The sequence below is a fragment of the Tiliqua scincoides genome, chromosome 7 (assembly GCF_035046505.1).
Source record: "Tiliqua scincoides isolate rTilSci1 chromosome 7, rTilSci1.hap2, whole genome shotgun sequence".
Taxonomy (NCBI): domain Eukaryota; kingdom Metazoa; phylum Chordata; class Lepidosauria; order Squamata; family Scincidae; genus Tiliqua; species Tiliqua scincoides.
The window spans coordinates 39,322,663-39,466,841 of record NC_089827.1 but is presented as its reverse complement, the minus strand read 5'-3'; the positions used below and the strand labels follow the sequence as shown (position 1 = coordinate 39,466,841).

The 144,179-nt window shown below is 44.5% G+C and overlaps 2 protein-coding genes and 2 pseudogenes across 2 annotated transcripts; 3 read left to right on the top strand and 1 right to left on the bottom strand.

Moving 5' to 3' along the window:
• Positions 1-42,581: 42,581 nt before the first annotated feature.
• On the bottom strand, positions 42,582-92,657 carry SLC15A5 (solute carrier family 15 member 5). Its single transcript, XM_066633792.1, has 9 exons — positions 92,279-92,657; positions 89,350-89,572; positions 83,540-83,709; positions 76,301-76,521; positions 73,408-73,594; positions 63,750-63,932; positions 62,932-63,063; positions 44,447-44,555; positions 42,582-42,729 (listed from the first exon to the last, which is right to left on the bottom strand). Exons 1-9 carry the CDS (start codon positions 92,655-92,657, stop codon positions 42,582-42,584), a joined length of 1,752 nt encoding a protein of 583 aa, XP_066489889.1.
• Positions 82,493-82,609, top strand: LOC136657728 (5S ribosomal RNA; annotated as a pseudogene).
• A 32,304-nt stretch (positions 92,658-124,961) lies between the features above and the next one.
• Positions 124,962-134,588, top strand: MGST1 (microsomal glutathione S-transferase 1). Its single transcript, XM_066633849.1, has 4 exons — positions 124,962-125,066; positions 130,645-130,805; positions 132,095-132,189; positions 132,783-134,588. The coding sequence occupies exons 2-4, from the start codon at positions 130,680-130,682 to the stop codon at positions 133,030-133,032; spliced, it is 471 nt and encodes a 156-aa protein (XP_066489946.1). The 5' UTR covers positions 124,962-125,066; positions 130,645-130,679; the 3' UTR covers positions 133,033-134,588.
• On the top strand, positions 129,653-129,772 carry LOC136657746 (5S ribosomal RNA; annotated as a pseudogene).
• Positions 134,589-144,179: the final 9,591 nt, after the last annotated feature.

Here is a 144,179-nt window from a genome sequence, read left to right as displayed (position 1 = left end):
TGTTTATTCAAAAGTCCCCCTTTACTCCCAGAAAAGTATGCATAGGATTGCAGCCGAAATTCATTAGTCCAACACACCCAACTGAGCTGAGGCTTCAGGACTTGTAACTGCATTCCTTGCAATGTAGGAATTTGGAAACATTCATCATTCTAAGCTAATGCTTAGTTGTTGGCATCCTTCAGTCTTGAAAGACTATGGTGTCACGCTCTGAATGGTGGTTCTGGAACAGAGTGTCCTCTCCAGAGCGCGAAGCCTGAGTAAAGTAGGTATGGAGGATAGGCTGTTACCCAGGCAGCAAATCCCCCCTCTCCACGTCGCTGAAATGGTCCAATGGAAAGGCAGAGGCCAATACGGTTGGTTCCAGCGGCGTCGCAGGAGTTGCCAGAACGTGACTGTGTTCAGCCATGAACTGCCTCAGGGACTCCGGCTCCGGATTTTGCCTCGAGGTTGACTCCTGAAGCCTTTTCCATAACTGGATGTAGCCACAAGGCAGTGGAGGATTGGGATCAGAGTTTTCCTTCTCTCAAATGAGCTGCCTTCCCAGGCTGACGAGTCCCATCTACCCGGTGGCTGTTTAGTCGCCTCTTACGACAAGTACAGCCAAACTGAGGGCCTATTCTTATCCCCAGCCCCCAGGTGTAATGCTTAGTGACTTAGTGGTAAAATAGTTTGGTGAATATCCTCATCAAAACCCATGACGAATCATGACCAGATATGGAAATGCCAATCTTTTGATCATACATATGCTGTGGGCAACTGAGACCATGTGCCATGCTTTCATTTGCAGTGGAATGAAGAGGACAGACCGTTAGAAGGGTAGACTTGTGGCTATACACACTGTATTGGTTTTGTGCCACATTTCTGCATGCATAACACTGAGTCTGCAGATTCATTCTGCAACCCTAATTGAGATGCCTTATCCATCCTCACAAAGCAAGATCTCATATAGGAGGCCACTTCTGGAAGGCAGAAGTTTGTTTGAGTGCCTGTTCTTGTGAGGCAGTTACATATATTACTGTAATTACGGCACTGTTACCGAATTTTACAACTCACATGTATACCTAATCTAATGCATGAGCCTGTTCAGTAAAATAGCACATCCCCCCCCCACACATGCACACACACAAATCATAGTGCATGCTCTTAAACTATATTATTTTGAAGTAATCTTAAATACATTCAATTGCAGGCCCTTGGAACTTGCTGAATCTGCCTCCCTTCCCCTAAAATCTTTGTCTCTTTGCCATGTGATTGTGCAAGCCAGCAGCAGTATATAATGGAAATTGGGAAAAGAAATCAGTCATAATTGGATGGTGTGGATATAACCCTAGCTGGAAAGGCCTTTTTTTGGTAGCAAAGGCTGAAGTCTTTGGGAATTTTAGATGCTCTCTGGAACGCTCCTGTTGGTTCATTGTGAAACTTGGGAGCATATGGTGCTTCGGCTGGTAGGTGTTTTTTCAAAGTTTTCAAATCACACTATGAGAAGGTCCCTCTGGTGAGCTCTTGGAACGCTTAGCAACTGTGAATTGGAAGTGACAGAGCAGAGAAAGAGGGACTAAAAAAAAAACAGCCAGATACAGTCTGTCTCCAAGATGAGTACAAAACAAATCTATAAATTGAGACATCTTTACAAGGAAAAAAAATGAGGCCAACACTCAAAAGCAAAAAGAGATGTGGGTTCTCCTCTCCCGCTTTGCAGAGAAAAACTTGCAAAAGTCATCTAAATTGTTAAAATAAAAATATGGTCACTTTCTTGTGTTGACATGATGTGTTGATGAGTATATTCAACAACTGGCAGAGAAAATATAGAGCAGCTTAAGATCACTCTCAAGGGTAGGGCCAAGTTACTTTAAGGGACAATGAAAAGATTGTCTTCCTGTCTGCTTTCCAAACAGTCTTCATTCCTTCTGTTGGGGAAAAACTGCTCTTATCCAGTAATGCACTCCTTTCCTGTAATTGGTTCCATTTGATGCCCAAGCATTTTAAATGTAAGCCTTGCTGGATCAGACCGGAGGTATATCTAGTCCAATGTTCTGTGTCCAAAAGAGACCGGGCCAGAGACTTACAGGGTGCTCAGGACAAGAAGGTCCCAAGAAGACCTTGTTTGCCCCCAGCATTCAGAGCTATGCTACTTCTGGAGGATCCAGTTATCTAGCAGTCCTAATTGGTTAGATGTGTTTGTTTCTAGTGAGTAAGAGAGGATTACAGCCTGTTATTGAACACAATGAGCGTACTTCTGAGTAAAATAAATAACACCATTTTCAAACACCTCTACTAATGGTTGTTGTACTGAAGGTATAGGAACAGTGGTGTCACTAGGATTCGCGTCGCCCGGTGCGGGAGGGCTGCGCATCACCCCTTGCAGTGGGCGGGGCACCCCAGGTGGTGGGCACGGTGATGTACCATTGCCCTAAACCACTGGTTTTTTGGCTGTACCTTTTGTTAGAACACAGATGTTTCAATGTGGTTTGTTTCATTGCATTCTGCATGAAATTACGCATTGATTGATATATAACATGATGGTCTTATTGCTACAAATTCTGATTTTAGTGATTTTGAAAACTCGTAGTCTCACACGCACACACCCCGTGTCCACTTACTAACACATTATTGCAGCAGTTCTCAAACCTTTAGCACTGGGACCCACTTTTTAGAATGACAATCTGTCCAGGACCCATTGGAAGTGAAGTCATGGCCAGAAGTGACATCATCAAGCAAATTAAAATAAATAATTATAAATAATCAAATTAAAATAAAACTTTCCGGCGAGGTCTGAAGACCCTTCTGTTTAGACAAGCCTTCTGAGTTCCTGGCCTTTTAAACTTCTTTTAAACATCTCTTAACATTTTTTAATATCTGCTCACAGGCCTGATCCTTTTCTAATTTGCTGCCCTATGCTCTTACCTGATTAGTTTTTATCTGACTACTGTTTTTATGGTATGTTATGTTTTTATCTGCTTTTAAATTATGTTTTTAACTTGTTTTAACCTTGTTTGTAAGCTGCCTTGAGTCCCTTCGGGGAGAAAGGTGGGGTAAAAATAATTTATTATTATTAAAATAAAAGAAATAATTAAATAAGGGGGAGCCAGTCCTGTTCCACCAAGTGAATCTACTCTGAAGTAAGTCCTATTGTGGTCAATGGGGCTTACTTTCAGGAAAGTGTGTAGGATTGCCACCTGTGAGCCCAATCCTATGCAGGTCTACTCTGAAGTAAGTCCCATAGTGGTCAATGGAGCTTACTCTGTAGTCTACCTGCAATAACAACCACCCCAAAAAAGAATCAGTGAGATTTCAAGCCCTTCACAGTGCCCAGTTCAAAGTTCTTCTATATCAGGCATATCATACAAAGATCCACCTGGCTTTTCAAGTTCAAAATAGAAAACTTCCCCTTACCAGTTGAAGCCTCTTTTTAGTCCTTTTTTTTTGGGGGGGGGGGGGCTGCCTTCTGGAGCACCTCCATCGGATCGGGACCATTCTGGTGTCCTCACATTCCCCTTTGCCTGGCCTGACCACCAACCAAGGCTCGTCTGCCTAAACACGACCGTGAGGCTGCTTTGTTTTCCATAGAGCTCAATAGGGCAGCTGGAAAGCAGGGACCTCCTTCTCGGGTGTTTTTGGGGGCTGCATTCATTGGATCAGGACCATTCAGGTGTCGTCGGATTCCTCTCTGCCTGTCCTTTCTGACGGACTAAGACACGTTTGCCTACTTGTGAGTAAACACAGCCACGTGGCTTCCTTTCGAGCTCAATAGACTCGTAGCTGGGAGGGAGGCAGGGACCTCCTTCTTGTGTTTTTTTGGGCTGCATTCATTGGATTGGGACCATTCAGATGTCCTTGGATTCCTCTCTGCCTGCCCTTTCTGACGGACTATGGCAAGTGCACCTACTCGCGAGTAAACGCACGATATGGCTCACTTTCACTTTCCATAAGGATCCATGCATTTTTTCTTTCTGGTTTTTTTTGCCATAACTTTTGAAGGAAAGGAGCTTATTTTAATTCTGTTTCTTGCATTGCATTCTGCTGGACATGCTGCATCCAATGGTGTATGGCATGACGTGGTAGCTCCTAGCCCCATGATGTTAGCACGTCACCCCCCCAGTGCGTCATCCCCCCCGGTGTGTCGCCCGGTGCAACATGCACCCCCCGCACCCCCTAGTGACGCCACTGTATAGGAAAGGTGCTGTGGCTCAGTGGAAGTGCAGCTGCTTGTATGCAGAGGACCCCCAGCGTCTCCAAGGTAGGGCAGAGAAAGAGCTGTACAATCCTGCATTGTCATTCCTGAGCTAATGGACCAATATCAGGCAGCTTCCTATGCTCCTCTCCTCCATGATTGTTGTAATCCTGTGCATGCTTACTTGGACTTCAGTGAGACTTACTTCTGAGTAAACATATTGGGAAACAAGTGCTAAATGGTCTGGGATAAAGGATGCCATAATGAAGAGCTTTACCCATATGCTAATCTGGTGGGCCACTATATTGAATGAATGCCTGGGGCTTCAGAGGGGGAAGCCAGCTCCCTGTGCAATCAGCTTCCAAAAGGAAAGATGCCAACTTTTCTAGTCTTTAGGGAGACATTGAGATTCTCAGAAAGTCTGATTTGGCTGACTGGACTATTTTTTTATAGCCAGTTTAGACCGGTTTGGAACTGAGAGCCATTATTATGCAAAATGGCATTTCAAGTTAAATCTAAATTTTAAGTGGGATACATATGGAATAACTGACCATCACAAACCATTGGGTCCCTTCGGGGAGAAAGGCAGGGTAAAAATAAAATTATTATTATTATTATTATTATTATTACAAACCAGTTGGGCTGAACAAGTACGTCAGTGGTGAATGCATTGAAAGATTTCATCAAATCACAGTTAATCCCTCAAGCAAAGTGTATAATCGAGCCTGGAGGAGGGTTTTTGGGTTACCGCCAGTATAGAACAATGAATGATTTCTATATATAAACTACATGAATTTGTCAGTCTTGCTTGTTACCGCAATTAAGTGCTTGGTAGCTTGTCACTGATAACTCCAGGTAATTCAAAAATTAGCGGTTTGTAATTTTACCTAATGGCTAGGATTTTCCAAAGTGGCTCTTACACTGTTGGCTTAACTCCAGATTCCTTTCCCAGAGGAAAACGATTTTGCTCAGACACCACACTGCTCGCATTCCTTCAAATCTAATCTCTTTGTCTGAATAGCAATAATTTTCATATGGTTTTGCTAACTGTATGCATTATCTGTGCAGCTTCCCAGTTCCACTACAGGGGCTCCTTCTACTTCTTGGTGCAGGGGGTGCCTTTGGGATTAGAATGCTGATAGACCAAGCAGGTTCTAGGCAGAAAGCAATAGATCCTTGTGACAGAAAAACTAGCAGCGTATCAGACCTATTCAAAGGAAAGCATGTGTGATGTTGGTAGGAAGTGAAGGCAGAGGCAAGATGTTTATATTTCTATAGTGTAGCCTTATTTTTGTCCCTATAAAAGCCCTGTGTGGCAGGGCTGATGAAGAGACAGAGGTTACTTTTTACAGTGACGGCTCTCTTGTATTGAACAGTCAGAGTGCAACTGCCCCTCTTTGTCCCAGCTGTGCTTTACAGCTTGCCGGAGGCACTGGTGCAAAACCTGGCATGAGGCCACCATGATATTTTGCGTCTCTACACCCCCAAGCATATCAGCAGCAACAATGTATGAAAGATGGTAGTGGCTCCTCCCACCCTCCCCACCAGCCAGTGAGAGCATCCCCCAAACATCCCATGATGACACAGAGGCCTCTAGAGAAGACTTCCATTTGTAGATGATGAGCTAGGCACAGCAGTGGTGTGAGCCTCTTGGCCAACTTGCACTGCTTCCCCTGGTACTGGGGGGATTCAGAGGTTGGTTTAGCTGAGTGGATCATCTGAACAGCACAGGCACTCAGCTAGTGCTCAACCTGGCCAACTCCTGGTGCCTCCCTTTCACCCCAGCATAGCATCTGCCCCAGTGGCTGTTTGCTGGTGCTTCCCTTGTGTCTCTTTTCAGGGACAGGACACCATCATCATCATAATTAAATAAATATCAAATAAACATCAAAAGAGTGTGAAAATTTTTAAAACCAAAGTCAAATGGCGAAAATATCAACAAAGCCATAAATACATGAACTAGCCCAGTAATTACGTACCCAGCTAGAATAATTGATTGGACTCAAAGTGAAATAGAAAAATTAGATTTTAAAACACGAAAATAAATGAATGTGCATTGTGCATTACATCCAAAAAGTGATGTAGGCAGATTATATCTACCACATAAAATTGGAGGCTGTGGACTTCTACAAGCACTACAGGTAGTGGAAGAAGGAAAAAGACATCTGAGTGATAATGTAAACAAAAGCACAAAAAAACTACTGAAGGCTGTACAAATTGAGAATATTTTAAAAACTACAGAAACTGAGGCTGAATATAAAGAGCAACAATTTGAAAAGTAATTGAATGTCTGGAAAAATAAACCATTGCATGGACAACACCTGAAAAATACTGAAAGAATAACGACTTGGGCATGGCTGAAACTGGGTACCATCAAGAAATAAACTGAAGATCTGATTTTTGCCTCACAAGAACAGGCACTCAAACACATTTTATGAAAGTTAAAATCCAGAAAATAGGTGAAAACCCTAAGCGCAGACTTTGCCATGAAAAAGGTGAGACTGTGTCTTATCTTGATACGTGAATGCACAGGTGTGCCCCCTGATCTGTGGGTCTTCTGTTCTGGAACCCCATGCAGATAGCCAAAACTGTGGATATGGGCAAATGCTCTGCTCCCCTCGCCTATAGAGGGGATGTGGGGAGGGGAGGGGGTCCAGGACCTGATCCACGGATAACTGAATCCACAGATATGGGAGCTCCCCTGCAGTAAAATCACGCAAACAAATTACAAAGTCAGACGCAACATGAGCTGCAAAATTAATTCACAGGTCATTATTGTCGTACACTTGGTCTCACACTCCCAGGGTTTTGGGTGCTCAGAGTTGTTGATTCTGAACCCTAGAGCCCTCAAAGATCCCTGTTCGGTAGTACTGCCACCACCCTGTAAGAGCCAGTGCCTCAGTCCAGGGACACCGAAACCCTCTAGGCTTAACTATATCCCTTGTAGGCACTGAGCACTTCCTTTACTTAATGTCTCAGTCCTCAAGTTACTGGTCCACAATGAGGATTTTTGGTAGCTTGCTGAACGGCTAGGCAGGATTCTGAACCTTTGTCCCCAACAGACAATGAACCAACATGGTACAAAAGATTTTTACTTTATTAAGTACATAGGTTTACAAAAGGTTACAAAAGGCAGCAAATGCTAGAGGCATAAAAACTTCTAGGAAACATATCAGCATAAAACAACAAAGCTAACTGGCAACTCTATTATTCTCTAACCCTCACCTGGGTCAGCTTCTTTTGTAGATCCTCAGGCCAGTTACCTATGGCCACATGGTGCTGGCGGGGCAGGATGTGCACCCACCACCTCTCTCACCAAGAGACAAGGAACAAAGACCTTGTCCCCTGGAAGTGGGGCTGGAAGTTCGCCCTGTCAGTTCTTCCCTCCCCCATGGAGATCTGCAGCTGCATTCCATCCTTGAATGCATTCCAGTCTTTCTGGCTGCCTAGGTGCTACATAATCACCTTCCATTGAGTTGTAAATTCCTAGCAGCTAGGAAATGCAAGCCACTTCTGTGTTACTGTTTTAGCTTGGTTCAGGCCTTGCAATGCTACTAGGCCTAAACTGTACATATTCATGACAATTATGTAAAAAGTATAATTTGCCAGCATCAAAAAATGTTTGGGAATATCAGGCTGAATAGTTGAACAAGTCAAGATGCTGTGGGACTTTAAAATTCAAATGGACAGACACCTCAAACATAATACATCTGATAAAACAATAATAGAAAATCAAAACGTCTGGCTAATTGATATCGCAAATCCTGGAGATGCCAGGGTCAGTGAAAAAGAACTAGAAAAAAATGACAAAGTGCAGAGATCAGGACATTGAAATCACATGGCTCTGGACAATACATACTAAAGTGGTCCCGATTGTCATCATGGCACTGGAAACAACCGCGAAAAGTTTTGTGAATTACTTTAAACAACTGCAGCTTACTGAAATAACACCAACAGATCTGCAAAAAAACGGTGATTTTAGGAACATCATACATACTGCGCTTGTACCTAGTTGATACTTGGATCTCAGGTTGAGACTTTTATGAATTGCTGAACAACAGTTAACAACTGTGTTTCATGTAGTTTGGATGAATGAATGAGTGAATTATTGAATTAATTTCCTTTTGCTAGGTAAACCACCTTGAGAACTTTTTGTTGTTGATGAAAAGTGGTAGATATTCCAAATAATAATTATTTTGTCCAGAGTTGCTTTGTTTAGCTTCATTGCTCTGGGTCTGGATCTGCCACATCTAACCACTAACTATAGGATGGACTAGAAATCCCTCTTATTTGTACTACCTAATGTCCAGGCTTGTCTGCTTCGATTCAGCAGTTCAAAACACAAACAGAGTGCCAAGCAAAGAATAGATCCAAAATGTAGTTTAGGAATGCAAACTGGCCACTCAAGGAATCATATTAGAATGTCCACTTCTCCATATTCTTGCTCCTCTCCCCCAGGGATCCCACTGCATCAGCTCTCACCTCCTTCATACCTCCTTACCAGATGCTGAGCTTTGATGGCAGCTGGACTGTTTTAAAGTTTTATCTCTAATTAAGAAGTGGAATCTTAAGCATCAGTTAAATTTTAACATAGACCAGCTGTGCCTACAAAGGAACTGCTATTTCAGAAGGACAAAATCCTGTTTTTTCTATTTCTTAATTGCAATGATATTGTAATTCAAGGCGATTCTGACTAAAGCGCCAGCTCTACTAACAGTAGTGTTGTCAGCTGGGAGCTGGGTTTGTTTTCCACGGTTCCTCTTTCCTGCTCTAACATTTTATCAAGACCACAACAGGTGGGGAAGAAGGCAGGCAGACTGGATCTGGTTGCCACTTGGTTGCCTCCTGAGCTGAAACAAATATTCACAATTTTTTTGCAAATATTCTGAAATTTCTAACAAATTCAGATTCTTCTGTTCCAATTTGGCGCGCAAAATTTTGAACATGAAATTCAGATGTTGAATGTGAAAGGTGCACGACAGAGTTTTTGGAGGGAGGGTCAAATAGCACTTGGTGTTGGCCAAGCCAGTGGAGGAGGCTTAGCTGCTGTGCCATAACTGCTGAACTGGTTGTCAGGTGCGGACATCAAGTATTCAGTGACTATTCCACACAATCTTGACCAGGGATGTCAAATTTGTTTCTTATAGTGGGCCAAATAGCATTCATGGTGCCTGCTGAGGGTCAAAAGTGCCATCATTAAGCAGGAAGTGATGTCATTAAGCAGATGATGGCCAGAAATAAGCACTTGGTTCAAACACAGAAACTCATTAGCTGCAAATGACAGAAGAGAAAATGTCCAGATCTTGATCAAAGATATGGAAGGGCTCAATTATCATGTGGGTTGCCCTTTCAGCAGTTGCTTCTGCTGCAGCATCACTTTGCAGCTCAGCAACTGAGAGTTGGTCTGCGAAGTGGTGCTGCTGAAAGGGCAGCACTGGCACATCTCATCGCATGGGGGGAGCAGATAAAGAGCTTCCAGGGGCCACATCTAAACCACAGGCCTGATGTTTGACATCCTGATCTTGATTATCAAATGACTGCAGAGGAGAACTTTTGAGGCCACCTTCATTCAAACACATGTCCCTTCCAACTTACAGTGGACTTCTTGAATACTCAGGAGCTGAAAGATACTTGGAACATTATAGCTTTATTAGCAGGGCACTGGACTTCTTTCTGAATGTGAACAGGATTATGGTGCAATGTTGCTTTTCCCATTCAGCACACCTCCAAACCACTCAAATGTCCTTCATTATTCCTTTTCTGCTTCTGGGGAGAAGGTGTGTTATCTGTTTTTCTGCATGTGTTTTATTTGTCATTTTTATTTAGTGGATTTAAATCCTGCTTTTCATTACAACTCAAAGCAGCTTACAAATAAGACATAAAAACGGAGTTTACAATAAAACATCATGAAACCAGGTAAAAATAATGTCACAAAGAAACAAAAACCAATAGCTAAAAACACAGCTATCTAAAAGCATAATTTAAAAGGGAGAAGGCTTTGGGTGCAATCCAGAAAGTGCCCTGGGACAGCTGAAGTCCCTTGTGCCGGCTGATGACTGTCGTGAAAATGCCGTAAAGCACTTTTGTGATGACCTAAGAGGAGAGAGGCTGGCACATGGACATGTCTCTCATTGCCCTTATTCTATTGGACCATCATGGTGAAACACAGCTAGGAGACCATATATGTGACCAAGGGGTGGGGAGGTTGGGGAGAAGGAAGGCAAAAATGTGTTTTTATACCACTATCATGTTGATCAGGAAACAGGCAAGAGATGTACTATGAAAACATTCGGGGGTCTGGGTAACCAAGGCAACCTTTTTTCACCTCAAGCCACACGTTTTTGGACAGCTGTCTATTGCAATGCCAGTAACTGTAGCTGAAGAGGCTGTTTGTTATGAAAGGCAATTAGCACTTGCAATAAAAGAACAGATTTAAGTAAACTGGGGTGGGAGAGGGGAATTGAATGGTGTGATCCTTACAAAGAAACTCAGTTTTTTAGGGTGGAAAAAGGAGTGCAAATTCCATGATTTCCATGCCATCCACCCCATAAGTGACTAAAACTGCCCTTGAATTCTATGGGTGTAATTTCTGAGTAAACATGCGTAAGATAAAGCTGAATGTTGCATTTATTCAACCAAAAAAGGCCACATTTTTTCTTCCCAATGCTTAGATTTACAGTACATTGCTTTAAAGGACTATCCCGAGGCCAAGAAGACATGTGTGCAAAAAGAGACTGGAAGCACTTGGAAATCACTTTTTAATATGCAAGTGGCTGTAGCGTAGCAGCAGCTAGAAAACTTGTCTGCTACCAGGACCATTCCATTTGTGAGCCCCAGTGAACTGGCCACCTCAGATAGCAGTTGGGGGGGGAATGCAGACACTGCCCCCACTGCCACACTCCACCAGCTGACCTATCTGCCCACTAATATACCTTGCCACCTCTCGCTTCCTCCCCCAGGTTCATGCTGTATCTGCCACTGCCTATCTGGTGCATTTCCCCACTACTCTCTTCTACTCCACTTCCTCTTCCAGGAGGAGAATGGAGGATAGTGGAGAGTGTCACAAACATTACCCCTGGAGTAGGGAAGGACCAAGGGAGACCCCCAAACCAGCCAGGACTCAACCCTCCTCCACCTACACCACCTTCCACAACCCCCAAGAGCAATGCTTATTTATTTTTGCTCACTCCAAGCCCCAGGTCCCATCATACATGTCCCTGGTCAATCACTGCACCCAATGTTTTATAAAAGATTTTTATTAAAGCTTAAGGGAGCTTCAATTGCTCCAAAAAGACATAACTACATGCATCACAATAGCTTTAAAAAACAAGAAAGATCTTACCTAAATAGAGGCTAAAACTACCATCTTACAGGTCTCAGTATTGCTTCCAATATAAAAGCTGTTAGCACCCTTCCTCCTGCTCTCTGTTTTCAGGCACCCAAACCCAGGTTTTTAAGTTATTAATACCCTACACCTGGTTAACCAACACCCAGCCTAAACCATCTTAAAGGGAAAGGGACTTGCCCCACCCCGTGACAGAGAGGAGCTGCAAAGTGGCAGCAGTGCCCAGGCACAGTGAGCAAGGTAAAAAGCAAAGAAAGAGCATGCCCAATGGAAGAGGAAGAAAGAGCGGAAGAAGGGAAGGGGGACATTGGATAAAAGGGGCACAGCAGCATTTGGCACCATGCCTCAGGTATCCCAAGACCTTGGCTCATCCCTGTGTGGTCGAGCCACACAGCTGGCTGGTTACTGCTGCCTGCTACTCTTTGGGGAATGAAGCACCCCAGAGTTTATTGCCTGACACGGGAACATGGGAGGAGGATGCAACTGTGAGGCAGGAGGAGGAGGAAGCAGTGGGAGCAGTGAGAGCAAAGTGAATCCCCTGCACCCAAGGGAAGGAAGAGGAAGGGCTACCTACTGTCATCAGCCATTCATTCATTAGGATGTGTCAGGAAGAATCAGTCATGCTGACCACTTGGGAAGGACCCGGAACCCTGCAGAGTTCTCCACAGACAGAAGTGGTCACTGGAGATGAGCAGATTGCCCAAGCTGTGCCATGTTCTTATTAAACCATACTGCTGTCCCCCTCACTAATGGAAGATCTGGAATGCGGACAGATTATTAAATCAGTAGTAAGTAAATAATACCAGAGACCATGATTGTGGGTCAGCACGTTGTGGGTTGCCATACCTTCTCTCCTTGCTCATGCAAATGACATGTTTCATAAGTGTATCTTGGCTCAAGTATGCTCTTCAGTATGTAACTATGATAGCTCTGGCCCTTGTCAGGTGCTCAGGCCTAAAGGGAAGGCAGGTATCTTGGCAGTGGGGAGGCTGAACACAAGCTCCAGGCAAACAGACCGGAGACAGACAGCAGGCAGGCAGACTGGAGGTGGAAAGGCAGGAGACAATTAGTCTGGCGCACAGAGGGAGAACCAGTTGGCGATGAGTTGCCCAGACTGCAGAAATCAGCAGGAGTCTTTACATGTTCAGTAGCACCAGATTGGCCCTCCCATGTCACCTGATTTCCCTAGCAGAAGGAGTATGGGCCATTCTGTGAGTTTCCCATTCCCCTCCCCACCCAGCCAGAAGCGCTGGTGGTGCAAGTAACAGAGACCAGGCGTCTGATCTACAGGACTTCCAGTTCGGGCGCTGTGGCATCTGCCAGTTCCTCAGCAGAGGACTGGCTTCCTGTGAAGCCTTCTGGGTGGAATAAGCTGCCCGTCCTCATACCTCAGCAAGTGAAACTATCTACACTTTAATTCCTTATCACCGATTCTCCTGTGAATCACATCCCCAGGCCTGAGTCTCGACAGCTCATAAAAAAGACCTGTTTATTTTTGAAAGCAACCTGCACAAGTGGATGGCACTTATTTACTGTCAAAATTAACATCTTTCCAAAACTGTAATAATAACTAAAGACGGTTCTTCCTCCAAACACCTCCCTTGCTACTGCTCAGCAGGCGCAACTTGCATTTATAGCCTCCCAGAATAGAGTTAATGCTTCTAAGCCTCCGCTCTCCTACGCCTACAACTAAATCATGGTACCTAGCAGATGGTACATGTGTGTTTCCTAATGCAATGTCTTGTATGTGTGTAGTTGTCATAATTAAATAATAGTTCCCCACGCCATCTCATGTAACAACGGAACGGGAGCTGCATTTCTCAGAGGAGAGCAGCCAAATGCTTCTTTATGTGTGCCACAGGAATGTAGCACAGAAGAAGCATCCCACATAAATAAGACACATTTCTCCTTGGTTGCCTGTTTGTTTTGTGGTTTAAATTGAATCTGAAGTGCTTAGTGGGCTAAACTCATCCGAGAGGCAAGGCAAACCTTTGTACAATATCACCATGAATGTGCTGTGTTTAGGCACAGTGAATTAACTGTGCATTTCCCTCTTAAGGATAGACATTTGCATACCCCTTCCTTTCTTCCCTTGTTCTAGGTCAGAGAAACCAGGTGTAGGCCTGAGTTAGATTGCATTGGACCAGTGTGGGCTCCAGCAAGTCTCAGGTGGGCCAGAGGCTCACTGGATATTGGGAGCTCCCCGCAGGCCAGATTGGGGGTCCCTGAGGGTCACAAATGGCCCCCAGGCTGGGGTTTGGGCACCTCTGCTATGGATCAATGACTACCTATCCACGGATTAACATCTGCTGTGGTTCCTTCTTCCAGGAACCTAATCCCAGTGGATAACGAGAATTGAATGTAATGTATGTACTTAGTGGTGGACCTCCCGTTATAATGATGGGTCAAATGCCCCAGGCGCAAGCCTTTAGGACCCAGCAAAAGCCTTTCCGAGGCTCCCGACAGGGTGGGAAACTGTTCTTCCGGTTCTCTAGAAGTACAGTTTAAAGGCTCAGGGAAGTCTCAGGAAGCTTCCACAAAGCAATCTATGGTCATGTGAGGCCCTGTGAGCCTCAGGTGAGTGGGGGGGGGAATTTGCAGATGGGGGGCAGTGACAGCCCACAGGGGGCTATCGCAGACCTTTGCCCTGGGGCACGAGACTGGGGAGGTCCGTCACTGGGTATGTGCATACTTATGTATGTACTTAGGTATGTACCTAAGCAGTGTAGAAACCATGATCTAATTTTGGCAAGCTGATAGGCACTCAAACACCTGACTTTAATGTTATTAATTGTTACATCTGTGACTGTTGGATTCAGGCTTTGCACACATACACATGTTGGCAACTTAACCCTCACAACCCCCCCTCCCCCATTTAGGCTGTTATCCATGTAGTAATTGTAGCTATTACTTGCTACCTTGATGATGCAAAAAAAAAAAAAAATGTCATCATCAATCATTTTTTGCTGCTCATTGTTTCTTATCTCATCAGATCATTACCAAACAATAGGAGACAAGCTGAAACACGATAAGCTCTTATTTAAATGGAACACACTCACTAAAATTTCTTTCATTGTATTCATTAGAGCTTTTTGTCACCCTCTTCGCTCTTCTTCAAGCCCTATTAAACTTGTCAATCTGACTCCACTTGAATGGGATGTCCAGAAAATGGGACTCCACTAGCTCAGGTAAACCCTACCTGGAAGTACAAACCTTCCTGGAAGTAAACCCTATTGGCTATAATGGGACTTACATCTGAGTAGACATGCTTAGGCTTTGGGCTCTCAGTTGGATAACAGCCTGTTTTTATATTCCCAAAATAGAATTTTCCAGTTACCCTTATCTGGAAATTTGCAAAAAGAAAAAAAAAAAATAGGGACAAGGATTGACCAGAGAGACCATTTTTAGAAAACAGAGAGTTGTTTGATCTACTCTGAGGTTCAGCACTATGATCACTGTGTTCTGTTGGGTCTTCGCCACTGTGATTTCAAAGATTGCTTGCCATAGTAAGGCAGAGGGGAGAGAAACAGAAATTTAAAGCCCCCTAGATGTTGTGGCTAGTTTCAGGGTTCAGAGGACTCTGGCCTACATTTGCAAAGATGATGTTGATCTATCTCTAGCGCAAAGCCTGATGCCACTAAAATTGTGAACAGTGACAACAAAAATGTGAAGAGTGCCTTGTTGTGAAAATAAAACTTGCTAATTCTTTGTTGTTGTTTGTTGTTTTCCAGAAGTGTGTGTTACCATAAATATGCATAATGCATTCTCCCCTTCACTTTGTAACTTCTGGAGCAAAGACTGTAATCTGTTTAAGAAGAACATGAATCAGACTGATAAAAAATAATTGGTTGGGGTTTTTTAAATATATTTTTTTTTACAAAAAAAATAAAGCTGTCAAAAAGTTCTTATGGTAATGAAGAGCTTTGTTGTTATGACAATTGCAGAGTCTTTTTTCCCTTTTGAAAAAGCCTGCAATGTGCAATTTGATTGGCACAAACATCAGGAATAATTAAAACAAATGGTAAGTGAAGGAAAAAAACATCTGCAAGGACAGATCCCCGCCAGAAAGCTTTAAAATCACACTTGTTAAATGACAAACTTCAAATGGGATGCATATATATGTAAACCAGCACAGGCGATTCACCAGCTGCCAGGGGCTACGATAATCACACGCTTTGTGTCCCAGTGTTTTGGATGGAGCAAGGATGCTTTCATTTGGTTCTTTCTCATCCAATCCATCACTTTGGGCGTAATGTGCCACACACACTTCTGGTGACTGAATCAGGAGGCATTTCATCGTGAGTTGTGCTTTTTAGGAGCGCAATTATTCATGCTTATCTCATCACGTGGAATACTAAAAATATTGCTGGGGGAAACACAGAAGAGCAAGACACCAACAGGGTGCTTCTGCCTCCTGGATACTCCCTCGGGATAAGATGACTGGGGGGGGGGGTGTGTGCTCAAGAAACCAGCATCTTCCCGACAAGTGTTGAGTTTTGTGGTCAACAAAGGGGATTATGCTCCTAAAGGAGTTCGGCACATGATAGAATTTGCAGTGGCACGGCAATGAAGAGGGGCCATAGCTCAGTGACAGGACATGTGCACCGCATGCAGAAGGGGTTTCAGAAGGCCTGGCATCATCACTTAAAGGGTCAAATAGCAGGTGACAGGGAAGAACCCAGCTGAAGACCATGGAGAGGCCATGCCATTCTGTGTAGGAGGCAACAGTGGGTGAGATAGACTGACAGTCTCAGCATAAAGCCGCTTCTTGTGTTCAGATGCTCAGTGGCTCTACCCTGGAACACTGTTCAGAACTGCAGTGGGCGCAAGTTCCTGGGTGGCACACTCAGAAATGCGGACAATTTCTGTGCAACAGTGATTGTGGCAGGCATATGTTAGGGCCATGCGAGATGAGAAATTTGGTACTGCCTATGCAGAAGATTTGGAACAGATGACAGGAGGACTGATGAGGACAGATGATTGCTGTCCGAGGGTTATCCTCCCAGCTACATTAGGCCTCGGCTTGTCTGCTCTGAAGCCTCTGAAACACAAAGAGAAAGATGGCATCACTATCCTCCAGCATGGCAGAGGCTCAGGGCCTGCCCAAGACCTCCTGAGGCAGCATGTCAAGTGCTGCCCCCACCTGATGATGCCCAATCCTCTACACCCAACCTCCAGTGTTCTAGCTCCTCCCAGCCAACTTTCCTCTTCTTCTCTTTCTCTCTCTTTCCAGTCTAGAGCAGGGGTGTCCAAAGTTTTTGGCAGGAGGGCCACATCATCTCTCTGACACCGTGTCGGGGGCCGAATTAATTTATGTTTCAAATTTGAATAAATTTACATAAATGAATATATTAAAGATGAACTTATATGAATGAATGAAGGTCTTGCAGTAGTTCAAGGCCTATAAAAGGCCTTGCACAAAGCAAGGCTGGCCTTTCCTTTCCTGCTGCTACTGCATCACAGACGTGAAACAACAAGCAATGGAGGGAGCCCTCATCCCACAGCTCACTCAAGAGGCCAAACAGTTGCCCTCATGCTGAGAGCAGTTGCATCGGGCCAGTGTGGGCTCCAACAAATCTCTGGAGGGCCAGAGGCTCATTGGAGGCTAGGGGCTTCCTGAGGGCCACATAGAGAGGCCTTGAGGGCCGCAAGTGGCCCCCGGGCCGGGGTTTGGGCACCCCTGGTCTAGAGAGTGGGAAGGAAAGGGCAGGAAAAGGACAGAGATGAGTGCCCCACCCCACCAATCTGTTGCCTGAGGCAACTGCTTCAGTTGGCCTCCTGGATAGGCCAGCCCTGCAGTGTCTTCTGAGCTGAGAGTTGGGCACAGCATGGTCTAGAGATGTTTGGGGCCATGCTACCCCTGCCTTTCATGTATTTCTGGGATGAGTCCAGGACATGTTGAAAGAAGTATCTTCAGCTCTAGAAATGCATTCATGATTTCAGCTTGGATTCTGGTGTGGCAGAACTCTGACCCATTCCTGGGTCTGCAGACTGAACGGGGCTGTAAAGCAGAATAGTGCCTTCATTTGACCAGACAATAGTAAAAGCTTGGCTCCTATGGACTAGTCCAGATGTTTCCTGCTGCCTGCCTGCCAGCCAATCACAAGGACAGCCCCCCACCCATGCCTGTAAGTACCAGCGTGGTGTAGTGGTTAGAGTTTTTGAGTAGGACTGGAAAGACTGGGGCTCTGATCCCTGGGTGTCATGGAACCAGACACATCTCTCAGCATCCTTACGAAGATAAAATTGGCAGTGGGAGAGCCATGCACTATTCCCTGAGTGCCAAAACAAACAAATAAACAATTGTAACAAAAATAAATCTAAGGCACTCACAGTGACTCACCATGCTGGGTCCCATCCTGGAGCCATTAGGGTCCTGATTCCAGACTTAGGGTCACTGACATTTTCTCAGCTATCTTTTCCCCTCCATCCTCTTTCTACCTTGTTCTTTTGTTTCTTGGACTGTCAAAATGTTTTTTGTTTTTTTGTTTGCTACTGTTATTCTCTAAAGCACAATGTCCACTGATGGTTCTACATAAATCTGGAGGAGGGTTGCTGCCTCTCTTTGTGGCATTCATACAGAAGAAATTGTAAACATGGACACTAGATGGTGCTGTAACAGTTGTTTGCAGAGCAGTTGAGAAGAAAAATGGGGAGGGGAATGGGGAGGGAAGAACAGGCTGGATTACTCAGGAATTACTTGCTGCTGCGTCAAAGTTCATACATGCATTCAGAATTTAGAACTTGGGTCTGACCAAGAACTGCATTTGAAGATGTCTGCTTCCATAAGCCAGCCAACGATCTCCCCCTCTTGTGCAGAAATATGGCAGGCATTGGAAAACTTCAGGAAATGCATCTAAAAAAGCATGATGCAAGAAGACCTACCTTGCAATGGTGGCTGCATGGAAAAATGATAGGAGGACGAATCTGTATGGGCTGTGGTTCATTTTTTAGGTCCACTTGCTTGTGGCCAAATCAGGGTGACCAGATGCAATGGAGGACAGAGTGCCTATAGCTTTAACCACTGTATAGAAGAAGGAACCTTGGCAGGTGCAACTTTTAAAACTCTTCCACTTTGAGCTGCACCTGCCAAAATTCCCTCTTCTATATAGTGGTTAAAGGTATAGGCACTCTGTCCTCCATTGTATCTGGTCACCCTGGGCCAAATTGTCAGCTCTACCATCCTGGAAAATTAAACTATATCCACAAAATGTATCTCAAGAGCATGTTTAGAATACTTTTTTTTTCTCAAACACATAACTATAGCAATGTTATGAAAAATGCTCCTCTCTCTCTCTCTCTCTCTCTCTCTCTCTCTCTCACACACACACACACACACACACACACCCTTTCAGTCAAGGAATCTGTACCTTTGACATGCACACATGCCTATATTGCCTAAATATAGGTAAATTTAATTGCATTTATCTACAGACCATCAATTAGTAGAATTAGGGAGTTACCTTAAATGGGTGGCACTCCACTAGAGTGGAGATTCTATGAATACCTTTTGGAGAGAGAAAAAGAGAGGGGAGCACACTGTTTCCAAAACCTTTTGGCTGGTGGCTCCCTTGACTGACTGGGCCATTAGGCTATAATCCTATACATTGTATTGAGTGGTGGGTTTTTTGCAATGATTCTTTGGCTCCCCTAGTTGGTTTTTGCAGCTTCTCTGGGAGCCACGGCTCACAGTTTGGGAACCACTGGGGGAACTGATAGAGAGAGTAAGAACCTGTTGGAGCACTGAAGTAATCTACATTAAGTATAAGGCCTTGCTCTGTATGTCATCAGAGATGTGAAAGGTGTCATTAGCCTTCCCTATGACAGCACCAAGGCTGTGGAATCTGCTCACTCAGGCAAGTTCATCTTTCCCCTTCTTTATTCATTTTCAGGTGCCTGATGAAAACCACTGCATTTCAGAGGGGGGACGAGTCTTAATGATTTTGTATTTTAGTGGTGGAAAATCCATTAGCTTTTCCTAGTTTCCTTTTGAGTTGCTTTATTGTCTTTGTTGATATAATTCTGCTTTTCAATTTTGTAAGCTGCTTTGTGGGTCAACAAGCATGATATAAATTGCTTGAAGAAAGAAGGGGAAAGGAGAAAGAGAGAGGACAACAGCTCTAGACAGAAGAGTGAAACCAAGTTTAAGAGAACGTGTGTAAAATAATATATAAGTCAATATTAAATTTGGGTTTCAGGTTGGGGTTAAAAATGGGTTTGGGGAATGGAAATGTTGACCATGGGAGAAGATGATCTGTGGGGTTCTTTCTACAGTTTTACCAGTGGTGCCCTTTTGTAAATGTGAAAGGCTCTGTCTCTCCAGTGATTATGCAGCCCCCCAGGAATATAATCCAGAAGTCTTCTAGAGGCACAGTAACATCATTGTTCTTTCTCTTGTAGTTGCACTAAAGACAGTTTGTACTCCAAAGGTTAACACTGTTGCTGAACGCTCCCAACTCTGACAGTCTGCTAAGAGGCCTGAGGAACCTGTAAATGGTGGGGAGGGGAGCTCTTGCAGATTTTCTAGGCTCCCACAGGTGTGAGTGGATCTGATGACACCAGAGGTTATGCAGAAGAATACCTAGAGACCAATTAGCTGGGGGAAAAGACTTCTCTACTCTGCTTCGTGCCCAAACACAAATGTTTTTGAAGAGTCTCTCTGGTGGATGTCCAATTTCTGTTTCCACGGGCTAGTTAAGGCAGGCATGTGGGAGCCACCCCAATCCACCGCCTCCACCTCACACACTGAAGTAGACTACAATTGAGATTGTTCAGCAGTAAGGCCTGGTCTACAGGGCAATAGAATGAGGTAGTAATGAGGATTGCACAGAAATGAGGCAGCAGAATAAACTGTACTATTTCACACTCCGGGGTGTGTGTGACGTAGTATTTACAAAGTTCCCATACTAACAATTCTCTACAGGTCAAAAACCAATACCTGTATAATGTGAGCTGGATGGGGTAGGACCTTTTTCTCTGATATGCTTTGTTTAGTCTTTGATTTCTAGGGAGCATTCATAGAGTGGAGCATTTAAAAAATGGCATTCGTGTTGGAAAGTGGGTACTATCTGCACCATCTGCAGGACACTGGGGGGGAGGGAGTGTCCAGGAGGCAGATGACTCAGAGGCTACCTGCCTCTGACCTTTACTCTTGTCCTTTTAGACCTGCGGAGATGTGTCCCTACCTGGCTTCCTTCCTCCCCTTCTTCTCTGTCTCTCATCCTCCTGATCTTTCTCTATGAGGTCTGTCAGATGCATGGAGTCAGCCATGCCATGAGGTGTCACACACCCGCATGCAGCAAATATTTCTAGGACCTGTACTACTAAAGTCTGGGGCTGCATGGTGAAGAACCAAGGATGCCTGCCACTACAGGTCAGATTGCATAGGGAGGTGGTGAGGGGGTGGAACAGGGCAGAACAGGCAGCTTGGGGGCAGGGGAAAGGCAGATCAGACCCAGGAAGCAGACGGGTTTGGCAAATCCAAAACCCCTTCCTAGGCCTACTTGCATTCATGGGACCATGCAGACTTGGGCCAGTAATATTGCTGGTGCATGTCCAAGTTGACCCATGGGAGCAGCTGGGGCTACCACGAGGAGCCTTCCAGAGCCCAAAACTTCCCTGTGGCTGTGAGATGCACAGGACACCATGTTAGCACCACTACATTGCCATGTGGAGAGTTAGTAAAGGTAGACCACAGCTGTGATACAAGGACATCTGCAAGAGGGATCTGAAGGCCTTAGGAGTGGACCTCAACAGGTGGGAAACCCTGGCCTCTGAGCGGCCTGCTTGGAGGCAGGCTGTACAGCATGGCCTTTCCCAGTTTGAAGAGACACTTGACCAACAGTCTGAGGCAAAGAAGGAAGGCCCGTAGCCAGGGAGACAGACCAGGGACAGACTGCACTTGTTCCCAGTGTGGAAGGGATTGTCACTCCCGAACTGGCCTTTTCAGCCACACTAGACGCTGTTCCAGAACCACCTTTCAGAGCGGGATACCATAGTCTTTCGAGACTGAAGGTTGCCAACAATGGGGAGAGTTAGGTAGGATTGGGCTGCTATTTTCTTCAACACATTTTTATTCCACGCTTCCTCCAAGCAGCTCAGGGCAATATACAAGTTCCATATCAGGTAGGTTGGGCTGAAAGGTTGTGACTGTCCCCAGGTAACCCAGTGGCTGAGGTGGACACTGAACTAGTACAACATTCTAATCACTGTATCACACTAGCTCTTCTATCTGTTTGTCAGCCTTGTAGCCTTGGAGGCAACTTGCAACAGAAATGCTGCAACTGAATGAGTCAGTCACAGTTCTGTTCTTGTGCATTTGAGTTTTCCTTCCCATGTGTAACACTTTCTATTGGTCCCCTTTCTAGAGATCTTCTTGAAGTTCCTACACCTTTTCTGTCACCCCTGGAAGTACATGTGCTCTCTGAATGTCACCCAGTTTACTACTAATCCTTTTCAACCCAACTGACTAGCATCCAATCCAGCACAGGATCTTGTAGAACGTGTTTTCCATTTGATACCGATCCACTGATCATCACTGCTTTCTGAGTGAACATTTTCAGCCAGGCAGCTCATATTTCTGGGGCTCGTAATTCTTTGATTCCACTCTGAAAATATATTTGTGAATCTAATTAAGGTAAGGGAGAAGGGAGATGATAGCAACATAGAGGGAAGTAACAGCTGTGGACAGTGGAAACTACCTATTTAGCACTAAACCCACAGCTGGCTATAGCAAATGTCTGCTCCTTGGAATAAGGAAAAGTTAAATCAGCACACAGCACAGGTGGTGTGTATGACAACCCATCCCTCCACATGTCTTGGGGGCTCCTTGATGCATATGTTGTTATTTATACCCCCCCCCCGCCTCTTGACTTCTTTTGCACTTGCTCTGATCAAGACAGATACTGTAAAGCCTTTCTTCCCTGACATAGGCAGACTCCAGCCTTGGGAAAGGGAAACAAGAGCTGCGGTTTGCAGCAGGAAAGAAAGTGAGCTGTGCCCCCTTCCATTACATGCATTGGCAGCTAGTGCCACAGATGCTACGTACAGAAATGTCAAAGGGGATCTCTTAGGTCTACACATGTAGCAGACTGATGTGGTAGAGTTCTGAACTGGTAGTGTAATCTGTACCACTTTGGAGACAATCACATTATGAATGCTTCCTATATGAAAACAATGCTTGCAAGTAGAAATATAGCAGAAAGATCTTTCGTCACGAAGATGGAGGAAGAAAGTAGCTTTGACTATGAAGAGATGAGTTTGATTCAACTACAGCTTTTGCCTCAGAACCCATCCTTTTTGCCAATAATCTGGACCCCTTCCATTCTGGTTTCAGGCCAGGATTCGGGCCAGAGTCGGCCTTAGGGCACAAGCCTAACCAGGTCTACTCAGAAGTAAGTTCTATTTTGTTCACTGGGGCTTACTCTCAGGAAAGTGTGGTTAGGATTGCAGCGTTAATCACCTTGATTGATGACTTTCACCAAGGACTAGACAGGGGAATGCATCCTTATGTGTCCTGGTGGACATCTCAGCTGCTTTTGGCACCATCAAGCATGGTTTCCTTCTGGCCCAGCTGGTGGCATTTGGGCTTAGGGGTACTGTTTTGCAGTGGTTCCAGTCCTTTCTGTCAGATTGGACCCAGATGATGAGCTGGGGGACACCTGTTTGACACCCTGGTCGCTGACTTGAGGGGTACCACATGGAACTATCTTGTTCCCCATCTACATGTTTTTAACATCTACATGAAGTCGCTGTGGGAGGTCATCTGGGGATATGCTGCTCTATATCCCTTTTCTCCACCTAGACATGCCTAGGATCTTAGCAGCAGTCACACATGCTGGATCCTATCCCTCTTTCCTGACCTGGACCTACCCCCTTCGTCTCCTCAGACTTATGCCAGCAATAGCTGGCATGGGTCCAAGGAGATTCATTGGCAATCAGGCAGCCTACAGAGAGGTAAGTAAAAGTTATTTCTTCACAACAGCCCTGTGAGGTAGATTAGAGAAAGAATGACAATGAATTTTCCACCTCAATCAATATTTGAATCCAGGATTCTCCAGCCAGCTAACCATTATACTACACTGGTTTGCAGTAGCCCCAAGCAACAGTCAAACAGAGTACCATATAATTGAAGTTATATTTTATAATCTGTTGTCTTATGCGTCAGGTCTTTTGCTGCTGTGTTCAGGTTTTTATTTATGCTACTGTGGTTTTAATATGTGATTTTAGTATGTATGCTTTTATGTAAATTAATGATGCATGCATGTGTTATATTGTAAACCTCCTTAGGTGCCATGTTTTATTATCTGGGGAAAGGTGATACCAGTGGCTTTGTTAGCCAGGTGTGGGGAGTACAGATAGCACCAGGTGATACCACTGGGAGAGGTGACACCGAAGGCACCATGGGTAGCCTAGGAGCACCAAAGCGAGTCCAGCAAGCCAGCTGGGCCAGAGGTGCTGCAGTGGATTGCTGACCTAGAAGCACTGCGGCAGGCGGCTGGTCTGTAAAGCCAGTGCCATTCTTGCAAGAGGAGCATGGCAGGAATGGATGGGGCCATGGGGGTGACACCATTAGGGCACTGGGTGACACCAAGCCTAGTGATGCCACTGGGCAGTACATAGATTAGCAAATAAATAAATAAATGGAATGCTGTCCCAAGGCCAGCACCTTGGCAAGCCCCCTGACCTCTTCAAAGGCACCACATTTAAGGTCCCAGGGCAGTTTTCTAAGCTGTCTAGGTGCTTCAAGGGCAACAGAAAACTTTCTATAAGGTCATGCCTATGTTTGGTGCTGGCAAGGGAAGGGATTAATTTTTTTCTTCAGCCTTTAAAAAGATCACTGGAAAATTCTCAAAATAAAATGTGATAGGTGCCTAAAATGTGTACTGTAATCAAAGCAATGTTGCAAAATTGATCAACCCTCTTCTTCAAAAAGTAGCTTTCCCTTTGCTTCCCCCCTTCTTTCTTTTTTTTCTGTTGAGTAAGGAAGCATCCCAAAGGATTTCCCTTTAGGAATCCTGATCTCAGCATGAAACCGAGTCAAGCAATTTATGTTGACACCGCCAGCTCTCTTGCTTTCCCTTTCAGACTGAGAATGGCTTCATCTCATCAGGTAATGCCGTCACGAAACAGTACAGTAGAAATTTCATCACTGGATGGGCTTATAGAGACAGATAGCCTCATCTATATTTTTTTTCATTCCGCAGTCTGTTTCAAAGCATTATGCTGTCCCCAGACAGGGACAAAGGAAATGAAAATTAAAATAACAAAGTCACTTTGAGCACAGAATTGCTGGTGGGGAGAGAAAAGGGTTTGCGGGAATCAATTCCTCCATTCTTCAAACGGGTGATCCAGGTTGGCCTCGCTGACCGTCTCTTCCCCAGATGCTACAAGTGATGTTTTCCCCATACAGGACTGCTTTGCATGTCTGAGAAGAGTATTTCTGCAAGCGGATGTATGTTCACTTGTACATTCTCCAAAGTGCCATCACTTGCTAACAACGCCATTCTGCTGCTACCTAGGCCAATCGGGTCACTCTGTAGACAAAGAGAACATACGAGCCAGTTCCTTTCTCGCTATGTCACTTTGTTTTTACTATGTGATGATGGAGGGCATATCTATACAGGAAGCTTAAAATAGTCTTGCTTCAGTTCGGTTTGTTGAGAAGATAGAATCTGTATTGGTCCAAATGCTCACTGGAATTTCAGAGGCCCCTCATCTTCTTGCTCTTCTTCCTTGCATTTGGGCATTGACATAAATGCCCAAAGGGACTCAGGACATCCACCACCACCACCCACAGTTCCCATTTAGTGATGCCAGTGGGCCCACAATGAGCATACTCAGAGGCTCTGTACCAAGACGGCATGTGGAATTATTCATGCCCCATTGCTTGTGTCTCACCCCCTTCCAGCGCCGTTCACAGCCTACTTGGAGAAACACTGTTATAGATTTCATCCCTCTCAACAGTACAAGCGCATTTTCAATGAACGTAAGTTCTACTGACATCTCCAGCCCTTTAAAACAGTTGTTTGTTGCGGCTTTTTTTCCTTTGTATTTCAACATTCATGAATATATCCGACCATCCTGAGCCGCGCAAACGCATGCATTCCTGAAACAGCCCACGCGACTCCTTTTATTCCTAGGAGAAAGCGTAAAATATTTATGACCCTCGACGCCCTTTCTTTCAGGCACTTTTTTTTGTTCCAAAATACATATGAAAGGTGATTAAAGATTAACAGAGCTACAAAACAATACAGTTAACTTATACATCATCATCCACCCCTTTGTGCAGTGCAATCCGAACCACCCTTACTTAGAAGTAACCATACTGACTTTAATGGGCTTACACTCAGATAAGCGTGAGGGTTGCAGGCTGGGCCAAAATGTACACTATGCTATGAGATCCGTGACTGATGGAAGTTAGATTATTGTGATCATAAAAAGACCATTCACTTATTCTCTCTCAATACATTCTGTGAATGTGTGGAAGGGGAAGTGTGACCATACCTGCTAGCTCTCCCTGATGTCATCAGTGCACCTGATAGCCACATCTGCCAACATTCATGCATTCTCTGTTACTGTTATGGGTTCAAGGCATCAGAGACATGTGGTCAGGGGAGGCAGAGCTTCACCTGTCACACTCCAAAGAAAATAGTCTCAGCCTCCCCTGTGATTACGCACATGCGCCACCCACTTTCTGAGGGGTGATCACAGGGGAGACTGAACTCTCACTGCCACTAGACTAGCATTGTGGCAGATGACAGCTGAGGCTCCCCTGCAATTGTGCAACCAGTCAGAAAATGGGAGGAGCGTGCACACAATGTGATTCCCTGTGGATGAACACATGGTCCACCCCGTTTCTGAGTGGATGTGTGATCACAAGGAAGGCTGAGCTCTCACTGCAACGACCCTAGTCTGACAGAGAGAAACTAGAGCTGCAGCGGACATGAGGTCAGCATTCCCTGTGACTGTGCAGGTGCTGCAGCTTCCGGGTAGCCCCAGAATGCCTTGTGGGGCCACAGCAAGTGCCTCACCAGCCATTCCCTTCACCACATGTCACTGCTTGGCACGTAAAGATGTACACTAATGATAAGTGCATGCATGTCGAAGTGTGTTTCCAGCAGGCATGCCTATGTCAGGAAGCAAAGTCAGTGGTTTTGGCCCTATATCCCCCTCATGCGTTGACTGAATGCATGGAGAGGAATGAGTGAATGGCCCACATATGAAAGATTCCCCATGTTGTAGCTAGCTTTGATTTCAACAGACTATGGTGGTGCTGGTTCACATTGCATAGATTGCGCACCCTCACTGAGCACTTGATGACTTACTGAGGGAACTGCCAACTGATCCCTCAGTAAAACTGAGTCAGAGGCCAAGCGACAGTTTTTCTGGTCTCTTTAGCTATTCATGCTGGGAAAAAGGGGCTTAAAGAACTGTGTGCCTGCAACTTGGTCAGGAGTAGGCAATCCTTTTGGCCTTTTTGGAAACTGTGTTCCATTAGTTATTCAAAATGTTGCAATAGGATGACCAAGGCAGCTAACGACAGAATTAAAATACAAAAGTACAATTAAATACTGTAAAACTTGAACACACTGACTTACAACAGCAAGACAAGAAATAATAAGGAAAGAGATAAAATAGCAGCTCAATAGGAACCATAAAACAATAAAAGATAGCGGCAGATGGCAATAAAGCAGCAACCCAGTGTTCTGTGTAAAATGGCATCAAAACAGCATAAAGCACAGAGGAAGAGGCTTAGGGGGAATGCCAAGTGAAAGAGGTTCAGTTACCACTGGCAGGCTCACAGGAAAGGTGCTGATCTTAAGTAGAAAGGGAGGATGTTCCAGAGTTGAGACACCAATACAGAGAAGGCCCTGCCCCTTGTGACTATCAGCCTAGCCTCAGCCAGGCGACGGTACATGCTGCGAGGCCCCCTCTGATGACTGTTTAGAGGACACGTCAGTTGGCTCAAAAGAAGATGGTCCTTTAGGTACCTTGGTTGCAAATGGTAAAAAGGGCTTTTAAGGTCAAGAATGGCACTTTGAATGGGAAATGAACTGGTAACCAATGCAGCCAACACTGCAGTGGCTCGATCAAATCAAACTGACAAGCCATGGCCACCACATGAGCCACTATGTTCTGCACCAATTTCAGTTTGTGAACAGTCTTCATGGGCAGTCCCATGTAGACCACATTACCATAGTCAAGCTTCGAAGTCATCAAAGCATGAACCGCTGGGGTTAAGTCTGACCACATTGTACAAAGACTGTAATCCTTTGCATTCCTTTCTTTTTCTGATCACACCACATTCACTGTCTGTTTTTCTTTGCAGTACAGGTCAGACCTCAGTACCTGAAGATGCGGCATGTGCTGATTTGACTCACCGCGGATGCCAGTAGATGCCAGGCTCGGAATTTAAATACCTTTAAAAAGAAAAAAAAAAGCACCAAAACTGGGGCTCCTATCATTTCATAGACAAACTGTGCTGCTTCCAAGTCTCTAGTTTTGCAACCTTTGTCTCTGAATGTACCACTTCTCATGGTCTAATCATATGTAGCACCAAAGTAATTGGCGATGATGTCATCACCAGTTAATTCTGTTTTGGAAGGCCAGACACAATGCTACAGACAGTGGTAAGAGACTCAGGGTGACCGGGTGGGCTTTTTCAAATATGCAAAAATTGCACACTGCAGTTCCCACCGAGCCTCCTATGGCTGTCACGTTGCGGTCTTGTACCATTGGACAACATCTCAAATACCACTGGTGGTACACGTACCACTGGTTGAAAAACACTGCTCTAAAGCTATTTTTAGGACCCACTTCTGGCTTGTGCAGATGTTCCTTGCTTCTCCCAGCCTGGCTCCAGAATGCATCACTTGGCTGAATTTACAAGGAGATGTATGCATATGCCTAGAGCTTCAAATCTTTACACACTTCCAGTTCTCTGAGGAGAAAAAAGTTGGTCTTACACAAAATCCCAGCCAAAACAAATATAAGAAATATAATTTCTTAGCAAATGTAAGCAAATTTCTTAGCAAATATAAGCACGTTATAATGATACAGTACAGGGAAGCCCTTGTTGATGGCTGGGTTTTTGCTATTTTCCAACAAAGCCTCTTTGTGCTGCTGTACTAAGAATACTACTGCAAAAATTCAAATTTTTGAGTTTATACGTTCTTTTAGTCCTATTCATATTGTGCTCCAGCATGTGGGCAGGATGGGGTAATTGAGGGCCTCGTTTCAAGGGATGAGGGCATCCACAAAGGTAAATCTGGGTCTGTAAACTCAGATAGCACTTGCCCAGGCTGTTTGAATTAATGACTGCTTTCAAACAAATAATGTCATGGCGCTTCTTAAAGTGATTTTGTCCGCCCACAAATATTTTTTCCTCCATTTACAATTAAAATTCAAATAGGTCCAGGTATCATTTGCTTTTTCAGAGAAAAGAAAGAATCTTAAATTAAAATTTTTTTTTGCTTTGTCAACAAACCAGGTAACCAATGGGACCCTCAATTACTTTTAATTGCTGCAAAAAAAAAAATGGAAAAAGTAATAATGCACCAGGTGGAAAAAAAATAACAAAACGATCACTATTCATTTGGGTGTTGTTATTGCATGCAGAAATAAGGTGCTCTCCTCATTCCTCAAGATATTTCTTTCTAATCCCATAAAAGCATCTGTCTTTGATTTCAAGTGGAATACCTGCTGTGCAGGTTGCAATGCAAATCCAATTTGTGTGCAACAAAACCAAATGGGTTGAAATGAACTCTGCATTCTAAAGATGTTTTTGTTTAATCATTGCCTTCCCTCGTCTTTATAATGAATGCATAATCAAGTTATACTTCAAGGGGGAAAAAAAATAAAGAAAGGAAAAGAAAAATGGAGTGATGCCTCTTAAGAAAAGGAAAGAGACGAAAAATCCCTTACACTATCTCCTATCATTGTTACATTTCTCTGTTGTTGGAAAGGAAGAAATGGGAAGAATATCAAATGTGTGTGATTGTATGTCATTTAGAAATATTTGATAAGAATAGCAGCTTCTTTGAGATGGGAATACAGCTTAATTATTGGACGAGGAGAAGCAGCTGCAGCAACTAGCCCTGTTTCTGATGCTGCCATTTCTTTGCTTGTCAATCCATTTTAGTCCACCTTTCTGTCTTCAAGAGATGCTCATGATGGCTCATGTCAACACAGAAAAAGCACCCAAAGGTTTTTATGGATGGAACAAGCCATGTTCAATGGTAGCTTAAAGAATCAAAACACTGCGGAGGCCAGACAAAAAATATAAAGAAACCAGATCAAACATCTTCTGAAATAAGGAGGTCTTCTGGCAACATCTGAATTGCAGTAGAGTTGGGGACAACCAGATCTTTCACTGACATATGTGCACATCAGGGTCTGTTGTCATGTTTACTCAATTGTCAAAGTCGCCAGAACAAGCTTACCTATGTGGATTTAAACCTCTCCCAGCCTTCAGGCAATGTAGGTGTACAGAGTTCTCATAACTAACCCAAAGGAGCTGTGGAACATGAAAAGTAAAGGACGTGTCAGAATTCTCTGTATTACCATAGAAGTGGACTCTGGTTGCTGATATGGTACAGAAATGGTGTGTACAATCTCCAAGCTGCCTGGAACAGACTACATTGACCTTCGGCAACCAGACTTTGCAATTGTTTATGGTACTGCTGATATTTGTGAGATGCTTGGAGATCTTTCCTGAAACTGAAGAGCAGCTCAATCTTCTTGGACCTTCACCTTGTCTGCAAGTGAAAAGTCAACTATTTTCAGTCAGATGAGAACCTCTGCTTTTTCAGCCGCTTTCTTGATCACATGTACAGTACACACAAAGACCCTTCTGCAGTTATCTACTCTAAAAATGACTCATGACACGACTAGTTACAACTGGCTATTTTTATCAGTTTTATGCAAGCCACTCTGGGAAGCTTGTCAACAAAAGAACAGATCAAAAAGTATTTTAAAAAATAACAGAAATAAAGGACCACTCTGGGGCTCTGCCTAGACCCTGTGTTCTGTTCCCAGTCTTGTCTGCATGCTGAACACCTGCCAATCCATTCTGGTGTTGTTGGGCCTAATCCTATCTCTGCACAAAGAAAAGACATGACAACTTCAGCTAACTTGTCTTTCCTTCCATATTAGCAAGAGGATAGCAGTCATTTCCCAGCCCTCCCACAACCAACAGAAACACCTCACTAGAGTCAACCAAACAGGTTAGCTTTCAAAGCCTGCTATTTGCTTAGCTAGATATTCCATGTGCGAATCTAGATCACTTTTAGCACTACAGACTCATATCAAAGAAGCCTTTACATAGCCAGCAAGCAGGCAAGAACTTATACCAACCAACTGTCCCTATTTTTGTGTGCGTGTGCTCCTTACATATTTTAGAAACACACACACACACACACACACACACGCGGGGGGGGGGAGTTATTCATTCCCCATTCTCTCCCTCTATATTTTTCCCACTTTCATAATGGAAATGTCTGCCCTGAAATTATGTCCAAGAACATTCCATTTTGTGGTTTCAACTGCTGGTACCCAGACAGCCATATCTAAACCCAAACAACACTTGACAGCATCATGACCTTCCAAAAAATACATCCTTTAAAAAAAAAAAAAAAAAAAAAGGTATTTTACGTATAATACTGAAGCACTTGGCTGTAATTAATTAAACCATGTGACCACTGGATGTCCCCACAGTTCCTCAAATGTAGTTGAGTTCCCTTTTACCTGGCAGGTAGAAAGAGAATGCATTTTGTTTGATCAAGATCAGTGATGAGACCCAGTGCCTGAGTTGTGCTGGAGCCAGCGCTCTGCAGATAATGGCCCTGCAGGTGGGCTTCCTTTTTGAGTTGAGGTGGGAGCTCATTGCATGCACCTCTGCATGCACATGGATAGTTTTATTTTATTGAAGTGAAAGGGGAAACCTTTGGCAGGTGAGAGAGCCGACCATGAGTATACCCACAAAGAGCAACTGCATCGGGTTGACCAGATCGTGCTGAGAGAACAAGTATTCTGATGTTTGGGCCAGCTAGGTCAATTACTTTGTAGATATATTTCTCAGGCTGCACTTATATACACATGTAACTAGAATAAATCCCAGTGAATGAAATGACTAACCATGCATACGATTGATCTACATGCCAAATCTTTTGTTTGTTCCCTAATTTTTCTAACTCCCAATATATTACAAGGCTCCTTTTTCATCATGAAGGAATATTTGCAATTTGCAGAGGGTGTCATTATCTGAATTGGCAAGCCTTGTTTACAATGAATATATTCTACCCAACCATCTTGAGAAAATGCTGTATCCATTTCTTCTGTTAAAGAACAATGAAAGGTGGAGGGACTTAGGGCCCAATCCTATCCAACTTTCCAGCACCGGTGCAGCTGCAATGCAGCCCTCAGGTAAGGGAACAAATGTTCCCAGACCTTTAGGAGGCTTCTGTGATTGCCTCCCCACCACAGGATGCAGTGCACTCCCCATTGGCACAACTACACTGGCACTGGAAAATTGGATAGGATTGGGCCCATAGCTAGTTAGACGTTCCTGCTTATGCCCCATTCACCTACTTGACAATCCATTTCATTGTTTACGGCAAGATAAGTCATAGGATTAGATAAGTGCCCCTAAATACCTGGGGACCCCTCCCCCACTTTCAGGTAGTCCTGGTCAATCATTCCACGACAGCTGATTCAAATATGACACTTTGAAGGAGGAGCTTACAAAGGAGAAGCAAATGACAATAGTCATACAGTGCTGCTTATACCTAATGAATTTGGGGAGGCAGGTAAGACAGTGGTTCACATGGGAAATTATTGTGGACCTGGCAAATTGTCGGATACATCTATTAAATTTCTAGACATGCATTTGTGACATCTTGCTTTCCTTCCCTCTCCCCTGGCTTCCTGACTTTACGTTACTTTTATTACTTTGTTTCAGTAGTATTGGAAGATAAATCATTGCCACAAAGCAGATTATAGCATTGTTTAATATGGGACTTCTGAAGATTTCTCCTGCAGCTGTTCTGGATTAAGTCTTTCTCAGCCTCGTCTCTCGCAAGAGTTGCTGAGGAAATAATGAAAAACGAACAACGTGTAATGAGAGGTAACTCAGCCACGACACTCCTAGGATATTTTGGACCTAGCTGTACATATTTAGTGTGTGTAAGGACTAGTAAGTTGGGGGGGGGGGAGGTAAGGACTAGTAAGTTGGCTATTATTTATACCAGGAGCCTCCAAACTCTGGCCCATGGGCCAGAGCCAGTGCGCCAGCACAATCAGCTATGGGCAGCCACAGCTGTGGTGAAGCCTTACCATTCTATCCCTCAGCTTTCTATCTTCACTCCCAAACCTTGCAGCACCTCATACCAGGTAGCTACATCCCTTGAGAAATTTGGGTGCAGAGCCTTCTGGGCCGACGTACAGTGGAAGCTACTGCCTGGTGTGAGGTTTTGCAAATATCAGGCACAAAGAAAGGAGGCTGTGCGGGAGGCTTTGCCACCGCCGCACCACGTCCAAGCTGATTCTGCTGGCGCACTGTGGACTGCGATTTGTATATAGCAGATCTACACTTTTATGACTACATGTAGTATTTTTATTTCATTTACAGATTGCATCTGTAACATGAGTGGGTGCAATAAGGGATAAGCCAGGTTGGATAGTGGCCAAGGGCACCTCCTGCCATTGCTGCTTTCACCTGCATTCTGCAATTGGTTTCCTCAAAGGCCCAGAGAGGACTTAGGTGCCTCTGAGGAAGCCCATTTGCTGGACAGCAGGAAAAGAAGCCCCTGGTTGATCCTTTGCGTTCCCACTGTGCTAATGTAATGTTTTAATGTTTGGCCACTTCACTGCCTCTGTTGTAGGGACCTAGGTAAGTAGGTGGCACTTTTTGCTCCTGCCTTTTGTCACATTTTGTTCCATTGAATGAATGCCTCCTCCCTGCTTTGCCACAACTCCATGATCCCCTCACCTTTCAGATGCAGTGACAGAGATAAGTGATATGTGATATTTAAATAATCCTAACAGTTATCTATTAGGTTTTGTGGGTTCTTTTGTTTGCCTATTTTTCTCCATTTATTTTCCACACTGTGCAGCAGAGGCATACTAGACAGGTAGACAAGCTATAAAAGGTTTTCAGAAGAAAATATTTCTTTACTCAGCGTGTGGTTGGTCTGTGGAACTCCTTGCCACAGGATGTGGTGATGGCGTCTGGCCTGGACGCCTTTAAAAGGGGATTGGACAAGTTTCTGGAGGAAAAATCCATGATGGGTTACAAGCCATAATGTGTATGTGCAACCTCCTGATTTTAGAAATGGGTTATGTCAGAATGCCAATGCAAGGGAAGGCACAGGATGAGGTCTCTTGTTATCTGGTGTGCTCCCTGGGGCATTTGGTGGGCTGCTGTGAGATACAGGAAGCTGGACTAGTTGGGCCTATGGCCTGATCCAGTGGGGCTGTTCTTATGTTCTTAAATTACAATTTTGTGCAATGAAGCCACGTTGTGTGATGCACTTGCTCGGAGTCGCAGGACGGCTGTAATGTGAGGGCTCCCATCTGGAACAGCTACTTTCAAACTTCAGGCAAGGCACAATTAACCATTATGTTTAGCAAGCTATCCACCATTATTTATTTATTATTTTAATCCTACCTTTCTGTCTATTTGTGAGACTCACAAGGCACCTGAAAATCATCGTAAATACTACAAAAATTATTTTTATGTATGGGTCAGTAATAGTCACAGGAAGCAGTAATTTCACTAGGGCTTGTGTCACCCTGTGCGGGAGGCCAGCAAGCCACTCCCCCCCATGATGGACTTCCTCCCATGTAGTAGGCAGGGCAGTGTCCCAGATGGTGGGTATGGTGATGCACCATTGCCTCGCCTCACTGGTTTGTTGGCTATATTTTAATAGGGTTTGTTTTATTGCATTCCGTATGAAATTACACATCAAATGATATATAACATTATGGTATTATTCAAAAATACCAAGATTTAAAATTTTTTGGCCAGTATTGGTGTCACCCACCCTGTGCGTGTCACCCGGTGTAACCCGCACCCCCAGTGATGCCACTGTCAGGAAGTGAAGATAAACCAACAAATCACATGGACATAAGAAGAGTTCATGCTGTGTTAGATCAAGCTTTTTGTTCAGCCCTGATCTTTCCAGACAGCACCATTCCAAAGCCTTCTGGCTCCCAGGGCCAGGCAACACAGTGACATGAAAATGTCACACCTCTGCATCATATGTAACCCCTGAATCTGCACCTGACATTCTCCCCTGCTTCTAGAATGGTTCTATTTCAGAGCCAGACAGCGGCAAGGGCAGGTGGGTGGGCCCAATTTTGCAGAGCTCGCCTCTTTCAGCAACAAGCGCTGCCCCCCTGGAGAACAAGGGAAACACCTGGAGTACTGCAGAGGGGGGTACAGCCCCCCATGCACCACTGCCCCTGGACCGTGCTACCTCCCCATCACCACCTGCTTCATTCACCACTGCTTCCAGCAAGCTCAAAAGCCAAGTTTTAAGGCAGAAGCCCTCCCCTGCTTTCACCCCACCCCCACTCCTAGCAAGTGGTACTGAGCAGCCTACCTCTCTCAGTGCAGAGGTTCCACAGAGTCATTGTGAGAAATGCCTTTGATAGCTCATCTTTGAGGCAGGAGGTGTGGTCTCAAGGTGTGGCTGAGCTGTTGCCTTGCCTGAAAAAGCTGTGCGGGATTGGTTGCTTGGATGGGAGACTGAGAGGCTGCTGGCATACCTGTGCAAAAGAGTGGAATGTTGAGCAGTTAGCTGGCAAAATCCCTAAAAGAGGATAACATCCTTGAGAAGCTGGTGCGATGCTTGGTTGCAGCTGCCTATGAGAACTTGGAAAGTTGAAGAGCTGGCAGCCAGGATGAGGAATGCACTATGGGGAGAAACACCTGGAGAAGTGGAGGTTCTATGAGATTGTCTCATGGCACACTTGCAAAAATCTCACTGAAAAATGCATTCATGTTCAGCCTTCCTACGTCAACTGCTTTGAGTCTTTTGAAAAAGTGGTATATAATAATTGTAACAAATAAATATTTGCCCCCCCCCATCACTGCCAGACCATTCAAGAGGCCACCTGATGTGAGTTGCACCAGCAGCAGATTGTGAAAAGTCCAAGTGAGCTGCAGATTTGGGGTGCCTTTCACCCAAGTCTGCCACTGCCTGCTTCCCTCTAGTCATTGTATAACTCCCCATCATGTCCTCATTTGGTTGTTCCCCCCCCCCCTAAACTAAAGAAGCCTCACATAGTTGAGCCTGAAGGGGCCCTCAACCCTCCCCTTCAATCATTTTGGTTGCCCTTCTCTGCCTTCTCCTGTTTCCAAATCTAGGGTAACTTTTTCATGGCCTACTTATTTTCTAATATGATATGACCAGAAGCATTCACAGTATTCCAAGTGCAACTTCGTCCTGGAACAATAAAACAAAAGAGCAGGTGAGAGACATCGAATAGAATATGGAACTCCAGCAAAGTCCAGTAGTGTAACCAATTGCCTCAAGTTAACTGATCCTTTTTCTCCTTGATAGGTGCCAGGGTTCCTATCAAGCCCTACACTGCTCATAACACAGTGGAAATTCTCTCATTGTGTGATACAGAAGCTGTTACTGTATTCCAAGCAATAGTGAAATATATAGGTAGCGTAAGAGTTAGAGTTAGGCCCAGCAAGAGAAGATAATGCTTGCGCTCCGTCTTTGTACATTGTAGAAAGAAAAAGTCATGTGGGTTAGAAAGGGGCCTGGAGGAAAAATGTGGTTCAGCATGGGGCTTGCCATTTTTTAAAATCAGTCCTGGCTTGTAGCATGAAAGAAAGGAAAGAATGTGCACTTAATGCTGTTCACAGAGCAGAAGATCTCAACTCATACCAACTCTCAACCACTGATGGAGGCTCCAAGATGCACAGGACAAGATAAATGTGTTTGATAGATGTGCAGAGCATGTTGCTTCGACACCAGCCCCTAGTCCTGCAACCCCTAATTTTAAAAAAAGTACAAAGAAGTCCATTAATTGGCATGGTGTTCAGATCACGGGGAATGAAGTTATTTTGCCGTCTCCACTTCAGTTCTGTTAATTTATCCCCACCTGAATGCCATTAAATTCAACCACATTAAAAGCCAATATTGAACTGGATCCAAAGCCTTTATGGGAGATTAGGCAAGCATTTGAGACCCACTGCAAATATGTATCAAATTATCTGAATTTTTTGAGCGGGGGGGGGGGGGTGAGGGAAATAGAGGAAATAAAGGAAAGTCATCTTATCCTGAAAGGTATTGACAGAGCAATTTTTATTTAATAAACCTGTACAAAGCAACTTGGGCAGCGGAAAACATTTGGTTGTGCATTCCGTCCAGCCTCGGCATCAACAGATTGCTTCTTGGGTTGTGTTTTTATTAGTGGAAGCTGGACAGCTTGAATGTGAGAATAATTTATTCCCTGTACAGTTCTAATTACAGCAAAAGAGGTTCGATCAGTGACACACTTGTCCATCTTGTTCTTTCTTGTCTTTCAGGCATGGCTGGTTGCAGTTAAGTAGACAGACCAGCGCAAAGCATACGAGAAACACAACTCTGTCAGAAACGGACTGAAGTGTTACCGTTAATTATTCTGGACCATGTGCTCGTTTACAACCCATCTAACATGAGAAATTGTCTCCGAGGTGTCAAACAGCATCACTTACGTAAGCGTAGGGGAAGCAATAACAAAATGTTTGAGTGACTGGATTTGGGTGACCTGCCAGAGACCCTCACCAGAAGCTTTGAGATTTAGCTCCCAATTTGTGTCTTCAAGTTGGATGCAGAATTTAAATTGGGACTCATTCTCAAAGTGTTTCTCTTTAAAAAAAAAAAAAATCCCCACAAGCCTGGTTCATTGTTAGAGTGGCAAGCGTACCTTTGTGTTTGCAATTATGTGCTTAAATAAAACCTCAGAAGACCGCTATCATTTCCCCCTTCATTTCTCAAAACACAAAATGAGAAGAACAATTTTCTCTTGTAGAAAAGGACCGTCATGAACATTAAGTTAGTATATAAATGATGATGATGCTAAGAAAGACACTAAGGGTGAAAGCATGTTCTCCGAGGAATAAGGCTGGCCTTTAAGAATGAAGCACGCCCTTTAAGGTTTCTTCAAACTATGCTACCAATTACTCTTATCACATGAAAAGTATCCCAGATCTGTCCATTCAAAAAGCTGAAGGCTCCTGTCCTACACGCAAGGAAAGTTGAACGGGCTACGTTGGTTTTTGGCATCCTTCAGTCTCGGAAGACTATGGTATCACACTCTGAAAAGTGGTTCTGGAACAGAGTGTCCTCTCCAGTGCGCGAAGCCTGGGTAAAGTAGATATGGAGGATAGACTGTTTCCCATGCAGCAAATCCCCCCTCTCCATGTCACTGAAATGGTCCAATGGAAAGGCAGAGGCCAATATGGTTGGTTCCAGCAGCGTCACAGGAGTTGCCAGAACGTGACTGGTTTCAGCTATGAACTGCCTCAGGGACTCCGGCTCCGGATTTTGCCTCGAGGTTGACTCCTGAAGCCTTTTCCATAACTGGATGTAGCCACAAGGCAGTGGAGGTTTGGGATCAGAGTTTTCCTTCTCTCAAATGACCTGCCTTCCCAGGCTAACGAGTCCCATCTACCTGGTGGCTGTTCAGTCGCCTCTTGTGACAAGTACAGCCAAACTGAGGGCCTATTCTTATCCCCAGTCCCCAGGGGAACGAAGGGGCTAGAAACCATAAATAAAAGGAAGAGCCAGTGACCAAGCTTTCCTCTTCTGTTATTATTGTCCAAAAATGGAACTAGGGTGGGACAAGTGGGGTATGTTCCCTGGGTGCAAAAATAACAGGGGTGCAAAAATTTTAAAGGGCGCAGTGAGGTGGTTGTGCAAGACCCAGAGTCAATTCCCATTCTTTTTACAATTGTTTCAATTTGTTTTTTAAAGTATGTTTCACACTCAATGAGTTGCATGTAGGTGCCCAAATTCTCAACCAGACGAGGCAGCGAATGACAACTATTGCTATAAATATTGGAATACCAAATGACTACAGGTAAATTTAAAAATCTGTGCCATTTAAAATAAAAAGGAGAGGTGGTGTCACATTTTAAAGGTATTTTATTTCTGCCAGTAATAGGAGATGGGGGTGCTTTTTCCCCTTGTTATGGCACTGTCATCACCACTTATCTCTCTCAGCTAATCTTCTTGATGGTAGGAGGGAGAAGAGGGAATATTAGCCACAAGAGAGATTTAGCTTTTGTTGTTATCCTGGTTCACTCTTTCATGGCTAGTCTTTCCAGCTCTTCTTCCTGCCAGCAAGGAAGACTAGCTGAGAGAGATAATTGTGGACAACAACAAAAGGAAATGCTTGACCAATGGCTTTTCCTTCCCTTTGAGAATGGTTTCAAACAGTTCCAGCTTCCCTAACCTATAGAGAAAGACAGACCTTGGAATTCTGGACAGGCAGGGAACTGGTTAAAAAGACTCTCCAGTGTTTAATCAAAATACTCCGCCTTATATTAAGATAGTGTTTCTCAAATTGTGGGTTGGGACCCATTAGGTGGGTTACGAACCAATTTCATGTAGGTCCCCATTCTTTTCAATATTTTATTTTTAATATATTAGATGATGCTACCATGGTATGTGACTGCATTTGAGAAAATGTTACAGACTTGTACTTTTAACAAACTGCTATGTACATATATATATTTTTTAACAATGATAGTAAATGGGACTTACTCCTGGGTAAGTGTGGGTAGGATTGCAGACTGGGATTGTCCTCCTGCAGCATTCCCGCTTGATGACATAACTTCTGATAATGACATCACTTCCGGTGGGTCCTGACTGATTCTCATTCTAAAAAGTGGGTCCTGGTGCTAAATGTGTGAAAACCACTGTATTAAGAAATTTTACAAGTTTATGAAGAACTCTAGGTACAGGATCAACAGATGGCAAACCACATAGAAGTTACAGGTCAACAATTCTTCTAAGTAACATCATGCTATAGAGCTGTTGCCAGGTACCTCCAAGATTCCTGGCCATATGGACACCAACAAGTCTTAATGGTAGGTGTATGTATGCGTGCAGTGGGGAAAGATCCTCCACCTTTGGCCAAAGGTCACACAGGAAGCTTTAGGTCACTTCCCTGAGCTTCCTCAGTAGCCCTCCAGCACCATCAAGAGACATCCTTAAGCAAGCCTTATGATAACAAGACTCATCTCTCCTCTCAAAAACCAGCAGGCATCAGTAAAGAAAGCATGCCTTTCAGCTAATTGGTATGACGATGAGCCTACCCTGTTCTTATTTACAAAACTACAGATTTATGTCAAGCAAAGCCAATTATGCTTAATGTTTAAACTATTGCAGGTGCTGAATGACTTTGTTGCTAGGCACTGGAAATGAAAAATGCTCTTTTAACACAGCTCATTGCAATGGAGAGCATGTGCTCTATCATCAGTACAAACTCAACAGATGGATAGTTTAATCCCTGCCACTGATCTATCTACCCCCCCCCCCAATTCTACCTGAGACAGTGTCCCACATGCTTTGCCTTGCTTGCTTGTAGTACCTTGAAATTGTTCAATTAAAAAGCCACATATAGTTTGCATCAGGTACATTTAACTCATTCATTATTTCCCTGTTTCATTTCAATATTTGTACCTGGTTTATTTTTCCAAGTACCACCCAAAGTAGCCAATAGTAATTCAGTTCAATTCAATACAATTCAGTTCATTATGAACAAATCACACACGTCTCAGTAACAACCCATCCCATATACTCAAGTATTTAACTGTCAGATTAACAACAATTAACATTTAAAATGCTCACAATGATCTCTACAATTTCTTGCACTTGGTTCTGTTGGGATTGTGCTTAGATTTGCCACTTCTTCATTCCATTGTTGCCAGCACCATCTGTGCCCATGTATTCATCATTCTTATGTCCATGCAGATATATCCACACACTGACCTGTCATCATTCAGCATCCAGGAAGTTTTGGTTGGCACAGTATCATGTCTCAAAAGGCACACTAGTGCAATGGTCCTTGCACTTGGCTGTATCAAGTCTTTGGGGCTTGTGGTGTGAACTAGACCACACCAGTAGTGACTTCTCCTATAATGAGCAGACTCAGAGTTTGGGAGTGCTTCTGAACCTCGTTTTGCACCTATATGTTCAACAGTTGGCTGTGGCCCAGATGCTTTTGCACACCATAGGCTGGTGCACCAAATGTGTCCTTAACTAGGGTCAGTCAGACCTGGCCACGGTTGTCCACACATTGGTTATATTTTGTTTGGCTACTGTAACAAGCTCTATGTAGGACCGCTTTCAGTGACCATCTGGAAACTGCAGCTCCTGCAGAATGCTACTGTACAATTGCTTACTGATACTAGGCATGGAAATGACATCACCTCCTTGCTGTGTCATCTGCATTGGCTGCTGGTACATTTCTGAATGCAATTCAAGATGTTGATTTTAAACTTTAAAGCCCTGAATGGCTTGGGACTGAAGCATCAGAAGGACCACCTCCCCTCATGGGATACTGCCCCTTTCCTGAAATCATGCACCTACTACCACTGATGGAAATAGGTCAGGCTGCGGTCTCCATTTAAGCAATTTTATTTAGATTGTTGCTATTTGCAGGTGGGAGTATGGTTATTTTGCCTGAACTGGAGTGGAAGTTGGACTGGATGACCTCCTCTAAGGTACCCTCTGACTAACATTCCATGACTCTACTGTGTTTTATTATTGTGTCGGAAGCTGCCTTGGGCACCTCCCAGTCGGGAGGGGAAAGTGCAGGATGTAAACTTCTCAATAAAATAAGTAAGTAAGTAAGTAAGTAAGTAAGTAAGTAAGTAAGTAAGTAAGTAGCCTTGAACTAGGATTAATTCCCTAGAGATTTGGGGGCTTCTCACAAATTCACCAGAGAACGAAACTGAGAGGAAACTTCCAGAAGACCTCTGTGTAAAGGATGAACTAGTCCCCATGAGTGACAGTGTAGGAATCTGATTTGATTCCCTAACTTTCCAAGCTGATTTGCTCTTCTGAAGGTCCCCAATAGAGAAGGCAGAGGATGCAATTCCAGATCATTCAACAGTACCACAACCTGGGGTTCCAGAACACTGCTCTGTTATCCTCTCCTAGCTTCACTAGGAGGGCTGGAGTTCTAGCAGTCCAGCCTCCTTGGAGACAGAAGGAATCAGCTGGACTTTGTCAGATCAGCATCCTGCTGTCTTTCAAGAGCCATCTTAGATCTTTCCACATTCTAAGTCTGAAGGCACATACTCAGCAGCAAAAGACATGGGATTCCCAACATGCTGTTTGACACCAATATGCAAAGTCAATGTAGACGGGGCCATTTACCAGTCAATGAGAAAAAACCACGGGGCAGACTGCAGAAAAAGTGGACTGTGGCAAAGTGAAACATCAAGTACCACCTTTCTTCTACTGCTTCTCCCTTGCAAAATGTCCCCAATTGTCGTATTACTTGTCATCAGCAAACATGGGATTGTTTGCTCCCAACTGGATCATTCCACCCCAAAGTCATTGGTACTTTATGATATGCTTCTTGCTTCTTTCTGTTTCCCTGCCACTGTTTTCAGTCAGTTTTCTTGGACCTTGCCCCACCCCCTGCAGATCTAGTACCTGTTGAAACAAGAGACATGTACAGGAGACCATTGTGTGATGGTGTTGTTGTAAGATATTTTATTACATAAAGTACAACTCATTTTTAGAGTGAATACACACAGAAATATACGCACATGAAGTTAGAAATGGTCCCCTTGCCCAGTTAAAAGGCTCTGTCACTCATGGGTCTCTCATTAACAGTAAAGGGAATGAGACATGTGGAGCAGTTAAGGATCAGGCCCTAAAGTCTGGATGATTTTGCAGAGAAGGAGAAATGAAAAAGATGAACAACAGACTATTATTGTTAAGTCAGTTCATAAACAGAAAGAAACGTATCATTAAAAACCTGACAGACAGTAGTCTGATGACTGACTACACCGTGTGCGCCACCAGTAATTTTCAGAGCATAATTTCATAGGAGAGTCTCCATGGGAGACAGAGGAGAGGGACAATCCAGGAAACTGTCATAAAATTTAAGTGATTTCTCGTGCTGTAAAAGTTGCTCTTGAAGAAGACTCCCTCTGAACCCTTTGTCATAATCTTGCTGCAGATCTTTGTATCTGCGAATAAAAATAAATGAAAGCTCCTTTTTCAGTGCAATACAATCATCTCGTGTCGTGCTCATGTTTAATGTCTTCAGAAGCCAAAAAGCATGCAGGGGTCGAGTTGCCTTAACCAATGGTGCATCCAAGCCTTCAGTACTGTCATTGCTAGCTGTCCTCCAAAATTTCAGGCAGATGTCCTGCTCATTCTGCCTTCTGGAGATCCTCTTTAGTGGGTAAGCCAGGATTCAAACCTGGGACTTTGTATAGGCAAGACAAGTGCTCATTTCTGCTTTTGTACATTTCTATATAGTTAAGCCTACCTATTACAATTGCACATTCTGGATCACTTCTCTTTCTTTTTTTTCCCCTCCTCCCTAGTGCTCACTTCTGGAGATTGGCAGGCATGGCAGTGAAGGAACACTGCAGATCAGTGCATACATGGTAGTGTCTCCTCTGCTCAAATGAATAAAGATGATTTGGTACAGAGGCTCTCAGTGTGCACATAAACTGCCCCCAGAACACATTGCTGGATTGGGTTACATGACTCTGCGGCTTTGTTCCTTCTTCCCTTACATTTGAGGGAAAGACCTAAGGCAGAGCTCAGCTTCTGATTACTTCTAGAATGGTGAAGATACAGACATCCACAGACAGGGACCTGAGTTTTTTATTCATGCACACCAGCAGCTAGCATGTTTGACCATACTTTTCCTCTGACGAAATGAGAGGAGCATGCATGATTCTTCCCATTTTACCCCTACATCAACCCTGCGAAGGAGGTTAGGCTGAGAGAGATGGATGGGCTCAAAATCTCCCAGTCAGCTGAGCGGAGATTTGAGTCCTAGTCCAACCCCCGGTCTGCTATGCCAAATTATTTTAGATGCTTCTATAACAGATGGGGATAACACAACAGACAGGTAGAAGGTGTCTAGTACCCATAAGACATACTCCCTAGCTGCTTTTGCTTCTTATGGATCAAATTAGGAAATAATTCCCATTACTAAATAATGAACTAATTACTAGATAATGATCAGAGGCCTTCTCCATTTCAACAGCACAGCTAGCTGAGGGTGGTCACCACTGTATTTCTCATGTGGTGGCTGAAAAAAATCCCTCCAATGATGCTAGGTCCTAGGTCAGCAATTTTCAACCTTTCACATCTCATGGCACCAGTTGCGTGTCTACCATAGACCTGCCTGGGGCAAATGCCCCAGGTGCTGGCCACTGAGACCCCGGGGAAGCCTCTCTGAGGCTCCTGATGCGGGCAGAAGTGCCGGGGAACCTCACAGAGGTTTCCCCAGCGTGGGAGGAGGTCATGCGAGGCTCTGTGAACCTCTGGTGAGTAGGGGGGGTGGATTTCTGCCCAGGGGGGGCGGCGATAGCCTGCATGGGGATGCCATCATGGAGCTTTGCCCTGGGTATGGGGCTATGGAGGTCCGTGGCTGCATGGCACACTGGCAAGGCACTAAAATTGCCAAGGCACACCATCAGTATTTTGACCATTGACAAGGTACTCCATGCTGCTGGTAGGGGATTCAATTCCTCCAAAGGCCCTGCTAATAAATGACCTTTCCCAAACTCTTGCGGCACACCTGCAGGCCATCCACAACACACCAGTGTGCCATGGCACCATGGCTGAAAAATGGCTGTCCTAGATAGATGTCCATTATTCAATGAGCAGGCTGGTTCCACAAAGCACTGAGATGTCAGATCCTGCATGCGCAAAGTTTTTTACCTGTGTGAGACAGTCCAGAAGCCCAGAGTATTAATCATCATTAATGAAGCCAAGAAGAAGTAAAACCTCTCCAATTTACCATCACTTGGAACATTTGGAAACCAGTCTCCTGTTTGAAAAAATATATATACATAAGCAGATTTGAAGAACTCAGCCAAGGAAACAGATGTTTGTCAAGACCATCCCGCTTCAGGAAGAATTGTTATTTGTATATATACTTTTAAAAGCCAGGAATGGCTTTTAAAAATATTTTAAATATTGTTTCCCAGTTAAAGATATTTTTTCCTTCAAGGTTGGAGAAGGGTGGAGAGGTTTTTTTTTTTTTTTTTTTTTTTTTTTTTTTTTGCTTTGCTTTTAAAACTCTTATTACAAAAGCATATGGCCTGGACACTTTTGAATGGCACATATTATCTAGATCCATTTCAGTCTGGTTTCAGGGCTCAGTTTGAAATGGAAATGGCTTTAGTCACCCTAGTGGATGATCCAGACTGGAAGAGACAAGAAGGAGGAGTGTAACCCAGTTGATTTTCCGGAAGCTCTCAGTAGCATTCATTACCACCCACCATGTTATTCTGTGGAGCCTGTCCAGGTTGGGAACTAGAGGCACTGCACTGTGGTTGGTTCCATTCCTGTCTAAATAGCTGTTTCTAGAAGGTGGTGCTCGGGAACTATTTGCTGTGCTTCGTAGCAGGGCTATGCTTTGAGATGCTGTTACATGAAACCACTGAGTGAGGGATTTGGAATGTAGTGCCCTCAGTATGTCAATGATACCATCTCTAGTTAATCTTGTCAAATCAGGTGAAACAGTTTGGAGCCTTAGCAGGTTTCAAAGTTAACAAAATTAAGAATTTTACAAGGTGGGACAAGATGTTATACTTTTTACAAGATGGGAAAGATTGAAGTGGTCTTGGGTGAGAAGAATTTCTGTAATTAAGGTGAATGGTTGTTATGAAATAAGAGCTTGTTGAATTTAGAAGGTTCAGATATAAGGTTTTGAAGACATGGATTTTTATGGTACAATGAAAGCAAATCAAGAATTTTAAAATCACTATGTCAGACATGCTTTGTTGAGAATATGGAGTAAATACAAAAATATATTTTATACAAAAATGCCATTATGGAATTATCTGCAAGAAGCTTTTTTTGGTTGTCATATAGGTTCTACAGAAACTTGGATATCATATAGAAATTTAATAATTTTTACACAAACTGAATATAGAATGAAGACAAGAGAGGAGCTTTTAGGGGAGTGATTTAGTTGTCAATGGTTTCCGTATATACAGCTTTTGGAGAGATTTAGAGTGGATAAGAAAATGTATGGTTTTGAAGATTGTATATCTCTATTGGAGAGTCAATTATGTCTGGTAGAAGAACAAGTCATTACTAAAATGTATGTTATTGTTAAAATATGAGACCGAAGAGGAACAGGTTAAGGAGTATATGATACAAGGGGCAAGAAATGTTGGTCATGAGATATCCATGGAGCAATGGAAGAACTTGTGGATTAAAAGATTAATGTTTACATTCAAAGTAAATTTCAAAGAGAACTTTTATACGATGATGTATAGATGGTATTTGACTCCAGGGAGATTGGCAAAAATGTATGAAAATATACTGAACAGACATTGGAAGTGTAAAAGAAAAGAAGGAACGTTCTATTGCATGTGATGGACCTGTACAAAAGCGAAAAAATATTGGACTTTGATACACCAGCAAATGCAGTTGATATTGAAGGTAAATTTACAAATGAAACCAGAAGCTTTCTTGTTGGGAATACTGGATGACTTGATTCAGCAAGGCTATGAAACTATATTTTTATATATGACAACCGCTGCAAGAATATTGTATGCCAAATACTGGAAAGTTCTAGAGATACCCATATAGGGAGAGTGGAGGTTAAAGGTATTGGATTTGGCAGAAATGGACAAACTTACAATTCTTCTTAAAGACAAGTCAGTAAAATCTTTTATGGACAATTGGAAACCATTCATGGACTTCCTGCGCATTGAGGGGAAAGTGGGCCAAGTGATTTATGGATTTGATGAGTAGATAGGAGTTACCTTTTATGTTCTTTTTATTTTTCTATTTGTGTAGAAAATGTACTTTATAATAAATGCAGATTGTTAAAGTTTGATATTTTGTATGATTTTGTGGTAGAATAGTAGATTTTGTAGTAGAAATGTCATTTGAGATTTCCACACAACTTAGGCTTTTTAAATTGTTTTTGTGCATGTGTGAGTGTGCTTTGTGTTTGTTTTTAATAAAATTAAAAAAGTATCAAAAAAAATCAGGTGAAACTGTGGAAGAGTTGGCCTGCAGTCAGTAATTGACTGTATTCACAACAAAGTGAAGCTCAGTGATGGGGTGGGACACCTGGAATGGGAAGTAACATGCTGCTCGTTTTGGATGGGATTACATTCTATTTGAAAGAAAAACAATTCATACAGAACAGTACCCCAGCACATGGTCTTCCATATCAAGACTTGGTGTGGTAAAATATTCCTTACCACGTGACTATCTAATACAGATTATCAACATACTTTCATATCATTTAGTTGTCTACATTGGCTTTGTTTCATCCTACCAAGAAATAAGGAATGCCAATCTTGATCAGATGCATGGAAAATTTGTTATCTGTGCCCACCCACACAATATTTACACATATGAAAATATATGGGGTTATATTATATGATCAGGTGATATTTGATCACTCCTTCCAGTAGTTGGTTAATAGAACTGAATGGTCATTGATTACTTTTAGGGGAACTAGTTGTTAGGAGATTGTCTTTTGAGACCTAAGCAGTCTCCTCTTGTATTTTGCAGGTTGTGTTTTGAAGGCTGCTTTGTGAAACATAGCAGTCATGCTGTTTGAAAACACACACCACTCTCTCTCTCTCTCTCTCATGCGCACACACACATACACACACACACACAGATGGAAGTTGAATGAAGGCACTTTAGTGGCAATCTCTGGCAATCTGATGGGTAGGAGATCTGCTGCCTTTTAGGAGTGCCCTTGGTTTGCCTCCACTTATGCTGTGGTTGCATATATGTAAATACAGCCAATATTACAGAAACTCCACAAGTCTCCTGTGCTGTCTTCCATTTAAACTTCCTCCTCTAGATCAACGAACATGAGCTGTCAGTTTTTAGCCGGCTGCCACAACGGTTTCTTCTCACTCATGAATTCATTCCTCAGAGCTCCTTTCTCATAAATGGAGGTTGGTTTGTCTCCCATCCCCTTCTACCCCACTATGGTTCAGATTGAGTTGTACTCCCAGAGCTAGGTTTAAAACATACCATTTAACATTGTCAGCTGATTGAGCTCCTAGGTACTATAAACTTCCCCTTTAGTAGCTTATAAACTTTTAGAGCCATCATTCACAATCAAGCAGCCTTTCATTTTATGCATCCCAGAGGCTGCAAGGACTCAAGGAGAGAGCAAGTATATCTGATGGAAAAGAAAGGATTATATATGGGTCCCTGTATTACAACTTTTCCGATTAGGGCTCAACAGAAAGCAGTTGGAGTTTTGGAATAGAAACTAGAAGTCAGAGCCGCGTGTGAACTGCAAGTATTTTTATTCTAACTGGTAGTCTTTTAATCAAGATGTGAAACCCGTTTCCATTTTGGTTCTATTTTTGTTAAGCAGTTGTTTCAACACAGATTCTGTTCCAAACAAAACTCACAAAAATATCCCAAACTCCTGTTAAAATATTACCGATACATAAAATCAGGGAACATAATGACTGGAAAAAGTTTTATTTTCCCCTCCACATCCCCTTTCTGTCCATTGCTCTCTCCATTTGTTTAGACTGAAAGCACCTCAGGACAGGGACATGTCTTTTTACTCTCAAGTGCTATAATCATAATCACGTTAAGGACTTTGAGATATTAAAATAGGTATACCTTCTCATACAAATCAAAGCAACAGATACAAAGTTGAAGTAGGTGGTGTACCTTGTTGCTCTGCTCCCTCAGTTATCAAGGTAAATGAAAGTATGCCGAGGGGGGCCTTACCCTGAAGGCCAACTTAAGGTGAAGGCCAACTTCTGCATTTTCTCATTTACTGGGGTAAAAACTGTGAAGGTGTGGAGCACTGCTTTCTTGGTTGTAGTGTCCACCCTGTGGAACTCATTAGCTTGAAATATATGGCAGCCTTTGACAGTGTACTCAGGCTGTAGTGAGGTCAAAACATTTATTATTTAGGATGGCCACTTAAAATGAAAGCAGTCTGAATAGTTGATTTTAAGTGAATTTTTTTTTTTTTGGGTTGCTGCTGCTTTTAGCATGGCCTTGGTTTGTTTTTAGGAGTACTGTTTTATCTCATATCTGTTTCATTAGTTATATTTCACTTGGGTAACGTTTTTAAATAGAGAAACAAAGACATTTTTTCAATAAAGCAAAAAACTCAAAAGTGGCCAAGATCCACAACGAAACAATACGCAAGCAGTCACTGGAAACAAAATTTAAAAAAAAAAAATCAAATTTTAAAAGCTAGGAAGTTCACCACCCTGAACGCCAAAGATTCTCAAGACCTTCTGAGGGCAAGTGAAGCTGAACATTGAAAAGACGTAACAGAAAGCATGTTCCAGGGCCTGGACAAGCAATGCAGAGCCTGCGTAAGCGTCCTACACAGAGCAAGCATGGTCAGTATGAGACACTGAGGTGGGCACTGAGGCCAGAGACAGGTAGAGCAGCATTGGAATGAGTTGCTGCAGCCTCTGAACTGACAACAATTAAGAAAAAAGCCATCACTTAGCCTCAGCTTTGTCAGAAGTTAAGAGAAGGGGAGGACTTCTCAAGAGGAGGTGGAAAAATAGAAGAAGGGACACAAACAGGACCCACCAGGCAGTTCCCATGGTCAACCTCAACTGGGGACCTTCTGATTCACAGTTCAGTCATAGCCACCAGGCCACACCAGTTTGCATTATTATTATTACTGCACAGATTTTTTGAACTGAAGTTGCCCCCCTAAAAAGAGCATGAAGTAGAAGGCCCCTCCACACACACACCAAGCCTGGCACCCCTTGGTCTTTTTAAAGGATTAAAAATAAAAAAAATTGAGCTGTGTAAGTAATATATTTTACACCGCAGAGAGACAGAATGGATCTCTTCCTATTTAGAAAAAAGATATTTGTGTTTTATATGAACCTTTGAGTAAGTGGGCAAGATCTCTTTTTTTAACCCCTAGAAAAATCACATTTGCTAATGGTACAAAATAAAAAATCAAAACGTGAATGAAGGAGCTTTTCTTGTGAGGGAACGTTCACAAGATAAATCCAAATTTAAAAGGAAGGAAGCCACAGGTGACAACATTTTGTAAGTGACCCAGCTTTAAGATTAGAGTATCGCATTTGAGTAACTGATTTATGCAAGGTAGCAGTCTCCAGGAAAGACCTCATATCAGAGTTGGCAATTCTACAGAGGAAACATAGCATAACTTCAACAGATGAGGGCGATTATCTGAAGGTATTTCTGAGATATACAGGACCTAGGTAACGAAGGGCTTCAAAAGTCAGTTAGAGGCCAAAGTCCACCATTGTGACCATCATAGGTGGTCTAAACTCTAAAAGACAGAAAGAGGAGGAGGGCTTGGAGTTATCTCTCCCACCATCTTCAGCTGTGGCAACCAGAGATATGTAGGACTACCATGCAAATGCAGCAACATAAAGGGTGAGAGCAGAACACAAGGTAACAAGTTTTTAAACATTACATCCACCACAGTGAGCAATCACCTAAGGGAAAGACTTTGCAGTGGTCTCTACATGGGGGCTACAATGTTTATAACTTACTTGGACAACCTCTCTTTTTCAGAACAATTAAAAGACCATTGGTTAAAAGATCAATTTTAATGATGTCTACATTTCCATTGGCCCAGTGAATGAACCACAAAACATCCTGAATAATGACTTTTGAAAGTTTCTCAGCCAACATATATAATGATGTTCCTCAGTTCCAAGTTTAAATCTCGGTGCATGCTATCTCTGGATTTTGATGATTACAATAGTATCACCAAATACCACCATCCACCCTCTGGTCAGGCAAGCGTGGGTGGAAAACTACATTTTGAGGCTTAGACTATACTATTTATTCCAGTGGTTCTACAATGAAGCACATGGTTGACTGCATAGATGCCAGTATTTAAACATTCTGCAAAGATCCGTATTTGTGGGTTCAGACCTGGGCTCCGCTAGCTCAGAATTCTGTTTCTGACCTTGGCCAATTGAGATGCTTAAAGAAGCTGGCAAGCAAGACATAAAAACAATGGTCTTTCCCTGCTTATCTCCAGCAGCTGGAATTTAGAAGCATACCATGCACTGCCCATGAATGTGGAGGTTCCATACAGCCAACATAGCTAATACAAATTTACAGGTATATTCATAGAGGACAGGTCTATGTAAAAAGCCACCTACACTACAGAATATCAGCGTCATTTAGGTATTGAGAGCACACAGGTGAAACGAATATGCACCAAAGTCCTCTTCAGACATTTACTTTTCAAGAAAAACAAATGCAGGGGGACCCTCAAGGTTGCACAGTTTAGCTCTGCTTCCACCAACACTGCATGTGAGCTGGTCCTTCCTCCCACCTGCTCCACATTCCACGTTTGTCTGCAAATGCAAACACTGAATGCAGGAAGGCTTTCTACTTACAACTGGAACCCTGGAGTGTACCTACATGGTAGTCATAGGGAGAAACTCTCCTCCATTCAGGATTTGGTTCTGTCAACAAACGTGGAATGTTCAAAGGGACTGGCTTGCACTCATCTTCAGCAGGGTGCAAGCCAGGACCCTTTATGCATTGCTCTCCACAAAGAGTGAACGTCCGAAGTGGGCTCAAGCGTCACTAAGTTTCCAATTCTCAGACACTGTCACCATCATTGTACAATGGAAAAAGGACTGGTAGCCAGAATCCACTTCACACAAAGGAAAACATCAACAGCATAGCTAAGAAGAAGAAAACCATCCAGGCCAGTTTCCTTCCTTCTTAGATACTAATCCAAACCCAAAATGTACATATTTGCACTGCAACTTTTAGGAAAAAAGTTTATTTCCATAGCAAGTAGCATAGGGGATAGGTTTTGTCATGTGTCTCATTAAAATGTCAAGGGAGGTATAAAGAGCCTTAAGAAATCAGTTTCTCCAGCTTGTACTGAAAATATCACTGTCACCTGTCATCTGTTTGCACTCATCAAAATTCCCAAGAAGTCTTATTTTATCATATTCACACCATCCTTCATAGATACATTTAAAAAATGATTAACACCACTTAAGGCTCTGGGTGACTATCTTATCCACTTTGCCAGCCAAATGCAATTCTAGACTAACAAGATGGTACGGGATGCAAATAAAGCTAAAATATTCTGGTTAAAATTCTGCTCTGCTGTCAATCTGGGTTCCCATCCCAAAATCACTCAGAGTCTCAGTAGAGGGACTTGGGACACAGCGCCGTATCTTAGTATTGCTTTCTTAGTAGGATGACCAACTACTGTGAACTGGAAGTCCCCACCTATCAAATGTTTATGCCTAATAAAGGTTTTGTTGACTGTTAACTGGAAGTCCTTCTGCAATGCATGTCCTCACTAAACAGTTTCAGGCAAGCCACTGACTCAATTTCAGCCCCCCCCCCCACCTGCAGTATGGTAATAATATGTTTCAACTGTCACTATTTAACACAAGAGTACCAATTTTCTAGTAGCTACCCATGATAAGCCACTGCCCCCTTTTTGCCCTTTGGGGAGGCCATGGTAAAATTTTGGTAGGGTCAATTGCTAGCGTTACCATTCTTTCTTGTCTCCCCAAGCAAAATCTCGAAGATGTATCTTGTCTCTAGTGTGCAAAGCTGTGCCCACCAACATTCAGGCATCATGCACTTCAGCCTAGCATCCTACATAGAGAAGTTGCTGAAATACATTTTGAATAGCTGATAACTAGCATGTTTTTGGTGATAACGAAATAAAAAAAACATAACAATGCTTTCTGCACTTCTCGTTTTTGAAAAACAAAAACAAAAATTGGGACATTTATGAAAAAATAAAAATAGATAATGGGCTGGACTGGGGAATGCGTAGGTAATGCCTGGCTGCATCTGCAGATACTATACCATCTTTATCACCTACTTAGGACACTTTTAAGGTGATTATAATTTATAAAAATGCATCCTTGGAATAAAAACACATAACACCACTTTCTGCACTTCTTATGTCAAAAAAACAAAATCTGCAAAAAAAAAACAAAAAACCCCAAAAATCACACCTCTACTGATAACATATTGTAGGTCAACTATGTTTTTCCTAACGTAATTTTAATCAAAAGAATCATCACCTTCTTGACTTTCACATTAGTGAATATCAGGGCTGTTGAAGAGTCAATGAACACAGCAGACAGTGAAGAAGCTTCAGCAATGTGTAACACTGGGGGCCAGAGGGGCTTATGACGTGACCCTTAGTATAAATTTTTTTTATGAACAGGCATTTTATGAACATGTCCCAATTTTCTTCTGTAAAATGTTTGAGTGTATGTAATACTGACCAACCCTACAGGGTATTGTAAGAATTACTGGAATAAAGTAATGTGCTTACTGCTTTGAATTCTGTAAATTACAGGGGACTCTCACTTTAGAATGGGTTCACTTTACAATCAAACCAATTTTCAATGGATGTTCCTTAGTAAAAGAAGCTTCACTATACAACAGGTCAGTATTTCTCAAACTGTGGGTTGGGACCCACTAAGTGGGTCACAAGCCAATTTCAGGTGGGTCCCCAATCATTTAAATATTTTATTCTTAATAAGTATATTAGACTTGATGCTACCATGGCATATGACTGCAATGGGGAAATGTTACAGATCAGTTCTTTTAACAGGCTACTCTAGATGCTTTTAACAATGATAGTCAATGGGACTTACTCCTGGGAAAGTGTGGGTAAGACTGCAGTCTAGGATTGTTAAAAATTTTCCTGCTTGATGATGTCACTTCTGGCCATGACATCACTTCCGGTGGATCCTGACAGATTCTCATTCTAAAAAGTGGATCCTAAAAGTGCTAAAAATAGCACCTAAAGGTGCTAAAAGTACAAGAACCACTGTAGTAGGTTATTCACTTTACAATGAACACAGGACTGCTGATAACAGGACCTCATGGGTGATGGATAAGCCAATCAGTGATGTGAATGCAAGTGTTTGGTCAATAACAGCGTTTTTAACATTGTGGCTGTGGCATATGGAGGAACGGATACAGCCTTGTAATTTCTGTTTTATAATTACAACATTGTGTAAACTGATAACCATGGCCCATAAAGAGCACATTAGGTACCCTTTAAATCCCTTTTTAGAGAGGCAAACAGCTTAGTTTTGGGGCAGACACTTTAACTTCTGAGGTTTTGTAACTACCAAAAAATGTGCTATATTACTATTGTAGGACAAGGGTCCCCTGTAGTATATAAATGCTGATTATAATGAATAAGGCCATCACTTGAAATGTAAAGAAATTCATGGCATTTTAAAAACCTTTAAAAACAAAGGACTTGAGACAGGAATTGTTATGAGCCAAGATGTGAGCTATTGGGGTGTTTTGTATTAGCACTAAATACATAGTGCAATTTTTCTTAATGCAGGAGCGACTTTTGTTTCATTTTTATAACAATGATCAGAGAGGCATTTTCTGGTTCTTTTTTTGATACTTCATTATGTCATGCATATATAAAATAAAAGAAATATAAAAAAATCTTAACACTACTTGTGTGAGCTTTAATTTATCAAGGAATTAAATCTGCATAATTTTACACATAGAAATAATCGTACAGAAGGAAAGAAAAGCATTCCTGTTTTGTTTTTGGATAATGCACTTGCATCTCATAGCAAAGTGTCTCTCTCCTGTGAGATGGAAGTAAGGCCTCTTCTAAAATGGCACCTGCCACCCATGGGTACATATTTGCATTAAAAATATGTAAACATGTATACGAACAATGAATGGTGACCTTGATGAATTTTTGGAATTGATTAATCCAGCCAGTTGAATAAACTTGCAGCCCTAATAATGGTTACTCTCTTTTGGGTTCTGCTATTTCCACATAAAATTGTAGCCTAGGAGTCAGGTTGGCAACATGTTGGCAACAACATGTTGTTGTTGGCAACCTTCAGTCTCGAAAGACTATGGTATTGTGCTCTGAATGGTGGTTCTGGGGCAGCATCTAGTGTGGGAGCAAGTGTAGTCTGTCCCTTTGCCTCAGTCTGTTGGCCAAGTGTCTCATCAAACTGGGAGAGGCTGTGCTGCACAGCCTGCCTCCAAGTGGGACGCTCAGAAGCCAAGGTTTCCCATCTGTTGAGGTCCACTCCTAAGGCCTTCAGATCCCTCTTGCAGATATCCTTGTAACGCAGCTGTGGTGTAATTTTATGAGTTGTTCTTAAAGAGGACAGGTAAAATCCTGATGATCTCTTGATTATTTTGTGGCCTCTACACCTGATACTTTTCCTTGGGGCTTGCTCAATATGTTGAAATTTGGCTTGTGGGTCAGGAGCCACTAATATTCACTTCAATATTGTATTTTTAATATATTAGACTTGATGCTTCCATGGTATGTGACTGCATTGGGGAATATGTTATAGATTTGTACTTTTATCAGACTACTCTGCAAATGCTTTTAACAATGATAGTAAATGGGATTTTTGGGTAAGTGTGGGTAGGATTGCAGCCTAGGATTGTTAAAAATTTTCGTGCTTGATGATACACTTCCAGTCATGACATCAATTCTGGTGGGTCCTGACAGATTCTCATTCTGAAAAGTGAGTCCTGGTGCTAAACGTTTGAGAACTACTGAGATAGAATGTTCAGACCCCATATCACTTGTCCCTGTTCACAGGGTGTCTCTGCACTGGATGTTTAATGCTAAAGATAATAAATAACAGCCCAACCCTCAAGCTCTACAAGTGACAGGAGAGAAGCTCATGATGCTGCCATATTAGGCAGGCAAATTGTGTCCTCCACATTCACTGCTGTATCCAGTACAGTGGTGACACTAGGGTTTACATCATCCACTATGGGAGACCAAAGCGTCACACCCGTGATGGACCTCTTCCCATGCAGTGGGTGGGCAACGCCCCAGGCAGTGGGCATGGTGATGCACCCCCACCCCACCCCCACTGGTTTTTGGGCTACACGTTTGACAGACTAGAGATTTTAACATGGTTTGTTTCATTGCGTTCCACATGAAATTATGCACCAAGTGATGTATAACATGATCGCATCATTTGAAAAGATCAAGATTTAAAAAATTTTGGTTGGTAGTGGTTTCACCCCCCTGTGTGTGTGTTACCTGGTGTAGCCCACACACCCCTAGCGATGCCACTGATCCAGTACAAATAGATGGGCAACCAGCACTGATTGAACACATGACCATGGCCTTCTCCCAGGGCTACAAATATCTATTAGGTAACCTACTAGCACATTTTGCTGCCAGAGCAAGCATTTTGGCGGCAAAACACACTTTCTGGCAGTTGCAAAACAGCTGCCGCCACAGGTAAGAGCAAGTAGGGAGTGAACAGAATGGGACAGGGGTAGGCAGAACAGGGAGGCAACGGGGGCAGATCAAGCCTGCAAAGGCAGAGGCTTTGGTGGCAGCAGTGTACACCAAACCCTAATCCCTTTCCTGGACATGATCTGCCTTTATGGATTCAAATGGACTTGCACCAGCTATATCAGGGCAGCAGTATTACTCCAGAGTAAGGGAACAACTGTTCCCCTACCCCAGGAGTCCAAAACTCCCAAGTGGGATGCAGCAATGGTCACATCAGCACCACTGCAGCAGTGCACAGGGAGTTAATGAGGATCAAGCTGTTCATCTCATGAATCCATCTCTCTTTATTACATTTTTCAGGCATAATAAAGATATATGGGAGTGACTATGGGAAGAGACATCACCAAATTTCACATAAACCAAAATTTGAGGCAAAATTGGGGATCCCTCTTTAGCCTCATCTGAGGAAGGTAAAATAATTTCAGTAAGATATTGAAATTCCTCTGGAGGGTTCCCATACTTTCAAGTTTCAAATTCAGAACAAGGCTAAATTTGGAGGTTCCTGCTCAAGCAAAACAGCCTGGGATTTTAAGAAGAGCTAAAAGAGTTTTAACAAGACTGATGAAACTGCCCTCTCAAAATGTGGGATGCAACTGAGCAACTTTTTGAGCGCAGTTCAGTTCATAATCTAGTACCAAGAGTGGGCAGAAGCAAGAACCCCTTTATCTTATCTTGTTTCAAACCAAATAATGAAATAAAGATTTGTAAACATTGTGTAATTAAACTAAAATACCTCCAGGATTGATGTGTTTTGGATGAAAGGACAGCTGGAAAAGAATTGCACAAGACATTCCTTAATCGTGATATAGAAGATACAGAGTTGCCTCTTATAGTAAAAACATGGTGTTTAAAAAAAACAAAAACCTGAGGAAATCAATACTGAATCACCTGAAAGGAACTATGTGTACAGCTATATTACTGCTATTGCTCCTTTTTGGCTCCTTCAGTTTCAACTGGGGCTCTTTGGAGGTTGAATTCCATAATAATTTATCACACGTTTATAACACAGCAAAGTCAAACCATACTGGCTTTCACAACATGTCAAAGGAGTCTACAATTATTTCAACATTGTCTCCAAATACCAACTCTCTCTGAAGTTTCCATGAGTAGGCAGAGAACAGAAGTGGTGAGCTGTCATATCTGGGTGTGTCAAAGCAATATCATGATCTGATGGTTACACATAGAAAAAGTGAACTTGGATCAACTGATCACAGAAAACATGACTTGGTAAATTGGTTCCAGAGATTTCATAAGAAGGAGCGGGGATTATGTGATGCAAGTTGCTTTAATTATCTGAAGTAAAGTAAACCTAGTCGTAATCCAAAGTTTACTAAAAAAAAAATAGGAAATACCATCTGTTGCTTTGATGGAAATCAAGGGGCAAACTGTTAAAAGACTATTCCCAATTCTAGGGAAGCACAGAATGCAGTCATCTTCTTGAGAATTTAGGAAAAAATGCTTCTCATTTCGTGCAGAAGATATGATTCAAATTCAGGATTCCTAAAACTGCAAGGTAATTTAATCAGATTTTGAGCAGTTGTAGGCAAAGCTGAAGTGCCCGGCATAGCATCTTCATCCCCACTCCGTGATAAGCAAAAGCAGCATCAATTATGTATAAAATCAACAATGTGGAGAACCGTAGGTTAAATAAGGCTGCAATCCTATGCACGCTTACGCAAGAGTAAGCCTGATGGAATAAAATTGGACATATTTCCAAGTAAACCTGCATGGGACTGCACTGTAAGAGAAATCCCACAAATCTGATTTATCCGTATGATTTGTACAGCTTGTACACTTTTCTTGGTGTACAGTATGAATGGCCTGGATGCAGAATTTTAATTTGTTTTATTTTAGTGAAAAGCACATACAACCCTGTATTAGCTCAATCCCTGTAGCAAGGAGAATCATGTTCCCCAATCACCCTTGGTTGCTGATGAAAATCAAATCTAATTGCTTCTGTTCAGCATATTTTTTGAGTAGTTTGCAGAACAATTGCCTGGCTTAGCTTTTTGTTTTTTTATAATCAGCCCAAGTGCTTCTTTACGGCAACATTAAATTGCTTTATATTTAAAGAAACTTACAAAAATGAACCATGTCTTTTTTATTTGCCCTCTCAAGTGCCTATGGGGGATATCACAGAAAAATTTTATGACTTGACACATTTTCAATGCAGTAAAATGGTACCACTTTCTTCAACATGTACAATTTGCAACTCACACACATGCTCCTAAGCGTATACCAACTGGCAGAATATGTTACTGTTTCTTCTTGGCACCTGGGGGAGATTTTTGACCTTAACATTTAGCAAGGAGGACAGCAGGAAAAATGATACATTAATTTAGGGAAGAAGAAAAGTCAAAAGGAGTGTGGAATAACCAGGTATCTGTGGGGAGTTTGACATAAATTCTCAAATATTTTAAGAGCCTGGCATAAAGTCGATTTGAAAGCAACTCTTCCCTGATCCTTCTTGGCCCAGCAAGAATATTCCTTCCTCTTTCTGTTCATTGGGAACAAGCTCCATGCATGCCAGGACTTCTAGCCCAAAGAACTAGGAGGACAGAGAAGGGAAGAAAAGCAGCAGAACATCTTGTAGCTCCTTAAACACTAAGGATGCCCTGTGCTGAATTCAGGACAAGGTAAATGCAGGCTGGGGTGCATCTTAGAATAAGGGGATTTTATTCCCCTTACTCCATGTTCTGCACCAGCCCACACTATGTGGCTACTCGGATCTGCGCCCATGATTTTGCAGGTGCAGATCCAAGCAGCCCATGTTACACTGCTTGGCAGGGTGTTAGGATCTGGCCTGTGCTGCCATGGCCAGTCCCACCCCCATGGGCCCGATCCACCTCCCCACCCAAAAACCCCCTTCCTGCCTCTATTTTGCCACCTCTCCAGCCCCCATGCCAGCCTGCCTGCGCCAGCACAAACCTATCTTGCCCGGGCGCAGATTCGGTGCTACTCGCCTAGCCTGTTCCCAAGTAGCCATGAATGTGCTTTATGGAATGTTTGTGATACTTGGGAATTGGTGCAAGGGACTCGCACCAGCTCGTGGGGGGGGGCAGGGGTTGGATTGTTCCGTAAGTCACATACTACATAACAAGCTTCTGTGGGCTTTAATCCATTTCTGCTCAATGCTGCATATGCACAACAGGGATCAAATGTGTACACCTGTGGGCTGGGCAGAAATGGGTAAATCCACTTTGTCTAATTCATGAAATCACCTCTGCTCCCTTCACACAAACACAGGACCAAGCAGGCCAATAGCAAGAAATTCTGGGGTAAGAGGATCTTAGCAGGCAGAAGAACCAGAGTAAAAAGTACAGATTGCCTAGACTGTCTGACATTATTTAATAAACATTAATTTTATAACTCCTAAAACTAAAGTAATACTGCTGGTAAATTGTCCTAGAGCCCTGGCATTCACTGGCCAGAAGGCAGGAGCATGTTTACTTTTTGGTGAGTAATTGGATATACTCTTGCCAGGCCCTTAGAACCCCTGTCAGCATAGGGTTTTTCAAACTGGGGTGTCATGATGCCCCAGCCTGTGGGCCCCGTCTCTGCCCCTTTAGGGGCGAGGGCAGCCAGGAGGCAGGGAGGAGGCAGCGGCACGATCCCCAGGCTTGCACTGCTCAAGGGACTGCAGGGGTTTGGCTGCACTTAGCAGAAGTGAAATTGGAGCGATAAAGCTCCACTTCTGCTAAACTGGAAGTGGAGCATGATTGCTCCACTTTCACTTTTGAAGCATCGGGGAGCCCAGCAGACACTCATGCAGGGCTCCCCACACCCCTGCAGGTGGGAGGTGCAGGTGTTCCCACACCCTGCAGGAAGCTCTGGTAAGTGCACCCAAGCCCTTGCAGCCCCCCGAGCGGCATGATCCTGGAGATCATGCTGCTGCCGCCCCCTGCCCCCCGCTTCCTGGCCCCGCAAGGACTTACAGCAGTTTTCAAACTCTCTGAGAGTTTGAAAACTGCTGCCTTAGCACTTTGCTTATCTCCACTAGTACAAGGGCCAGGAATGACTTTTTAAAGCTAAAGTTGAAACTTCAGAAGTATCCTATTTTCTGGATAGGACTCATCCATCACATTATGGAGTTTTATGTCCAAAAAGCAGTTGGCAGAACCAGTAGGTAGGACAGTTACCCAGGGCCATAGGCAGTCTCTCTTGCTAGGTGTGGTGGGGCTTCAGATACATGGATGGGAAATCCATGACTTCCAAGGTCAACCTGCCCACTGAGTAAACTGAAGCAGTTGCTTTGTGCAAAGACTATGGGAATGGCCAGCTGTCTGCCTACTACTGTTGCTTTGGGGTTAGGGAGCCTGGCCACTCTCATGAGAGCACTTCCCACCAATGCGCCAAGGGACTTCTCATTCATTTTCCTGCTACATACTAGGTTTGAAAAGGAAAAAGGGAGAGCAAACTAGGAGGTGAAGGAGAGGGACTGGGGGTGCCTCTCTAGAACATCTCCCCACTGCACTTTGGCAGGAAAAACCAGCTGTCATAAATTTTGTTTTAACTACAATTGTTCCTATTCTTAAAACAAACTCATTCTTTAAACTGAGGCTGTCATGCCACAAAGGTCCATTTTATCCAAAAGTTTTCAATGTAGCAAAGCAGTGGTCCAGGTGAAGCAGTTCACCCACTGGTCTCACCCCAGCCACACTCCTGTGGCCACCTGAATGCTTTCCTCATGGGGAACCACATTCATGAGGTCCTACGCACATGGAAATGCAGTACAGAAAGAGACCAAGAAGCCACATCATACAAATCTCTGCTGTGATACTCCTTCCTCCCAGAAGTGTCCTATTACAAAATACAACTCTTCTAATAATGTGATGGTGATCAGTATGCAGTTCTAGGTCAGAAAAATCAGCTCAGAAGGGCAATTTAAGAGGCAAACTTGATAATTCTTGGGATTGCTTCACATGTACATTTATTTTATGACACACAGAAACAGAAGTTTGCAGATCCCTTGCTCCAAGCACTCCTTGACATTTGTAAAAGCATCACATTCTCCAATATTTCACATATGAAAAATAGATATGCTCAGGAATTCCTAACATTTTACTTTGAAAGCCAGAAATCCACTCTGGCGCCACACCAGAAATGTTTAAATATAAATATCAGAGGGGTAATACTAGAATTTCAAAATGCACAACTTTCACCCATGCGTTTTATGACAAAAATGCATGCCCGAGAATGACTAGGCTCTTTTAAATCTGCAAACCAGGTGCATCTACACTCAAGGTGCTAGAAAACAACTATACAATACACTTGCAATAAACTTACAATGCAATTCACTTGCAAAGAGAGATCACTTGCAATACACTTGCAATACACTTACAATGCAATTCACTTGCAAAGAGAGATCAAAGCTGAGAGGTAGTGAGGTGCTACTAACCACAGCTTAAGACAGTTCTAGTTAAAAATAATATGATGCTGTCTAATGGCAGTGAAATGGGCAAGCACAAGCTCACAATACATTATCAGCAAGTAGCAGCTAGATCAGCATTTCTCAGATTGTGGGTCGGGACCCACTAGGTGTGTTGTGAGCCTGTTACAGGTGGGTAACCCTATTCATTTCAAAGCATATTTTTAATCTATTAGAACTGATGCTCCCATAATATGTGACTGCATATGGAGAAATGTTACAGATCCGTACTTTTAACAGACTACTACGTATATGCTTTTAACAATATTAGTCAATGGGGCTTACTCCCGAGTATATGTGGATAGGATTGTAGCCTTTGGGATGTTTGGGGAATAATTCCAAGCAACTGCTTGGAAGGGTTCGGAGAGTCATTCTTTATTTTAAATACATTTTTAAACATATACTTATTGCATACTTTTACTTACTTAATTTGTTTTGATTTTGTCAAATGAGGCTGTTGAAAAATTTTCCTGCTTGGTGATTCCACTTCCATGACATTAATTCCAGGTTAATGACATCACTGCCAGTCGGAGCCAACAGATTTCAATTCTAAAAAGTCGGTCCTGTTGGTGGTGTAGCTGGAGGGGGTGGAGCACTCAGCCTGCCAGGGAGGTGGGTTAGCGGCCCTCCCTTCGGAGCCATTCCCGGCAGGGGGGGGGGAACGAAGCTGCATGGTTCCATTTTGTCCCCCCCCCAGGAATGGCTCTGAAGGGAGGGGCCACTCACCCACCTCCCTGCCAAGCTGAGTGCTCCGCCCGCCCGTCCAGCTACGCCACTGGTCCCTGTGCTAATAAGTTTGAGTAACACAGCTAGATGAAGTTATCTACCACCCGGGTACAACCAATACCCAGATGGTAGCTCCCTTTTCTTCTACTCCAGAGCAGCCATTAAGACTCTTTTTTCAGTCTAGCTTCTCAACATTCACATCTCTTGTTGCATCAACGCAACTGACATGTACTGAGCCAGAGACTCATAAGTAGGAGAAACAGAATTTAATCCAAAATATTTAAGACTCAGTGGGTAAAATTAAAATACCTCTTCATGCTGAACACACCTTCATGATGGCTTTGATTGCTACAATAAATGCTGAGGAAATGTCTTTTCTGGGTTTTGCCCATCCCTAGAGCACATCTTTTTAAACAATTCTTTGGCAAAAAGATATCCTTGTTATAAAAATCACTCAGGTCTCCTAGCAAGATATGAAGATCCCTACCTCATTTTCTGAGTACAACGGAAGGAAGTCCTGTGAAAAATGCCACACTCTAATTATTCTACCTATCAAAATAGGAATGATTCATTACATTTTGATGAATCCAGCTGCAACTTAGTGACCTCTCTTAATCATGAAAAAGAGATCAATAAACTCCTGGCAGCTATACTTTGTTATGTGCTTCTAATGGAAGTCAATAGCCAATCAGAAGAGGGTAAAAATCCCCACTGAGAAGCACTCCCCAAATTCACTATGCATAGAGATTACTTTACCTCTTGAGCCGACATAAGCTGCTTGAACAAGAAAGGCTCCCACAACACAACCAGCTCCATTGAAGACAGTCAAGACTTGCATGGCAGTCCCACGAATTCCACTTGGCACAAACCTGAATGTAATTAAGGAACCTTTGCAAAACAAAACAAAACAAAACAATTATTAAGATGTGTTCCTGGTGCTGCATTTTCACGCTGTCCCACTGGTGCGTGGCAAAGGTAGGGAAATTGTACAATGTGGGCAGTGAGAGGGGAGAATGCAGCACAAGGATATTTTTTTTGGGGGGGGGGGAGTGCTCCTTGCTACTGTAACTTGTGGTCTGGTCCCCAATTAGGAGAATGCAGTTCAAGTTAAGTCCTTGCCCTTCAGTAACTTGAGCTGGCCCTCAGTGAGAAAGACTCATAGACAGGCCTTCATTCTTAAATTGCCACCAAATGATCATAAGGAGGGGTATTTGGCTGAGAATCAAGTGTTGACATTTAAATAATTTAACTTTTATTTCAGAGCAGCACGGAAGCCCTGACTTTAGCTTCCTTACTAGATGCACTGGATTGAAAGCCCTAATGGGATGGCAAATGAGACATTTCTCCTGATCTCAGGGAACATTATTGTTCAGTGAGCAGTAGCCACAAAGACAACAAATTAAGCTCTTTCAAAACTAGTGATGAATGAGCCTGCTCTGAAAAGCTGTGGACGAGTGCCAGGAGAGAAGATTCTGATGACAGGTATTCTGACTGTCCCTGTTCAAACAGATGTCATTCTGTGCTGAAGCCGGTTGATTTTAGAATGAGAAAAATGAAACAAACAGTCTTCTTACAGGTGGGAGTCACCAGAGCTTCTGCCACACCGAGCAAGATGTACTGTGGGGCCAGATGGACGCACGGCATGGAGGAGACAAGGAGAACTTTGCCTGAAAGAGTCTGCTCCACCAGAGGGAATTTCTTTCTGTGTACCTCAAAAAACCCAGCAACCATCACAGAGAGGGTGGCAGATGTGTAGCCTACAACTGAGTACAAAAGGCACAAAACAATTATAAAATTGTCTATAAATTATAAATTGTTTTCTGATATGCTGGTGGAAAATGAACACCCTGTTTATACCCTTGCAAAACATTAGAACTTAACTGAACTTTTCCAATGTTTCGTTTTGGGCCTGTAAAAGGTCATTTGTCACCAAATCTCTGTCCCTTTTTCAAGAAGTTTCAGCATTTTCTACCACTTACCACCTTTCAATCATGTTTTGCTGATTATACAAATCCTTGAGGCCGCAATCCTATCTACACCGAACTGGAAGTAAATCTCACTGAAATCAGTGGAACTTCTGAGTAAGCATGCATAGGATTGCATGTAGAACTCTGTTTTACTGCCACAATCAATGTACTAGCTTCCTTCCACAAAGGGAATCAAATGGGTCAACACAGGCAGGACAGATATGGAATTCTAACGGGGCAATGTCATATAGCACACACGATTGACATCTTTATGTCAGTGAGCCTCAGAACAGATTATTCGAATCCCCCAATTCTCGGATGCCTGGTGGTCTTGGCGGTGAGTCCCTGGATCTGAAGCTGCTGCTTTTGAATGCCAGGTCGGTGAATAACAAAACCTGCATCATCCGGGATTTAATCCTGGATGAGAAAGCCGACCTGGTATGTATTACAGAGACCTGGTTGGACATGGCGGGAGGAGTTAGTCCCTCTGAACTTTGTCCTCCAGGTTTCCAGGTGTTGCAGCAGCCAAGATTGCAGGGAGGGGGAGGGGGAGTTGCAATGGTCTATCGTGAGTCCATCTCCCTTACCAGGTGCCATGTTCAGCAGTTTGCTGGGTTTGAGTGCCTGCATATTGTGTTAAGAGGGCCGGACAGGATTGGGATTCTGTTGGTGTACCGCCCGCCCTGCTGCCCAACAGTCTCCCTGCCTGAGCTGACGGGGGTGATCTAGGGGGTGGCATTGGAGGCCCCCCGCCTACTAGTGTTGGGGGACTTCAATGTGCATGCCGAGGCCCCTGCGGCAGGTGCAGCTCAGGATTTCATGGCTGCCATGACAACCATGGGCCTCTCCCAGAAGATCTTGGCCCCAACACATACTGCAGGACACATGCTGGACCTGGTGTTTACAGCTGGGCATGGGGGCAGTGATCTGGATGTAGAGGAGATCAAGATCACTCCATTGTCATGGACAGATCACTTCCTGGTAAGGTTTAGGTTGGTTGCAACTTCCTACCTCCGCAGAGGCGGGGAACCGTTTTCTATGGTCCGCCCCCAGAAGCTAATGGATCCTGAAGGTTTCCTGAGGGCTCTGGGGGATTTCCCCACTGCCAAGACTGGCGTCTCATCTGAGGCCCTGGTTGACCTCTGGAATGGGGAAATGACCAGGGCAATGGATGAGATTGCTCCGGAGCGACCTCTGCCACGTCGCAGACTTGGAGCGGCTCCTTGGTTCACTGAGGAGCTGCGAATGATGAAGCGGCAGGGCAGGCATCTAGAGCGACGGTGGCAGAAAACTCGGGATCAATCCGATCAGACATGGAGTAGAGCTCATTACAGAGCCTATTCCGTGGCGGTGGTAGCAGCGAAGAGATCGTTCTCCTCTGCTACCATTGTGTCTGCTGACAACCATCCGGCAGAGCTGTTCCATGTGGTGCAGGGCCTCCTCCATCAGGACCCCCCAGTAGACCAGGAGGAATACACGGTCAGCCGCTGTGATGTGTTTGTGCAACATTTTGCAGATAAAATCGATCGTATTCGTCACAGCTTGGATGCCACATTGACAATGTCTGACGATGTCCCCTTGGCAACTGCTTGTCCTGTGTTGTGGGATTCTTTTCAGCTTGTACAGCCTGAGGATGTGGACAGACTCCTTTGGAGTGTGAGGCCATCTGCCTGCCTGCTTGACCCTTGCCCAGCTTGGCTGATAAGAGCTGCCCGGGGTGGACTGGCTGAGTGGACAGGGAGGGTGGTCAAATCTTCCTTGATGGAGGGGATGTTACCACTCGCTTTGAAATGGGCAGTGGTTCGCCCCCTCCTGAAGAAGCCCTCCCTGGATTCCACTGTGTTAGATAACTATCTAGTCTCCAACATCCCGTTTCTGGGCAAGGTAATTGAGCGGGTGGTGGCATCCCAACTCCAGAGGGTCTTGGATGAAGTGGATTATCTGGATCCTTTTCAATCTGGCTTCAGGCTGGGCTTTGGGACGGAAACCGCCTAGGTCGCCTTGGTGGATGACCTATGCTGGGGACTGGACAGGGGGAGTGCGTCCCTGTTGGTCCTGCTGGACCTCTCAGCGGCTTTTGATACCATCGACCATGGTATCCTTCTGGGCCGATTGGCTGAGTTGGGAGTTGGAGGCACTGTTTTGCGGTGGTTCCGCTCCTACTTGGAGGGTCGTTCCCAGATGGTGGTGCTGCGGGATGCCTGTTCGACACCCTGGCCCTTGAGGTGCGGGGTGCCACAGGGCTCAATTCTGTCCCCCATGCTATTTAACATCTACATGAAACCGCTGGGAGAGGTCATCTGGCGCTTTGGAGTGGGGTGCCATCAATATGCCGATGACACCCAGCTCTATCTCTCCTTTTCTCCAGACTCCAGGGTAGCGGTTGAGGGCCTGGAATGCTGTCTGGAGGCAGTGAGGATCTGGATGGGAGCTAACAAGCTGAAATTAAATCCGGATTAGACAGAGGCTCTCCTGGTTCGGAAATCCTCGATGCAGGTGCTGGACTATTGGCTTGCGCTGAATGGGGTTGCACTCCCCCTGAAGGAGCAGGTCCGCAGCTTGGGGGTCCACCTGGACTCGCAGCTGCTCCTGGATTCCCAGGTTGTGGTTGTGGCTAGGGGGGGCTTTGCTCAGCTTCGGCTGGTGCGCCAGCTGCGGCCGTACTTGGATCGTGCAGACCTGGCCACGGTGATACATGCCTTGGTGACATTGAGGTTAGATTACTGTAACGCACTCTATGTGGGGCTGCCCTTGAAGACAGTTCGGAAACTGCAACTAGTGCAGAATGCGGCGGCCCGTGTGGTTACTGGAGGTAAGTGGTTCGACTCTGTCAGTCCGCTTCTCCAGCGGCTGCATTGGCTGCCCATTTGTTTCCGGGCCCAATTCAAGGTGCTGGTTTTGACCTTTAAAGCCCTATACTGCTCTGGGCCAGGGTATCTTAGAGATCGCCTACTCCCATACAATCCGGCTCATCCTCTTAGGTCATCAGAGAAGGCCTTTTTACAAGTGCCACCGTCTAGGAAGGTATGTGGGGTGGCGGCAAGAAATAGGGCCTTCTCAGTAGTGGCACCAATGCTATGGAACTCCCTTCCCCTTGACTTAACAATGGCTCCCTCTCTTGAGACCTTTCGGCAAGGCCTGAAGACCCTTCTGTTTAAACAAGCCTTCTGAGTTCTCGGCCTTTTTAACATCTTTTTTAACATCTTTTAATATTTTTTACAGGCCTGATTCTTTTATAATTTGCTGCTGCTCTATGCTCTTTTTACCTATTTTTTATCTGACTGCTGTTTTTATGATGTGTTAATATGTTTTTATTTGTTTTAAATATGTTTTTAAATCTGTTGTAAGCCGCTTTGAGTCCCTTTGGGGAGAAAGGCGGGGTAAAAATAAAGTTCTTCTTCTTCTTCTTCTTCTTCTTCACATAGACTGGAACAAGTGTCATGATGCACTTAACACTGGCATTTCATAGTGACGTCAAGTAACAATAGGAGGAACTCAGTGACAAAATACAGTTAAACAGTTCGAGAAGACTGCTGAGTAAGTGACCCAACAAGGGCGAGGCAGGAAGAGAGCAATTTTCTACAATACTGAAAAGAAATCAGGTAAATGTAAATCTTTCAGCTCAGCCATGTTAAATATGAAGATTTACCATTCACGTTTATACTGGCTTCAAACTAGTTCAACTATTCAGGTCTTTCTCTTGTAGCATAACTGGGGGCTCAATCCTGGGGGCTCAATCCTATCTGTGCAATATGCTGGAGGAGCCCAAGGACATTAGTGTGCCACGCAGTCTGCCATTCCTGTTGCCTCACCATCTCTCAGCCTCAGATCCTCATTGGCAATCGAGAAATAATAATATTGACCAATTTTACAAGAATGTTGTGAGGCTTATGGAGAGAATGTATGTAAAGTGCTTTGATTGCTACTTAAAACAGTACTGTGTAGACTGGCCAGTGCTAGGATGAGAATCCCTTTCTCATTGCAGTCTTAGGTGGTTCCTCATTCTGGAAGCATGTTCTGTTTAGAAATCTTTTCCCATTTGCATGAACTTAACAATTGGAATGTGCATCCAATTTGCCTCAACAGCAGTCTGTGGAGCTGGGCCACAGATGCAAAGGCCAGGAGACTGCACACTAGCAGTTTGGTGATTTCTCCGAGTGTCCCTAAGACCCGGCATTGGGACCAGGGCAAGATGCCCAACTGTCATGAGAACATAAGAACAGCCCCACTGGATCAGGCCATAGACCCATCTAGTCCAGCTTCCTGTATCTCATCGTGCCCCACCAAATGCCCCAGGGAGCACACCAGATAACAAGAGTCCTGCATCCTGGTGCCCTCCCTTGCACCTGGCATTCTGACATAGCCCATTTCTAAAATCAGGAGGTTGCACATTCACATCATGGCTTGTAACCCATAATGGATTTTTCCTCCAGAAACTTGTCCAATCCCCTTTTAAAGGCATCCAGGCCAGATGCCATCACCACATCCTGTGGCAAGGAGTTCCACAGACCAACCACTGCCCTCCTCTCTGCAGTCTTCAGAATGCATTGGGGTAATAGAAGTGCATCAAAAGTGGACTAAAGTTTTGGTGGAAGCATAGCCCTGAATATGCTGAGATTGAGGTACTCACATTTATTTTGTTATAAGTTTGTTTTGTACTGTTTTGTTTTGTTATGGCCTGGGCCTCAGGGAAGCCCGGGTCCCAGGGATTTTGCTCCCCTTGCCCCCTTCTCCTGAGGCCTGTTCCTCCCTGTTGGTGCAATATCAAAATTGATAACACTGTCTCAACGTCCAGAACTGGCACTAAAACTACAGTAGCAATCAAGGGACCCAGATTCTACATTAGTTTGGTGATGCAGGCTACTGAATCCACTGCACCAGTGGAAAAGCCATCAAGGAACAAGTCATGCAAATACCCACAAAGTGACACCAAGTGAAACATTTAACCTTGTGAACTTTTTGAGTGTCTTGCTCTCCAGACTTCATGACTTGACAATGTAACCAGAAGAACTGCCAGCACTCCTATCTGAATGTTCTTTCCAACAGCTCAATAGAGATGCAATTTTATTTTAAATCCTGAGTAATTGCCACCTGCTGTTTCACACACACGACTTTGCACAAAGCTTCACAACAAAGTTAATTAGGCTAATTCTAGGCAGATTAATACTTCCTGTCTTTTGGCACTGGCTGTGCCACATGCTATGGGGTACTGAATTAAATACTAGGACAGGAAATGTTGATTTTTAATCGTGTGTGTTTTTTAAATTGCACTACAGGATAGGAGATAGTTTAAATTGGAAACACATTCCAATTGTTAAGTTCATGCAAATGGAAAAGGATTTCTAAACAGAACATGCTTCCAGAATGAGGAACCACCTAAAACAGAAATGAGAAAGGGATTCTCATCCTAGTGTTGGCCAGTCTACACAGTACTGTTTTTTAAGTAGCAATCAAAGCACTTCACATACAGGGTGACCCCCCAAAAAACAGAACCCACAAATCTTTGAATAAAACTGTTAATTTTAATTTTTCTTCTTTTTTCTTTCAGGGTATACAAGTCAACTTTGTGCATGAAATATTGGCACAATAATCTTCCCCAATATGTCTTGGTCAACCAAGGAAAAGACATTTTGCGTGGAGGCCTATTTCGCCAACAAATCATACACTGTAGTGCAAGCCAATTTTCGGAGAAAGTTTCAGTGTCGTCATGCTCCATCAAAAAGCAGAATTTTTGACTGGGTTCAGAAGTTCAGAGAGTATGGGACTGTGCAAAATCTTAATTCTAAAGGTCTACTTATTCTGGTCGGAGGGTGAGTGCTAGAACAGAAAGGAACATTGATGCTGTACGGGACTCAGTGGGGCGGAGCCCAAGGAAATCACTTCGACAACGCAGTCAAGAGCTGGGAATCTCTTGAGAGTCTTTGAGGTGTGTTCTAAAATCAGATCTTCATTTGTATCCTTACCAGATCCAAATAAAGCAAAAACTTACGGAGGCGGACATGGAAAAACACATAACCATGTGTGAATGGTTTTGTGACACAATCGAAGACAATCCAGACTTCTTGGATCATGTTTAGTTCTCTGACGAAGCGCACTTTCTGCTGTCAGGACATGTTAATAGCAAAAACAATGTTTATTGGGGTACAGCTGCACTGGAGGATGTGTTACAGAGGCCGTTACACTCAACAAAGTGCACAGCATGGGTAGCAATTTCTAAAAATGGCATTATCGGTCCATATTGGTATGAAGACGAAAATAAGAGACCTCAAACGGTGAATACGGAGCGCTATGTGGCAGTGCTGAGGAAGTTTTGGGCATCACTGGGACGACGCAGAGGGATAGATCGAGATGAACAGTGGTTCCAGCAAGACGGGGCCACCCCACACACATCAAATGACTCCCTAGCCTGGCTGAGAGAGCAATTTTAGGAGAGACTGATCAGTAGGAAGTGTGACGTTGAGTGGGCACCGCACTCACCGGACTTGAACCCCCCAGATTTTTATCTGTGGGGGTATCTCAAGGATAATGTGTACCAGAACAACCCTCAAACAATTGGTGTATTGAAAGCAGCAATCACAGCAAAAATCAGGCAGATCCCCAAAGAGGAATGTGTTTGAGTAGTTGACAATTTTGCACGACGTATGCAAGTTTGCCTCCAACGCCACGGAGCCCATTTGGAGCATATTTTGGAAAGAACATGACTTTTATGCAAAGCGACCAAGATAACTGAAACTTTGGGGAATAATTGTACACAGATTGAAGTTTGAGTCCATTAAGTTTCTTGAAATTTACTGGACCTTTGTAGGATTTAATAACATTTTTATGGGTTCTGTTTTTTGGGGGTCACCCTGTACATTCTTGCCACAAGCCTCACAACAATCCTGTAAAATTGGTCAATATTATTACTTTGCCAATGGGGATCTGAGGCTGGGAGATGGTAACTTGCTTGTGTCCACCTGGGTGAAGAACCCAAGCTGTCTCTTTGAACCGGAGACTTCCTAGGCATTGTGCTACAATATCTCAATATCCCAATCAGATCTTTTGAATTAGATCTACATGAAGGAGACATCAGGGCTAATGTCTTTTCAAATTCACTTTCAATGTTATTTATGCCTACTAACCCAAGGCTATCTGTAATAACCTGTATAGTATAGCATGTGATGTAGGAATGGTTCAGATCTCTGTTCATCTAGAAAGTTCCTGGATAATGTCTTCCATGTTGCTTTCATTCAACCTCACAAGTCTGTTATGAAGCTGAAAGGCATCTCTGAGCGCCTTAGAGCAGTGTTTCTCAAACTGTGGGTCAGGACCCACTAGGTGGGTTGCGTGTCCATTCCTTTCAATATTTTATTTTTAATATATTAGACTTGATGCTCCCATGGTATGTAACTTCATTTGGGGAAATGTGACAGAAATGTGACAAATGTGACAGAAATGTGACAGTACTTATACCAGGTTACAATGGCTATGCCTTTAACAATGATAGTCAATGGGACTTACTCCTGGGTAAGTGTGGGTAGGATTGCAGCCTAGGATTGTTAAAAGTTTTCCTGCATGATGATGTCACTTCCAGTCATGACATCACTTCCAGTTAGTCCTGACAGATTCTCATTCTAAAAAGTGGGTCCTGGTGCTAAAAGTGTGAGAACCACTGCCCTAGAGGAAAGGGCAAATTATAAATGCAATAAGCAAACTACCGTAGATACTCGTCTATAAGTTGACCCCACAGATAAGTCAAGGGCAAGTTTTGAGCCAACAATCATGGAATTTTCTATGACCCTTGGATAAGTCGGGGGTTAAACTTAGGGGGGTGTCTGACTATAGTTTTGTCTGATTTTACCAGAGGCCTGAAAAATAACCTACCACTAATTGTTACATAAGAACTGTAATCTCTAATTTATTAAAAACACAGTAAAAGATCATAAGATACATTTTTATTCTTTTTAAATTCTGGTCTTCACCACCTTTTTGTAAACACTATCAGAGTAAGTGCATGGTAAAAAACATACCAGTGGTTCCCAACCTGGTATTCATGTACTCCCAGGGACACTCAACAGGACCTTTAGGGGTACTTGAAAAAGAATGGAATAATGGCAGATAAAGGCAGGCCGTGCTCCAGAATGCATAGCCTGGAAGGGAGGTAAGCTAGATGGCTGTGAAAGCCCCACCAATAGCTAGTTTTTGATCATCAATTCATGTATGAACCAGTGATTGAAAACCAGCACAGTAAAAAAGCTGAAACATAATATGGAAAGTGATCAATCACCCAGAATTTCTCAGCACACTTCTGGTGCAAAACAGTGCAAAGGCAGAGTCTTCTGTTCCTCAAACAGATAAAAAGAGGAACACTGTGATAAATACATGAAGTCTGGGCTTTCATATGGAGGAGATGAGGGCTTGTCTTACTAATTACAAACATTTTGCTAATAGGAAGGGTACAATTTATGGAAATGGGCTGCCAAGGGATATGCCAGTGAAAATGTTTGAACCATGAATCAAATCCACCTTTAAGGTGTCTGGTGTGTTAAGCCAGAAGCTCTACGTACAACATACAACCCATAACACAAAACTGGGAGTGTGCAATTCAATTCACAGCAGAGAGATGCAGCTGCATATATTTGCAGCCCTTTTTACTTAGAAGTAGACCCACTGCTTTCCATGGGTGCTATTCTGAAGTAATGGTGCACTGAATTGTAGCCTGGAAAGGAGGGTCCCATCCTGGTGTTTCAAAAAACAGAACTGCTTTGCAAGCATTTGCAAAAGGGAACCAGGCTGCAGCAGAAGGAAGGAGGTTAAAAGGTTAACTCTGGCTGGAATTTCCCCCTTGCCCCTTCCCCCTAGAAATGATCTCTGCCCTGGTGCCTGCCTGCTTGAGAAAGGAAACTGTTCAGAGTTGAAAGGCTCTGCCTCTGATTGACCTGGAGATAAGGCGAAGTGAGAATTAGAGCTTGATTACTTGGCAAAAATTTCACATACTATACAGTGAGTATCTACGGTAATTGTGATGTTTTCTAAAGCCTAAAACGTACACTAAGGGCACTAAGGTTAGTTAAAAATGAAGGTTCTTCTCCTTACCTCATAGTAAGAGGTATGTAAATATCTGGGAAGCCACATCCAATTATGCCTAAATATTTTAGTTAAAAGCTCCTCTGCATAACCTCAAACAATTATTTAATTTACAAATGCTACTGAGTGCCAACTGAATCAAAAGCAATTGCTCTCATCTGCAGAAACCAGCATGGTCCTAAAAAGAAATGATACTCACCGATGTAGACTGTAGGGGACCATCCATTCCTTTTGGCATTAAAGAGACAAGTGTTGAAACAGTCTAAAATGGGAGCCAGAATCAAGAATGGCAGGATGCTTATCACATTCATGGATGCAATTGGCAAGAAAAACCCATTCAGATTCAAATTTGAATTCATGGTCTGGAGATAGAATCCTGAAGGTATCTGCATTGCAAGGGGAAACACATTATTCTATGTGTTGACTTTATGTGCTTCAGTTTCTAGGGCAAATGTTCTTTTTCGAAAAGGCACATGCTTTATTTTGGGCTAGAATTGCAGAACTCAGAGAGTTAAGTAAGTATCAATACAGATCAAGGGCAGCAATCTTTGTTCAGATGTTGGCCATACAGTCAAGCTATTGTACCACTCCTGCTTGATGTTTAGCCCCGAGACACCTTTGTCAGTATGTATCAGATTTTTACCACATTTGTATCCAACAGATGCAAACCTGACATATACTGGAAAAAAATGATCAACGCACATGATGAAGTAGGCACATGATGCCCAAAGTGAGCACAGCACTGGTCAATTCAACCCTGATGGTGCCCCTTCCAGCTTTTGCATTGGAAGCATGAAAATCAACCTCTCCGAATACTTGTACAGCTGTCTCACTGCCTACAATATAACACTTAAATATTACTTAACAAAGACTTGCAACAAATTCAACCAAACATGGACTAGCGACTGTTTTAGGATCTATTCAGTGGCAGTATAGTGGTGAAGTGTACATTGTTTTCTGCCAGATTCCACTGTAGTTCCACTGTAGATTGGTGGAACTATTCAGAGTGACCAGATCTTTGTTACTGTGTTCCTAGTTAAGGAAACTAGGGAGGAGTCCTTGGAAGGAGCCCCCTATGACTAATCTTCACAACATACTGAATGAAAGTTGCTTGTCTCTGTTCCTTCTTGGACGCTGGATTATGGCAGCGAGATGTCAGACACCCACTTGTTCTATTGTTTTGGATACTTTTCAGCCTGTAGACTCTTGAGAATGTGAACAAACTCCTAGGAAGTATGAATGAATTTACCAGTAGTCTTGACCCATGCCCATCATGGCTAATTAAAGCTGCCAGAGGTGGGATGGTTTGGGAGATGGAGGTGGTCATTAATGCTTCCTTACAAGTGGGTAGAATGGCTGCTAGATTGAAAGAAGTGTTGATGAGGCCACTACTCAGGAAACCCTCCCTAGAGTCCTCCATACACAACATTGATTGGCTCCTAATCTTCCCTTTTTGGGCAAGGAGATTCTTTAGACCCATTTCATTCCAATTTCCAACCTGAGTTTGGGACCATAACCAACTTGGTTGCCCTTGCTGTGGATTGTGTGCATCCCTTTGGATACAATCAACCATGGCATCCTTCTGGATTGACGCATGGGATTGGAACTGGGTGGTACGGTTTTGTGCTGGTTTCAGTCCTATCTTAAAGGTCCTATCTTCTTACTAAGGAACTACTGACTGGCCCCTCAGTTCATGGCCTTTGGGGTCCCACATGATTTGATGTTGTCTCCTATGCTGTTTAATATCTCCATGAAACCACTGTGGGAGGTAACCTGAAGAGTTAGGCTGCAATCCTAACCATACTTTCCTGAAAGTAAGCCCCAGTGAACAAAATAGGACTTACTTCTGAGTAGACCTGGTTAGGATTATGCCCTTAGTCTCAGAAGTCACCAGAATGCTGATGACACCTAGTTCTCTTACTCTGTGTCATCTGATCTCAGCGAGTCATTGGAAGTCCTGAACTAGATCTGGAGGCAGTTACATGGATGTGGATTAATAGGTTGAAGCTTAATCCAAACAAGATGGAGTTGGTCTGCAGGATATCTTATTATGGATAGTCAGTCGGTCCTTGATGAGGTATTACTCCTACTCCAAGAGCTTGTGCACAGATTGTGGGTGCTCTTGAACCTGCTCCTAGGGGGACAAGTGGCAGCAGTAATCAGGAAGACCTCGGTCCATGTTTATCTGGTGTACCGGAAATGACCTGAACAATGCAGATCTATGTGGGGCTGCCCTTGAAAAGTATCCAGAAAGTGCAAAATGGTGCAATAGACTACTAATGAAGGCTGCGCAAGGGGAGAATGTTATGCCCATAATGCGATTATCTGGCTGTCCATTGGATTCCAGATCCAATTCAAGGTGCTGGTTTAGCCCTGCACAGCTTGGGTCCTTAATCCTTCAATTCCCTGTTTTAGATAGTGAAGTACTTTCCCTTTCTATCTCCATCCCAGTCACACTCACACACTGGACAGCTTCCCTGGAAAGAGGCTGGTTCTACACTTCAGGTAGATTTAGGACTACATTCCTTTCTGAAGTCTGCCTGTTCTTCCTGGTAACAGGAAGTAATGTACTGCCTTTTGAATCCACAACCTACCCAACAACCGCATTCACAATCTCTGGTGCTCCTTTTATTTTGCTCCCTCAGCCTCTGTAACCAATCATAAGTTGCACTCTCTCAAATGACTGGCTATTGGTCCATAGTTAAAAGCCAATGAGAACTCTTGGAGAGAATGTTGAATAATTGGTTGGAGTGGTCACTTGCTGACCAATTAAAACTGCAGGGTTTATGGCGTCTCCATAAACATATGGTGTTTATGACTCCATATGGTGTCCTAGCTCTCTCTTATGAGCCTGTTCCAGAGGGCTTCCAAGAGCTAACCCAATGGGGAGCGCATTACCATGGTCAGGACTCAAGATTACAAATGCATGAATGGTACAGGAATTGTTGGTGATGAATCTTGACATCACCTTGAGATATGGTAATATTTCATAGTAGAATGGCCAACAATAGACCCAAACCCCAAGTTTGCCTGCTCCAGAATATAAATGTATTTTCAGTTCCTAGTTAGGACCAAAAGGGTTATTTACTCACCTGCATAATACACGTTCTATAGAGGACTTGAAAGACAAAGAAAGGGAAGAGACGAACAAGCAATTTTGTGCTTTCCACTTCCGTTTCACTGTACCGGCCACCGTAGTTTTCCTTGGCGTGGTCCAGCCAGTTTGTGACATTGCCAATGAAATAGCGACATTTCACACAATGCTCTTTTAGTGCATTTGCAAATACTCTGCAGGCTGTCAGCAAGGAACTACCTGTGGAAAAGTCAAAGTAGTCAGCGTGTAACATCCGAGACATCTCTGATGTGCTGATTCTTGCTGCAGTCACTCAGACAGATTGGCATGCTGGACCTCTGAGTACTAGACCACTACTGGCATGCTGGACCACTCAATAATACATGTTCTATAGAGCTAGAGAGTTACGTTCCAAGAGCTGGAGAGGCTGCAGTAACTGCAAGCAAAGAAGAATGAAGTGTGGGGCCTACACATGACATCAGCGCCAAGGTTTCTAAGTGAAAGATCATGGTAGCAGAATAGGACAAACCAAGGCACCAAGCAAGTAGTAGGCATAGGAAACAAGGGCAGTAGGAGAAAGTCCGCAAGCACAAAGGGCAGGTACTGGCTTCCTTCAGTGGCACTGTCCTGACTGGGGAAATACAGAAAGTCTTAGAGCTACACAGCAGAGAGTGGGATGGAATTTGTTCTTCTGGGTCATATAGCTTCAGGGATCAGGAAAATTCCAGTCTATGGTGTCCTTAGGTGGAGCAGTCAGGAACATCTCAGGTCCACTGCCTCTGTGCTATTTACCATGCTCCTCATGCACTGCCAGATTTCAGGGCAGTGCTCAAGGAGTAAAGCAAGGAGGGGAATAAAATGCTTCTCACTCTAGCAACCAGGAAGCTCATCCCTGTGGCTTGCATTGGTGGAAGTTTAAAGGGCGGTGACAACAGCAGTCTTAGGGTGAAAGGCACCCTCAATCTGCTGCCCCATTGAACCCCTTGCAATCTGCCGCTGATGCAACCCGCATCAGATGGCTGCACAGATGCGCCATCCTTATCTCCTAAACTGCCTGGCTATACAGCTGCCATGATGGCATTAGCACCCATGTTCTTGCCCCAACCTAAAGCGTTCCCAGATTGAGCATGGAGTTCACAGTCACCTGTAGGTCTCCAAGTCTCATCTGGTGTTTTGTCATTACTGAAGGGACCCATACTCAGGTATAAAGTCTAAAGTGGGAATCAGCCTCAACAACCAGTTCACACCAAGCAGATTTGGAACTGGTCAGGAAAAAAAATGCAACGCATCCAAAACAAGGGGGTTATGTGAATTCATTACAACCCCAGGTATAGATTGCAGCTCACAAGCTGTACGTTTGCTTAGTCAAAGCTAAGACATAACAGCAGGTACATGTGAAGTGCATTGTATGTCAATCGCCTGCAACTTACTGATGGGCAGAATCCTAAAGAAATATATACTTCCATGTGACATAGTTTGGATTACAAGTTTTTGGTTTCCAAAATCCTATTTACAGAATTATTTTTGGGACATGTTTCTAGATCCATCCCTCCCTCCCTCCCATCTCAGCAAAGGTTGCAACACCAAGAATACAGATTTTACTGCAGAAATTCCTTGCAAGTGGAGGACATGTACACCCGAGAGGTCTTCAGCTCACAACTCCTTCTTCATTCACTTCAACTGAGGGTGCAGCTCTGAACAGGCAAGTGACTGCAAACATATGCACCCCATACACTGAAATGGATAGGGAAATCTGCTTGCATAGAAGCTCCACATCTACACTGGAGTCGGCACAGGGCTCTACCATCAGGATATTAGAGATATGCCTGCCGGGATTTAGTGCCAAACTAAAGAACAGATTAAGAAATGTTTTACAAGCAATATTCTTCTCCTTCACCCTCTCTCCTGAAAATCTTGGCTTCAGTCTTCTGCACCTCTGACCTTGAACTAATCTATGCTACTTAATTATGGTTCTTAAAAAGTCTCCATGGCTCTCCAGATGATTTCCCCCCCCCTTCCCATCTTTGGTCAACTGCCAATTGTCAAAATTATAGCTGGGTAAAGAAATGCAAATGAAATCCCTGCTTGACATATGCATGGACTGCATTTGGAAAAAGCTACCTTAAAATAAAATACAATCATTTCTTTAAGGTCACCTATGGACTTGAATTATTGACTGGAGGGAGAATTTCTAGACAACTCATCTGATTGGAAAGAGCCAAAACAAGGTTATAAACTTGGCTGTTAAGGGGAGAAAGAAAAGCCCTGATAGAATTGTACTCAAGTTGGGCAATCCTAGCCAAGAATGGAAATTAAAGACAAAAGGCTTAGTGAACAAAAAGAACAGCATGTCCCAAATCTGCTATGACATGACTTGGGATACTTTTGCCTTCATTTTCTCTTTCACACAAGCTGACCGGGTGGTTTTAGGATTCAGGCAGCCCAATCCTATACTGCCTGGTGCCCAGAGGAGCAGCAGCACCAAGGTGGGCTACAGCTGCATCCTTTGGGCACCACACCAGCTGCCGGAGTCTTCTTGGGGGAATGGGACATTTGTCCCCCTCCCCTGGGTAAAGGCACAGGCCCTGCAATGGATCTCCTCCACTCTGCACTGGCTATTTTGCCAGTGCAGACTGGGGAAGCTCCATGACAGGCTTTTCAGCCCGACATGGAGCATAGGATCCAGCGGAGCAGGGCTCCTGACATGTTTCCTCCCCCACCCCACCCTACCCTGCTTCTCCCCCGCCCCAAAAGTACTCAGTGCTGGCTGGCTCTGCAAGAGCTCCAGCCTGCCCTCCACACAGTGCTGAGGCTCAGTATTGACCGACCCTTTTCTCTGGGTGCCGCAGATGTGCTTTATATCACATTTGCAACATCCAGAACCGGCACTAGATGTCAGCACCAGTGCTAATGGAGATCGGGATTGGGCCCTCATTCTCTAACACATTACTGATAGAAGACATGCCCAAGGGCAACAACATATCACTCACAGAGGGAGTAGTTCCATTCTGCTTAAGAGTAGCTGCTGTTTGCATTCTGTTGGAGAAAGCTTCTTGAACAACACCAGTCTACAGTTCTTTGGGCAAGGTCCTCAAGCATGCAGTGGTGGACTGGCTTCAGGGATTCCTGGAGGAAACTGGTTGTCTGAACTTTTTCAGTTTGGCTTCTTGTCCAGGTCTGGGACTGAAGTGGCTTTGGTCTCTTTGGTGGATGACCTATGCTGGGAACAGTACAGGAGGGTCCCTGCGTCCCTGTTGATTCTGCTGGACCTCTTGGAGGCATTCAGTACCATTGATGATGGTATCCTTCTGGATGGCCTATCCAGGTTGGGGTAAGGGACACTATGTTAAGGGGCAACTGTCCCTCTCCACCACAGTGTAGCATACTTTGCTAGCTGCTATTTGCTGGTATTTCTTCTGCATCTTTTTAGACTGTGAATCATTTGAGGGACAGGGAACCATTTTTTTCCCCTATGTATAAACTTCCTTGTTAAGAAACTTTCTTGTTGAAAATTCTTCTTCTTATAATCTGAAGGACTACCTACATGAAGCTGCCCATCCTGTAAAATCGTTTAGGGAGACTCTCTTGCAGGGAGAGTCTGCTGCCATTGGAGGCTCAATGATTGTCGACCCATGACAGGCCCTTTTCAGTGATAGCCCCTGCATTGTGGAACGCTGTGGTCCTTTGTGTCTGGCCCCCTCACTGTTTGTTTTTCATCACAAGTTGAAGGCCTGACTTTTTCATCAGGTCTTCATAGAGTTTTTATAATTTTGTCTGCCTAAGAAGTTGTCTCCAGGTTACATAGTAGTTTTTTTTTTTTTTTTGGTGCATTGCTGTTCTTTAGTTATGTTTGGATGTTAACTGCACTTTTTTATTTTTTAACATTTTTTTGTAAGCCATCCTGAATCCTTGCTGAGAAGGGCAGAACATAAATTTTAAAATGAACAAATAAATATAGCTCCTTGAGCCTCAATTCATCTTGTGTAAAACGGGAACAAAAGCATCTCAACTCACAAGGATGTTGCAGAGAGCATATTCAATACACATTGTTAAAGACTAAACACAATCAATTGTGTATGATTAAGAGAACAGATGCTAATAACCACACCAAAATAAGCTAAAAATCCATATGATTAATATACGTGGGGAGTGAAAAACAGAAGGAATTATTCCTGGAGTATTTTACAACATAAATTTAATCTTGTCTAAAGACATATGCCTCCTTGTTTATGGTAATGGAGGGAGAGACTCGCACTCTCTGCTGAAGCACAAAGTTAATACTGTGTAATATTACAATGCAATGTAACATTGGCTGAAACCTGAAAAGGATTGCCCAGGTTTTTTTTTTTAATTTTCGTAGGTTCATTCAAACGATCCTGCATTATGCATTAATACTGCATTTAACCAGCCTAGTGACACATTGTATATTGCTTCTGAATCTGGTGTTTCATATTTTATTTATTAATTTTTTACCCTGTCTTTCTTCTCCCAAAGGGAGGTGTGAAAGGCAGTTTACAACAACCAAACAATAAAACAGAAACTTTAAACGAAACAAAATAGAGCCAGTACAGGGGAAAGAAAACCACACACACACGTGCGCGCGCACACACACACACGCGCACACGCGCGCGCGCACACACAGGAGGACAAGATAGCAACACCAACAAATGAATAAAATGAAGCCCCACAAACAAAGAGAATAAATAGGTTTACAGCTGTTATCTATATACTGGTGGAAAATGGTTATCTTGATTTCCAAAGGCAGGGAAGTCCATACGCAGGGTGCCACCCACAGAGAAGGCCCTACCTTGTGCCACTGCCAGCTGGACCTCTGCTGGTGATGGAAAGTATGAGAACCCCCTCCAGCTGACCTCAGGGGACAAGCGTATCACAGCCATTGACAGACTCATCCTCCACGATCAGACAAGTTCATGCAGACAAGTCTATTCCAGCCAAGATAACTACTGTATGTGAACCCTCCAAGTTCAGAGGTAAAGTAACTCATTTGATACTAGCCCAAGGGTATTTCTGTTTTATAATTCACATTTTTGTCCTAATAAGCTGATTGCATTTCTCTTCTCTACACACCATTCTGAGCAAGAAGAACACACAGTCTTTCTTAGCAATTGAATTGCAGTTGTTCACTGCAGGTGTTTTAAAAGCTTGCCAAAACATCAGATTCAGGCTAACCGAAGGTTGGCTGGGAAGGATTTCAACATCCTGTTAGTGCCCCAGATTTATTTATTTATTTATTTATTTATTTATTTATAGAGTTTCTATTCCGCCTTCTCCTGATGAGGGCAATCAAGGTGGCTCAACAGTATTAAAACAGCTTCTTTCTCTAGAGTTTATTTCTCTACTAACTGCAGTAAATATCATATAAATTAACACAATTTAATTCCAAGATGGCCACTCAAATTATTAGTTAGCTTGCTAGCACTCAAAGGCAGGAGCAGGGGCTGTAGCTCAGAGCACCTGCTTTGCATGTTACAAACTGATACAGTATTAAAATGCCATGCCTATTTTCTCCTATACAAACCTCAGTGTTTGTAGCTACTCTTCAGTCCAAGAAATGGATTCTGCAGGGAAATCCCTCAGTTGGTCCTATGTGTCTGCCAGACTCCTGTTTGCCTACCTATTTATTTTATTTATTTCAGTCTGCTACAGCATGCTCTTCAATCTTCATATTTTCAAAATGGTGTACAAAATATTTTAACACACTGTGGGAAGGCACTAAGTAACCAATTTGAAAGCAGCAGAATAAAAATAAAACAGACACATAAAAAAAAATCAAGCTCAACAGCAGAAAAACAGCAGACAAAAATCAGTCACAAGAATAAAATCATAATTACTAAGGTTAGAATGTACTGACTTCACCTGGCATCTAAAGCTTAGCACTGAAGGAGCCGGGCAGACTCTCTGGTGATGATATTGCATGAACAGGGCCTATAGGGCTGCGATGTCTTCAGGACTGGCCTGGAATCAGTATCAATCTTCAAGTGACTGCTGAAACAATCCTGCAGATTTTAAATAGGAACTCTCTGTTCTAATAATGTTGGGAAATTTTTTTTCCAGTGCTACCGTTGGCCAGAGTTGGTAACTGTAAGGAGCTAAAACCAAAAAGGTCCTATCCCCAGTTACCACCCATCTCATCTCTCCCAGGTGGGAGCATGCAGCAAAGGGGGGATCAGACAAAAATATGTTAATACCCACTAGCAACTGTTACCCTGCACATGCTGGATCTCATCTGATCTTGGAAGCTAAGCAGGGTCAGGCCTGGTTAGTACTTGGATGGGAGACCGCCTGGGAATACCGGGTGCTGTAGGCTGATACCATAGTCGTTTGAGACTGAAGGTTCCCAACCATGTTAATACCCAGGCAGGCTCATATGGGAGCATCTAGCCCTTCATGTAATAGGCTCCAAGTGTCCTGCCTGCCTATCCAGTCTTCTTTTAGTTACTTGTGCACTCTTCCTTGCACCTCTGGGCTCAGGTTCACAGAGATGAAAGCACAGAATGTTTGTCACATCCTCTGCTTTTGGACCACCTGTTCTATTAAAAGTTCATTTTAGGGTAGCATATCTCAGACTCTGGGCTGGGACCCACTAGTGGGTTGTGAGCCAATTTCAGGTGAGTCTTGTATTGAAAATACAGAGCTGAAAATACAGGGTACAGATCTTCTGGGCAGGGCGGGCTCCTGGTTGAAGAGAGGCATGGTGCTTTGCCCTGAATAGGTGGGAAGATGGGACACTGGAAAGGGGGGAGGGCTGTGGGGCTGGAAAAGGATCCATGTTCTGCTTTGACTTCCAAGCTGGAATGTTTGAATATGCAAAATATGCAAAATAACAGCATGAGTGTGCTGTGTAATGTGACCTTTGGCTGATTGCGGCTTGGGTTGGAAGTCTAAATTGATGGTGTCACTTCCTTCCATGACATCACTTCCAGGTTAATGACATCACTTCTGGTGGGTCTTGATAGATTGTCATTCTAAATAGTGGCTCCCAGGGTTAAAAAGTTTGAGAACCACTATTCTAGGGGCTTAGCCATGAACCTGCTGAATTCTTCCATCTAGCCATTATATGGCAGGCATCAGTACACCCACCAGTAATAAAAGAAAGCTGTATGCATAAATATGTATAGAACTGCTTCTTGGTTTCTACTGAGTGCAAATGAAAGATTCATGCTTACAACATTTCAAAGAAAGAGCTTCCACCCACCTTGTTTTAAAAATATTTCTATCAGATAATTTAACTGCTTACCTTTAGGGGGCTGGTAAATCATTTCACTGCGTGCCATATGAACTGTGATCAGAGACATCAGGACAGACACAAAGGGAATGAGAAAGCCAAGGTTTTTGGCCACCGATTGCTGAATGTATGAAATGCTGACAAAGACAATGGCTGAACTTAAATTTACCAGCCAATAAAACCTACAGAAAGAAATGCAGAAAAAGTCATTTCTGGAGGGATACAAGGAAGTCATTAGAAAAACTTCAGTTCATTTTAAAACAGAATTTGTAGGGCAGGTTTGGACGTGACAATCCTGGGCAGCCAGCCAAATGTGCAGTCTGAGCTTGGCTGGTAGCGCTTTTGTTTCATGTCCAAAGAGGGAGGTCGTGCAGGAAGCCTTTGCAGTCTGTATGCACACCTGGGGATGCATGCGAGATCTCGAACACAGTTAGACACGTATTGCTAAGCTGATGGATGCAGTCCGTTTCGCCCCTCTCTGGAGCTGCCTTGTGTGTGTTTGGCACACCTGATCTGCATGCAGAAACTATAAGTAGTGGTAAAAATGTGAATGCCCCACTCCCAGTTCTGCTGAAGTACAGATATCTGTCCTACCTGTTTGCTCAAGTACCGTGGCACTTGGGAAACTGGTTTTACTTCTCCACAAGAGAAGTCAGAAGCAGCAGGCAGGGAGTGCTATAGCCCCTGTTGAAGTCAAAGACCAGCAGATTTGTCACTCTGTTCTAAAGCATTCCTTCCCACATTTCTCCAACAAAAACAGGTCATGCCTGTATCACCCCTGGCCTCACACAAGGGATCACATCCTCATTACATATTGTGGGAGGTTCTATTCCCACAACCCATGCAAATTGATTTGAATACACCAGAAATATAAAATTCATCATCGTAGTAAAGAGTTACATGCTTGCGGTTGGTATTCTAAATGACAACATTTAGTCAATTTATTAGTAAGTAATCTGTTGGAAGTCCTTTTGTGCAGCTAAGAAGGTGCCCCAGATTTAAATTTTTTTTTTTTAAATACAAGTACTTATTCAAATAGCACATGGCAGATGCTGCCTTTAGAACAGGCGCCACCACCCCTTCTCTCACACACTCTAATGGGAATGCCTCTAAGAAAACAAGAGCAGCCCTGCTGGATCAGACCACATGTTATCTAGCCCAGCATCCTGCTTCTCTCATTTTGCCAACCAGATGCCTGCCTCCAAGAAACATAAAGACAAAAAGCAGTATCCTTTCTTCCCCCAGCACACAGCATTCTAAAATGTATTATCTCTTAACACAGAGGTTCTATTTAATCAACATGACTAGCAGTATCTACCTACTCCAAAAACTTGTCTAATTCCTTTTTAAAGCCATCCAAACTATTGGCTATCACCACAATTTCTAGCAGCAAAATCCATAAATGAAAGTGCTACTCTGCTGTGGCCCCCATGGGCGTCATTTGAAGAATATGCCTCTCCCTTCAGAACTATCGCTTTATTCACAAGGAAGTTATGCAGTTGCTATCTATTAACAAAAAGCTCAATCCTCTCTTCCCCCCCTCCCCGCACGCTGATGCAGCCATACCAAAAACAGGTGTGCTGAATCCAGCAAGGTGGCGGGCAGGATTGGGAAGCTTCACAGACGAAAGCCGGTTTCAATCCCCTTACAGTTCAGTAAGCCTCCTGCTCCACAGTATCTCTCCTCAGACTTGTGCTAGCAATTTTGCTAGGGCAAGTTCAAGGCGAGAAAGGGGGCATGGAGGCTGCAGGAGAAGGGGATAAGGAACCAGCATGTGCCATCACTGCTGGGTCCATCTCCTCCTACAATCTTTCTGTCCCCATTCCACCCCCTCCTGCCTCTCCCACTGAATCTGCTCTGGCAGGCAAGCCAGTGATGTGGGCTGGACGGTGCTGGCGTCCCAGCAACATGCTACTGAGCGCACTACCGGAGAGTGCTTTACGGCACTTTTGCCACAGTTAGTGATGGTAGAACACTTATTCCATCAGTGCTAAAGCGCTGTTAGATAGATTAAAACTCATACAATCAATTGATTACAATTTCTTTAAATGAGGGACAGCTCTACGGCTAAAGTGTTTTTCAAGTCTCAGTCATTTAAGACCAAGAGCATTGAAGGACTCCCTAAAGTTGGGGCCTAACCTTTACATGTTGGAGGTCCAGAGAGTGTAAGAACCCCCAAGTTGGTTTTAACTCTGAGCAAAATAATATCTCTACTTGTCAGAACAGAGAATGACACTACCCGAGTTGAAGCAGTACATCTGCGCAGTGTGCCTCATGGAATACAGACAGCAGCCAAAGGAAGGAACAATGACAGATCCAATTTGAGTGAATTTAGTGCTGCTGAGAGTCCTTTGGCAGCTGTCAAGGGTGCTAGTGAAGCATCTGAGTGCCAGGAAGCTGAGATTCCCATCCACCAAGGTCACCCCCCACACACACACACACACAAATTCCTGAGAATGTCAACATTTTGTTTCTTTGGTAGCCCATTTCTGTTCCTTTGAAAACATTTGTATCACAAGAAGTCATGGGAGTTATCTATGAAGTTTGGGCTTAAAAGATTATTAAGTTTGTCATGAGGGGAAGACAAAAATCCGTTCTCCCTTGGCTCCACAAGGAGAACGCACCATGCTCAATTTATAAACAGCAGAGATACGGAGAAAGACATATATATTTGTAGGCAGCAGTCTGCTGAGTCAGACCAACAGCTCACCTTACCCAGCATCCTGTTCCCACAGTGGCCAGCCAGACAGGTACAGGAAGCCCATAAGCAGAAGGAAATACCCTTCTCCCACTGCTGATGTTCTGGAAAGTGGTATTCAAGAGCACTGCTGGCCCATTCACGAGGCCACCTTATGTGGGTTGCATCAGCAGCAGATTGTGAGAGGTGTGGGGGGGGGAGCAGATCAGGGGTGCATTTCACCACCAACCTCCAACCTGCTACAAAAGCAAACTGCAATGAACTGCTTCCCACTAACTCAAGAAGCAGATAATTCCCCTCCTTGCTGAGTGCCTCACACTCTGCCTTGAAACCCAGAAGTCGGCACTTCTGGGTTTCATAGCAGTGCACAAGAAGTATAGTAAGTGTTTTGTTTATGTAGCAGGGAGGCAGCAGACCCAAGATAGCATCAGGTGGCTTTCCAGTCATGCTGCCCCTGTTCAAGGACATATTGCCTCTGACCCTGTTCTCCAGGAATTTGTCTAATCTCCTTTTAAAGCCATCAAAGCCAGTGGCTGTCACCACATTCCACAGACTAATCATGCACTGTATGAAGAAGTATCTCTCTTTGTCTTTCCTAAACCTCCTGCCAATTGGTTTCATTGGATGTCCCCCAATTCTAGTGTTGCAATTGGAGAAAAACTACTCTGCTTGAAGCTACTATGAGGTAGTTACTAGGCTCAGGCCCGGAAGGGGGCAGGGATGGCAGAGGAGGCCTCTGCTATATCTTAGCCCTCTTTGTGGGCCTGAAAGCCCTATATGGGGCTACTTGGACTTGTGCCAATGATTTAGCTGGCACAGATCCAACTAGCCCCATTGGGAAGGCTGGGGCTCGACATGGCGTAAGAGTCCCCGGCCTGCCCAATTTCAGCACTGGATATGGCATGGGCTGTGCAGCCCCCACTGTGCTAGTGCTGAATAGAATTGGGCTGGAAGCTTCATTTTGCTAGATATAAAATCACAATCAGGTGTTTTTTTCCTGGCCTTACATAGCTATAGAAATTCATTTTTTTCATCCATCTTCCCTCAGTATACTATGGCGAAAGCCCCAAGCGGTGCCCCACTCAGATTACCCCAAGGATACATTTTACAGGCATTACAAGTCCTTTGTAATCTACACCAAAAAGTGTCGCTTTGATTAAACAAAAACTCGGAATTACTAGGACCATAGTACAATAAATTCTCTAGAGCCATCATTTAGATTGGTCTTCAGCCGCAATTCTCTGGAGTCTTATTTAATCAAGATGATGTTGCTAATTAAGGATTAAAACTCAGAACTGAATGAAAAAAGGAAGGTCTCTCTCTCTCTCTCTCATTCTCTCCTTTGGGCAGGTCAAGGAGGAAAAATTTGCTTGAAGGAATCGAACAATTTTTCACCTTTAGTAAAGCTGCCCTATTCAGGAGCATTTGGATTTAATCCAAAAACAGAGATATTAACATAATAGGAGGGGGAAGAAAAAAAAGACATTATGCTCAGAAAAAAAACACATTCCCACAGGAAGAGAACTAATACATTTTTAATTTGTACTTCCATTATCAATATAAAATGTTGTAAGTGTGATGGGACTGGGACAAGGTGGGATGCAGAGACACCCCCCCCCCAAAAAAAAAAAAAAAAAAATCACTGCATACCTGAATTCCTGTCACCACGTACCCATTTAGATAAAGGCTGGTGCAAAAACCTGTCTAAAAAGATCCCATTGGACTTGTGGTAGTCCACAGATGCTTATAAGGGAACCTCCATTTTACTCAGTCCAGTCCTTGGGAACATGAAAACCTTATGGCAACACGACTGAAATTTGAGTGGAGACTTCCCTAGGGAGTCTTGCATGGAGCTATTCAGATCTTATAAGCCACTGTGGCTAGATTCTCCATACCACCCAGTAGTATAAAGAGAAACAGTCTAGTGATAAGGTAAATGGTGTTTATTTTCTAATGTACTTCCTGTTAGGATATATTTTAACAAAAGAGATGTTACGAACAGATCTGAATGGGAGGTCTATGGAATTCATTGCCCTAGTCATATTCTTAATTCTCCTGCTGATGTCTTCTTCCATGATAAGTTTTGACAGCTAGGAACACGAATGTTAAACTACACATGTTCTTTATAAGAATGCAAGAATTGCCTTGCTGGATCAAACCAGGATTTCTCTATTTGTAGCAGGAAATGCACAAATCTTGATCAGTATCATCTCCTCAATTATCCGGACCAGGGGTGTCCAAACTTTTTGACAGGAGGGCCATATCATCTCTCTGACACTGTGTTGGAGGGCCGGGGAAAAAAATTAATTTACATTTCAAATGTGAAAAAATTTACATAAATAAATACATTAGAGATGGAACTTATATGAATGAATGGTCTTACAATAGCTCATGCCCTATAAAAGGCCTTGCACAAAGCAAAACCAGCCTTTCCTTTGCTGCCACTGCTGCATCACAGATGTGAAACAGCAAACAGTGGAAAGAGCCCTCGTCCCACAGCTCCCATGAGAAGTCGAACAGTTGTCCGTCACGCTGAGAGTAGTTGCATCAGGCCAGCACAGGCTCCAGCAAGTCTCTGGAGGGCCAGAGGTTCATTGGAGACTAGAAGTTCCCTCAGGGCCGGATTGGGAGTCCTCAAGGGCTGCAAGTGGCCCCAGGGCTGGGGTTTGTGCACCCCTGATCTGGACAACCGGAAATCTCTGGGAACCTACCAGCAGGATATGAAGATGACAGCCATACCCTGTTTGCTTTGAACAGCACGTCATTTAAATAGTCTGTTGCCTCTGAACATATTCTACTTAAGTGTTATGGCCAATAGCAACTGAAAGAACCCTGTCTCCATCACATTGTTACAATCACCCTTCTCACTTTCCTTTGTAAAATGAAGTCCTCCCAGAAGGGACTATCCCCTTAACTCTGTGAGCATCTTGATAGTGCTGTCTACAGAAGAAAAAAAATCTGTTAGCACACAACTGGACACTCTTTGAGAAACCAAGCATATCAACAATTAGAAAAACAATTCTTAGGCAAAATATAGGTTCTCCCCAAAAAATCCTAAAAAGATTTCTGCAATGCCATCTCTTTCCCTGGCTATTCTTCCATTGCAACAGTGTGAAGCACTAACCAGGTGAAAAATGACAGAAGCTCCTTTTGTCCATGTTCATCAAGATTGTATGTACTTAAGGGGCACACTGCGGCTCTAATTCCTCCTGAGCCAAGGCAGGCAGCAGACAATCCAATGCAAAAGATGACCTTCTGCTCTCTTGTAGCCAGGCTGTGAAGGACATAGAGCTTATCTATGTAAACATCTTCAAAGGGGAAGGCAACAATGGGTAGCAAGGCTGTACCTGCAACAGGAAACAGAAGCATACCAGACTGAAGAATATGAGAGAGTGAGTCTATTTCAGAATTGCCATGCAGGGTCAGGTCCTCCAGAACATTGTATATGACAGTGGTAGGTCACCTGCTTCATGGAAGCTCATTGTCATCCGAGATGACGACAACCATGCCCTGTTTGGTTCCTGCACCTGGTAATCAGGGGTATCCTAGCCAATGGTCAAGCAAGACGTATAAGCAAACATGATTAAGACAGCCATGCCTCCAACCAATAGCATCTCTTTTTTATATAACATAGTTATGGATCCTCACAGCACTTTCCCCTTGCACCATTTTCCTGCTCAAAATTACCCTTTGAAATTGTTTTTTAGTCACTTCAGGGATTAAAAAAAAAAACAAACAGCAGTGAGTATATGTAGTAGCACTTAGGGTAGTTCTGCCCTGTGCTAGTGAGATTGCCATTTTGAGAGTACTTGGGGTGAAGTAATTAGAGTGTGAAACACATATCCAAATCCTTACTTAGCACTGAGACTTACTGAGTAAGTTGAGGTCAGTTGCTTGCTTGCTTGCTTGCTTTCTCTCTCTCTCACTCACTCTGACTTTTAAAGCTCCAACCAGACTGATATCACCTTCCCCAGAGGGACGCACCTGCATTTCATGTCTCCTCACCAGAAGAGCTGTTACTTTTGGAGCTGGGATAAGGCCATCTCAATAGTGACGCTCTTGAGTGTTACTTTAGAATCTCCTCCCCCCTCACGCTTGTTCCACCCCCCTTTCTGTTGGTTTTAGACAATAGCAAAGCACATTGGCTAGAGGGTATTTGGGACCCTCTCATCTCCTTCCCTGGCTGCTCTGCTGGGATCATTCTTTCTTCTGGTTTTTGTTCAGCTGATTAATGGATTTTGATTGTGGGTATTATGTTTTAGTTGTTCTATTATGTATTTGTTACAGTATTGTTAGCTGCCTTACATAGGAACAGAAGAGAAGCCCTGCTGAATCAGGCTAAAGATCCATCTAGTCCAGCTTCCTGTATCTCACAGTGGCCCACCAGATGCTTCAGGGAGCACATAAGACAACAAGATACCTGCTTCCTGTTGCCATTCCCTTGCACCTGGCATTCTGAGGCTGCCTACTTCTAAAACCAGGAGGCTGCATGTACCCATCATGGTTTGTAACCTGTGATGGACTTTTCCTCCAGAAATCTGTCCAATCCCCTTCTAAAGATATCTAGGCCAGGTGCCATCATCATAGTCTTGTGGAGTCTTTGACTGAAACATGCAGGATACAAATAGCCCAATACAATAAAACCTCGCAAGAACAAAGCACCTTGGAGCATCTTAAATACTAACCAATTTATTTCAGTGTACACTTTCATGCACTACAGTCCATTTCACACTATGCATCCAACAAAGTAGATGGTAGTCCAAGGAAAGCATATGCTGAAATAAATGAGTTTGCCTTTAAGGTGCTACAGGATGCTTTGTTGTTTCTACACAGAGCAGTGTTTCTCAAACTGTGGACTGGAACCCACTAGCTGGGTCACAAACCAATTTCAGGTGGGCCCCCATTCATTTCAATGTTTTATTTTTAATATATTAGACTTGATGCTACCATGGTGAGTGACTGCATTGGGGGAAATGTTACAGATCTGTTCTTTTAACAGGCTATTGTGTGTATATCTACATTTACCACCGGGTAGATGGGACTCGTCAGCCTGGGAAGGCAGCTCATCTGAGAGAAGGAAAACTCTGATCCCAAACCTCCACTGCCTTGTGGCTACATCCAGTTATGGAAAAGGCTTCAGGAGTCAACCTCAAGGCAAAATCTGGAGCCGGAATCCTTGAGGCAGTTCATGGCTGAACACAGTTACATTCTGGCAACTCCTGCGACGCCGCTGGAACCAACTGTATTGGCCTCTGCCTTTCCATTGGACCATTTCAGCGACGTGGAGAGGGGGGATTTGCTGCATGGGTAACAGCCTATCCTCCATACCTACTTTACCCAGGCTTCGCGCACTGGAGAGGACACTGTTCCAGAACCACCATTCAGAGTGTGACACCATAGTCTTCCGAGAATGAAGGATGTGTGTATATGATAGTCAATGGGGCTTACTCCTGGGTAAGTGTGGGTAGGATTGCAGCCTAGGATTGTTAAAACTATTCCTGCTTGATGATGTCACTTCCAGTCATGACATCGCTTCTGGTGAGTCATGACAGATTCTCATTCTAAAAAGTGGGTCCCAGTGCTAAAAGTGTGAGAACTACTGACACTGAGACTAACACCACTTCCACTCTAGAAGATGCTACCTCACAGGTTCTTGTGAGTCTAAAATGAGACTATGCCATGATTGCTGAGCTTCTCTGAGGAAGGATGTGATAAGAATGCAATAAATAAGATTACCATTCCCTGGGGAACTTTTGACAGATGTGCATCCAAAACACCTCCAATCCTTACATTCCACACACTTTCAATACTCACATTTCACACATCAGCATTGCCCATCTGTTGATCTTCTGCCTGTCCCACCAGGATCAGCTATAGACCATTTCACCTTCATAGTAGGGGTTACATTCAATGGCACCTCTTGCTATGGCAAGAAAGCCAATGTTTTGGTACATTTAGGCACACAGCTCAGACAGCTACTGTCTAACAACACTCTACATTTTAATAATCATCAAAGAAACTATTCACCACAAACAAGAAGGCCAGATACCCACCTATAAAATGAAGTAGTGCACACATGTAAACCAATCTGATCCGCCCCAACAGGCACTCAGCAAGCCAGCCCATCAGAACGGGTGCCACCATGCAGGCCCCCACAAAGCCCAGGTTGATAATGACCGCCTGGTAGTTGCAGTAGCCAAGCTTGATAGTGCAGAAAAGGATCATGTTGCAGACAATGCCAAAGAAGGTAAACTTCTCACACAGTTCCACCAGCAACAAGCAAATTGTCACCTGCAGTCCGTTTGGAGATGTGGAACCAGACATGCCGTCACCTCCATTGTATGTGAGGAAGAGTTTTCTTCTCCCCTGCTTCTCAGAGATGTGGTTTCGGAGTTGCTTGTCCTGCAGGACTTTGACGCCTATGGGAGGCATTGCTTGGTGTCGCTGGGTAAGACTAGCTGGGAACAGTGCACACTCTTGGTACGTGCCCCTCAGTTACCTTCTTCTGCAATGAACACAGAGGTGAGAACTTTGTGTTAAATTCCACACCTCAGCACAACAATTCTCACAACCTTTCTCCTGTATGTTCCTGTTTCAGGATCCAAGACATTGATATTAACTTATCTGAGCCCAGAACTTGGGCAGAAACCAATCTGTTTAATTAGGTTGTTTTGTGGCAAACACAATCTTCCCCCATCCTCCCCCCCCACCCTTAAGCAACAATTGACTATTAAATTATATGAATCCAATACAATGTGCAGCAAACTTTATCTGTCCATTACAGATAAAGGTGTAAACATTGAGGAAGGCGAAAGCACCACAGCAAAATCCAAGTATTAGGATCTAGAAAAAATAATGTGGAGCTAATATTCCAATGCTTTAATTAAGCAACCTCAAATGAAACTGGAAGCAAAGAGATAAAGACAGGAAGGATTCATGACAGCAGATGAACAATAGCTTATCATTATTACATTTCTTGTTATTTTTTAAGTTAAATTCAGATAAGAAACTTAATTAGGAAAAAAGTATATGCCTCTAGATTTAAGTGTAATAAGTAGTATCTCCATTACCACCCCTCCCGCCAGATAATTGCATGTGCTAATGAAAAGTGGGGGGAGAGGGAACCATCATGGAAATCTCTAAGCAAAAAATATTCATCTATAGGGGCTACATTCTAGTCTCAACTGTTTGCTGAGAATCAGAAGAGAGTAACTACTTTTTTCGTGCACACAATTGCTAACAATGGCCCGTGTAACCAGGAGGAAAGAACAACCCCTGGTAGGTAAGGTTGGCCCAGATACTCCACCACCCAGCTCAGTATTTTCTTTGCTAATAATATCAGGTATACCATGAGGGCTCAACCTCCAGGACATACATAATCACCTGCCAACAGCACCCTTATTATGGCTATATATTGCAAATGCAAAATAATAAATATAGATCCAACAACAAAAGCGGCAACATTAGGAAACCAGTTGGGACAACATGCCAGTCTTCCAGGATTAACTGGTGTTGATTTGAAAGTCACCTCTCTTTGACATGGAAACATCAAAGGGAGACTTCAGCTTGAGAATTTCCAAAGGGGTTTGATGATATTCACTCAGGCTTGAATCTAGACAACAGTTTCTTGTCTTTTTACAGGGTTTATTAACTTAGCATAACTAGGAAGATCTTGTTTGCTGTTGTCAATTGTCCATGGACCTATCTTCTTACAGTTGTACTTAAAGTGTTACATTAAACTGTCTCAAACCCTGTCACAAAGCTTTCTGCATTTCACTGTTCTTTAGCCCCACACTTTGCAATGTTGTTGCCTTTTTCTCCATACCTCTGTGTGTGTGTGTACACACACCTGCAAACTTAGGATAACACATCTGGTAGAGCAGATTGTAGTTCACAAACTTTCCACTACCATTAATACGTTAGCCTTTAAAGTGCCACAGGATGTTGTTATTCAACTTAAGATAAACCACATACCCCCTCTAGGATGGTTAGTAGATTTTTGTACTGGCCTTGCTCCTACGTAGCAGCCTGTCTTGTAGGAATTTGGAAATGCAGACCAAGTGATTGCCAAGGTAAAAAAGTTTCCCATCATACAGTTCTCTGTATCAGACTGCTGTTAAAGGTACAAGAGCAAGGCTAGTAAAATGTGTGCAATGGTCCCTCTACTTCCTATGAAGTTCAGAAAACTGCAACTCTCAAGAAGATCCTCTCACTCCCAGGAACCTCTTTCCATTTAGCAAACATTGTCACATCTCCTCTCCAAGAGTCAATAAACTGGGAATATACAGTGACACCAGAGGCAAGGAACTTAGAGCTAAGGCAGGGCCATCTGTCCCACAGTGTAAAGCAACGCAAGTGACCCACACAGTGAGGGACCTTTGAGATAGGCAGCCTGCCTGATAATGCTGGCCTTGGGGCCAAATGACATAATACATTAAAAGTACTTTTATCAAGGGCTTCAGATTGGTCACAGCTCTTGCTGATCTAGAAGCAGCCATGGAGGGAGGTGGATATTGAGTGGGACTACAGCACACAGAGGGAGGGTTGAACATTTTCCCCCTGTAGTTCCCCAAAGAAATCAGCCCCTGAATTCACTATTTGCCACTAAAGTTACTACAAGTTTAACTCCTCTGAAGACTGTCCAACCCTGTGAAACACTGTTATTGACCTGGCTTTGAAAGAAGAGAGGAAAAAAGGCACTGTGATTCCTTCAGCATTTTTGGACAGAAGGGCTAAGCCAGCATTCCTGCTTGGATGCACTTCAAGTACCTAATACTGGAAAAGAAGAACAGACCACAGTGACAAGGTTACCTGTCTTGAACTGCTTGTTGCCAGCTTCTGTCAAATGGAGGCGGCAGTTTTTCACTGCAGCCCAAGAGAGGCCCAGCTCTGCAATGACTTATACTCCTGTGGGGGAAGATTTAAGGAGCCCTCCTACGTACCTTGTCCTGGAAGTGAACCCCACTGAATACAATGGGACTTCCCAGTCAACACAGATAGAGCCAGGCAAAGGTCAGAGCCTGCTGACCAAACACACAGCATGAGACCGGATGGCCAGAATTTACATTCTACATTTACAACCCAGTATCTATGCAAATTTACAAGTCCCATTGAATTAAATGAGAGGGATGCCCAAAGAGCCTGCATGGGACTGCAGCCTAGAGAAGCAATGCCATGTATGTTTATGTGGAAGTTAAAGCTACTGAACACAGGGGAAATGACTTCTGCTATAAAGTAAAAACACAGACAATTGGACTGTGAGCAGATCTGCATGACTCACTCTTGCTTCCCAGAAGACAGATTTCAAGTATTTTGCAATGCTCTTCATGTGGTCCATGCAAACTGAAAGGCAGGGGAAAGGATGGGAAGGATAGGTGGGCTGTAGGGACAAAAGCTGATAGCCATGGGACCAGGTTGGCAATGAGCCTGGTCCCATTGTATAGCAGAGGGAATGTTGGCAGATACAGCTCAACATGGAAGGGTTTCAAAAGCTGCACCTGCCAACATTCCCTCTGCTATACAATGGTTAAAGGTATATGTCCTCCACTGTATCTGGTCACCCTGCTTTTATAACAAAGCTTCAAGATGATTTATTCTTTATCATAAGTGGCTTACAATGTAAGAGTCATATGCAGCATGAGACAAGGTCCAAGGCTGGAGGGGGTTTGGTCTCACATTGCCTTGGGGTGAGGCATTGCAAGCCTCTCCCCCATTGCTGAATAGTTGCAAAAACTCTTTCTGAGAGCCATTAAACAGATCCACCCAGAAGCAAACCCCAGTAAAGTGAATCATGCTGTTCCTAATCAGTGTGCTTAGAGCTGAAGCCTCAAAATGCCTCTCCCTACAGTCACACAGAGAAGTCCCCCCCCCCTCCTCACTGCTGCCTTGTACACAGAAGCTGTAGTGAGGAATCTTACAAGAGTGAGGAGTCTAGAGCTGATTGGCACAATAAACTCTCCTTGATTGTAGGCATGCTTACTCAAATGTCAATCCTCCAGAGTTCAATAGTGCTTATTCCTAAGTGCATACAATAGCCATCACAGTGTCCTACAAATATGACAACATGATTGTCCTACACAGTGTCCTACATCAGTGTCCTACAAATATGACAAATATGATTTGCTGCAAGCAAATTAAATTTTCTGTTAACGGCTGCTTAGCCCAGGAACTTGATTAGTAGCCACAATTACATCATATAGTTAGAGGTGTTTGTTTCCAGTAACATACATCCTTAGGATTACAGCTTAAGGGTGCAGTCCTCACCCCTTATGTCAGTGCTTTCCAGCACTGGCATAGTGGTGCCAATGGGACGTGTGCTGCATCCTGCAGTTGGGTGTCACTTACGGAGGCCTCCTCAAAGTAAGGGAATGTTTGTTCCCTTACCTCAGAGCTGCATTGCCCTTATGTCAGTACTGGAAATCACTGGCATAAGGGGTTAGGATTGAGCCCTAAGTCTTAAGGAACACGATGGGCTTACTTCTGAATAAAATAAATAACACAGTTTGACAAAAGTGTTATTTGTTTTACTAAGAAGTAAGCCTATTGCGTAGGGCTGCGGTTTTCAAACTCCCAGGGAGTTTGAAAGCCGCAGTAAGTTCTTGCGGGGGTGAGGGGGGAGGCAGTGGCGCAATCCCCAGGATCTCACTGCTCAGGGGGGCTGCAGGGGCTTGGGTACACTTACCTGAGCCTCCTGCAGCCTCCAGGGGGTGTGGGGAGTCCTGCGCGGCTGTCCGTAGGGCTCCCCGATGCTTCACAAGTGAAAGTGGAATGATCGCTTTCCACTTCTGGTTTAGCGGAAGCAGAGCGCTATTGCTCCACTTTAGCTTGTGAAGCTTCAGGGAGCCCTGCAGACAGCCGCACAGGGCTCCCCGCACCTCCAGGAGGCTGCAGGAGGCAGAAGCCAGGGAAAGCCTGGCTCCTTCGCCTTTTACAGCTACCTGCCATGCAGAAATGTAGCAAGTGAAAGATTTCTCCATCTTTTATTATGGATTCAGTAGATACATTTGTCTCCTAGATTCAAGTACTTGTAAGACAAGTAGCTCAGAAGCCAGGGAGAACCTAGCAGAATAAAAACAAGCAACTTTATTTTGAACACCTTGAATGTCTCCAGCAGAATGGGGAAAAGCAGGAGATAAATATTTTAATAAAAATTAATAAATATCTGGACATGAGACCTCAAAGATATGAAACTGGATTTTGGATTGCTGCAAGACTTTTGCATTAGGGGAGATGCCTATGAATTATGAGCTTATAAGAACTTCAAACGAGATTTCTTAGGCAGTATGGCGCAGTGGTCAGCGTGCTGAAACTGGATGTGAGGAAATCTCAGTCTCACCAATAGCACAAACCTAGGTATTTCTACTCAGAAGTCCTACTGTATTCAATTGAGCCTACTTCCAGGAAAGTGTGCATAGGACACCGGGGACATGTGGTGGGGTGGCAGGTGAAGCAGATTCTCCCCACCAGAGTCCTCTGAAAAGCGCTGCCGCACGAGGCACCCAAGTACCCATAACCCATGCTTGGGTTGTGGGTGCTTGGGTGCCTCACATGGTAGCTGCGCTTTTCGAAGGACTCCGGTGGGGAGAATCTGCTTCACCTGCCACCCCACCACATGTCCCCGGTGTCCTGTGCACACTTTCTTGGAAGTAGGCTCAATTGAATACAGTGGGACTTACTTCTGAGTTGACAGAAGTAAGCCACTCCACCCACCGCACGTCCCTGTAGGACACTCGCCTATGTAGCCTGAGAGTCCTTGGTGTAGTTACAATCTCTCGGCCCAACCTATCTAGCAGGGTTGTTGTGAGGCAAAGACTATGGTCCAACTTAGGCACACTGAACAATGTGGAGGAAAGGCAGGAAACAAATGAAACAAATGAGATAAGCTGGGCTGCGATTATCTTTTCATACCACATTATACTATAGCACATACTATAAACACTGTAGAGGGAATTAACCTGGTGGCTCAATTGCACTCGCTGCTCCTTTCTACTCTGTAAGCCCAGCAAGGCCCAGCCACAACAGCCACCAGAGGGCACTTAGCCCAGGGCCCTGTTCAATCTGGAGCCAGCCCTGATCTAGTGCTGCATATCACAGCCACGGTACTAAGGCTGCGTCTGGATGCTGTTCATAACATGCTTACCCTCCCCTCCCACCCGCTACTTAAATGTGCATAATTGCCAAATGGTTCGTATTAGATGAAAATGGGACTGCCTGGGTTTGAGGAACTGGAATACGGCAGCATTAGGTTTGTGAAACTCTCCCATGGACAGATGCATGTGCTACTTCTATATCTGCAACACTTACTCGTCTCCCAGAAACTAAACCTTCAACGGAAGCAAGGAAGCCCCAAAGAGAAAATACAAGACTCTTCCTGTCCTTGCAGTTTTGAACGTCCAGACGTTCACTGTCTAAGGCCGCGGTCTCCAAACTGGAGACTGTGGCACACTGGGAATGCCTTCCCCAGTGCAACTGGTGCTTTCTGTTCGTTCTGGTGCACCACAGCTCTTCTTTGCCCCAGATCGGGATGATGCAATGCTCGGAGCAGTCGCGTCTATGGTGCAATGCCCCAGTGGGCATTGTGCCCAGATTTTTGGCGAGTGCCCAGGGCATTGCTTTGTCCTGATCTGGGGCAAAGAACAACTGCGGAATGCCAGAACGGTAAGCACCACTCATTGGGGGAAGGATTCTCCCCAAACCGCAGATCCGGCCTGTGGGTTGGAGTTTGGAGGGAGCTGCTCTAAGACTATAAAAAATTAGGCACTTAGGGCACACTCCTAACCCCTTATGTCAGTGATTTCCAGTACTGACATAAGGGCAATGCAGCTCTGAGGTAAGGGAACAAACATTCCCTTACTTTGAGGAGGCCTCCATGAGTGACACCCAAATGCAGGATGCAGCACATGCCCCATTGGCACCACTATACCAGTGCTGGAAAGCACTGACATAAGGGGTTAGGACTGCACCCTTAATATGTTGGTGTAAATCCTTATTCAGCTATGGGGAGTGACTTTGGCACCATTGTACTTTCCCTTTATCTGGCACCTGCTGTTGTGTTTTATTCCTTTTCTCCTTTTTTAGCCTCAGCCCAAACATATATAATTATATCTGTGCTCGGCACTTTTTCATATGTTCGCAGACTCTTGTCTTATTGCACCTATTTGACGGTTTTATAATTCAGAGGTAATTGCATTGCAATTATTTTTCATGATGCATGGTGAAGTTTTATGTGTCCTTGGCAGATATTCTTTACGACATTGTTTTCTCTAATGGGTAAATTAGACCTAGTTCTATCATATAGAAAGATGGCTTTTTAAAAACCCAGTGACAAACTATAGATTGGAGAAAGCACACAAGATCCTTTTTTCCCCTTATCTGTCAAAAAAAGGAAAGGAAGGGGAAAAAAAAAAGAAATTTGTAATTAGATGTTCAAATAGTGCCTGCAACTGAAGTATTACCCTCTGTAGATCTGATTCCAGCTGTTCTCTAGGGTCTGTTCCTAAGCTGGACTCACATGTAAAACTGGAAGAGGGAGGTCTCCCATTGTAACAACAGTGGTGCCAACTACAGTATATTGTTTCCAGTAGGTTTGCACAAAATAGTAACCCATTTAAAAGTTCAATCAATTCATTTTGGTGGATGAAAATTTCTCCACCAAACTCCTTAAATCAGGGGTGTCAAACATAAGGCCTGCGGGCTGGATGTGGCCCTTGGAAGCTCTTTATCTGGCCCCCATGATAATTGGGCTCTTCCAGTGCCGCCCTTTCAACAGTGCCACTTCTGCCAAAGCTCTTAGAGGGAGAGATGGAAGGAGGCCTCAGAAAGCAATGAATAAATGGGATAAGGTCAGACCAAGACGGGTGACAGAAGGAGATGCTGGCAAGGCACTAGGAGAGCCCAATTATCCCATGTACTGTTGGAGTTGGTGCAACTCCATCTGCTGTCCAGAGGGCGCAGGATGCTGTCCAGAAGGGGTCAAGCTATGGCCCAGTGAATCTGACCTTTTTACCTGTTCTCTCTGTGATCCTTGTGGGGTGTGGCCCTAACCCTTTATCCATCCCTTCTCCTCTGAGCACTTCTTCTTGACCTCTGACCACTGACCTGTTAAGATAGTGCACACCAAGGCTCTGATGCCCAGGCCATCTTGAGCACAAGGCATGCAGGGCGAGGCAGCTCCAGGGCCTTGCTATCTCTAAGTAATAGCTGAACCTCTGATTCTAATCAGATGCTGTAAATATACACTCAAGGGAACTGTAAATAAATAACTTCTTTTTTTTGCAACTTTAACAAGCCATTGCCTCTTTTTGTCTTTTTTATTGAATAGCAGTCAGCCGGGTGAGGGAGGTTCCCTAGGGTGATATCCAAAGGGGGGGGGGGTCCGCTGCTTAAGCTACTCTGCTTCCCCCCAAAGAGGAAACTATTCTTAATTTCCTCCAACATGGACTGCCCTTTCAGCAGCCAAGGAGTCGCTGTACATGTGATAATTGGGCTCTCCCATTTCTTGAAAATATGATCAACACTTGCATGTTTGCTCTTCTGTCATTTGCAGCTAATGAGTTTCAATGTGAGAACAAAGTGTTTGTTTCTGGTCATCATCTGCTTAATGACATCACTTTCTGCTTAATGATGTCACTTCCAGCCCTCAACGAGCTCCATGAAAGCTATTCGGACCACTATATGAAATGAGTTTGACACCCCTGCCTTAGATTGTACAAAATATGCAACTTATTTTGTTCAGCACTTTTGACTCCCCAGTCAGGGAATCTTGTAGTAAACGCAGGAATTCACAGGACTACGCAGCCAATCAGATTTGAATCAAGTGAATCACTGATTGAATTGATTGATTGAATCAATCAAGTGAGGGCAATTTGAACAAATTTGAAAACATTTTGGAGGGGGTAAGGATAAGTTTTTGTGAAAAATAGTGAGAAATTTTGGTTCAGTTTCTAGCATATTCAGATAAGGTTACAATCCTAATCATGCCTCTTAGGGCATAGATCTCATCAAGCTTAGGCATCCTTGTTTCAGAGGACACTTCCATGGGCTCCTGTTGCATGGCTACTTGACCCACCCAGTCCTGGTGGGTCAAGTACAGAGTGTCACAGCTCCTCCTTCTCTGAGATTATTTCAAAGAGGCATTGGCTCCAGGACTGGCCCAGCTGTGAAGTGGCCTTGAATTACCTGAAGCTAGTGATGGAGTCTGGGGTAGGTAGAGAGCCCTGTTGACACCTCTGCAGGGCTCCCCAAACCTTAAAAATTAAAAAACAAAAACAAAACAAAACCGATTGGAAGCCACTGCCGGTTTCCGATCGCAAAACTGGAAGTGACTTCTGATCTTAAAAAAAAAAAAAAATGAAGGCTTGGGGAGCCCTATGGGAGTTTCTGCGGGGCTCTCTGCACCTACCCAGGCCCCGTTGCTGGCTTCAGGAACCCACTCTCTTTCCCCAGCAGCAGTGCAATCCTAGGGATTGCGTTGCTACAATCCCCTGTCCCCACAAGCGCTTAGGTGGTTCCTCATCCTAAGGAGGACTTTGGGAACTACTGGTCTAGATCTAGATTTTTTGTTGTATGTATTTTAATAATCTCAAAGTTAGAGTTAGTAGCACTGATGTTGCAAGGATGGAGTGTCGCAGTCAGTGGCTAAGGATGGAGCATCGCAGTCAGTGGCTAAGGGGTAGCACCCTGGAGTTTCACATGAGGGGCGCAACTTGAAGTCATCACTCAGAAAGTAGCTTCCAGACACATAACACCAGAACCAGGGGACATCCACTAAAATTGAGTGTTGGGAGGGTTAGGACAGACAAAAGAAAATATTTCTTTACTCAGCGTGTGGTCGGTCTGTGGAACTCCTTGAAGCAGGATGTGGTGATGGCATCTGGCCTGGACGCCTTTAAAAGGGGATTGGACCAGTTTCTGGAAGAAAAAATCCATTATGGGTTACAAGCCATGATGTGTATGCGCCACCTCCTGATTTTAGAAATGGGTTATGTCAGAATGCCAGATGCAAGGGAGGGCACCAGGATGAGGTCTCTTGTTATCTGGTGTGCTCCCTGGGGCATTTGGTGGGTCGCTGTGAGATACAGGAAGCTGGACTAGATGGGCCTATGGCCTGATCCAGTGGGGCTGTTCTTATGTTCCCTGCAGATCTCAAGCAGAACACTGTGCTCAGAGGTTTGCAGCAGCTCTTTAAACTCTTTTAAACCATTGGGCAGCTCTACATCATTGGGCAGCAAGAAGGAGAAGCAGCAAGATGCTTTTTTGCAAGGAGAAAAAAGTACTGCACTCGCTACTTGCTGCCTCACTTTTCTGCCTTCCAATGCCCAATGCTGCTTCTCTCTTGGCTCAGGAGCTGTCCATATTCAGCTGCTTGGAGCACGTGAGCGGGGCCCCAGGCTCAAGCCAACAAGCCCAAGAGCCTGCCCAACGAACATCCTGTCAGGCTGCACACTTGCCGTTGTGTGTGTGTGTGTGTGTGTGTGTGTGTTTTAGAAAATGCAGCAGTTCTCTCTCAATACCTTCCTCTGGGCCAATATGCAGCAGGGACCCCTCCTTTATCTTATACACAATGATGAATTCCACATCTAGTATCAAAATTCATGCTTTTTCTATCTATGGTTTGGCACCTATGTGCAAGGCAAGCCTGTGTCTGCTAACTTCTTCCACCCCTGGGTCAAGAAGGAGTCATCCTCCTGCCCCTGAATGTGTCAGATGGCAACAATGAGAGTCTGGCATTTGAACTTGTGGCTTGGCTGCCACTGGCCTTGCATCTGTGACCTTGTGCCTGCACCTTGCAAAACTCCTGCATGCGCAGAGAGATACAAGATACACCCCAAGATGGTGAAAGCACCCAGTGCTCATTTTCAGAGAATGGAATGTTCAGATACTTTTGATAGTAGGAGGGTTCAAGTTCATTTGAAAGAAATCCACGATTATGTATGCAGAAAATCCATCAGGATAGACCTGTCCTGTGTCCTATGAAAGTATGGGAGCTAGTCTGTGATGAAGTATCTACACAATATTTTGCAACAAGTACTCTGGGAGTACAAAGTGCATTTCCCCTGGCCTCAAACTTAGCCAAACATTTGGGAGAAAATAACCGGTTCCTTTCATGAGTGGTTACCTACTTGTTTATCTATGGATTACAAATCTTTCTTGCCTCATGCTGGAACAGTCAGTGTTCATTTACAGTAGAGGCCTTCCAAGACATTCCATTCACCTCTCTCTGATGTGATCTTTGCAACCCGAATTTCAAAGCTGTTGCTTTCCATAGTTTCCTTCCCGCTAGTTTTGCACAATTTCAAGGTTGCAGCTGTAACACGATACATGATACAGTTTCTCGGGAGAGATAGTTGTGCTTGCACAAGGGCTGCCTGGGAGTTTTTGCAGAGCTGGCTGCTTGGATGTGATTTTGCAAAGTGTTTCACACTCTTAAGGTGTGCTGATTGTCTTTTGCTTTCACTCGTTTTCAAGGGGATAGATGCTGCTAAACTTGACTATTTTTATGAATGACACCTCTGTATACATGGAACACCCCTGAATACATGGAAGCAACACCTTTTAATGTGGACCAATATTTACTAGTAAATGTACAGCACGCAAGCTTCCATATTGTGTCTCTCCGTGGGGTACTGTATAGTAATTAGGATTCTGCACTTAGACCTATGAGATCCAGCCACAAACAGATCATGGACTAATTACAATCTCTCAGGCTAGCCTACCGCACATGGTTGTTGTGAAGACAACATAGGGGAGCCATGTATGATGCCTGAAGCACTTCGGAGGAAGCATGGGTTTAAAAATGTGACAAATTCAAAATACAAATACAGAATCAGTGTGAATGAGAATATTCCTATTTTCTTGGGTGAAGCCAGATCTCTAACTTACTGTATTTTTCGCTCCATAAGATGCACCTGACCATAAGACGCACCTAGTTTTTAGAGGAGGAAAACAGGAAAAAAATATTCTGAACCAAATAGTATAATAAAATATTTAATAAACTATAACAGAATAACAAGAGAAATGCAGGGAACGACGACAGCCACTCTTTATAGCCTTCATAGATCTCACGAAGGCTTTCGACCTGGTCAGCAGGGATGGCCTCTTCAAGATTCTCCCCAAGATTGGATGTTCACCCAGGCTCCTCAGCATCATCAGATCCTTCCACAAGGACATGAAGGGAACTGTTGTCTTTGATGGCTCCACATCACACCCCTTTGACATCCGAAGCGGCATGAAGCAGGGCTGTGTTCTTGCACCAACCTTGTTTGGGATTTTCTTCGCTGTCCTGCTGAAGCAGGCCTTTGGAAATACAACAGAAGGCATCTATCTCCGGACCAGATCAGATGGAAAGCTCTTCAACCTCTCCAGACTGAGAGCAAAGTCCAAAGTCCAGCTGAAATGTCTGCGTGACTTCCTCTTTGCCGACGATGCAGCTATCACTACCCACTCTGCCAAAGATCTCCAGCAGCTCATGGATCGTTTTAGCAAGGCCTGCCAAGATTTTGGACTGACAATCAGCCTGAAGAAAACACAGGTCATGGTTCAGGATGTGGACTTACCTCCCTGCATTACAATCTCTGAGCATGAACTGGAGGTTGTCCATGACTTTGTGTACCTTGGCTCAACGATCTCCGACACTCTTTCTCTCATTACCGAGCTAAACAAATGCATCGGTAAAGCAGTTACCACGTTTTCCAGACTCACAAAGAGAGTCTGGTTCAACAAGAAGCTGACGGAACATACCAAGATCCAGGTCTACAGAGCTTGCGTCCTGAGTACACTTCTGTACTGCAGTGAGTCATGGACTCTTCACTCACAACAGGAGAGGAAACTGAATGCTTTCCACATGCGCTGCCTCCGACGTATTCTCGGCATCACCTGGCAGGACAAAGTTTCAAACAACACAGTCCTGGAACATGCTGGAATCCCTAGCATGTATGCACTACTGAAACAGAGACGCCTGCGTTGGCTCGGTCATGTCGTGAGAATGGATGATGGCCGGATCCCAAAGGATCTCCTCTATGGAGAACTCGTGCAAGGAAAGCGCCCTACAGGTAGACCACAGCTGCGATACAAGGACATCTGCAAGAGGGATCTGAAGGCCTTAGGAGTGGACCTCAACAAGTGGGAAACCCTGGCCTCTGAGCGGCCCGCTTGGAGGCAGGCTGTGCAACATGGCCTTTCCCAGTTTGAAGAGACACTTGGCCAACAGTCTGAGGCTAAGAGGCAAAGAAGGAAGGCCCATAGCCAGGGAGACAGGCCAGGGACAGACTGCACTTGCTCCCAGTGTGGAAGGGATTGTCACTCCCAAATCGGCCTTTTCAGCCACACTAGACGCTGTGCCAGAACCACCTTTCAGAGCGCGATACCATAGTCTTTCAAGACTGAAGGTTGCCAACAACTAATAACAGAATAACATTTGAACCATGTAAAGTGAACAGCAGTCAACAGTGGCATTAAGAACCATTATCACTGTCATTAACAAATGGAGAGACTTAAAGGTTTGAGTACTCTAGCTTTCTGGAAATCCCAAGAACTCATCATCGCTAGAGTCAGAATTTATGAAGCTCACAAAAGCAGGTGCACACAAATAGGCAATCACATTATCTTTCTGCTACAATGATGTTCTGCCAAATTCCAATCCACTGAGCCTTGTGCTCGCTTAAGGCTGATCAGTCCCCCTTGTGCAACTCACCAGTGCAGCAAGCAAAAGTGAGTCCAGTTCCAGCCCACAGATGCCAAGTAAATCAGTCCCATCAATCAGAGTTGCCAAATCAGAGTCCAGAGTCAATAAGCCAAATTACAGTCCAAGGTCAGGTTCCAGGTCGGTTAGTCAAATCCGTCAGGGTATCCAAGTCCAGTCACAATCCACAGTCAGATTCCAAATTCAATAAACCCAGTCAGTCTCCTCTCCTACCTCCAACCTGCGCTCCTTCAAAACCCACAAACCCTTTCTGCCTCAGGTACTCCTTATATCCCTGAGGGCCCTATTGCCTTCCAGTGGCTGCAGCTGTGCAGCATACTCTGCTGGATGCCCAGGCCTTACCCTTAAAGGGGCCACTGCTGACACCACATCTACCTCCTCGCCAGTTCTTCCGTGATTCCAATACAAATGAACAAGTGGAAAGTCCAACCACAACTTGAATTCTCAAGACACAACAAACCTCTGGATTTATGGTGATTTACCTGGGGCTTGTGCAATAAGCAAACACTGGCATTCTGACCAAGGAGACAGTTTTTTCTTTGTGATGGAGGGGGGGCCTTACATTCAGATGCTGGATGAGGTGAGTGAAAGCGCCCCTCCCCTGCTGTGTGAGTGTGTGTGGGGGGAGGGCAGAGCATCTGTGTGTGTAAGAGAAGGGGGCAGCCTGTGTGTGTGAGAGAGGGGGGAAAGTGTTTGTGTTGTGATGCTCCAGGCTTGGGGTGGGGGGAAAGAGAGGCTGTGATGCTCCAGGCTTGGGGGGGGGAGGAGAGGCTTTCCTGGGAGTAAGCCCCCCTGACTCTAATGGGACTTACTTCAGAGTAGGCATGCACAGGATTGGGCAGCGAGACTGCCACCCCACCCACGCTTTCCTGGGAGTGAGCCCCAGTGACTCTGAGACTTACTTCTGAGTAGACACGCGGGCTTGGGCTCCCTCCAGCGCTGCCATAGTCCGCGCGGGCGCTGAGGGAACGCAGGAGCCCCCCCAGCCAGCTCAGCCTCTGACTGCCCGGGGAAGCAGAGCAGAGCAGAGCGAGCGGGCAGGGGGCGGAGTTTTTTGTTGTTTTTTTTTTTGCAGTATTCGCTCCATAAGACGCACACACTTTCCCCCCACTTTTTGGGGTGGAAAAAGTGCGTCTTATGGAGTGAAAAATACGGTACATTAGGAGCTATACATCAGGACCTTGGACAGTACAGCAAAAAAGCTATATCTTTACAGCCAGTGGTGCACAGTTGAACCATTTCTATTTTGATTATATGGAAACACTTGGCATTTGTTTATAGGCACTTACCTCATCTTGGTATGTCCCCTGACAGTGGTGCAAACATGCATCTTTGGCAGTGGTGTGTCATTGTATCACTGTGAGGGACATTGGATAGGGTTGGGCCATGAGTTAGCTTTATAATTTTAAGAGTTCATTTGGATTGCAGACTAGAAGTGGGTGCTTTCTTTGATGGCTTAAAACTCATCATCTACCAAGACTGTGTGTACTTACCACCACTAGCTGTCACAAATGTGCCATAAAGCATGACTTGTGAGTAGGCAGTGCTTGCCTCCACCATCCTGCCAGCACTGAATCTAGCCCAGTGGTCACTGGAGCAGGTGTTGCACTGGGTGGCAGAGATGTGTGTGTGGGGGGGAGAATGGGGAATGATTCAGGGTGGGAAGTGGGGAGTGTTTTGGGGTGGGAGGAGGGTAAGGAGGGGGGTGGTTTAGGCCCAGGAGGAGGTGGGGAAGGTGCAAGTCTCCACAGGTATCCTAATCCCTGTTCTGAGTCCTACACTGGATTTGTGCTGTTAGGATTTTGTGCCAGCAATTTAGCTGGCACAGATATGTGCAGCTCCATTAGGCAGTTTGGGGCTTGACACTGGGTAAAGGAACATTTGTTCCCTTACCCAAGGAGACCTTCAGCTTGCCCAGTTTCAGTGCGGGATACGGTGTGGGCCATGTGGCCCTGCTGCACTTCTTGCTGAATAGGATTGGTCTGTCAGTCTCTTTCTTAAGGGAGGGGGATTTTACGCTGGTTTGTTATCCATTCTTAGATCCCAGTTCCAATGGAATTTCCCTAAAACCATCTCCATTGGTAGTATGGAGAGCACACAGCCACTAGAGACATGTGGGAAGGCTAGTCAACCCCCCCCCCCCACCCAGAGTGGTCATCAAAGGACCTTTGCTATCATGCCTATGGAGTTGGTCTTGTTAAGACTCTTCATGTCCCAGATGCTGACAACTGCACACAGAGGTTATGGAAAATTTTAGTTCCAGGCAGAGATGAGTTGGAACCACAGCCGTTCACCTCACAGATACAGGACAGGCCCCTAAGCGCATAACCCGGTCAGTTAACTTACCACTGTCTTTTCATGTACCTTTAGGCAGGTGATTGCCAAACAGCTGCTTGCTCTGTACCTTAGGCCCAACAATCTTCTGCAAAATACCAGCACCTCCTCCATCCCTATTTGGGAAACTGCAGGTCCAAAGAGGCTGAAGATGCATGAAGTGGTTAGTAGTGGAAAACAATACCTGTCACAGCATACAAGAAACACAGAAACAATATTTTGTGTAACATATGAAACAGTTCCTCTCTGGAACAGGGGGAAAAAATTAGGCCTCATTAGTAAAACTAAATTTGTCTACTTCTCCTTTTCCATGCAGGCAATGAATGCACAACACTGTCACATTCACATTGTAAAGATTTGTCATTGTGGATTCTTAATTTTATTTTTAAACGTCTATACCTTAGGCTTGAACTTTCCACTTGACAGCACGATGTTCATTTCAATAAAAATCATTTGCTATTTCCATTACAAAGTTTCTTGTTTTCTCCTTGAGATGTGCTCTTGAATCCCTTTTCGTACATCATATCAGCAGAAGAGCTGACAGCTTCCTGCTGCTATTTGTGCCCTTCCCATAAACGCTTTTCTTGTATAAGCAAGTTTGGAGCATCTCAATCCAGGTTCCTGTGCTCATCCATCCACCCCCATAATGACATGAGCAGTGTTCAGTGGTACTGTGGGTTATGGAGAGAAGCAGGAGAAAATTCAGATGAATACATTTTGCAAGGAACTGCGATACATGAACAATGGTGGTCTTGGGGAGAGCAGGGTGGCAAGAGCCCCAGGGTGCTGCACACAGGAGGGGTAGCAAAATCTCAGCACCTGCCCAGTTGCCCCCCCCCCCATTGTTACGTGAAAATCCCCTTTTTCCTTTTAGTTGTGATTTTCTCTCTATCTGGTTATGTACTATGGACTAAAATATCATTACACAACCTCCACCTCCCTGTGGTTACACATTATAGGCATCTTATGATCACACATTATAGGATCACACATTATAGGAAAAAGTCTGGCATAGTCAATCATTGTTTAAGTGTCTCCTGTTCATTGTATTGTTTTAACTCAATCACTGCTTAAGTACTGTATGCAAACTGGAACTGCCTTCTTGTGTTGATGATTCATGGTATTGTTTAAGCCAGCCACAGACCCCATTGAATTTTGTTGATAATCCTTTCAATGTTTTACACACTCCCAAGCACCCAGCTGGTAGTAAGCAAGTTACAATCCAGCTCAGTCTGTCTGAAAACCCCTTTTAAGTGAGGGCTTCCCCTCATACTCTGTTTGGTTCTCCCTCCAAGGACACATCCGTGTTGTGTCAGAGGGTCCTCTACACAGGACTCCCCCCCCATCAACTGCTCTACAGGACAAGTAACTATCTTGTGCCTGAAACTCTTTCTCTTCTCCCCCCCCCCTTTTTCTCCCCTTCTCTCCCCATCTTTAATCAGCAACTGGGTTTGGCAGACCAGGGACCCCTAAAATCCTTCCCTACAACCTTTCCTTTTTCTAATTTCCTCAGATGCACCAAATACTTTTCACACGCACCCACCATGAAAGCTAGGTACATTGGATTCAAGTACTAGGACCAAGAAACTTATACATATCATTTTTTCATGTGCATTATGTTTACCTTTGTGCTTCTGTAATAAAATTATAATCTTTTATTAAAAGTTATCTTTCTCTCAGTCTCCTCTTTAAGCAAAAGGGATTTTCTCTGCATTACGCCATCTTGTTATCCAGCCTGCGATCCTGAGGTTCCAATAAGGGCAGTATAATAATTCCCCTAAACAAAACAGCCCTTTTGGTAACACCATCACCAGTGCCACCACTCTCTGTTCCTGCCATGCTCCAATGTTCTAGCTCAGCACTCTCTTTCCCTCCACATTTTCTCTTCCAATCTGTCCCCTCCCTTCCTTTTCCAACCAAGGGAATGGAAAGAAGGAGCAGTGGAGGCGGACAGAGATCAGCACACTTCACAATCGGAGGCAACCACTCCAGTTGGCCTCATGGATGAGCCAGCCTTGGACAGGGTTTCTTAGGCATTGCTCAGTGTAAGAAAAGGGCTGTCATGTATCCCTATTTACTCCCGTGAAATGTTGGAAGGTATGTAAAAACAGTGAGTAAATCTAGTGAAAAGGATCCCACCCTGCTTATGCACGTTTATGTGCATGCCTCAAATCATTCTTTTAACATTCTTCCTGTGAAGTTCTTTTTCATCATTTTGCATCTGAGGGAAGGGCCCAACGGCTCTCAGCATCATAGAGCTTATCCTATACATTCCCCATTACCTCAGCCTGAGCTTAATGGTGCAAGATGCACTTTGTATTAAGAAGAGGATTGCATTTTGGCACTTTTCAAAGGCGGACAGTTCAGTGCGGTTCCCAACCTGCACATGCTCACTCCCCACGGGCTGTGAGTCATGTTTGTTTTGAAAGACGCAGCACGTAGAACTGTCAGTCAACTCACTTGTTAGAAACACAGAGAGCTCTCAAATAATTAATCTGCCGCCTCTTCGCCTCCTCCCCTGTAAATACAGTAATAAGTGGAACATTGACCCAGCAAAGCAGTGAGCATGGAGGAAGGTCTCATTCAGCATAATTAGTAATCCATCATCCCCCTCCTCCCCACTGAATTTTATATTGACCTTGGGCCAAATGTATCCCAGGCAGAACACCTAACGGTTACTCCTGAGTAATACCTAAAGCAAAGTAATACTGAGAGAGAGAGAGAGAGAGAGAGCCATGAGAAGCTGAATTTTACAATTTTTATATTATTCAAAATATGTTTGCACAGATCGAAAACTAAAGAGACTTTAATACTTTGTTTAAGGTTGGTTTGTGGCTCAATGCTCCAATCACTGCTCCAATCAATGCTCCAGTCATTCAATGCTCCAGTTCACTGATTCCAAGAATGCCCCCTGTAGGTGGCAGCTTACTTCCTATATCAGGGGTGTCCAAAGTTTTTGGCAGGAGGGCCACATCATCTCTCTGACACTGTGTCGGGGGGCCGGGGAAAAAAAGAATTAATTTACATTTAAAATTTGAATAAATTTACATAAGTTTACATAAATGAATACATTAAAGGTGAACTTATATGAATGAATGAAGGTCTTACAATACCTCAAGGCCTATCAAAGGCCTTGCACAAAGCAAGGCTGGCCTTTCCTTTGCTGCAGCTACTGCATCACAGACGTGAAACAGCAAGCAGTGGAGGAAACCCTCATCCCACAGCTCACGCCAGAGGTCAAACAGTCGCCCTCATACTGAGAGCAGTTGCGTTGGACCAGTGCTGGTTCCAACAAATCCCCAGAGGGCCAGAGGCTCATTGGAGACTGGGGGCTCCCTGAGGGCCACATTGAGAGGCCTCAAGGGCCGCATGTGGCCCCAGGGCCGGGGTTTGGGCACCCCTGTCCTATATAATTCATTATGGACAGCTTTGTGGAAAGGAGAGGAAAGGAGTGTAGCTTGCCCCATTGCTTTACAGCAGCTCCAGGCCAAGCTACTCCTGCTGGTCACCTGCTGTAACTGCAGGCACAGCAACAGGAACACAAGCAATCATCAGTGACAAAGGTCACTATATAGGACCATCCATAACACCACCTTGCTTGCTGTAGGAGCCAGGCAGTGTGTCCTCCATGTGATCTTGCTGCTGCGTTGTGAAGTTCTTGTGAGAGACTGGACTTGGATCTAGGAGATCAGTAGCTGTTGAAAGAGCTGAAGGTTGGTTGAGATACTGCTGCCAGTAATTTAGACTGTGGTGAGTTGGAGAAAGTTTTTATTTTATTTATTTTATTTACAGATTTCTAGCCCATTTTCTCTCCCTGCCAGGCATTCAAGTTAAAATCTTGTTTCTCATTCTAGTACAATTAGGACACAATCCTAACCAACTTTCCAGTCCAAAGGTAAGCGCAATGCAGCTCCAAGGTATGGGAACCAACGTTCCCTTACCTTTAGGAGGCCTCCATGACTGCCTTCCAACTGCAGGATGCAGCACATGCCCCATTGGCACAGCTGTGTGACTGCTGGAAAGTTAGTTAGGATTTGGGCCTTAAGGCTTTAAAATTTGTCAATTCTCTGGTCAATGTTTGACCAACATATGACTTGTCAATTGAGCACATTTTCTCCAGCTGGTCAAGTGTCTAACCCAAATTTAACCTGCTTCTGCTAGGTTAACCCTGCTTGCCTCTCATCCCATGCTGGCTTCTTGGAATTCACTAGTGACTCCTCACAATCCTTCAAGCCTTGCACAATTATAACTTTTCTCTACAAAAAAAATGTGGTTTTTGAAAGCTAGTTTTTGAAAGCTAGCATGTCAAAAGGAAAGATTCCAGTCCCTGTTGGTCCTAGATATTGTAATTGTCTAAGGGCACAATCCAAACTGCGCCCTATGCCGGCCCTTGGGCTGGCCTAGGAGGGTCACAAACGCGCCTCCTCGAGGGGAAGCCAGGCCAGCACTCTGAGAAGCGCCAGCCTGTGGAGGCTGACATAAGCCTCCGCGCCGGCTTCCTCTCAGCCACTTGTGTTGGCCCGCCTGTGTGTGGGGGGGGGGGTTGGGAAGGAGGAGGGAGGGAGGCATTCCTGGATGGGGGGAGGGAGGGCGATGGGTGGCCCTGGGGGCATACGGGTGAGGAGTGGGAGGCGGGGCTGGGATCCAGCAGTTATGCTGGATCCCAACTCCCGTTCCCAGGGAGAACAGAGCGGCTTCAAGCTGCTCCGTTCTCCTCGGACTTGTACCACCTCCAAAGGTGCCGCAAATCCAAGGAAACCCACTGTGGCTAGCAGCCCTTACCCAAGGGTAAGGGGAAAAGTTTCCTCTTGCCTCTGGCTGAGCCGCTTCTGGCCACAATCCTGTGCTGGATACAGCGCAAGCCTCCTGGCTTTCCTGTTTCAGCGAAGGTTAGGATTGTGCCCTTAATGTAAGGACTTTTTCACATAGGGCAGCACTCAAACGTGCAAACTATCAGCTGCAATGCAAAGTGATTCCTTGAGGACAGATCCACATAACTTTTCTGCAGATTGACTCAGAGTTCTGGGTAGTAAAGCTAGTCTATATGCTCAGAAAAAGAACACAACACAACACTCATGGACTACGTCACTTCAAAATGCAGATGGGGAGTCTCAAGATATCATATTCGTCATGTTCACACACAGACACACACATACTTCCTCCACATAAAATGAATCACCTCCAGGAGATTACACTACAATCTTTCTCCCTGGCAGTCAACTTTCCCACAAACACGTGCAGAGACTAACTAGGGGAGTACACTGAGAAAAGACTCTGGGTACAAAATCATGTTTTTATTTTTATGTTTTCCTTGAACATCTAGCTTGAGTTCTCTGGAACTCTCATACTGCACCGCAGAAATTGGTTAGTTCTAATAAAGGTATTATTTTCCTGACTCTGTGAGGTCTGTTCTAATGAGCCGATGTGGCTATCTGATTTTCGTACACTTGTTGGATAGTCTTGAAGTCTGCTTGATTTTCTTAACCCATATTAAACATTTCCCAACTGTTAATTATGCCACAAAGGCAATCAGATACAGTGCCACACCTTGTGCAATGCAGCATTGGTTTTGGAAACCCTGAAGCCTGCCTTCAGCACTGCAGTGCAGTAAGAACTTTTCCCCAAGGTGCAAGTCTTAAAAAATAAGCTTGTTGTGCTGAAAAAGTACACCCAGGTGACTCAGCAATTTGTCTGCTTGCGTTTGCCAACCAGAGACTTTGACCTCTTCCTACTTATCATGATAAACTCCTTTATCTCCCACAGTGGGCAAAGATTGCTAAATTACAAGATTACTAGGCTTTGCAAACCCCCTGTCATTGTCTGTCTATAACTCTAGCATTTTCAAAATTCACTGGGCCAATCAAGGGATTTCACTGTTCTGTAACTATATGAAGAAAAGTGTTATGGCTGCTAGTTGAACACTCCATTCTTAGATTTATTGCTGGTTAATCTTCCAATAAGAGCTAATAAATTTGAAGATGGTCTCCTGATAGTTGGAGATCTCTGTGGGTTTTTGAATGAGAGACCCATCAAAGTCTGGAAACAGTGACATTCTGTGCTAAGGGATGCAGTGGAAATACTGCAGAAATAATGTGGTGGTCTTAGGAGACTGAAGCAGAGGGAGAACAAGAAAAAATGAATAGGGTGAAGGCACCCTGAAGTTTTATAACCTGTCTCCAAAGATCTGATGCCACCCCAGGACCTTCTAGAACATGAGGCAGCACCTCATACCTGAAGAAACTTGAACATTCAAGGAAAGATCATTTTCCCTTAAAAGTATCCTGAAAAAGTCAAGCTGCCTCCAGCTCACCCTGTGGTTACAGTCCCAATATAGTGGCAACTGAGTAACCCCTTGCTCCAGACTTTCAACCTCTCATGTTTTCGGTGAAAGAAAAAAATTCTCATTACTTTCTCTACATTTCTAGTTGGGGAATTTACTGCTCTCCACTCCCATGGATTCTGATAATGAACATTTGGGGCTTTATTTCATATTATATTAAAATCCCAATCCAGAGTTAAAGCAAGCTTTTAAAGTATGGTCTTTTAAGCAGGAGTGATTTGCCAAGCACTTTCTCTTAAACTCTGAGCTCCTAATAGGCTGTTAAATTGCAGGATGAAAATGTGTAAGAGGCATTCATATGACGGACTTTGGAGAAGCATTTGATAATTGTCATCAGGATGTTGGATCTAAAGCAGAAGGAGAAAATAAGAACTTTTGGTGAGATGAGGCCATTAGCAAATAGCTTCACAATACAGGTATCTATCTGTTCCTGCTTTTGACTGCAGACACCCTCCCCCGCCACACACACACACACACACACACACACACACACACACACACACACACACACCTGTTGTTTCCAGTTTTCCTTATCTTCTCATTTAATGGCACCAATATCTGGCAACCCTCTGCATGGTGGACATGCCCGTCCTCATGGACATTGTGTCAGTGGGCCAGTCCTCCTTTCTCCTACAGGCCTGATAGAAAAGGATGTGCCCAGAAAGTGATACAATTGTACCATCATCAAGGAACAATTTTTCTCTCTGTAACTTCAGGGAGCCAATAGCTCTGTTGACCCTAGGCTAAAAGTTATCCACAAAACATCCTGCAGTTGATTGTGTGGGAATATTAGAAGGAAGATACCTAAAACCAGTCTTTGTACTCTGCTGGTTGAAGAGTTTGAGGCAACTCATATTGTGTGTGTGTGTATGAGGGTGAGGGATGTGCTGGAGTCACAACCCCAAGTCCTGATTTGAGTCCCGAGTCTCTGCCCCTCAAAACGTTAGCCCTCTGTTCCTTGCCTATCACACCTATATTCACTGTTCCTTCCAGGTATGTGTGCAACCCCTATCGCTTCATGCAGAGTTAGTGGGGAACAAATGCATGAGTCTCTTCAAAAACATATTTTAACATAGTGATGACTGCACATGTTTTTATGGGAAAATAGCATTATTTGGTTTAGCGGCAACATTACAGAGAAAGAGAGCACACACAGCTAGTAAAACAGAAACAGCATACATAAGAGGCTTGCGGATCATCTTTTGGGTTGTAAGGGAAGTATATTTTAATTGGCAACAAAACAGGAACAAGGAAAAAAGACCAATTATCCAAGGCAATCACCACCGTGTCTTAGTAAAGTTGGTGATGTTACATGGTCATTTCCCCCCCCCCCCGTTTATTTCTGTTTAATGCAAGATGTTCAAGAGACACACACTTAATCACAGGTACCAGGTGCAAGGTACCTGCCCAAAGAGCAAAGGGCCAGACCAATTGCCTGACTATTTGCAGGACTGATGACAAGAGGCCACAGATCCACCAGCCAGGAAGGCAGCATTATTCATTGGCCCATGAAACAATCACCAGCATCCAAGGAACTCAAGGCTCTAAGTCATTTTCAAATCTTGGCTCATTTTAAGGGGGATTTCCTCAGCAGAGCTGCCCCAAGAAGTTCTCGCCCACTATTCTTTTGCACCTCCTCCTCTTCCACTCCATTCCCTTGTCCCTTTCAAATTCAGGGATCACGGGAGAAGGAGCAGGAGCAGTGGGTGCTCCTCCTCAAGTGGTGCTTCCTTTTCAAGTGGGTGCTCCTCTTTTATTTAGCAGGGGGAGAGTAACTGGCCCACCTCCCCCCAGCAGTGTCTTTTCTAGTGGCTGTCTGCTGGTGTTGCATCTTTTTAGATTGTGAGCCCTTTTGGGACAGGGAGCCATTAGATATTTGATTTTCTCTGTAAACCGCTTTGTGAACTTTGTTGAAAAGCGGTATATAAATACTGTTGTTGTTGGCTCATAGAGAGGATAGCGGCACCCGCCGTTTGTAATTTGATGTTTGCTGCATCAACCAGGCTCAACCAGGTTCATGAATGAACTGGTCCTGGTTCTCCAAGTTCTTTAGCTCAAGGCTCAGCCTGACTAGTAAAACTTGCTGTCGGGGTTTATTATTGAGATTACAAACTGCTGATTTGGCCCTACCACTGCCCAAAGGATAATGTAGAGAGCTGGGTGTAGCAATGTGGGTAAGAAACTGAGCTCCACATTTAAGAAGTCCCTGCTTCAAATACCACCTTTGCCATGAACTCAGTAGGGGCTGGTTCTGTCACTCTGTCAGAGCAGGACTCCCTGGAAGCAATTGGGAATTGTCTGGATAGTGACTGAAGTTGAAGAAGCCTACCAAGGTGGGGAGGGCTCCACCCTCTTTCCCATTATCTGAACTGGCCCCACCAGAGGACATCAGTTAATAATGGCAGAGTGCCATTTTCATGTGTCAGCCTGCGTACTACTTCCCTTCTGCCCAAGATGTCACTCCACAATCCCTTCAATACCAAGCTACCGCCCGGGGGCCATGTCTGATTTGCCTAGTAGCACAGGCTATAGGCCCCACATCTCTCCATCTGCAATTTGGGAGTAATAATACGTACCTTTTAGGACTGCAGAAAGGATTACTGCAGGATGAAATGCTTTGAAGACCCCCAAGGTGCTTATTAACCTCAGCAGGCCCCTGCCCCAAGGTACTTACAATCTAAATTACAAAAGGGGAGGGAAGCAGATGAAGGCCTCAGGTGGTTCCCAGCACATGGGAGTGCGGCACTGGAACCTACAGCCCCATGAAAGCAATCTGAAAGGAAGCACTGTGACAATTTGACTGAGGTACAGCAGGCCCCACAGGATTCCTCGTGTTTCAGGGTTGGCATTTGTGCCATTGTTCACAAGCAAGCCCCTTAGCCGTGCAATGCTTCTTTTGAAATAATTGTCCCAAGTGGCTATTAACGTCTAGCACAGCCCCATAAAATCATTAGGAACAATCGTGCACCACAGCAGAAAATCCTCACTGAAAGAGTCAAGCGTTATTGCCTTCAGCAGAGGACGTCTGCGACTGCAAGCCAGCAGAAAAAGTTCAGGGTGACAAGGAACATGCACAAAAAGGGGGAGGTTCGATCGTGCACTTTTAAGCTGCCTTTGCTGGCTAAGCAGATTCTGATTATTACGACAATTTTAAATTGGTTACGCGCATCCCTAGCCCTTTGAGGAGGATGAGGCTAGAACGACACAAGGGATGAATGAATTCCACTTGTTAATAGCTGTCTGGGATAAATCTTCCACCTTCTTTCCTCTTGTCAATTTTGCCAGTTCTTTAAAGCTGTATTCATGCATTTGTAAGGGAGCCATTTCAGTGTGTAGTTTTTGATATGTAACAAGAGATAAGTGAGCCAGAGTGAGGCAGCTTGGATATTGGAAACTGAGGCGCAATTCTCTGCCTTATATATATATATATATATAACATGACTTCCCCAAGTATATATGTGGCCTTGGGGAAGTCATGTTAGCTCATCCAACCTGGCAAAGATGGCCTTTCGAGCTGCAGGATTGGAAACATTTTTTTGGTGAAACCGAGCAGTGGACCTAGCACTGGGCAAATGGGGTAAATGCTCTGGGTGCTGAGTCCGCGCGTTTCTAGGACCGTGCAGGAAGCTTTACTGAAGCTCCTGATGGGGTCGGAAACTGTACTTCCAGTTTTCCAGAAGTACAGTATAAGACCATAGGGAAACCTCAGGAGGCTTCCCCAGTTGGTCTAAAGGTCACACGAGGCTCCACTGTGCTGGAAAGGTAGGGGGCCGCTCTGCACCTGGGGTGCAGCATCTCGCAGGGGAGGCGGCACTGTGGACCTTTGCCCCAAGTGTAGGGAGGGATAAGTCCGCCACTGGTGGGACCCCAGGTTCACAGCCAAGGTCTGTAGAATCTTAGAGAAATAAATAACATTTGTTATATACTTTATATCTCTATGGCAGAATGAAAGTGTGTGCTTTAAAAATGCATGAGAGTTAATGGACCAAATGGATCTAAGCCAGTGGTTCTCAAGCTTTTAAACATCAGAACCCACTTTTTAAAACAACACTCTATCGGGACCCAGCTAGGTTTACCAGACTTTTCAAAAAGAAGGTCTAAAAAGAAAAAAATTATTTATTTATAAGTAATAATAACCATAAAAAGACTCTTAAACATTTATCTCCCTATATTTATGCATGCTTGCAAACTGCAGCTGCTGAGCTCTTTGTAGGATAATTAGCTACTACAGATTTTTGAATAGCCTGAGGGCTTGGGGGAATTAGTTAGCTGATCTTTCCATTACCTTTTAGCGACCCGCCAAAAATCAGGTCGCGGCCCCCCCAGTGGGTCCCAACTCACAGTTTGGGAACCATTGATTTAAGCACATTGTAATATAAAATTGCATATATGTAAGTCTACAAGTAAACAAACAAAATGTGTAGATTACCTTTAAAAAGTAAATATAGGGCAGCCCTCAGTATCTGTGGGGGTTCTGTTCTCTGAACCCCTGCAGATAACAAAATCTGCAGGTTCTGGCTGAACCTGCAGATTTTGAACCCCCAAATCCTCTGAACCCAATAGGAGTTGTGCTCCAGTTGCATCCAGAGGACTTTCTTAGGCCTCTGGAAGGCCAAAAATTGCAACTTCTGGTTTTTGGCCTTCTGGAAGACTCAGAAGGTCCTCTGGAGGCCATGGAAGCACAGCTCCCGTAGTCTCCAGAGGGTACAGGTTGGACCCACCTATGGGTGGGTAACATGGGCTGCCTGTAGTTACAAACCATTTGTTTTAGTGACTGTAAAATGATTTAATAAAAATATTTGCTTTATTTTTTATTTTTAGCCCAGAGCAGGGCCTCTTAGGCACAGGGCCCAAATTACAACAATTGGTCCAATTGGCGTAAAGCCGGCGCTGCGATCTGGCAGTGTTATCATGAGGCTAAAATAGTGCTCTTTTTGAAGAAATAGTGTCCCAGCAGCAGATAAGTTGAGGTGGAGAAACACACGATTGTTTCTTGCACTGTGAATTGAAGGGATGAGATGACTGTATGTGCACTGGATTTTAAAGAATCCCAGCTTTCATTTTCCTCTAAAGCAAGTTTCTAGTCTTCAAAGATTGCTGAGATAAATGTAAAGGAACAAGGTAAAAAGACATACTGTACTACAATGCACTGGGGTAATATACAAAAGGTGCTTGGGTGTGACCTCTCTGTTTTGCACTGAGAACTACGTGTAGGACCAGCAGGGTGCATGTATAGAGCATGTCTAATTTCATGAAGGGAACAAAGCAACCTTTGCACATGCAGTTATGTTCAATGATCTGCCATGCTTTCCTCCTTCCCCACATGCATACTGGAGCTGGTGTCTCACAGGAAGGATTTGCTGAGGGCTCTGAGGATAGTGAATGCTGTGTATGGCTTTTCAGAGGCATATCAAGTTGGCAAGACATTTGTAGGAATGTCAAGAGAAGTAAGAAGGCATTCTGATAAGATTAGCAAATATTTTCAAGTTTTTCCCCCCACGCAACAAAAAAAATTCAGGGAAGTCTTTGCAAGGTCAGTTTGTTTTAAGAAGAGAAGCTTGGGGACCTGTGTTGACTTACAGATTCCCAAGTGATGGAGGTGCATCACAAGCACACAGGATACAGTAGCAGTGGCAATTCCAAAACCTCTTTCTCTCTGCTAGCAACTGACTTTAGCCAGGTGGAGTTGTCCAACCCCTATCTTTGCAGGTGGAGTTGCATGGCAGGTCACCTGAGACAAAGGCACTCAGACCCTCAATTGCCAACATCCATCAGAGGCTGACACCATTGCCACAGCATCATGGGAAGGCCCCAGAACAATGATCTGAGGCTTTTACAATATAAGTGACAGGTGGCTTTATGAGAACATCTAATTAAGATTGCACTCCTTCATGACTACATATCATTGAAACCACTTAATCACTGGCAAATCATCTCAAATCCATTGCTGCTGTAAGCAGATGCATGCAGATCTTGACAGTGCTATCAGCACAGAGCACCCTTGCACAGGGGACAGAGCCTATTAAAATCCAATTAGGAAGCCCCATTCATAATCTTTGATAGATGCAGTTGATTAGTCACGCTGATTAGTTAATTAGTGGGTTTCGCTGGTGGGGTGTGGTTAAAGGGGGGGGTTCGTTAGGATCAAGCGAGAAGAGGAACCCTCAGGATTTTAGTTTGCAATGAGACCTGCTGATGCGGTGCAATGGTGAGAGTGCCAGGTGAGGCTTTGGGAGACTCAGGCTGTTGGTCCTCAGTCAGGCAGGAAGGTCACTGGGTGGCCTTGGGCTAGTAGTCGCCCTCTCTCAGCCTTGCTGTAAGGGTAAAAGGCAGGGGGGAAACCATATACAGGTGCTTTGTTCCAGGCCCCCACTGCTGGTATGGAAATTGTGGATATGGGGGAATCCTATATAAATAACAGTGCCCCCCTGCAAATCCCGCACACATTACTCCTGTGCTCATTACCAGCCTGCATGCTACAGGGAGGATACTAACTGTTAACAGAAATTGGGCAGTTCCTGCTTCCTGTTAACATTTGGTTAGTCTCCCTCTAGCATGCAGACTGCATGCCTGCATATCACATTCTTCAGTTAACACATTTCTGCCCAGCCCATGGGTGGACACATTTGGTCCCTGTATATGCAGTGCTGGGACTGGAAAAGGAGAAGGGAAACGAAGCAAAAGTGAGAAGAGCATGGGCTAGTGTGTTAAGAGGAGCAGAGGCTGCCACATCACCAGGTGAGGGGGGCAGCTTTTGGCACACTACATCAGGAAGCAGAAGGTCTTGAGCCAGCCCTTGCACAGATCCATGTGGGAAGCTTCAGCTTATCACACCAGTTGTTTTCTGCATGAGACAAGGTAGAAAAGTGCTGCTAAAACTAGAGTTGTGACCATTAGAACTGCAACTCTTTGTGACTGGTGATGTATCTGTCTGGGATTCAGCTTGGACCCCACTTGCTGGTTCACTTGACACAGCCGAGCTCCTGACCAGTGGGCTTTTCCAAGGAGGTGGTAGCAGCATCTCAGGGCCTCCCTGCCTCACCAGTGGGGCTGGCCCCAAGAAAGCAGAGGCACAGGAGCCCTGCCCCTTCTTCCTCAACTGCAGTCAGGTCAGTCCCACTGCAGATGAGGGAGAAGCCCAGTTGGGAAACTGACACCTGGGTCAAGGGGAGTAAAGCTGCCATCAGCAGGCTCCAGAGAAGCAGAGGTAGCAAGTGATTGTAGAATCAGTGGCCTGGGAAGCTGTCAGGCCAGACTTATGAAGCCAGGTCAGGAGGAAGGGGTGGAGCAAGGGGATGGAGGTACTCCATATAACCTCAGACTAGCCAGTGATGAGGGCAGTCTGGAGGAGACTGGCTAGCAGGAAGGATACTGGCCAGCCCGTCATCGTGAACAAGACTGTTGGCAGGGAGGAGGACCAGTGGTTGACAGCACCTCCTCTCCCTGCCTATCTCTGAGGCTACTGGATCTCTTGACAGACAGGGAAACTGGAGGGAGCCTAGCCACAACCTCTGGCCCCAGTGGTGACCTTGTGTGACACTCCAGTATTGGTTATGCTGAGATAGGTGTCCTTCTCCCAGCAGCGCCGACAGTATCCATAAAATTGTAATGACAGTTCTTTGAGTGCTGCATCTTATGACGTTCTTTACACATTAAAACAGCTGTTTTAAAATATATATCCCATCAACACACCTCCTTGCAGGTACACATGGAACTCCTTGCCACAGGATGTGGTGCTGGCGTCTAGCCTTTAAAAGGGGATTGGACAAGTTTCTGGAGGAAAAATCCATTATGGGGTACAAGCCATGATGTGTATGCGCAACCTCCTGATTTTAGAAATGGGTTATGTCAGAATGCCAGATGCAGGGGAGGGCACCAGGATGAGGTCTCTTGTTATCTGGTGTGCTCCCTGGGGCATTTGGTGGGCCGCTGTGAGATACAGGAAGCTGGACTAAATGGGCCTATGGCCTGATCCAGTGGGGCTGTTCTTATGTTCTTATGTACACATACAATAACACATATTTCAGGCAGAAATCATTAATGATTTATTTCTTAACAGATTTCAAAAGTCTGTAAAGACGACATGTTCAGGGGCACCTTAAATAACAACACGTTTTGGCATAAGCTTGCTTGGATTATTGGAGCCACTTAATCAGATGCAACAGTTTAAATACAAAATCAAAGATAGGAATAAAGATTCCCATCAGATCTTTGTTCACAAAACATAATTCTTGAAGAAGTCCTCTTGTAAATCCCGTTCAGTTGCAAGACTTAAATCTGCGGGCTTTAAATGCATGTTACCAACTGATTTGCAAATGCACAGGAACCTAGCTTCTGAAGGGAGGCCATGGGACAAGGTTCAGCAATAAACAAAGGCACCTCACTGTGCATAAATTTGGGGGTATCAAATCCTCAAAGATCAGTTCATTTAACTATGGGGTTGGATGGAGCTGAAGCTGCACTTTGAATTCCCCATTAAAATCATTAGGCCTATTTGCTACAGTCAAAACCTCAGAAATGAGGCCCTTGAGAGCAACTATCACCCCAATTGCTTGTCTATTTTCATTTATACCGGAATAGCTTCTAACTACTGTGCAGGCAGTGTGGATAGCTCCTTAACTTCTAAAAAAGACCATAGATGAAAGTTCTTTAAAGACTAGTAGGAAAGGCCTAAGGATATTTGAGCATTTCTCATGTCCACAAGTGTACAGAGCTAAATGTGTGGAATCTGGTATTTTTGGTGTTATTAATATTATTAATATATTTGACACAGAAACTGATGTTCTGAAAATCTTTCTTGCACAACACATTTGGATGTTTTGAATTTTGAGGTTGGAGTGCTGAAACTAAAAGGAAAAAATCCCTTCAAATGATGACATTCTGCACATGTTATTGCATTCTTATCATTACAGGGGTTCTTATCATTGTCTCCAAGGCCTTTCCCCCCCCCCCCTTTGGTCTGTTTTTCTTTAACTGGTAGCTGGTTTGCTTTACAAAGGAAACTCTGCACATGCTCATAGTTTGCCAGTAGATCCTTTTTAAAAAGTTTGTTTTCCCAATCTATTATTATATTTCATTTCTATCTCACCCTCTCACTGAGGTGCTAAGGGCAGTGCATGCAACACATACACCCCCACCCCCCCACAACAACCCTGTGAAGTAGGGTTGTTTATCCACACAACAACCCTATGAGGTAGGTGAGGTTGAATGAGGATGATTGCCTGGTTCACATCCAGTGACTGGGATTGGAACCCAGGTGTCCTAGCCTGGTGCCCTAATCCCATCACCTGCCACACGCATGGATGCAGTGGTGCCATGGAGGCATGTGCAGCATCCTATGGCAAGGGGGTGATCAGAAAGCCTACTTGGCATAAGTCCCCTGTTGCTCTATGAGTCTACTCAGATCTGCGCCCAGAGGAGTGTGGCTAGGCTGGGTGACACCATTATTGCCATGATCTACCCCCTGCTCTCCCCAACACATCTCCTGGAGGCCTTGATCCCCACCCCATTCCTCCACCCTGTCATTCTTCCTCCCTGCTCACAACCCCCCCCCCAAACTAAATTACCTGTGCCGAGAGACCTAGGCAAGCCACTACCACATGGCACACACCTGAGTAGCTTGTGACAGTCAGGCACATGTGGTGGTAGGGGGGAGGCAGGTGAGTCCTTCAAAAAGTACCACCACTGTGTGAGGTGAGCAAGCACACCCAATCCATGTGCACAACTTGCACACCTCACAGCTTGTGGTGCTTTTTGTGAAGGATTCTGGTGGGGAGGCTCTGCCTTACCTGCCTCCCCACCCACCGCATGTCCCTGGTGACAGTGTATCGCTTTTTGTGACACTGTACGTCAGGCTGTGCTGCCAATCACAGGATGGGACTGCCAGGCAGTTTCTGTTACGCATACTGAATGTTCCTAAGTCAGCCTTCATTGAGGTTCCACTGAGTAGTTGGTGAGGTTGAGCCTGCTGTTTTATTGTATCTTTCGGTTTGACCCACTCCGCAGTTGGTTACTCAGCAGAATGCCAGGCCATGAGCCCAGGCTGGAGCCTCCCTGGTGAGATTCTCCACCAATGTCTGACACTTTCCACCCCACCACGCTGGCCCTCTGCACATGGGCAGGAACACCCAGCTAGAATGCTTGAGAAGAAAAGTGAGTGAGTGGACAGGATGGATCAACCTCTGCAGCAAGAGGCCCAGAAGAGGAGAGAAGAGGAGGAGAAACGGGGCCAAAGGCTAACGAGAGCCTGTTGCAATCTGTGGGGTGTGTGCCGGCCCGGCCCGGGTCCAAGGGGGAGGGAGGAGTGGGTGAGGCACATCCCAGAGCAAGGGGCTGGCTGGCTGGCTGGCTGAGCGTGGGAGCGGGTGTGTAAAAGCAGGCTGGGCGAGCAGGGCTCTTCGCCCCGCTGGCGCGGCTGGTGGTGGATCAGGAGAACAGGCGGCGCCTCGGCGGTGACCCTTTGCAACAGGTGAGCTTCCCCGGCAGCGGCGACGCTGCTCGGAGCTTTGCTGGTGGAGCCACTCGCGGGTCCCCCCTGCGTGCGAGTGTGGCAGAGAAAGGCTTCTCCTGCCCCGCGAATGGGGGGGGGTGGCGCCGATGGCCCTCCACCCCTCCCATCCCAGCCCCCCACGTTGCCCGGTTGAACGCAGGGGCGTCGAGTAGGACGTGCTCATTCAGTAGATGAGCAGCCCCCTCCCAGCTAAGCCCCCTCCCCCGCTGATGCAGCAGGGCCAGGGGGCAGTCTGGAGACCACCTCCTGGTAACGGAGGAACATTTGTTTCCTTACTTCCGGGCAAGCCAGGCTGCCCCAAAGGGTCTGCTCAGATCTGTGCCAGCTATTTTGCTGTTGCAAGTCCCAGGAGAATAAGGGACAGGGAAGGGGACAAGGATCAAGGTTCAGATCCTTCCCCCCCCCCCATTCTTTATTTTCAAACCAAGCTAAACTTCGTGAAAGAAAAAGAAAACAGCTGGATATATAAACAATCTAAAGTTTTCCATTAATATTGCTTACATATTTCACATGGCTTTGGATACTTGTCAAGAAATGGCCACCAGATAGTCTCAAAAGCATCAAGGTGCTGCCAGGATCCCCCCTCCCCCCCATGTTCTGGCTCCTGTCCACCCCTTTCCCCATCCCTCCCCCCAGTAGCATAGCTAGAGGGGGTGCAAAGCACTTGCATGGCACCTCACCCTCCCCTTCAGAGCCATTCTGGGCCTCTAGAGCAGGGGTGGGCAAACTTTCAACTTTAGGGATCATCATCAACTCAGATGACAAGCTGCACCTGCTGACATTCTCTCTCCTATACAATTGTTAAAGGTTCAGGATCCCTAAAGTTGAAAGTTTGCCCACCCCTACTCTAGAGCAAAATGGAGGTGACTCCTCCATTTTTCTCTAGTGTCCTGGAATGGCCGCTTGTATGCTGTGGTGAAGCGCTGTGCACAACTTAGTGCTTTGCACCCCCTCTAGCAATGCTACTGCCTTCCCCACCCAGTTCTGCCTACCCCCATTGCCAGCTTATCTTTGCTGCACTATGCGCTGGTACCACCATATGACCATTTACGGCAGCAGAACTGTGCTCCTCTGTCATAAAGGGTTGCATAGCCCTATTTAGGATTGAGGTGTTCGTGTGGGGGTTATTTAGTGCCCTGTGTCACATAGGCGTCATTCTCACATCGGTAATGAGCCTTTGTCTGGGATGTACACTTCAGAAGGCAGGTGGGGTCTCACATGAGATGTTCCTTTGTACAAGAGGATGCCCTGTACCTCAAAAGCTAGCATATTAAGAAGGTGGTGCCCCATCACCCAAGCTGCAGCCAAGGCACCCCAGTGAGTACTAGGCTGTAGCTCTTCCTGAACCTGAAAGCCCCCAGTTCAGATTGCACCTCAACTGTGTACGCAAGCTCTTGGCTTTGGCCTCTCAAGATTCTGTTTGCCTGTGACATTCCAGAAGGTGGAGAAGAATAGTTTAGTGTGTGTGTGTGTGTGTTGGAGAAATTGATGTTCCTGTTTTGCAAGGCATGTTCCATCTTCTGCTAACTGCTAGCTTTCCCATGCTTTCAGCTGAAACCTGCACTGTGTGTGTTTTTGTGAAGAGAGGCTGGGTGCAGACAATATTCAGCATAAAATGGAACTGGTTCTCATGGGATGTCCCATGAGACATCCATAGACCAGATAGCCGTGTTTTTATGTAAATAGATCCAAGGTGCATATGATTCCTATGATTAAAATAGTATCCACTTCTCTGCAGGGCAGCACAGGATGGACTTATTAAGTGCTAAAGATTCATTACTCCCTTTCAGAATGAATTGCTTTGAACAGCCAAAGCAGCCAGTTTGGCTGCTTTTAAAAATTTTTTTAAATAAGCATTTGCAAGAGAGGGAGGGGAAAGACAAACTCTTTCCACTTTGGCATGAGTAGGATTGAGAGAATTGCACCGCATTTATTTTTATAAGCACACTTCAATCAAGCCTGACGAAACATAAATTGTGCGGCCCACCCACCCCCATGCCTCGTTCCTTTGGGCGCAGTGTTCCCTAGCATATGTGTGAGAACACTGGCAGATAAAAAAAAATGGGCAAATATGAAACTGGAGGAGTGTGTGCTTGCAGATAAGAAGAGCTCGGAATATGCTGTGGTTAGGCCTGCCTCTGGGTACACTCCTTAGAAACTGGGCACAGGATTAGCAGGTTACAGCAGCATGGAGGTGTTGCAAGTAGGGACAGAAGCTTTGGTGCCTGCAACTACGTTGTTGTGAAATGAGGGCAATTAAACTGGCTGGTTCCTGAGCTTTTCTGACTGCACTGTTTATTAAACTCCCTGGGCACTTTGTCCACCTGTTGAGCCTCTGAACCTCATGGGTTCACTGTAGGGAGGACTTCAGTCTTACTGCCTCTGCTGCCAGTGAATGATGTTTTTTGCATTGCATTTCTTCATTCTGAGCTGGCTAAGCTACTTTTTCATTCAATTTTCTACTGATAAAGTGTTATGAGTACAATTTGGTGTCACTACAGAGGGTTAACTCCAAAGGGACTTTAGCAAGAGCAGAGTTGCACTTCTGCTTGTGCAATGGGGATTACCCAGACTTGGTTGATGGCTCCCCCGCCCCCTGCAACACTCTGATGCCAGATCTTGTACTGTGTAGAGAAGGGGGTGGGGAAACCCTGGGCAAAGTTCTACTCATTCTTTGTGAGATGCAAGCCAATATATAATTTTCAGGTCCATGCATACAAAACCCTTGCCTCAACCTCCTTGAACCAAATGTCTCTGCTATCCACTTGTCAAAGCGAACCAAAGCTTTGGTTGTGGACACAAATAGTCCTTTCCATAGGCTGGATGCAGCTTCCAGCTACCTTACCTAAAGAGCATTGTACAAGTATCACCACTCGTAAGTGATATCACCACTGATCTGATAGGGGCTACATGAACACAGCGCCACACACAACCTGTATCAAGTAACAGCAGTGTGAAGCATCCATTTGTGCAATTCTTCAATCAGTGGTTTGCACATGGAAGCTTGTGTCCAAGGATGGGAACAGTGTGATAAACTGTAGCCGCAGATATAAAGACCATTGCAGACCTAGGTTTGTGGCTGTTGGAAAGAACCAGTACAAGTTTACTGGATTTGTTGCAGGAACGTGTTTTACTTAGGGCGCAATTCTAACCAACTTTCCAGCACTGACCTAGCCGCAATGCAGCCCCAAGGTAACATAACAAACATGCCCTTACTTTGAGGAGGCCCCCTTGACTCCCTCCCCATTGCAGAATGCAGTGCACCCCACATTGGCACAGTTATGTCAGTGTTGGAAAGTTGGTTAGGATTGTGCCCTTAATCAGAAATTAGATTAATCCTGGGCAGATTAATCCTGGGTAGAGAGCATGTGAGAATGCAGTTTGGGTTAGCTTGATCTGGGAAGCAGCCACACAGTATAAATGTGTTCTTATTTCTTATTGCCGTGCAGCATTTGTTTAAATTTGTCCGTCTTTGTTGTCATTCTTTCCTACCCTGAGTGTGAACCTTGAGTCCTACCTTTCAGTCATCAGCTCATTGCTCCACAGTATTAGCCAGGGAGGTGTGATCTCTCTGCAAATACTCACACAACAAAGGTTTCGTCCATCCCCTCCAGGGGCTTAGTTTTCTTTTCCTTACAAGTCAATGTTTTCCTTTTTAATATAATCTTTAAAATGTGGCAAAACCTGTTTTTGGGTACACATTTTGATTTCATGGACAGATTTAAGCCAGGATTTGTTTACAAAACCTGATTACAAAACCTCCACCCATCCCTTTTCCTCATGAACTCTTGAGCACTGTACTCTTTGCCTTCCCGTTATGGGGAGGGGAGATCTAAAACTGCAAAGTATATTTTATCTAGGGGTGAAAGTCTGGCCAAGCCACACAACATGAGAACTGCACCATTTCATTTTCATTTTTTTGGACATGTTAGTAAGCTGTGGAAAGGCAAAGTGGATGAAGAGCACGGCATGAGAATAGGGGATTTCATCCTTTCCCCCAGCAGTTTTTCTGGCAAAAGTTCCCCTCACAAGCTGCTGCTTGCCCTGAGAGAAAAAGTGTGGATGCCCAAATATTCACTTGTCTCATTGAAACTTTGACTTTCCTTGACATTTCTCAAATATTTTGTCTGAGAAGGAACAGAAACTTTTACTTCAGATTTGACTGATGATGAAATCCTGTGACAGCCTCAGGATGTGAAGAACTTGCCTCAGAAATATTTTTTGGCACTACTCTTTGGCTTCCCTCAAAACTCTTCAGATGTTGCAACCAAGGAACAACCTCCAAATTTGCACAGAATTGCATTTTAGTAATTTTAGTGGAAACTGTCTTGATTCTTTCAGGAGTCTTGTTGGCATCTGTTGTGATTTGGGAGTGAGTGTGGTTATTAAATTCCTAGGACATGTTCACACATTACCTTTGTATAGTTATAGTGTATTTTTTAACATGAATAATGTGTTTTTTGTGTAATGATACGGTGAGGGTTTGTTTTTTTACATGGAGGAGCAGTCAGAAATATGATGTCCCCAACATCTGTGGTGATCTGTCCAGCATCAACTATTACCCTGCACATGCCCGATCTCTTCTGATCTTGGAAACTAAGCAGGGTCAGGCCTGGTTAGTACTTGGATGGAAGACCGCCTGGGAATACCAGATGCTGTAGGCTTATACCATAGTCTTTCGAGACTGAAGGTTGCCAACCATCTACCTGTGATCTGTCTGTGGTGATCTGGTCCAGCATTCTACCATCTCACTTTGGCATTGCGAAAATTACTATGGGACACCACTCAGAATACACAGGCCTACTCCCCCCATACCCCTTTCTTAAGTTGTCAAGGATGTTTGAATGAATTTAGGATATTTTGGGGGTGCTGAATCCAAAAATGGCATTGGTTTTGCCCAATTGGCTCTGGTTTTGGGGGGTATGGCATAGCCATCTTATATCCTGATTCAGACAGCTTTCTCATGAGGAAACCGACACTGTGGCTTCCTCATGAGGAAGCTGCTTGAATCAGTATATAAGGTGGCTATGCCGTACCCCCGAAACTAGAGCCAGTTAGACAAAACCAATGCCATTTTTGGATTCAGCACCCCAAATATACCCAAGAATAGGCCTAACTTTTATGACAACAAAATGTGTTTAGGTTTGTGTTATAGTTATGACATTGCTGGCATTTAAGGGAGGGGCAGTACTGAAGTGGGAAGGAACTACAGCATAGGCTCCTCCTATGTAACCTGCAGTGAGACAGCACAGAAAAAGAGCCAGACCGCAAATATAATGAGATTGTAGGCCCCCAAATAGTTAGCTTTCACTTGATAATGAGTAGTAGCCACCTGCAAACTGATGGCTAACACAGGAGTAAAGTTTAATGTCTAATGCATTTGAGTGCTCTCACAAATGTTATGCAACAGGAGTTGCAATCCTACATATACTTACATGGAGTAAGCCCCATTGAACGAACTGAGACATACTTTTGAGTAGACATGCCTAGGATGGTGCTCAGGGTTGCTGATGTATTGTAACATTCTTGCTTTCAGTTTCTCTCAAAGGTCTTCAGCAGAAAGGGGCCAAAATGATCGATCTTCGGGAAATCCTTGATCTGGAGATTCTCTTGGTTTTTGCCAAATACACAGTCTTGCTCACTGTGAAAATGATGCTAATGAGTCTGATAACAGCATTCTACAGAATGAAGAAAAAGGTAAGCCACCAGAAACTAGGAGACGCATAGAAATGAAGCCGCTAGACATGAAAGGGTACCGTGCTTCTAAAGATATATGCTATCTTCTGCCTGCCAGTGTGACAGAAGGGAAAGCGGGCCAGTGGCTCTGGCACTGGAAGAAGTACATGGGGAGGGCTGTAGCTTTCTTGCAGAGTGCATACTTTGCATGTGTGGGATCCCAGGTTCAATTCTTTGCTTTTCCAGTAAACAAAAAAGTCTCTGGTAGAGCATCTGAAAAGATCTTTGATGGAATTATTTTTTCTTTCCTGAAACAACAGTTAGTGCACAATACATATTGCTTGCATATTACAGGGGAGCCCGTATCCATGGATCCCATATCCGCGGTTTTATTTATCTGTAGGTTGCCCCCCCCATGCCTCCTCCTCCAGAGGCAGGAGGAGCTCTGCTTGAGAATCAAAGGATGTTCTTGGAGAGCTGCTGCTTGAGAATCAAGTGTGCTGGTTCAACAATAAATGGAATCTCAGCCTACCCAGTAACATCCAAAGTGTTTGAAGTGTTTGTGTGGATCAGTACTAATCTGTCCCTGTTGTAGATCCAATCCTGTCTATTTCCCCACTGCTAGTGCAGGGTGCCAAAAACAGATGTGCTATATCCAGTGGGGGAGGGGGTTTACGAATCGAGAGGCGTCAGAGGGGAAGGGAAATTTAAATCTCAGCTTTTTAGAATGTACAAGTCCAAGGAGAGACGGGATGGGGAGGCTGCAAAAAAGGAGGATGTGCACCATCGCCACTGGATACACCCCTTCTTGCAACCGTCTCACCCCCATTCTGCTCCATTTCACCTCCACCGCTGCTTTACCTGCTCTGGCAGGTACGACGAAGTCGAGCAACATCTGGGTAGTGCTGCCACCTCTTCTGCTGTTTCTTATACTGTCATAAGTGCCCGGCAGCCAAATTCACAATAGAATTGGGTTGTGATTTCTTCTGTTGTGGTGTGCCACCCATAGTATATAGAGACACCCCTTTTACTGAGTCAAACCATCAATCCATCTAGCTCAATGTCATCTACGGTGACCGGTTGCGCCTTTCCAGAGGTTCAGACGGGGTCTAATTTAATCCTATCTGAATATGCCAGGGATTGAACCTGGGACACTACATGCAAAACGCATGGTCTGCTGCTGAGCCGCATCCCGGTCGTTCAGGATACCAGCCCGGGCTCATTCTTGGGTTGAGTTTACGGACCTGGTTTTTAATCTGAGCCTCGCTGCTTCTAATTACTTTTGTTCTGCGTGTCTTTGTCTCGAACAGGCATTTGCTAATCCCGAAGACGCAGGATCTCTTGGTAAAGGAGACGCTGCAAAAAAGTTCGTGCGGACTGACCCAGATGTGGAGCGTTTGCGCAGGTAATCGGGGGATTCTCACCAGACTAAAGTTTTTCTGGGCTGTGATTAGAAGGGGTCAGCATAAGCATCATAGGGCAGTGTGGGTGAAAGAAAATGGCCTTTGTGGAAAATATGAAACTAAAATTATAATTGTCATGGGGGGGGGTGGAGAACCAGGAAATTGAATAAATTTACATAAATGAATATATTAGATATGGAACTTATATGAATGAATGAAGGTCTTGCAGTAGCTGAAGGCCTATAAAAGGCCTTGCACAAAGCAAGGCCAGCCTTTCCTTCGCTGCCACTGCTGCATCACAGACATGAAACAGCAAGTAGTGGAGGGAGCTCTCCTCCCACAGCTCAGGTGAGAGGTCGAACAGTCATCCTCATGCTGAGAGCAGTTGCATCAGGCCAGCACGGGCTCCAACAAGTCTCTGGAGGGCCAGAAGCTCATTGGAGACTGGGTGCTCCCTGAGGGCCTGATTGAGAGCCCCCGAGGGCCACAAGTGGCCCCCGGGCCGGGGTTTGGGCACCCCTGGTGTAGTGTTTTCATTGGGCAGCAGATACAACAGAGCCGTAACACCATGTATCATTTGTACTTCTTTCCCCAGATGCCACCTCAATGATATTGAGAACATCCTTCCATTCATCTTAATTGGATTCTTTTATTCCATCAGTGGTGTTTCTCTTGCCACTGCTACTCTCCATTACAGAATCTTTTTTGCATCACGAATCTTCCACACTATTGCCTACCTGGTACCTCTTCCCCAGCCCTGCAGAGCTCTGGCTTGGTTTACTGGTTACTTGGTGACCTTTTCAATGGTATACAAGCTTTTAGTGCACGTTTTGAGTATTAGCTAGAAAATGATTATAGTTGCCACACCACACTTTCCAAAACACACTCAATACTTTCCTATAGCTGACAAGAGAAGGTCAGCGCGAGGTAGGCAACTGTCTTTAGGGAGACTAGCCCACCAGTGCTGGACTTCTCAATAAGGAGCCCCTGAGAAGCTCCTGAGGGTCCCTCAGAACAAAGGTTTTAAACCATTGTCTTCCCATACTTAGCAAATGCCCATCTGTCTAACAGGCATCCCTTGTTGGGGCTGCAATGATTGAAGCTCCCTTGTTTTCCTCCACTGGTGTTGCTGGTGTTGCTTCATTAATTAATTTTTTCTGTTTAACAAATGACTTGCTCTTTTCCAGGGCTGGCCCAAGACTCCCCAGTGCTTTAGGCAGTGTGCCAAATGCTGCCCTCCTACCCTTGTGATGTGCCAACTTCCATTTTTCCCATTCCCTTGAGTGGAAAAGGAAGAGGGGTATGGAGCGGAAGAGGAATTGTGGAGAAGAGGAGAGTGGCGGGCAAGAGTGTCTCTAATCCCCTCTTCCATTTCCAATCCAGGGAGTGGGAACCATGGAGGTGAGTGAGTGGATGGTGGTGAATGTCCCCACCAATCTGCTGCCTAAGGCACCTGCCTCAGTCTACCTCGTGCATGAGCCAGCCCTACTTCATGTGGTCAGAACATCCAGGACTCTGCTAACTGACTGATTATCCAGTGTGTATTGAAGCTGCTGGTGCTGGTCTCCTATATGATTGTCACTTTGTCTAACCTGGGCTTTTTTTTGTGCTATTTTTTTTTTTACTTTTAAAAGTTGGGGATCGTTGGTCAGGATAGCTTAGTGAGGCCTCATGTACAAAGGCAAAAATTATTCAGAATAGCGGATGCTGGGGGTGGGCAGCAGGAGATAGCGGTTGCTTTCATGTGCTGTTTGCAATGGCTGCCCAGAATGGCTCTGACAGCGGGTAGGAGGGACCACGTTCAGTGCATGTTGCAGCACCTGCAACTGGGCCACCCCCCCCCATAGGTGATGCCAGTGATTGAATTCCATATCCACAGCCCACTGTACCTTCTTGCCAGAAGTCCTCTGTCAAGGCTTGAAACCCGTGTTTACTACGCATGCAATTCCGGAGGAGACAAACACATTTTTTAATATCTTACTTTGTGCAGATCTGTACCCTAAGGTGACCCCAAAAGGTTATATTTCAGGAAACAGAACACATCCATAAAGCATGAGTAATGAGAAGGATGCTCTGTACCACGTTCCCTGAACATCACTCAGCATTCCAAATGATTTTGTCAGCAGAAGTTCGCTTCAGTGTCACTCTGTTCTTTAGGGTGATGTTTGTATACCTAATTCTGAGCATTATGAACAACTTTCTTGTTCTTGTTGAGCAAAAAAAACAAATCCCCTCCTTTCTCCTACATGTTTTATTTCACCGCGGAATGAGTGGAGTGACTTGTTTGAGCTTTAAGATTTTGTAATGTATAACAACTTTCTATCGATGGCATGTATGGATGGTAATTTTCCACAGATGCTATTTTGGGATGCATCTTTGTGAAGCATAAATCAATAAAGACAACAGCAAAAAGAAAAAGTGTGTTTGAATTTTGGGGCTGTATTTTCCCCTTCGACTCCTCGAACAGCAGTCAGCAAATAGAATGTCACAATGAATCAGAGATTCAAATCAGAGAGTTCTTTGAAGAATATTTACCTTAATAATAAGATACAGCTAGCAATGCCAAGCCTGGATGCAAAGGCGACTTTGATGCAAATAGATGTTTGTAACCCAGTGTTGGAATAACCTCAGGGAGCATAATTTCTCTTAGTCCAATATTTAAAAAAAAAATAAAAATGTTTTGAATTTTTATTACCGCAGCTTCAGCAGTACTGTTTGCCATAGAACTGGCAATCGCAGACCTTTTATTTTTGGATTTTGTTGCCCAAACTTAACGTGGGTCCAATGGTTATTCTTTCTTGGCCATGACATTTACACATTACGCTCTTTCTCCAAAGAGCTCATAATGACTTGCTTATGGTCCCCAGGTGATCTCCCATTCAGGAAGCTTATGCCTTCATCTGTGGCTGAGCAGGAGGGCAAGAGCCATAGCTCTATCTGACTACACTGCACTATGCCTTGGTAAATGGTACCAGTTAGGGACCTGGCCCCTCTGCTGCCCCAGCGTTCAGGTCTGCAACATGCTGCACCCCCACATCATACTGTGCCCCCCAGGGGATATTTACCTGTGCGCATGGATCCTCATGCGATGCTTCAAAAAGCTCCAAGAACCTTGTGAAGCTTCTGGCACGATCTTAAACAGTACTTCCGGTTTTCGATGAAATGCTGAAGTACTCTTTAAGGACGCTCTGGGGGTTTCAGAAGGCTTTTGGAGCAGTTCAGAGCACTACGCGGGGCTTCACCTGCCCGCGGAATGACTCCTGTAGGGAGGCAGAGGCTGCATTGGGGGCATGGCACCTGGGGCTTTTGCCCCCCCCCGCTCCCTCTCTAGGACTGCCACTGAGTGGAACTCCTGTTTATCTGAACGTCTGGTTATCTTGATTGGTAGTATTTAACCTCTTCTTTTCAGTGACCCACTTTTCACACTAATTAGCAATGCAGGATCATTTTTAGCACAATCCTGTGCATCTCTACCCAGAAGCAAGTTCCACTGAGGTCAATGGGCCTTACTCCCAGATACAGGTGGATAAGCTTGCAACCTTTCTCCTTTAAAAAGTCATATATGTCTGTATATATATCTCTCTGCCAGTTCTGCCATTCATTGTTTTCTTTACTCTTGTCCCTGTAAGAGCCCAATTCTGAGCTCCTAGTGCTGGTCCTATACTGGTGTCGAGTGTCACAAACATGCTATAAGGCATGCCCACAACACTTCATGCCAGGTCAGCACTTGCACCAGCTCAGTGCCAGCCAGAAGCCTGCCACATGAAGCCTGGAACGAGGGAAGAGCTCCAGGCAATTAAGAGTGTGTCAGGGCACGGGGAGGCGTTCCAGGGTGGGGGAAGGGAGTGGGGTTGGATTGGGATGGGACTGGCAGAGCTCTGCTCCATATTCTGAACCCCATGTCGGGTCTTTTGGCTCAACACAGGACTCTCAACTCTGCCAGTAAAATAGCTGGCACAGACTTGAGCAGCCCTATTGTGGGGCCTGCACCCATACCTGGGGCAAGGGGATGAGGAGACACCAGCACCTGCCCGGCACACATAGAATACAGTGGTACCCATTTTGGTACCATTCTTTCTCTGAGCGCTGGGCAGCTCAGGATTGAATTGTAAGGCCCCAATCCTATTCAATTTTTCAGTGCCGGTGCAACTGTGCCAATGGGGCTTGCACTGCACCCTGTGGTGGGGGGGGGGCAGTCAGAGAGGCCTTCTTAAGGTATGGGAGCATTTGTTCCCTTACCTTGGGGCTGCATTGCAGCTGCACCAGTGCTGAAAAATTGGATAGGATTGGGGCCTCACAGCCCAATCCTAAGCATGTCTACTCAGAAGTCAGTCCCATTAATAATAATAATAATAATAATAATAATAATAATAATAAACTTTATTTTTATCCCGCCCTTCTCCCTAAAGGGACCCAAGTCAATGGGACTTTTTCCCAGGAAAGTGAGGATAGGATTGGGCTGTAAGTGTCCTTATAAGACCCTTTATAAGGAATTCTATAATCTAGATTTTATTAAGTGGTATTGTATACTTCAGTAATGGCAAGGATTGTTTTTGTTAGAAACTGGAAAACTAAAGTGATGCTATTATTTAATGGTCTGTTAACAAAGGCTGCGATCCTAGCCATACTTTCCTGGGAGTAAGATCCATTCACTATAATGGAACTATGTTCTGAGTAGATAGGCATAGGATTGGGCTCAAAGTTACTGGAAATGCTCAAGCCATTTCTGCCCAATGTTGCATTTATGCAACAGGGACCAAATGTGTACATCTGTGGGCCAGGCAAAAATGGGTTAAACTGGTGATGTTATCAGCTTAGGGCAAGTCCCAGGAAACCTTTGTAAGACTGAATGAAATTTGGCAACATATGATACATTTAATACGAGATATTAGAGAGAAGTCTCTGGGTAGATTTGAACAGCTCAATTTTATTTAGAATTTCATATGGAATATTAAATACACAATTGAAAGTCAACACTTGGTTTGGCAGTGATTTTGTGTACTAACCTTACATTTATTAACATTTGTGTATGTGCAGTAACTTATAAATTAGATGATTTTTTTTTTCAAGTTTTAAGAAAACCTGATCCTGCTATAATTGCGACCCATTTTTTTGTGACCCATGATGTGCCAGTGGCCACAACCATAATGCTAGTTTGAAACCCAGGGATTTAATTGTCTTTTGATTGTCCCCAAGTCATGCAGCTTGTACTATTCTAGAAATATACATTGAGACTGATGGTCAAGACTGATGCCACTTTTTGAAGGGTGGTGGAGATCCGCTGTAAAGAAAACAACAAAAAAGGTCAGTTTCAGTGGTGTGGCTAGAGGGGTTGCGAAGCACAAAGTTTTGCAAGGAGCCTCACCACAGTGTGCAAGGGGCCCCTCCCCTTCGGAGCCAATCCAGGAAGGGGGAGCAAAACAGAGGCCTCCCTTTTGCTCCCACTGCCAGGAATGGCTCCGAAGGGAGGTTGAGGGGCCCCTTGCATGTTGTGGTGAGGCTCCCTGCAAGACGTAGTGCTTTGCACCCCTTCTAGCTATGCCACTGCTCAGTTCTCCAGGTTTTCACTGACTTGGACCAGCTTTGCCATGTAGTTAGAGTGCAATTTGGTAGAGGCATAAAGTAGTCACTGAAGTGGGTAGGTGTGAGTCCTTGAGTACAGAGGGAAAGCGAAGAAAACTCAGTACAGTACATTATTATGCAATGCAAAGCACTTTTGTTCACAATTAGGGCTAGATGAATAACTGCTATCTGAGCCTTACAGCAGACACAAATTCTCTCTCACACACACCACCGTATCTGTCCTTTTGTAAGCCATTTAGTTAACCCATTATTGTAGTCACTGTTATTCTATTGTTTGAATGTTGTTCATTATCTTCATAGACATGGCAGACGTGATAGTATACTAGCCCCCAAAGTGACAAGGCTACCTTTCTGCTCAAATGGATGATTTTCAGTCACCACTAGATGTCCCTCTTTGGCTTTGTTGTCTTTGGATGCTGGCATTCCCCCGGAGTCTTTCTACACAGAGCAAAATAGGTGCTGAGTCCTTGGTCTGGCATATCTGACCATTTTACATGCAAAAGAGAAGACAGTCAAAACGGCCATCAAGAAAATTGGGGCTCATGTACCCTGGTACCACACCACAAATCCTTTGGAGGAATGCCGTCAAATGAGACTGGAAATATAAACATAAGGCCAGAAGTAATAAGGGTGAAGTTTTTCGGTGAGTTTGATGTGGTACAATGGTGCCATCTTTGTCTATGACACTGCCTGCTACTATCATTCAAGCACATGTTGTAGTTTTTTTTGAGCACTTCAAACACTTGTATGATTTGTCTGTCAGGGATAATACGAGACAGACAAAAGATGTTTGTGCTGACCAAAGGTAACTATGGCTTTCTTCAAACTATCTTCAGCTAATTTGAAAACCACTGTATAAATCCAGCCTGAAGAGAAAGCTGCAGCCAGATAAGTGGCTAGTTTGTACAACTTCATCCCTCTCTTTTTGGCATTGCTCAATACCTTGACTTCTTGGCCTACAGTGGCCCAGGCTACAAAAGTTCCCTTGACACTTCACCTCTTTTGGGTTTAGGCTGGGGTCTGACAGCTACCTCTCTCTTTCTGGCTCTTTGATACTGGCTCCCGGGTGGATTTTTTGCACTCTGCAGTCACCTTTATATTTCTGGACAAGGTCACTCTATCCACATCAATTTGCATGATTGCTTTCCTAAGCACCCTGTTCTCATTTGGCATGCCCACCGGGAACCCCCCACAAGGTAGAGGTGAGGTGGTCCCTGGGGCAGGGGTTGAACACTTCATCTTCTATGCTTCTCCAACTTGTGGGGTCTCCTGTCTGGAGCATGTGGGGAAACTTGGAGTACCTTCCTGCTTCCTCTGTCCTGGGTTTCGCCCTATCTTCATGCCTCTTCTCTCACATGTATGGCTCTCTCCCCATCTCCTCCATGGCTACCCCTTTCCCCAGCTCCCCTGGTTTCCAAGAGCTGGCTTCTCCCCCTCACTGCCCTCTTTGTGCCTCTTCTGATGTCCTCCTTGCTCCTAGCCTCTTGTCCTGATTCCATCTAACCCTTTCCCTGCTCCCCTGCTGCCTGTAATACACCTGTCCTCTTCTTTGCTTCACCCCTCCCAGACTGCCTCCTGGGTCAGCCACCCCTGACCACAATCGAGGTGTCCATAAGTGATGTCATCTCCAGGTGTCCTGGACCTGTCCAATTAGCTGGCTTATATGAGCTGGCTTACCACAAAAAAGTGGTAAAAAAAGTTTTGGGGCTTGGGGGGCGGGGGACAGCTTACTGATGGCACTTTCTTTTAAATTGCAAACACACCTTTTTCTGTTGCTTGAAGCAGTGCTTGAGATTCCGCTCATCCTCATGTCACCTGCTGTTGGCACCTCATGCACTGTTTTCTTTCCCAAAATACACTGGGTCTCTGGTTCATTCTGGAAAAGGCAACAGTGGGTGGCAGCCACCGTGAAGACCAGCAAGCTTGAAGCCACTGTGGTTCACAGAAGCAAAGGCTTCATCAATCTAAAAGAAAGAAGGAGAAGCACCATCTGTTAAGCCCCCCCTCCCCAACTTCCAAAACTTTTATCATCTTTCTGGTGCCCCCCACAGAAGTTTGCCATTTTCACTTTCCTGAAATTTTTTCCTTTGACTTAAAAATAGTAGGAAGTGTTAGGGTGAGAGAGTTTTGACTCAGCATTGGTAGAGATCACTAACAGAGAATTCTCATAACTCATGCCAAACTTCCATTCTCAGGAGTCTTTGGTGGAAGCCATAACAATTCAAATGACATAAAACTGATATAATCTGATATGTGCAGGTTAGATGTACCTAAAGAGGCACTAGGCCCTACAGCATTTTCTGCTGTTGTTTTCAGGGACAAGCTGAAGGTGCACCAGCCCCAACTAACAGTCACCAGATTATAGTTTAAGGGCCCAATCCTATCCCGCCATGCTATAGCATATAGCTGCATCAACAGTGGATGTGCTGTATGCTACATTGGGGAGGAATGGACTAGAAGGCTAACAAGGAGTGAATAAAAATGTTTTCCTTATCCTTCAGTAGGCCTTCTGGTGGCTTATGGTCTCTTCTGACCAATGAAGTATATAGCTGTTGTAAGTCCAAGGACATAAAGGGGGTGGGGTGGCCTGGGAAATCCGGGATAGGATCCTGGTTCAAGTCGCTGCTGCCAAGATCCTCCCCTAAACTGCCCTGTCCTCCACCTGACCTGAACCTCCCCCTCCCTGCCCACAACACATCCTCTCTGCCAACTTACCTGGGATCCAGGCTCTGCAGCAGCGAGTGTGCAAAGCAGCCAGCTGGTTCTGTTGGTGGCTCGAGATCTGCCAGTAGCATTGCACCATTTGTGGTGGCGGCACTACATTTGTGGCAGCGGAAGGCGACTTCCTACTTAGCACAGGACTGGGCCGTAGGAAGCACTGGAGTAAGTGATAGAGACTCCATTGCACACTCAGATGATGGACTTGTTAATGATGCAACCCCTTTTAAAGTCATGTTTCTCATTTGGACACCGCCATGCATTCCTATTTGTATTTCATCTCCTTTCCTTGCTACTTTATCTATGTCTGCTGAGGCTGAGCTGCCGCCCTGGGGACTTTGTTTTAATCATTTACTGCTCCTACCTGAACCTCCTTGTATGTATTTAGTATTACTTTGCTTTGAGACAGGTGCATATGGAAACCGTATTTTTAATTCTCACAGCAAGGCTTGATTACTTAAAAGACATTTTATCCCCGTCTGCTTGAGAGAAAACATTCAAAATCACCTATATTTTCAGGGTATGGAAAGAGAAACTGTTTTCCAAAGAGAACCATGGAACTATTTGTTTTGGTTTTCTAAAACTTTTATTTTCTGAACTGCTCCTTCTCCCTGCCAGTTCCCACCTGACCAGAAAAAGAGTGACCTGTATCCAGTAGCCTTCTATATTATTTTGCTTAATTCATTTAAATGCTGCAACTGCCTGATAATTGCTGTTGAAGGACTGTATAAACATTATCCCATCCTTACTCTAAGGCAGAGGTTGGTAAACTTTGCAGGCAAAGGGGTCAGATGTTCAGTGAGGACATCACCATGTCATCACTAAACTTCTGGGTTGTTGAGCTCCAAGAAGCCGCTGTGCAGAGTTTGACTGGGGAGGCAAAGTCTCCTGCCCAATTTGCCATGTCCTGGACAGGGCTTGGCGGAACTGCCTGCCCAGGTTTGCAGAATGGGTTTATTGGTGAACAGCAAATTGGCCGCAGGCTTTGCCTCCCAAGCTGAGATCTACATGGGCCAAATGACTTTAGGTGTTGAGCTAGATAAGGCCTGCTGGCTGGAGGTTGCTGACCCCTGCTCTAAGGTGCTCAGAGCATCATACATGCTGCTCTCTCTTTATGCTCACACCAGTCTTGTGGAATAGGTTAGGTCAGTGGTTCTCACACATTTAGCACTGGGACCCACTTTTTAAGTATGAGAATCTGTCAGGACTCACTGGAAGTGATGCCATGACCGGAAGTGACATCATCAAGCAGGAAAATTTTAGCAATCCTAGGTTACAATCTTACCCACACTTACCCAGGAGTCAGTACTATTTACTAACATTGTTAAAAGAATAAGTAGCTTGTTAAAAGTATGGTTTTGTAACATTTCCCCAAATGCAGTCACACAGCATGGCAGCATCAAGTCTAATATATTAAAAATAAAATATTTAAATGGATGGGGACCCACCTGAAATTGGCTCACGACCCGCCTAGTGGGTCCTAACCCACAGTTTGATAAACACTGGGTTAGGTTGAGAACAAGTGACTGGCCAAAACTGCCCTGGTGAACTTCATGGCAGGGTACTGAATCCAGGTCTCCCCAGACCCTCTTCAGACCACTGCACCATATTGGCTTTGCAACAGATACATCAGCAAGGACTTTGAGGGCAGCTCCTGCAGTTTTCCGTACATCTGTTTCAGATATATTGGGACTGTAAGACTTTGTTCCTGTTTGAATGACAGGGTTGGTTTGGACAATACTTCACTGATTGGCCTGTGTGGGTCAACACGGAATTGTTGCCAGTGATATTGCTGCCGTAGGTAGAAGTTGAACCATAGCAGCTGCTGGGGTTTACCCTGGGGCAAAGGGACAAATGTCCCCTTACCCAGAGGAGCCCTCCAAAAGCCGTCCCCCATGGGATGCAGCAGAGGATACGCCAAAGCCACTGCATCACCATGCAGGACTTGGGGTTTCCCATATGACACAAATTACGCACTGTCTCTCAGCCCTTGGGAAAGAAAGTGGTCTAGGCTTTAAAATGTACCCCTAAACAAATTTCTCAGTTTGCCTGTTTCTGAGCCAGATACTTCTTGGCTAAGGTCCTTTTGAAAAATGTTTCAAAGTCAGCACCTGAGCGCACCTGGTTGATGACATCACCATTCCTGCTGTAGAAGTACCAGAACTCAGCTCTCCCCACCATTCTCCTTGATTACACCCCTGGTTATATTGCTCAGTAACACCCTTAGAAGTTATTCGGATTGAGAGAGAGAAAAGCTGTGCTCTGTGGGCATTCAGAGACATAATAACACATCACAATTTTCTGGACTTGAAATCTCTGGTGAGGAAGTGGCCAAGCACAATATTTCTCACACTTTATTTACAGTGATTCCCCAAAGGAAATTATTTCTTTACTTAAGGCCTGCCTGTTGGTTTTTTCCTGTTCAACAGGAAGTGAAATTCTATAAGCATAGATTGATGTTGCCATGTTTTTCAAGCAGTGGGTGCAATAATCACAGGATATTCTGAACTTTTTTCCAGCACATGTTGTCTGACTGCCTGTTTCACGTAATAGATGCAAAAACCTTCAATAGAGAGGAAGTCTTGCTACAATATCTCTTGAATGGGGCGTGAATGGGCCATCAAAATAAGATTTTGGTGAGTTGTGTTCTTGCCACATTGCCTATGGCATCAGCTTTCCGGTCAGCAGCCTAACCACAAAGCTTGTTTGATTGTCTGGTACATTTTGTAAAATACCTGTTATACCTGCCACCATGATTCAGAAGCTGCAAGAGACATCAGGAGCAGCTCAGGTGTGGAAGTCCCAAACCATGGAGAACTCTGCACCCCATGCTTTAGCTATCATTACTGAGCAGGGAGATCTGTGGTGGCCCAGAGACTCAGCTGCAGATTGGGGGTGGGGGCATCCAAGAACTGGGCCAGGGCCAGCTTGGATATTCTTCTGCTCCATCCAGTAACTCTTTTGTCTTCTGTGGGGAGTCAGAAACAGTGAAAGACACCAGCAACCTGAATGACGAAGCTCTCCTTAGTCGAAGACTATAAATCAGACTAGGGCTGTCAAGCCTTTGCAGGGCTGTACTGCAAATGTAAGCCACCTCAAGAACTTTGCTTACTAGATGCGGTACAAATATATCAAATAAATCAATACGCAAGGTCTGCAGATCATTTATCTGGCATTAGGGTATTCATGTTTCTCCCCTAATCCAAGTGACTCACTTTTCTTCTTTTTCTTCAGTATTTTAAGTAATATTCAGAATTCTATTGTGTAGCATATTGAACAGGTTCTTGGATTTTCTGCAAGTGCTACATTGCCTGATCTGCTACAATGCCACAGGACATTCATGGAGAATAAAATTGCCTTCACTTGGCACTAAAAAGGCAGCAAAGGAGGTGCTAGTCAAATGTTTCTGGAGAGAACATTCCACAGTTGGGGAGCCATCATTGAAAATGCCTTGCCTTGGGTGACTACCTTGCCTTGGGTGACTACCCCTTACCTCTATCTATCTATCTATCTATCTATCTATCTATCTATCTATCTATCTATCTATCTATCTATCTATCTATCTATCATATGGCATATAATACATGGACTTATATATCAGTTAGACTAGATCAAATGTCAATGTCCAGTTCATGCAGCCATTCAAGGACATAGTTACCGTCAAAGAAAAAGTCAGACCATGGCCAGTATA

What these genes read in the sequence shown, in the direction of transcription:
- SLC15A5 (XM_066633792.1), bottom strand. Translation starts at nt 92,657, where the DNA reads ATGCCTCCCATAGGCGTCAAAGTCCTGCAGGACAAGCAACTCCGAAAC. An exon ending in CTTCTGTCATTTTTCACCTG is followed by an intron (nt 83,710 to 89,349) that starts GTTAGTGCTTCA and finishes TTCTTTCTGTAG; the next exon opens with GTTTTATTGGCTGGTAAATT. An exon ending in AGCTTATGTCGGCTCAAGAG is followed by an intron (nt 44,556 to 62,931) that starts GTAAAGTAATCT and finishes TTTTTCAAACAG; the next exon opens with GAGACTGGTTTCCAAATGTT.
- MGST1 (XM_066633849.1), top strand. Translation starts at nt 130,680, where the DNA reads ATGATCGATCTTCGGGAAATCCTTGATCTGGAGATTCTCTTGGTTTTT. An exon ending in TCTACAGAATGAAGAAAAAG is followed by an intron (nt 130,806 to 132,094) that starts GTAAGCCACCAG and finishes TGTCTCGAACAG; the next exon opens with GCATTTGCTAATCCCGAAGA. An exon ending in GATGTGGAGCGTTTGCGCAG is followed by an intron (nt 132,190 to 132,782) that starts GTAATCGGGGGA and finishes TTCTTTCCCCAG; the next exon opens with ATGCCACCTCAATGATATTG.